This window comes from Stegodyphus dumicola, chromosome 8 (genome assembly GCF_044657685.1).
Source record: "Stegodyphus dumicola isolate Sdum_Otavi_A_Nest chromosome 8, ASM4465768v1".
Lineage (NCBI taxonomy): Eukaryota > Metazoa > Arthropoda > Arachnida > Araneae > Eresidae > Stegodyphus > Stegodyphus dumicola.
Window position 1 is genome coordinate 34,348,389 of NC_140775.1, and position 144,179 is coordinate 34,492,567.

General features: G+C 33.6%; 2 protein-coding genes across 3 annotated transcripts; one reads left to right on the plus strand and one right to left on the minus strand.

Moving 5' to 3' along the window:
- Nucleotides 1–18,669: 18,669 nt before the first annotated feature.
- On the plus strand, nt 18,670–73,554 carry Rrp1 (Recombination repair protein 1). 2 transcript variants are annotated; one of them, XR_015042538.1, is made up of 8 exons: nt 18,670–18,858; nt 28,080–29,108; nt 43,945–44,146; nt 52,603–52,674; nt 55,490–55,633; nt 64,081–64,261; nt 64,630–64,733; nt 73,186–73,554. XR_015042538.1 is itself a non-coding variant. In XM_035370071.2 (7 exons), exons 1-7 carry the CDS (start codon nt 18,844–18,846, stop codon nt 73,301–73,303), a joined length of 1,761 nt encoding a protein of 586 aa, XP_035225962.1. In that variant the 5' UTR covers nt 18,675–18,843; the 3' UTR covers nt 73,304–73,554. The 2 variants fall into 2 exon arrangements, 1 of the variants encoding a protein (XP_035225962.1); XM_035370071.2 differs by lacking the exon at nt 64,630–64,733 and having other exon boundaries at nt 18,675–18,858.
- Nucleotides 73,555–78,284: 4,730 nt separating this feature from the next.
- On the minus strand, nt 78,285–101,048 carry LOC118198409 (uncharacterized). Its single transcript, XM_035370072.2, has 3 exons — nt 100,647–101,048; nt 95,119–95,235; nt 78,285–79,045 (listed from the first exon to the last, which is right to left on the minus strand). Exons 1-3 carry the CDS (start codon nt 100,974–100,976, stop codon nt 78,308–78,310), a joined length of 1,185 nt encoding a protein of 394 aa, XP_035225963.1. The 5' UTR covers nt 100,977–101,048; the 3' UTR covers nt 78,285–78,307.
- Nucleotides 101,049–144,179: the final 43,131 nt, after the last annotated feature.

Here is a 144,179-nt window from a genome sequence, read left to right on the forward strand (position 1 = left end):
CTAACGTTTTGCAAGTCAGCTTCGGTATTCATTTCGTTTATGTGATGTCGAATAGCTACTTCTGAAAGCCAGGGTGGCCCAGAAAACCAATCACTATCATTAATTAGAGCTTCAGCATCCATCCCCCTCGTAAGTTTATCAGCAGGGTTTGTCTTCCCACTGCAAAAGTACCAGTTGTTTAAAATTGTTTTCTCCTTGATTTCTACCACACGATTTCTAACAAATTGTTTCCACTCGTTGGCAGATCCCTTGATCCAGTGAATGTAAATTTGGGAATCAGCCCAGTAAAATATATTTCCCTTATCCAACTGCGGAAATATCGATTGCAAATACGAACCTAATCTTGCAGAAATTAATGTTCCCAAAAGTTCAAGCCTAGGGAGTGTTACCCTTTTTAATGGAGCCAAACGGGATTTCGACACTATGAAACTTGTTTTACATTTATTTTTCTTCTTAAATCTAAAATATGCTACGGCACCATAACACTTGGGACTGGCATCAGAAAATATGTGAACTTCTATTAATTTCCAACACATATCACTGAAGTACTGTCTGGGAATTTCGAAAAACTTTATTTTTTCAACTTCTTTTAACCATTCCTGAAATATGAATTCTGTATCAAGGGGAACACTTTCGTCCCATTGAATACCCTTTTCCCACATAGTTTGCACTAAGAGTTTAATTCGAACAGTAAATGGATTCATAATTCCTAAGGGATCAAAGAGCATACCACATGCTGCTAAAATGATGCGTTTAGTTACTTTGAGATTTTGTAACTTCTCAAACTGAGATACATCTATTTTCAAATTATCATTGACATTGTCCCAGATAAGACCTAAAACTTTCAACGGTACCAAAGAGTCTTCAGATGTTTCACGAGAGTCAATTCCATTAAGTTTCCATAGTTCATTCAGCTCAGGTGAGTTTGAAACCCATCTACGTAAATTCATACTGGCCTCGCTAAGAATGAAAATCATGTCCTTGCTTAAATGTAAGGCCTTTGCTACATTAACTGTCCCAGAAATTAAATCATCTACGTAAAGCTCTTTTAACATACTGCATGCCTCTTCGTAGGCATCTTCATACTTTTTTAAATGCAGTCTTACTGTAGCTGTTAATAAATAAGGTGAGCACTTGACCCCGAAAGGAACTCGATTGTGTTGAAGAACTTTTAAGTTGGAATTACTGTGATCGAGATTTGACCCTTCTTCATTTATCCACAAAAACTTTAAAAAATCCCTATCTTCTTTAGCTAAGCCTACCTCTAAATATGCACGCTGAATGTCGGCACAAAACGCAATTGAATGTACCCTGAATTTAATGATAATCTTTAGCAAATCAGGATTTAAATTAGGTCCTCTTTCCAAACAATCATTAAGTGATAAATTTCCCTTACTTTTAGAAAAAGCGTCAAAAACTATTCGAACCTTAGTAGAATCCTTCTGCTCGCGCACTACCGCGTGATGAGGCATGTAATACCCCGTTTTCAAACTACTATTTAAATACGTATCTACCCGTTCCACTATACCATCTCTCAAGTGTTCATTAATTATCTCATTATATTTTAAATATAGCTCGCTATTTTTCTGAAACTTATTATTTAAAAATTGTAAACGCTGTTTCGCGATTTCATAATTGTTATTTAAACCTTCAACACCCTCTTTCCACAATAATCGAGTTTCATACCTTTTATTCTTGTAAGTTGTATTTCGTTCAAATGACTCTAAAATTTCTTTATCTGATAGAGATATTTCTTTATCCGAACTTATCCCAATTGCTTCTAATTCCCATAATTTTTTAACTCTTTCATAATCTAAGTCCTCATTTACAACGGTTATATGATTAACTCTTGCGTCCTTACACTTTGATCCTTCGTCCTTGCCTTGAATCACAAAACCGAAAGTGCTTTCTGTTGCGACTAATTTTTTACAAATCTTCACGTTTCGTTCTCCTAAAATTTCCCAAATATAATCCGAACCTATTAATACTTGAATTTCGTCATTCGTACCAGCATCTGCTAATTCTATTCCCTTCTCAAACGCCATCTTTCGTATCCACCGAGAAGGAACTTTTACTTGCCCTAGTGTTATAGAATCAATGACTATTGCGTTAATTTTTATCTTTTTACTGGGATGGCTTACATTTTGCAATACGATTTCTACGATATCATACAAGCGCTCTTTTGCATCTTTGCATCCAAATGTGAAAATAATAAGCGCTTCTTTATTAATAATTTTCAACCCCAGTGAATCAACCACTTCTCGTACGATGAATGACTTTGTTGACCCTGAATCTAGCATACAACGTAATACCTTTTCGTTCCCCCTTTTACACCTAACTGTTGCCGAAAACGTCTGTAAAAGAACGGAAGTCGGTGGTTTAATTTTGTTATTATTTTCATTACATAAGAGCGAAAGAGAAGCTTCAGGGATTGGCGTTTGTTTTGTCTGATTGGAAGTATGCGTCTCTAAATCTTTCGATGCGGCGTCACATATTAACAAATTATGTAAACCTTGGACATTGCACAGTCTGCATTTTTTATCTTTATGAGCACAGAAACGCCTTGGATGCCCTTTCGAAAAGCAAATAAAACATAAACCTCGATCCATTAATGCCTTTCGGCGAGCCTTTAAATCAAGTGCGCAATCATGATTCATATGACAAGCAGATAAACAAAATATACAGACATTTTGATTCTCTTTCTTAGGCGGGGTAGAGAACTTTCGATTTGGATTAAAATGTGATTTTTGAAAGTATTTAGAGGGAGTTTCGCTTTGACTAGTTAATACCGAAGCACCTTGCTTATTCGTACTGTAATCATTTCTTTTAGAATGCATGTAAGATTTATTTTGATAACCTTGATGGGAACTTTTGTTTCGTATTGATGTTTCATTTACATAAAAATTCTTAGAACGCGCTAACATCATTGATGTTTCCCTACATTCCACTTCAGTTTTCAAGAACGTTAGTAGTTCATTAACATCGAAATTTTGTTTATCACTTCTTTTCCTAGTGAATTCTAGAGTTGAATTCTCGGGTATTAACTTTAACAAAATAGGGGATAATAAATGTCCATAAGAACCACTAGTAACATTTAAAGAATTTAAATTCCTTATTTGTATTTCTATATCGTCATAAAGCTTCCTCAAAGAAGCCGTATTTCCGGAATATTTTACAGGTTCTAAACTCAACAATTTGTTCATCTGCGCATTAATTAGCAGGTCATCTCTGCCGAAACGGTTTTTTAGTATATCAACAGCCACCGTATAGTTTTCACTAGTAAATGTTAATCCACTAATAGCATTTAAAGCTAAATCTCCCAAAAGCGATTTTAAATAACAAAACTTGTCAACCGAACTGAGACTTTCGTTTTGGTGAATGGAATTACTAAACTGATTCCAGAATTCAAGCCAAGAACAAGGATCACCGTAATATTTTGTAATCGTTAATTTTGGCAATTTTAAAGTATTAACTTCACAAGTTTTCAACTTCGGAGATATAGTTTTCTCACTGGAATTTCTAGATTCAACTTTACACGCGTTTTTTCTTAATTTTTCCTGAATTTTACATTTAAAACTTATAATTCTTTCCTGATATTCCTGCGCGGAAATTACTTCTGTTTCCAACTCCTGTTCCGTAATTATAAGTTTTTCAATCTCAGAATCGTATTGTTTCAACAACTGCGATTTTTCAAGTAACATTTCGAGTAATTCTTTTAATTTCTCATCCGCGGTTTCACCCTCTTCTAACAATGCAGAATCTATTTTACTCATCAACTTGGTAGTTAAGTTACGCGTCACCGTACGCAACTTCTTTGTCTTATTCATAGCCTCCATTTTACCATTAGATTCTATCAACTATAATAATCACCAAGATTTTTATTCAACAATTCTATTCAAAACTGGAAAAATGAAAAAGGGCCTACCTCGAATTTCTTCGCGTTAAATCCTGGCTTTTCAGTCATGAACTCACTCATTTTCTTCGTCCATTCTTCATCTCCACAGATCACGTCCGGGTCACCAGAAAAAATGTACGTATCCAAATGATCAGAAGGTTGTTGATGCTTGTTCCTTGATCTATTGCACCAAGATATTTTACTGTACATTTATTTACAATTTATTTACAAGTCGTATGCCACCTGGCATGTTTACAAGCGTTATGCCTCCTGGCATGTACATGATAGACATATTCTGCCACCTGGCATGTGAATTGATACATCATATTAGTTTTCTGCCACCTGACAGATACGATGCAATTACCTCAATTAGCGGTACTACGCCCGACATTTTGGCGTGTCCGCTTCCCTTACGTTCTGTAACGCAACTAACTTTTTGTGCGGTGCGCCCTCTGGGCACAAATCACCGCAATCACCGAGGAGGCCAAAACAATAGGAATGTGTAAATACTTGAATATTGTAAAAGCATTGATAATCTTTGAGAAAGGTACCTTAAGAAAATTGTAAAATTTTTGTGTAAAATTTTATTTAAAAGATTCTGGCAAGAAAGAAGTTTTAGTCTGAAAGACTTTTGAAATGTAGTATTTCAATGTAGAAGAATTAGCACTTGCTTGGAAAAGAATAGAAGTTAACAAACAATGTACTACTAATGTATGTTTTAAAATGCGTAAAATTAATGGCATGTTAATATGTCCTTATGTACAATGTGAACTGTTATCTTAAAAGTTAAGAAATACTGTGATATGTTAAAAGTGAAAATATTAGAGTAATGCCAAAATTTTAACTTATTGGTGTTACTGTAAAAAGAGCAAATTATTGTGAATATGTGTTAAAGGTTGAATGAATGTAGTTAGGCTCTCTGACGCTACACTTCAAAGTTAGCCACTTTTCAGAATAATACCTCAGGGTTCAGAGATGAATATAAGGTGTGTTCTGAGGTCTTGTTATGTTCAATTTTAACACGTTAGTGTTTTGATTGCAGGCGGTAGTGTTGAACACTTGTACATAGACACGCACGTGTTTGGTGTTTTTCTTTACATCACATGTCAGAGAGCACGGGGAGATAATTAAATAATGGCATGAATAAATTAAGAATAGTTGTAAAAAAAAAAAAAAAAAAAGAAAGAAAGAAAGAAAATGTACGTATTCATGTTACTTGCCATTTGATTGTTTAGCATTTCATTAAACTAGTTTTCCTTCCAGATCTCTGGAAGGAACTAGATTCAACTAAGAAACTCTTATATACTGTTTATAGATCCAGTACAGATGAAAAGTAATTGTCCGTGGAGTTGATCATGTAGAAATGACTTTCAATTTCTAGATTAGATAGTTTATAGTGAGAAATGTTTGTAAAAGATTGGCCTCGCGTTAGATTTAGAGCTAAAAGTTTTCAACAAGGTCGTTTTAGACTAAAGTTTCAAACTAATTAACTCTGGCGGGAAGTATGTAAGGATCCTAAGTTTTACTAACGTTTATTTTATTTTAAAACTGTACTGTCACCTCTTATTTTCTACTTCCGGCCAGAATTAAACGCTTTAACTTATTTATGCAAATTGTCTTGCTAACGCCAAGTACTTAAGTTGTGGCTTTTTGCCAAGCAAGGGAGAAGAAGGAGTTATTGGAAGCAAGCCGCTTGCCATTATAGTTTTACGAGTTTTCATTCGGTTGCTGGTTGCCTTCAAGGCCAGAGGTTTAGTCCTCTTGATAATTGCAAACGTATCGTAGTTTTAGCAGATCGGCGTACTACATACGGACCTTTGTTAAAATAAAGGCCAATCTTAATGCTAGGCACTTGTATACTAATTCTAAAGTTAGTTTTAGTTAAAGTTTTAGTTAGTAGTTTTTATATTCTTACGTTCAGACCACAAGTGGTTGGTCTCTGTATTCCGAAGTTTCGGAAATTCCTATAAAGTCTAGAAAATAAAGGGTTTCGTATACCCTTCCTGCTTATGTTGTCTACTTCACAATTTCTTGAACATAGCTTGAGTAAGCTCCCTGTTCCGAGTCAGGACCATTCATGTTTCCAAAGCAAGTCAAAAGAAACACTAGTCCTGATAAACCTACCTTTGATTATGAATACAAGCCAATATCTCTTATAAAACTTTTTCACGAAAACCTTCCTGATTTTAAAAGATAGTCCTCACAGACTTTGCTATAAGTAATCGATAACAATATTATTTTATAATCTTCATGAAAACGGGAGATCGTTACATCCACTCAGAAAAAAAAAAAAAGAAAAGAAAAATTATGCCACATACGCAAAAAATTGGCCAGCCCTGGTCGACTCAATTCAAAAAGAAATCTTTCCCTTAAAGAAAAAAAAAATGTTCTACCAAAATTTCGTCGCTTTGATTAAGTAAGCAAATTAATGAAAGAAAATTAGTACGTCATTTGTTCAGCAAAATTACGAGATAAGACTCTGAAATATTTGTAAATGTTTGTTGCTTTTTGTTAAGGTAAAACTCATGAGAACTATCCGGCTTTTGTATGGAAGCTTTCGTGGAGTACTTCTTGCGGTTACGTGAAAATCACGAAATACGTACACATGTAGCCAACCAGTTTGCCGTATGCTCAATTAACTTAACGACCTGGCCACTGGTGATTCGTTAATTAAAAAAAAAACATAATAATGAATGAAAGGTTTCAGTTAAAAAGTATGATTGTTTAAGTTGTAGAGTCTTGTATTCTTAGGTAGCATAAATTCTTAGCTCTAGAAAGAGTGTAGACGTAGTTTCCTCAGGTCTTTAAGGGTAGGCAGACAAAGTCAGAAGAAGGATTATAAATAGCCCTTTTATTCGATCAAGAGGAATTAACAGGTAACCCCACTTGGATTTATATAAGTCAACACTTCTGGCTCAACTTAAAAAAATAATGTTGAACTTAAAATCAAATGTCATTAGATTAGACTAACGGATCCCAGAATAAAATAAACGCGAAGAAAGGCTCTGGATCGTAGAAGCCGACGGGACAAGCCTAATGTACTCAGCGCCACAGAATCAAATCGCTATTAAGTCACAGTAACAAAATTGCCTCAAACGGGCAGAACACGCTCTAAATTAACTTTCGAAACCTTCGCTTAAATGGTACTTTTTTCTCCTGACCTTCGCTTAAATAGCACTTCTTCCTGAGTCTGAATAAAAGCGCGCTGTCTAATTTACATTCTGGCATGAGAAGCGGAGGTAAAAAATTGAGTTTGCTTTAACTGAAAGTCCTCGAGTAAAGTTGCTTTAACTGAAAGTTAACTATTAGTCAAAATAAATAAATAAATCCTCACATAGTTATGCAAAAAGGAATGCATTCGCTTTCCAACATTAAGGTAAATAGGATTTTTAATGTTAAACAATATGTCTATTAATTATCGGAACGCCAATTCTGCTTGATAAAACTATCTATTGAAAATAAATTTCAATTAAGCATTAAAAATATTAAATAATATATTTCTGAAACATGTTGCAATTTTTTTTCATTACTTACTTAAATAATAAATTTTATAATCCAAAATTTCATGCTGCCGAACTTTAAAGATAAAGTGTTCTGTTATAGTCCCAATATGAATAGTCCTGTGGACAGTTTTTTCCTATTTCTTGTAAAACTCTTGGAGAATATTTAATACAGTGTAAAAAAAAATTATTTTAGTCCGATAAAAATAATCTCTGTAATCTTCAAGCAATGTAATTCTCAGTAAGTGTGCGTGGTTTTAAACTGTAACATGCAGCACTGTTATTAAACCAATTCGCTTGGTAATATGTTACCCTGACAACATTTCCAATAGAAGAGCCTGAGCTTGTTTTAATGTTCCTAAGAAACATAAAATGAGTTTCGGTGTAAAGTCATTTTAAAAATTCAATATATGCTTCTGAGCTATAAAAAAATTCTAGCTGAAATTTTTAACTTTTTTAAGGCAATATTATTGAACTATTAAACAACCAAAAATAAGAATGGCAGTTTGTCAGTATTATATCATACATTATTTTTAAATATGTTTAAAGAATTACTTAATTTAAAAAAATTAACAGAATAGTTTTTTTTAATTTAAACAACAGTTCTCTTAGCGAGTATTCCATATTTTTCTGTTAATATGCTAATTATTCATAAATAAATTTAGAATAAAAACTACAGATCGAGAACCGAATCATGTATAATTATTTTAATAAGTGATAAAGGTACAGAATTTTAATAAGTGATAAAGGTACAGAGATATCCTGTATTTAAATTCAACTGAAGATATTGAGATTGCAGTTGGGAAAAGTGATTACGTTTCTTGAACTTTCTTCGAGCCTTTCAAGTGTCATGATGCCGGAGTGGCGGTGGCTATCACAGGAACTCATAAACTGTTTACGTTAACAGTAAGACTATTCGCAGTGACACCTATATGTCTATTAGTGCAGCACCTAGTATATCTATATTAACCCGGTTGATGGTGATTATTTAAAGTAATAAATAAAAACTATGTATAACAAAGCAAAATTTGAAAATTAAAGATTTGTTGTATGTAGCAGAATAAGCAGAAAAATTCCCGTTCTTACCTATTCGCGATTAATTTTTCCTTCATAATAAGTGAAAAAGGTTTTTAATATTTATTTTAAGTAAAGAATTATAAAAAACAATGTTAATTTAACTAACCTACTTGTAGCAAAACATCCATCCCTGATTAAAATGTGGCCAATAGGTCGCCACTAATTAACATCCAGGTTAATATAGATATACCAGATGCTGCACTAATAGACATATAGGTGGCACTGCGAATAGTCTTACTGTTAACATAAACAGCTCATGAGTCCCTGTGGCAGCCACCGCCACTCTGGCATCATAACACTTGAATGGCTCGAAGAAGGTTCATGAAACGTAATCACTTTTCCAAATGCAAGCTGAATATCTTCAATTGGATTTATATACAGATATCTCTCTGGTGAATCCATCCAACAAATATCTTCATTTTGAAAACATTTGTCTATCATTTGAACCATATGTGGACTAAAGTTATCATCTACAAAAAGTGGATATGTACAAACTTCGCCTCTAAAAAGTCACACATAAGGTTCTAAGATCTCTTCTTGGAGAGCTGTGGAGTCTCTGTTAAACACGTCTACTTGTAACGCATGTATCATAAAAATGTCTCCATCCTCTTTTCCTGATTACGAAAGAAAGGTATCAGATCAGCTTTTTCCCTAGATAGAATTTTAAATTAAAAATTAGCTGAATACGGCTATTTTATATGATTTTAAGCAAATTTTAATGTAATATGTTATGAAAAACAATCAATCGATGATACGACTAATTTAAATTTATAGCTTGGTGAGAAACTTTTCAAACACTTAATGTTTTAAGGTAATATTATTTTTTCCCCTTCAGACTGTACTTAAGTTTAAAATATAATTTTTTTTGTTTTATAAACTTGCGTTGAACGATCTAGAACTGTAATTTGAGACAAATATCGCGCTTATGCTGACCGTATATTTGAAATTAATTATGAAAGTGTGAGCTATAGATGGTCATGCCGAAAGAATGCCTCGCTTTACGAAATAACTCAGTTTACAACACAACGAATATGTAATGAGTGTTAGCAAAACAAAGAATATAAAATGACTGCCTCGCTTAACAAAAGTCCCGCAGAATAAACTGCAGACGAATTTCATCATACATACAACACGGAGTTAAATTTATTTCGCGTCCTCTTTAATGGAGTATCAATACAAAAGTTATCTGCGCGTAAACAAAGATAATGAAGAGAGAAACGAACATATAAACATATCCTCTAATTAAACTGTTCCCCAAAATTAAAAGATAATCTGAAAAAAATATCTTCAATGATTAAAGTTTTCAACCAATGTCCAATTACATAATCATTTTGTTAATTGTCTGTACCTGAACGTAAAATTAGACTTCTATGCAATTACGACATGAAATACATAAAGTCTGAGAATACGTCGTGAAATGGATGAGTGTAGGAATTTAAGCATGAAATGTTAAGAGTGAAAGTTAAAGTGGTTTTTGAGTATTCATCACTTTTGATTCAATGGTATCATATAAAAGAACAGAAAAAAATGGCAGCCAATTCATAAACTCGACAGGAAAGCAAATATAGAGGCCACTCAGCATCTGAATATTCCTCAAAGTGTCATATTAAGAACTGGAAAACCTCAGTTTTGCTGCTAGAGGCAGCAAGAAGGGATATATGCTCCCGGACGCGGCCGATGCTATTCGCACCACCGGTGCGATTAGCCACTTAAGCTATTCGCACCAACAATAACCATGCATGCGCATTGAGTTGTCAGATCCGTCAATTGAACCCAATCGAAAAGAACGGATTCTGCGTTCGTGAACTGCTGTAGTGAATCTTTTTTTAAAAAAAAAAAAAAGGCGGGCGTAAACTTGGCGTAGTTTATCATTTTTTAAGCGTTGACGACGTTCAAAGGTTTAGAAAGGAAAATGGGTTCCTTTTCTTATAAAAAGAAGGAACACATTTCCTTTTATTAAAGTATATATAAAAAAGAGCAAATTTTTATGTTCGCAATGTTTATCCTTTTCCTGAACGGTTTGAATAGTTTAAATGTCTGATTTGGGGGGGGGACAAAATCCTGTTTACATTTTTTTGTACTTCTTAGAATACATTTAGCTTTAAAGATGTGTTTTTCGCAATCAAAACTTTAATTCATTCCTCTTTGAAAAATTTCGTCCGATAAAAGATACTAAAAATTAGACAGAGGATTTTTGTGTAGAAAATTTAGACATGAAATAAGTTAAAAGCGTTTATATCAACTATTAAATTAATTATTCCATATGCCTACTTATTTTTTTTATGGAAATACTTGGCATTTTTAGGACACAAAAAGTGCTTCAAAGAACTTTGGAATATTAGTACAAACACATTAATCAATTAAATTGAAATAAATAATGGGATGTAATTTAAAAGACAGAAATAATTTAATGTAAGAGATTTAGATTTAAACATTTGCACAGGCAAATGATTTATTAGATTTTGTAAGGTTTTATTTCATAAATAACTTTGATTTTGAAATATGGCATTTGAACCTATAAACCTGTGTGGATACTGAAAAAGTGATGAATAATTTCTGTAGCCTTTATTTCAATACACTAAAGATTTTTTAACTATTTACTCGTCCTCGCTTGCAATTAGACCCATCATTAAATCCCTATTTTATCTAATCATTTCCTGAACATTATCATGTATACAGATTGACCTCGTCTTTGTAACTGATAATTATTACTTACAAATTATTCTTTTGCTGGTGAACTATTAACAACATTCGCTCTCACTACCGCCTGCCTTACGGAAATCGGCGTAAAATGCTGGTACCTGGGCTGATTGAGCGCATGCGCGAACGTAGGTGGAGTGAATAGCCTGTTAGCTATTCGCACCGTCGGTGCGATTAGCCACTGCGCCTGGATGCTACCTCCATGGGGATCAAAGTGATGTTCTGCATTGTATTTTGGCAAACAGGAAGACGAACAAAACCTTCAGTTGTCCCCGGGCGCTCAAAATAGTAGTTACAACTCTGGAAATATCTTTGTAAACAGTAAATCTGTTCATGCATCAGAAGACCATTTTCTGTCATTCCGGCAAAATGAAACCCTGAATTTCCTACAATAGAAATGATTTTAGACCTTCAGACTGCCTCAAGAATTTGAATTAGCCATTCTATTGCTCCATGAAAGATCCTTCTCACAACTATCGATGTTATGGGGCCTTACACTGGCCGTGTATGATAGTGGTTATGTCAGTGTAGAAGATTCAGAAGAAGGTAGTAACTTGTACAGAAAATCAGCTCACTAAACCAGCAGCAGACTTGGGGCAGCTGCACCAATTGCATTAACTGTGTTTCAGAACTTAAGAGCGACTGAGGTTTAGCCCAAGGAGAGGAAAAATGTCTTTCGCTGTCCTGGTTAACTCATGGAATCACTAGGAAGAACAATGCAAGTTATTTAATATGATCTACACAATGAGTGTACAGACCGAGTATGGAATGGTGTGATTCTGGTCTCACACAACACGCTCGGTCTGGTATGGTCTGGCATACATACTGGCATGGGTCGCCGGTAGACAGCACTGCGACAATGTCATTAGCAGATTAGAGCAACAAATCCTTCTACTGAACTAGATCTGAAAGCTGTTAAGAAAACCTTTACTCAAGCGATCGAGTCAAAAACGTATTTTTTGTGATCCAGGTGTTTTTAAACGTTCGAACTTCTCAGTTCTTATCACATCCTAACTTAAGCGGTCAGACGTTTTATTAAAACGAATTCGGGTTCTTCTTCTTCCTCTTCTGAGGCACTACAGCCTACTGCTGGTCTAGGCCATCTCAATCAGTCTACGCCATCTAGACCTATTCATGGCAATACTCCTCCAGTCTTCTCTATGTATGGTATTAATGTCATCCTCAACAGCATCAAGCCACCTAATTGGTGGCCTTCGTGGCTTTCTAACTCCCATAGGTTTGGCAAATGTGAGTTGCTTTACTGGGTTTGTGTCTTCAGTTCTGTATAAATGACCCAACCATCGAATTCTGTGGCTTTTTATGACCTTGGCAATATTAGGCTGTCTAAATTTTTGGTAGATTTCATGATTATACATTGATCTCCTAACACCATTTTCACAAACAACGCCAAACACTTTTCTTAGTATTTTACGTTCAAATATCAGTACTTTACTTTCAGTTATTTTAGTCATTGCCCAGCACTCGTAGCCATATAGTATGATGGAACGTAATAAGGTTTTATATATATTAATTTTAGTATTATGGCAGATAAATTTAGATTTGAACTGATTTTTAAGACCAGGATAGCATTTATTTACAATGAGGAGCCTGTTATTAATTTCCATAGATAAATCATTATTATTAGTGACAACAATTCCAAGATATTTGAATTGTGCCTCATTTTCAAAAGTGCAGTCGTTCACAGTCAGTGGCGACGGATTAGTTTATTTATGGGCAATTTCTAAAAATTTTGTTTTATCTTCATTTATGGTTAGGCCTGATTTTCTTGCCTTAGCTTCTAATAGATGGAATGATTCTACAGCAAAATTTCTGGATCTACCAACTAAAGCAATGCCGTCTGCGAATACGAAGGTTTGTATTGTCTTATGGTAAATTATTCCTCTATTCATAAGACCAGAAGCTCTGATAGCCTACTCAAGAGCCAGGTTAAAACGTAAACAGGACAGAACAACTCCCTGCCGTAAACCTTTGTCAGTACAGAAAACTTGAGGTAAATCATTACCAAATTTAACTCTAAATTTTACCCTTTTAAGTGCACCTTTTGTTAGATTAATTAGTTAAAATTATTTCAAATTCCTCGAATTCAAGTTCATTCTTAAGTTTAATCAAACTATAAATGCTGGAAAGATTGAAATAATAACTGATTATGTATTTTGTAGTAAAATGGTAGAAAGAGTTGTAAAAAAACCGAAATGTGAAATCCATACTATCATGCACGAGTCAACTAACAGTAAATACTTGTCAATGATCCGTGTTATAAATATTGTTACGAATTTCATAGGTATGTAAATAATTTTAGTGAAATTATATGTAAAATTGTAATATTTTTTGTATAATGCAATATGAGACGAAGAACTTTAAAGAGACGAAACTCTGCCGGAAAAATAAGAATACAGGGGCAAGTCTATTTAACACTGAGGTAAGAGGCTACCTCGCTAAATCGGGGAGGAATTGAGAAAAGTCGCCAAACTTAACGACCATTTGGCGACATTTTGGTAGATCCCTGTATAACCCTCAGAACTTAAACTGCGCCGGAACCCGTCTCCGGTACTTCTTAGTTTTGGGGATAAACCATAATTTTAGTCGGAGCGCATTGGTGCCCTAAATAAGAAGGCTTCGACACTTCGCTTACGTAACTGAACAACAATTTCAGTGAAAATCTGATCTCAAAAATTCCATTTTTAGTAATAAAACTGTATTAAAAATCGCTTATCTAGTTTTAATTTATCTCTTTACTTTTATTAAATTTTAATTATTGAATTAATATAATAATTAATTATTTTATTCTCTTATTGATTAATTATTTATGTTTTTAATTACTAATGACTTTATTAGTCATTTTATTTACTAATTTATTCTTTTTCCTCTTTCCTGACGGTCTTCAGCAGGGCTCCGGCACTTCTTATTTTAGAAATTAAGCCCTGATTACTATAATGGGTATTGTAATTGAATAACTATAATTGATCCCTATATGTAACTGTAATCGTATCTGGCCTTCATATGTTGATTGGCCTCACAATGTTGATGATACGATGTTGGCATCATATGTTGATTCAGCAAGATTCGTTTGGAATCATCCATTAATTTCGATAAGTGGAAGGCACTAGAGCCTTCTCGACGGCCGGGGGAAAACTACGTAAGAGCGGGGACAGCATCAGTATTACTCAGTTGTTTAATTCAGCGTTGAGTATGGAGTATTAAGAGATCTCCTTGTGAGTTTCGCCTTCTAGGTACTCTTTGCATTACTTTGCGTTTAACGTTCTTAGCAGTTTGAAGTGTAATTATTGATTGTACTCTGCGCTTCGTGTGAGCTTCGCCTTTTAGATGTACTTTGCATTACAGTGTGTTTAATTTCTTAGTAGTTTGAGGTGTAAATACTGATTATACTATGAGAAGAGTTGTACGAGCATTCTTGTGGAAAGTTCCAGAATTTCCTTTCGGCAAAATAAATTTTATCAAGCTATCGTCAGTTCTGTGATTCACCCAATCTATTACGAACCCGTAAGCGCACAGTAATATATTTGGAAATGAAACTTATGCTATTAGTCCACATGTATTCCTAATTAAATCTCTGTAGTTTTGTTCTCCAGAATAATTTCAAATAACCTTTGTTTAAAAAGTTTAAAAGATTTTCTTATTGATGAAAGAATGCAATAAACTCTGACAAATTCTTGCTCACATCTAACGCTTCTTTTCAGAAAGAAAATGAAATATGTTTTTTATCTCTCACTTTTTATGGAACATTCTTTGGCAAAATTTTACTACTACTAAGAACATATAGTGAATCAGAGTTTCAGAAAGCAGTGCTTTCTTTTACACTGTATCTAGTGAAGACCATCGGTAAACCAAAATGAGTAGTATGGGAAAATGAGATTAAAGTAAGTCAAGTGGACGCCATCAGTCGACGAATAAAGTGAGTTTCTGGAGAAAGATCCAAATCAGTGAACTGAAGAGTCAAGTATGAGTAAAAAATGTTAAGGATGGAGAATGTCAGATGGATATTTGTGTTTTTCTCTGAGAAAAGTAGAATATCTAAGAGATTTGATGCATTGTTAGGATGAGTGAGAATTGAACTGAAGAAATTTCTGGCAAGTTTTTGACTATAATTTTGAATTGTGTCTACTTTGAGGTCACGGTGGATATACGAATTTGGAATGAACCATGGCGCGTTGATAATTTCTCTAAAGGCTTTGTTTTGAAGAACTTGGATGTGTTGGCAGCATGACCCCAGACAAGACTAGCATAGAGTAATGCTGGTCGAAGTATAGATTTATAAAAAAGGAGTTTATTAGAAGCGTCCATATGACTTTTTCTGCCAAGAAATGGGCGAATTATGAATTTTTTTCACAGTTTCCCTGAAATGTTTCTGAAAAGTCAATTTTTTATCTAGAATGACTCCTAGATATTTGCTTTTGCCAACCCAGTCAATTTCTTCATCAAACAGAAGATATCATGGTTGTGTAAAATTTCTTTGTCCTTTACGAAAAATTATTGCTTTTGATTTTTCAGTGTTAACTGCAATCCTCCAAAAAGTGGGCCAATTTCATAGATCAGGGATTCTAAACTGGTGGTACGCGTACCACTGCTGGTAAAAAAAGTATTTTTAATTATTAAATTCAGAAATCTCATGAAGAAAAAAAAATTGATAGTTCTGTGATCGAACTCTAACTGAAGATTTCAAAAATAATACACTTGTTAACTTTTGGCTGAACCAAAAAATAACTTTAAAGGCATTTCAAATAAAGCTATTAAGTTTCTATTGCCTCTTTGCACAACCTATTTGTGTGAACAAGGATTTTCTTCCATGTTATATTTAAAAATTAAATGCAGAAGAAAATGATCCTAATTTGCGGTTAAAACTAAGTTAAGTGAAATAAGACCAGACACAAAGAGAAATTTGTCTCTCTTAAACAGGCCAAATTTCGCGCCAAATTTTAGAATTAAAGTATTATAACATAAAGTTTGATAATAAAAATGGTAACCCATTTTTAGTCTGATATATTTTTTATGTATGCATATTTAATACAAATAGCCAATAGGTTGTGCAAATATATTTATTTTCAATATTTCTATTGGGAAATTGAAAAATAATCATTGTAAAATGTAGCGGTGGTACTTAAGTTTTTCATTTTTATTTATATGGTACGCATTAGTCGAAAAGTTGAGAACCGCTGTTTTAGATGTTTGAGGTAATCTTGAAGAAGGAGCTGGACAACTGTAACTGTAGAAACTTATGTCATAATTGCAGTATCACCTGCAAAAAGAACAATGGTAACTTGTGGGTTTCTAGGAATATCGTAAGTGTAAATGTTATATAAATATGGTGAAAGTACTGATCCTTGGGGCACTCCAGCGAAAATGTTTCTCATGGTAGAAACAGTATTACCATTTTTCACAGCAAAGATTCTTTGTTGGAGATAGGAAGCAATAAGTCTAATATAATGGTCGGAGATATTTCAACTTGATAAGTTTGTATACAAGTTCCCGGTGCACACAAATCCCTATCGAAAGCTTTCGCAATGTCAAGGAAAATGGCTCCGATAGGGACCTTATAATTGAAATCGTTAGTAATATAGTTGATGACACGAAGCAGCTGGTAATTAGTAGTATGAAGATGACGAAAGCCAAGCTGTTCTTGTGGAATAATTTGATTGAGATGATATAGGATAATTTTTTCAGCTATTTTAGAAAGATAACTTAGAAGGCTAATTGGTCGGCAGTTCTGTGGAAACTTTGAATTTTTATGCGGTTTTGAGAAGACAACGATGATGGCATGCTTCCGTGTATTAGGAAAGTAAGAGAACTTTATGATAGAGTTCGTAAAGACGTTCGTCGTTCTTCGTAAGACAAGTGATAGCATTGATAGGAAGATGTTTCAGCGCTTTGGTGGAAATACCATCAACACCTGGAGCTTTTTTGGGTTTTAAGGAGCTAATATAATCAGCAACCAGCTTAGGCGTGGCGAGGAATGTAAAGTTCAAAGGACGTGGAATTTTTATGAAGGTATTAACAGTATCATTAACTTTGGAAATATGATTGTTATCGTAAGGGGTAGTATTGGGAGTAAACGTTTCTTCTAGTATATCTGCAAAGGTGTCAGCTTTATCTTCGTCAGAATAAACCATTCCGTTGGTACCATGAAATGGCGGAATTTGCTTGAAGGGTTTCTTAAATTCCTTTGCAGTGTCAAAAAAGAGTTCTTTTCGATGCACCTTCTGTTGACAGAAAGTTTAGGAAGTTTCGCCAGCTTTGCGTCTTGAAGTTACTAATGTTCTTCTTAATGTCACGTTGAACAGCGTTCAGATGCTTTTTGAGCCTTGGGTCTCTTGTATTTTGCCAGTTTTTCTAATACGATTTTTGCACTTGATTTTTTTTTTTTTTTTTTTCTTTCCAGGAAGGGTATCTGAAATTATTTTTGTGATTTTTTCCAGTCTGTAACGCCAATACTCTTACCAAGTGAAGGTAAGTGCCCAGTATTTATGCTGATTTCAAGAAAGATGGGGTCAGATGAGAGAACTGGAGTAACAGAAATTTTTTAATTATAGTCGATGTTGTTTGATACAAAAACGTCAATAATATAAAAGCTATTATAGACGTAATGCATAGGTTTATCAGTGGCATGAATGGTATAATTTTTATTTGAATCGTGCTAAAAATTTCTCGTCTTTTTCTACTGCGAGTTCCTTGATTCCAGCATCGATGCTTAGCGTTGAAATCCTCTCCAATTAAAGCAGGTGAGTTAAAATCCAGTAGTTGTTCAGTTTCAGAAATAATGAGACTATTATTAGGAGGTATATAGATATTAGAGATGATGAATTTCTTGTGCTCAAATTAAATTTCGATAATGTTGCTTTCAAAAGAGGTAGAAAAATTTTGTTTGAGTTGATGCTGAATGCTCCTTTTAACAAAAGTGATGATTCTACCTCCGCATCCGGTTTCTCAATCCGCATAGTAAGTAGAATAGTTTGCGTCACAGCAGGTTTCAAATGCGTTTCCTGTATAAGAATTACGTCAGGTTCGAGTTCCAGAAGATCTCCAAATTCGTCTTTTTTGTTAAATAGACAATTAGCATTTCATGAAAAAATTTTTGTTTCTCAGATTAATACTGCTTGGCATGTTAAAGAAATGTCCACCAATTGCACCTATTTTGCCTATATGGCGAGGTTGGCTTCTTCATAGTTTTGAGGCCTGCTCTAATAATTGTCCATATTGTTTTTAATGAACCCAAGTTAAATAATTCTGAAAAAGTGGAACTTGTGGTTGAAGTTTCAGATAACTTGGAGTTCTTAGTATTTTCAGGTCCTGAGAATCCATTTCTTTGTCGAGAGGTGGAAAGTTGCTGTCTTGATTATTCAAGGTAGAATCATATGGAAAAAATCAAGAATTTGTTTACACAAAAGCTACCATTTCCAGATGGCTACAAAACTAAGCTATCTTCTATCCAATAAAAAGACTACATTTTCCCTCCAAAAGCAAAAAAATGGCTGAAACATGTAGCGCTCGTCCAATAGGATTGTGATATATTTCAAATCATTCAGCAAGATTCGTTTGGAATCGTCCAGTAACGTACAGCGTATTTGCACGGTTAAAACCGCAGAAACTTTGCTCGTTTTTAATTTCATAGTTATAAAACTTCAAGTTTTGAAAACAATGCCGCGTAAATCGGTTAGTTTGTTTCATTTTTGAGACTTTATCCCCCCTTGTATTTCATACAGTAGATTTTCTGTTATAGTTTATAATCTGATATAAAAGTGGTAATAAATAACTCGCTGTGCCGTTAAAAATTTTTAAAAATTAGTATTCTAGATCAATAAGTATTCATTTAGCATAATTTGTGGTTTTGTGCTACGAAGTTGATTCATTCCAGTATCTGTGCTATGCAAAAATGACACTGGTTGAGATGCAAGTGTGACTGTTGTTGAAGTGTGCAAGTTACCATTTCTTGTTATATAAATTAAGAGCTGGAATTATTTCGTTTTTTATTGTGTGATTCAATTATAGATCCAAATTATTTAATTCATATTTTTTAATCACTTGGTGATTTCATTTTCCTTACCTCTTGTGACAAAAAGAGTTTTATTTCCACATCATTTTACTTGCTTAAAATTTATTTAAAAATTTATCAAAATTAGATTTTGTTTTTGTTTCATTGATTATTCAACACTACATTTGAAATTTTAGCTGATAAAATGGTGCTTTACAGGAACAAAACTTCATAAGTAGAATAAGTGTGTCAAAAATCTGATTTAAATACTAGTTATTTTGGCATTAAATCTTTATGAAGTTTATTTGCTTGTGCTAATGAATAGGAGAAGTAAACGTAGAAATGCTACAAAAAGAGTTTAGGGATAATGGAAGTCTTTAAACTTGCATGCAGAAATAATGAGTTGTCAAGATCATTATTTGTATCAAATTGTGTATGTGATTATTGGGATAAAAAGAATTATTGCTGAATGAAAACTAAATATTATAGCAAAAAGGACATCTATGTATGATATGTTAATGAGAAAATTTAATACTTTAAGCATCCGAAATTTTTTTTATTTGAAATTCTCCTCCCATATGTAATTCGAATATGAATCATCTCTCAGAAGTACCTCCTCAGTCTTTTGAAGTTACATAATCTTCAGATAAATGGGCACTAACAAGGTCGTCGTAACACGTGGGCCTGCTGGGCATTTGCCTGGGGAGCCCTGAACCATAGGAGTCCTATGCTAATTCATTTATATACATTTAATTTCTGTGAGTCAGAGGTGTAGCTAGGGTTTTCAGTGCCCAGGGACAACTGAAGATTTTGCACCCCTTTCTGTGTGCCATGAATGGAAAACACTTCATTCTAAAATTTCATGCCATCAATTTGGCGTGCCCGGGAACAGATGTCCCCGGGCACGCCACCCCATTTCCCCACCCTAGCTATGCCACTGCTGTGAGTTATTGTCATAGGGACTCCAGCACACTGATTTGCCCAGGGCCCCTTGTTAACACAACACTGAGCATAAACCTAAAGTCTTGATTGTATGCAAATGCTATATAGCAGTTATATCATTAACAGTCACTGTCACATACTATATGTAATTTTATGAGTTAAAACTATCAGCTACCATTGGCTTTTACTTAGTTTGAAGTAATTCTTCACTACCTTTATGGTGTAATAATTTGAATCAGCTAGTTTTTCTTTTATACTTAGACAGCAAGATATATATGCAATATAATTTACATCTAAAATTTGGACTTACCATGAAAGTACTATCAGAGGCATCATAAATGAGTATTGTTCAATAAAATTATGCTGTAATTTTGTTAATTTAATTAGGCACAAGTCATGAATGGCTATGTCAGATTTTGTTTTACATAGTTGTTCATAATAATAACAAAAATCAGTGACTATAAAAATCTTGCAGAAATGAAACCGAAATTACTTCTTAAACAAAAGAAATTTGTTGTTAAGCTTATAAACAAACACTGCTTCATATAAAAGTGTTAAAATTATTTAATTAAATTTACTAAAAATTTAAATAGTGCATTGTTTTATATAAAACTATTGTTGAATACTTTTCTATGAAGCAATGCAAAAAAGCAGCTGAACTCTCAATTTCTGAAAAGTGTATGAAAATTTCTAATCTCTGGAATTGAAACTGAAAAGGTTTTCTTTGAATTATATGTTTTCTTAGTGTTCCTGCCCTCTGCTGTTAGTTTGAAATCCAAACTAACTATTTAAGCCAGGGGTCTCCAACCCTGTGCCCGCAGGCATCCGCTGATGGTTTAACGTGTGCCTGCCACTGTACGATCACAATAAAAATGTCTCAATAAAGTTCTATGTGAACGTTTTTTTATTTTTAATCGAATAGAAATTGCGTCCAATACAGATACCAGCACAAAGCGAAATGCAACCAATCCAGGGCTGTGGAGTCGGTAAATAAAATGACCAACTCGTGAAATTTTACGACTCCGACTCCCTCATATATATGTAAACTTATTCCCATGGGTATAGCTTATTTTGTTAATGAAGTTAAGAATAAAGGTTTAAACCGAACATTTAAAACATAAAAATTTCTGTAATTACAATGGAAAGCATCTAAAAAGTGTGTGAATAGCCTCTGTATTTCTAAGGCCAGCTTTAGATGCTTTATGTGTATATACTAGAGCTGTGGAGTTGGTAGGGAAAATGACAGACTCTGGAATTTTAAAGACTCTAACTCCCTCATATATATGTAAACATATGCTCATAGGTTGCAGCTTATTTTGTTATATAAAAGAAGTAATAGATGATACAAAAAAAAAATGAGGGCATAGCAAATTATTTATATTAATTAGCATTTATTATGGAATGGAAAAACTGGCATTAGTTATTTCTAAGAAACGGTATACTTAGGCAAGATCTTCTTTGTTAGAGTACCATAGATCCAATTATATAAAACTTCCAAGCTGAGAAGGGTCTTTCCACACACTGACTTGAGTAGGAGAAAAGAGCTGGTTCAGGACAGATTTTTATAAGTTCTAAAAAAGGTGTCTTGCGAGAGCAATCGTATTTCTTCAAAGGCCGTGTAGAAATATTGCTTGTAATTTTTTGTTTTTATATCTAAAGGCTCTTGGTTCTTTAATTTCATTCGCTTTCTTTACCTTAGACTTTTCAATATTATCCAAATCCTTCTCAAAATGTAATTCATCATTATAAGAGGATGACAGAGACTCAGTTGCAATGTCTGCAGTTTGACTTCCTGATTTCATTCCTTCAATCGTTCTGAGAATAAGTTCATTCTTAATGAAAGTTCATAGATAGCTTTTTTTGCCTTTTTAATTTCAGTTCGTCATCTAACAAAATTCGGTGTTTTGGATCTACATATATTGAACCCAGCAAGATCTCATTGTCTAGCAAACTAGTTTCTCTTTTCTTCATTGAAGAAATGATTCCTTCTGCAATAAACATACATTCTTCCATTCTCGCCTTCTGTTAATTCTTCAGATTATAGCTTTTTTTTTTTTTTTTTTTTTTGTTTTTGTTTTTGTGTGTGTGTGTGTGGCTATATATAGTGTAGAAAGAAGAGTTTCAAATTCTGAAAGATAATTCCACAGTCTTTCTCTTGGTGAAACATTAGGGTTATCTACATCTCCTAAAAATTTTCTTAACGTTCTAGCAACTATTTCATCAATTATGTACTTCTCCATCATGTTGCTTGATCAATAATTGCTCCTTTTCCTGCTAGCTTCCTAAGAATGGCATCAGTTTTGGGAGTTCTTGCTACTATTGCTGCATACCTAAATTTACCAACGAGATTTGTAACTAAATGAAGTAACTAATAAATCAGTTTAATTAATAATGGCAAATATCACATCCATCCTCCTCCCGTATCATTTTTCACTTTAAATAAAAACTGGATTTGGAGTCAACCTGTTTTTAGCGACTCCAGCTCCAACTCCTTTTACCCAAAAATCTGCCTAACTCCAATTCCGACTCCACTACCCTGTTTTTTATGTGCATGTACTATTAACCTGGCGGAAGTAGCACCAAGAAAAGTTACTAGAGTGGGCGCGTGGGGTATCACATACCCCAATATTTAAAATACGTTAAAAATAGTTTTATTTAGTTTTAAGCGGTTTTTCTTGTTCTCGTGTATTATATATACGTGAATAATAATTGGGTTTCAAAAAATTAATTTCCAAAATAATCTTAGACTTAAAATTAAGATAAATGAAAATAATTAAAAAATAAACATCATGCCTCTAAGTTTCATTGCATCTCTAATAAACAATGCTTATTTTATTTCTTCACACTTTGAATGAAATACATTCATGTGTTCTTGGCACAGAATGTTTTCATATTTTAAACATTGCATTCACGTTCTTCTGTCCTTGGCACGAGGGCAATTTGTCACATCTTTCATACTTAGTGGTTTCAAATTTCATGTATTCGTTTTAATTCTTCATCGAAACATCTGCTTTTGTTTTGTATGCAGTACGTCAGTTTCTTGGTAAAGTATTAATCTCTGATCTTTGTTCAATACTTGTTTTCATTAATTGTAATGCTAAGTTCTTCAAAAACAGACTTCTGTTTCTGGTTGGTGAATTAGTAGTTGAATGTAATATAATTCAAGCATTTATTACAGCAACATTCAGTGCAGGAAAAAAATTATCATTGGCCACCTAATTGGCTGACTCCATATCCACTGCTCCTTTAGTCATATTATAAAAATATATAATTCCTGACGTTTTATTTTCTCCAATAGTATCATCTATAGTATGGTCGTTACGTAATGTTGAAAGCATAAGAACAATTTTTCCTTTTTTAGGAACATTAGAAATTAATGTTTTATTTTTTTCTATACGAAAACAGTGTAGAAAATATTTTTAGTTTCATCTTCAGTTTCCGAAATGCAATCTTCATCGCTTTCAAATATTTCTAATAAATATCACAGGCGTTGCATCTGCAATTCATAGGGAGTCATTCTTTTTAATAATGTGGTTAGAAATTTTCAAGAATTTAAGGTTAAGTACTTTAAAATGACTTGCGAGTAGAAATATTTACTGTCACACTCCAGAAATAAATTTCTGAACTAAATATTCGGTCAGAAAAACACTTACGTGGACAAGCGTGGGGGGGTGTGTATTACTCCAGTTCCTACAAAATACCGATAAATCTGTTTCTGAAACACACAGGCAAAGAAAAAGCTGTTCTGAAAGTCAACCACAACTAGAAACTCAGCTACTGAATGCAACACAGAATTTCAGTTTCACAAGTTAGGAATATTCCACTTTTATGTAGGGGTGGGGTATGACACACCCCACACACCTTCCCGCGGGTTAACTCTATCCAACTATAAATTCACCTTGAAAAAGTAAATGGTGCCAGCCGATCAAAAGATATTCTAGAATGTGCTCTTAGGGACAAAAAGGTTGGGAACCCCTGATTTAGACTAATTTAGATATACATTTGAAATCTAATCTATATTAAGCTCATTTTGAGATTGCTAATCAGATTGAGTGCTCTTTTAAAGCATTTAAATTTTCACAAGTTTTAAAACTATATTTCGTGCTTGCTCATAATTAACTAATAAGTTCTGAATAGCTCTTCTAAAAAGAGTCACTGTTTTTTTAACCCATTAACTGCCAAGTATATTTCTCTCAATTTACACTTATTTCTGCATGTCTGGATTGACATAGAGACTGAAAATTGGAATATAGGTGGAATCTGCCATGAGCCTCAAATGGGGATCGACATTCAAGTAACCCTCACCGAAAAATAAAATTCACACTTACAGTAAATAGTTAATAAATATATTATAAATCCATTAGAGAATACAGCAGTACACAGGAGTTGGAAATGATGTACATAATAATATGACACACAGCATTTTGAAATCTTGAAACTCACAAAAATTTTACTTCTCACAAATAATACTCTCCAGCTAACTCATTTAACAACTACTATGCAACAACTCATGCAAAAGCTTAAGAAAGATTTAATCAACAATATAAAAAAGTAACCATTTTTGCGAACTAATTAAAGTTACCAAATTTCTGCTACTAAAACAAATCACCATATGGGGATTGGGTGGTTGTGTGCTATGAATGGGTACATTGAGTATCAGGAGCAGAAATCCATAACTGTCTAGCGGAAGTGTATGGGCCAGATGTGATGTCGAAGCAAATGGTGCCACGAATTCTGTGAGGAACGTCAGCAAGGGCTGGAGGGATGTGTGCAGCAGCTACAGATGATGGATGTCATGACTAAAGCAAACCGTTGTATCATCATCGATGAATTAGTGGAAAAAATTGGAATCTAACATGCGTGAGCTCACAAGATTATCCATGATGTTCTTTGATACCGGAAAGTGTCAGCACAATGGGTGCCCTGACAACTGACTCCGAACCACATGAAACATTGCATAGTATTCATGCATTATCATTGTCATGGCAATGAATTTCTGTTTCAGAATGCGACGGAGGATGTAACGTGGGTCCACCATTTCACCCCCGAACTGAAGGCCACATCTATGAAGTGGAAACATCCGTTATCACCTGTCCCAAAAAAGTTCAAAACAACTTCCTCTGCAGTTAAAAGTGCTCCTCACAGCTTTCTGGGATGCTCAAGGAGTTGTTGCTCAGTTGTTTGGAGGTTGGAACCATCAATGCTATGTGGCACTGACACACCTTGTCGAAATTGAAGGAGGCTATTCAAAAAAAGCAGCCTGGCCTTCTGTTGTTGAATGACAATACAAGACCACACTTGGTGACGACAACACAAAACCATATTGAAACTCTTGGTTTGGAGCAGCGTGACCATCCCGCCATACAGTCCTGATCTTTCATCCAGTGACTTTCATCTGTTTACAGCTTTGAAGAAGAATCTCGGCGAAAGGCACTTTGTAAGCAGTGCTGAAGTCACACAAGGCATTCTTCTGTATGCGGAGCCCTGATTTTTTCCAGAAGGGCTTTTTGAAGCTTATAAAGCAGTATGACAAAGGTCTCAACATACTTGGTAATTATGTGGAAAAATAAAATTATGACTTATCTTTAATGTCTCATTATATTTTTTATCTTTTGTATACATCTGCCCACATTTACAAGGAGAACTTATTTTCAGACTGTCCGTTGTATTTTTTTTTTTTTTTTTTTTCTGTACAGTATTGCCATTGTTGAATGAAAATTGTTGAGTTTGTTAATCACAAGTGTGTTTATTCTTTTTAAAAAGTGGGACTACCGAGAGTTTTCTTCCGCTTTGATCTGAAATCCACTGCAAGCAAGCAAACTCACCATGAAAACCTTCTTAGGCAACTGGCTGTGGAAATTATTAGTTGCATTTCTAAAGATGCAGTGTAAGTCTATATTGATGGTAGTCGTACAGAAGATCATACTGGCAGCAGTATCTTTATTAAGACCCCTCACTTTGAAACTGCAATAAAGCAATACAATCTTGACACTTGCTCTGTCTTCAGGAGCGAGTTAATTGTGATTAAAGTGGGGCTTGATGCTATCTTGGCTTATGATTGTGATTTTGGGGAACTATGGATTTTATCAGACAGCCTCAGTGCACTTCAACATCTTAGCGATTGGTTGTCTGCATGCGATGAAACCAGCATATCTATTCTGCTCAAACTGAGGAAAATCTCTGACCCACAACATCCACCTCCAGTGGATCCCTTCACATGCTAATATTAGTGGTAATGAGGTTGCTGATAAACTGGCAAAAGAGGGTAATGAAAATGAAACAGTCATTGGCTCCTCACTTACTTACCAAGAACTTTACTCAAATAAAAGATCTAAAACTAATATTATATGCTGTATTCCACCTATGCAGTAATGGTTCACAGGAACATCCCCTGGCTCCCTACTAGAAATGAAATGTGACCATGGCTCCCAGACTGCTCTGACTAGACTAACAAGTGGCTGCCTTAAAAGTCTTTCCTTTGATAATGGCAGAAAAATCCACCCCGCTTGTAAAAAATGTTGTGGCCATCCAGCTTCACCTGATCACATACTGGGCTGTATCGGATTTTCAAAGGAGGACTTAACATCTGATCCCCTCACCGTTATCGATTTTTTTTACGGTCAACAACCTTTTGGAAGTAATCTGACATATGTCAGATCTTTCGAGGATAAGCATCAACAACAACACGCTTAATTTTTTTCAAAATATGGAGTAAACAATAAAGCAAATTCGAAACTCGGGCTTCCAGGTGCACATGTTCGGGTGGAGGACCATGGTATTCAGAATTTAATGGATGTAGTTTGTTGTAGCATTGTTTATTCACAGTGCAGAAAACGTACATATTTTCATGCAGATTTAGTTTCTTTAAATATAATACAGAGCAATAATATTTGGTGGCAACAGTTTAAAAAGTGATGTGCCGTTTAGTGCGATTCAGTGCAAAATGTCATTTCGAGACTAATATCCCATTCAGGACTAATGTCCCTTTTGGGCTGATAATAATAATTTCGTATTAAATTTGAATGCAGTAAAAATAAAAAAATATATCTAGTTTAATGACTTATATAAATACAAAATGTCACAGTTTTATTTTAGTTTCAGCAAAAAGGCTACTAAAAAAATAATTTCATTTTTGATTTTGTCAAAGTGTGTTTTATGTTGGGTTTTACAGAAACAAAAATTTTCACATTGAAAATATATGTGTATTTTAAAAAGTGTCTCCAATTTTTGGAGCTGTTGCATAACATTATGTTATGTTTTGCATTTTGCTACTATGGCTCTTGTCATCCATATAGCCTGGAACTGCTTTAATAGAAATATTTTGGCTTGATAAATAGTTGTTGCCATTTAACCTTTTGATGGCCATCAACGAGCTCACCTCCCATTCCAGTTACACACCAGAATTACACAAATAAATATACTCTCATTACAAATTTACCATTGATACATATCACATGTGTTTGGGAAGATAGAATTGCTTAATTTTGCAGCAGCTGAAGGGTTTACATGGTATGGCTTAAGATTTTTATTTTTCAAATTGTAACTGTGATTGATAAATAAATTAGCCAAAGATATTTGACATAATTTATAATATACTTAACTGATAACTTTCAGGATCATTTGCATCCTTAAGTAACTAATAGCAGATGTTTCCGGTATGTACTTTAGATAAAAAAATCTAATTTTTTCACTGTGTAATCTGTATTGAAATAAAATACAATACGTAAAAATATAAGTTCCTTCACCAGCAATACAATAAATATATATATATTTGGCATATAGAAGGGGGGGGGAAGACAATATCCAATTATCTGGATGTTTAATTTTTGATAGCATAAATTGTGTAATCTTTATATCCTAAGCAGTTAGTACAGTGTTACATATACTCTTTTTTAATTTTTTTCCCCACATGATTCTATATCATAATATACATGTACTTATTTAAGCTAAATATTTTCAGCCTGCTAATGCTGTTAAAAGGTCAGCAACTGTTAAATCTGCCGTTGAAGTAAATGATTCTGAAAGGGAAACTGTAGAAGATAATTTGGAAAAGAAAATGGCATTGCTTAAAAAACCAAAGAAGGGTGGCAAAAGAATACCACAGAATAATGCCACTGAGGAAGATGAAGTTCCCGAGAAAAAACTGCATGTTAAGGAAACATCTACTAAAGGACGCAAGAAGACTGGGAAAGAAGTTCCTAATGGTAAACAAGAAAATATTACTGAGGAAAATGCTGTCGAATTAGATGAAGAAAATGCAGAACCTAAGAAGCAAACAGGAAGAGGGAGGAAAATGGCTATCAAAAATAACAACAAAAAAATCAAAAGTGAAGACAAAAATAATATGATTGAATGTGAAACTAAAAATCCTACAGAAGAAACAAATGCTATTGAAGATGAATTAAAGGAAGAAGAGTCCCAGGAAGAAAAAAGTGATGTTAAACGTGGAAAAGTAAAATTGCAAAATGTAGAGGAAGGGAATAATCCCAATCCCAAAGGGAGGAGAAAAATTCCACCTAAGAATGTTCAAGAAATCAAAGAGAGTAATGAAAAAATTAGTGATTCCAAAAAGCCTGCTTCAGGACCAAAGAGTTCTAGAAAAAGGAAGAATTCAGAATCTGAGAAATTGGTTGAAGATAATGCTGGTGAAACAGAAATATCAACAGTAAAAAAGAATAAGCAGCAGGAGAAACTTCCAGCTGAAGAACTGGAGTCTGATATGTCTGAAAAACCTAAAGGAAGAAAAGCCAAAGGAAAAACTACTAGCATTCCGAAGAAAGCTGGAAATAAATCTACCAGAGGAGCTAAAGGTAAAGAAGCTAGTGATGATGATTTTGAAGAGGCACCTAAGGCCAAAATTGCTAAAAAAGAGAAGATTGCAGATGTTTCAGTATTAGACTTCAGCAATTCTTCCAAATCTCCATCTGGAAAGCTTTGGAATCTCAAAATATCTTCTTGGAATATTAATGGGATTCGAGCTTGGCTTGAGGTATTGTATTTCTAATTTTATTAACAGTAGATTTTATGAAAACTTTAAGTTTTAACATGTTTAATGTATCTAATTTTCAACATCCTTTGGTAAATAGATTATTAATTTATTAAATACTGTAGGCAAAGCTGCTACTTCCTAAATTTTTCATCACATTTGGTTTTGAATTTTGAGTCTTTAATGACATTTTTGGTTCTGTTTATTGGATAAGAATTGTTCAAATCTTGACCACTTTGTTGCTAATGGTAATGTATATCTACTTGTGTATCCAAGCAATTTCATTTTGATTGATAAAAAGGTACTAATTGCAGGCTTGCATAAGCTAAATATTTTCAGCTAAATATTTTCACCTGATACTTGCATAAGTATCAGGTGATTGTGGTCCGAATATAGCCAGAATTCAGATTTTTTTTTACATTTTCAAATCTGGAATTTCCAATATTATGAAATATAGACTCATTATCCTTTTCAAATTTAATTTTAAAACAAAGATATTATTCAGATATTATAAAAATTTAAATTTTTAGGCTATAAACTGTATTAAGACTGTTCATAGGCCATGTAGCACAGTGAGACGTAAAAATTTTATGAGTATACTGAGTTTGTTCAGATAAGAATTTTGTCTTTTGCAGAAAAGTTAATTTAGCTGTCTGTATTGCACAGAAACAAAAAGATTGATATTATGAAATTTTAGCTGAAATATTGTAACTATAAGGAGGTGGAATACAGAAATACCCAATATTAACAAAACTAATGAAATCTAATTATGTAGACCTTTTGTTTAAAGCTCATTTATTTATACTGCTTGTGTTATATAACAAAAGATAGAATGTTCTTGATAGCCTAGGTATTACATAGACTGTGAAATATTATTTCTTCTCAGTATATTACAAAATGCTTAAACAGCAGAAAACTTTTCTAAAGATTTTTCTGATAAAGTTATGAGAAATAATTTGTTGAATAATCAGACAACTTAACCACTGTTCTCAACATTCCATGAACTAGATATGGGAGTATCTAGTTCGTATCCCATATCTGGTAGTATGCAAATTTTAAGTTCTAATCTAGTACTTAAAGTGTTGAGTGAAAAGCCAGTCCTTTATGAAAATCTTTCTGTTCATACTTAAATTCAGCAAAGAAAAATATAAATACAGCCAATTCCCAGAAATTAAAGCTTTCCTCTCCTCTCAAAAAATAAAGCTAAATTTTACAATTTTTTTTTAATGCCAAGATACCAAAAGGATAGGCAACTGTAGGAAATGATATAATGAAGCATAAATTGACGTTTAATCAATTTATAAAAAAATATAATTCTTGCTTAACTCTTAAAAAATGTTGTAAATATATGTATATGAATGTAGGTCTACATTTCATGTTAATGCTCTGAATTATTTTTAATTATATAGAATTTTTATTCCACTGTACTTTTCAAAATTTTTTAAATGTTTTAATGTATTAAAACATTTAAAAAATAATGATCGCAGTCACTCTTGAAGTATGTCATTGCAAATGGCATGAGCACAGTTTGCCTTTTCAATAAGTTTTGAGAAGATATTCATTGTTGAACACCAGTATTGTTCCAAAGTGTTGCTTTCAAACTGCATTTTAAGAACATGATTTGTGTGCAGTTCTGTAAGATCTTCAGTTCACCATCATCTTACATATTATCCAAATTTAATTGATGTGGGTTCATATCCGTTTCTGAAATTGATAATGTTTCCAAATTTTTTTCACATACGCTTGGAATTAGAGACTTATTTTTATCAACTACATCTATCTTTTTTTTTTTTTTTTTTTTTTTTTTTTTTTTACGTGGTAGATACGTTTAGAAAACTGTGTAAAAAAAAGTACATGCAACATATGATTAACTTCGGGAAATGTTCCACAACTTTAAAAAATTGCGCAAGATGAAAACACACTAAATATTTTCTCAAAAACCATGCAAAAAAAAAAAAATTATAATAAATGCCATATTACAAAACAAAAATAATTCACTTTTATTATAATTTTAAAAATTTAAATTGGTGTACATTGAAAATTCAGTCCATAAGTATATATAAACAGTTAAATTGAAATAAGGAATAAAAATCAATTTTGCAACTGTTCATCACTACTTGATAACAAGTGTGTACTTTTATTACAAACTGATTCAAAAATGCTATAGACAGTAGATATGTCTAGCACAACTGTCAGTCGCGTAGCTAGGATTCCAGCATCCGGGGACAACTGAAGAATTTGTGCCCCTTTCTGTGTGCCAAGAATGGAAAACATTTCATTAAATTTCGTAGCATCAATTTAGCGACGCCTGGATGCTGCGCCCAGGGACAGATGTCCCCCTTTGCCAATTCTGTTATTAGCAACTGTTTTGTTGGTTTCTCATGCTGCTTATATAAGTCATGGTATCCAGCTACACAAAACTTAAAATTACATTGAAATTTTAATGTATGCTCCATGTCAGAATCATGAGTAAGAAATTGTTATTCCTTACTTGTAGCAAATTTCAGGCAGCCGCAAATTAAATCAGTCATTAATAGCTGAACTTCTCTTTGACTTCATCATTATTGACTTCTTTATTATCATAAATTTGATCAAATCATCCAAAAGGGCTTTCTCGCATCAATTCTTCGATGTCAGTTGTTTACATGTTGTTAAAACCCTTGCCGCCAAATGCATTTGATAGAGTTATTTCAGAATGCACAGCTGATTTTTGTACTATAAAACTTCCACTTTTGATACCAGCTGGGAAATTTTTTTCCAACAAGCTTTGGAGGTTGACTGGTGCAACTATTTGATGGCAAAAGAAGCATGTGTAGTACAGTCCATAATCGTTAACTTCCTCCATGCTTCTACAACAGTCAAATTTCTTTCTTCCACTGAATCTAAAATATATTTAAATGTAAAATTATGTAGTACATTTTAAATGCTTCTATAACACCCTGATCGAGTGGCTGAATCGGCGAGTGCTATTAGATGACAAAAACAGCATTTGTATATTTGGATGGTCCAACACTGAGTGGCTGGCTGCATTACCAATGAACAAAAGTATTTTGAATTCCAAACCTTTTTGTTCCATATATTTCTGGACCTCAGCAACAAAACCGTTGTTGAACCATTTTGTAAACAGTTCAACTGTCATCTATGCCTTTTAATTCAGCATCATATGAACCAGAAGTTGTTTAATGTCTTACCTCTTAAAGCTTATAGCATCATTGCATCCTATAAACTGAAGACTAACACTGAATAATGAAATGCTGTGTTCAAGTTGAAGTGCAGCAAGATCAAGACAAAAGTGATAATAAAAATTTTGCTCTTGTCTGTAACCACGGGAATACAAAGTAAACAAGCCATGAAGTCAAAGAACCTGTATCTAGAGAAGGAAAGTGTCCATAGACACATTATAAGCCAGTTTCACTACGGTGCCACTATACCGAGGAGGGATAAATTCTTTTTGCCAAATATACAATAAATTGAGGAAAATATGATATGAAGCCAAAGAAGTAATAGGATTTGTTCATTGAAAAATTTTCGCGATATTTAACTCGGATTGAAGCTTGCTTAGGAAGTGATGAGCAATTCGGTGAAGTTTTTCATTTATTTGCTGTTGATTGAGCCATATTACAGTTTGATCAGTGATTTAATTTACGTGAAATCGATGGGGAGGGGAATGGTATCAGAAGTCTGAACTCGATGAACATGATCTTCAACCTTTGTCACCTGATCGACAGCTATTTCGCGCATGTATTGTAAGGCTAGTTGGATGACTTTGTTTGGTCTAGTGGAGCCACTCCTGCTTTCTTGAAGCTGTCATTCGTAACATTTCAAATTCTTTAAGGAAGTAGACCAAGTCATTAACACGTATGTGAGCATAAATCGACCGACTTATAAACACACTGTCAAAATTAGAATTTAAAAAAATTGGGGTTGGGTTCGTGCTTGAACAAAATATTCGTGTAAAAAAAGTGCATTTGTTCTTATTGGTGAAACATGTTATTTCAAAATCATGTAAAAAAAGGAGTTGGTATTCTTCAAGTGATGGAAGATTAGTAAGATACCAACTTTAAATTTGGTGATACCAAGTTATAACTTTTCTTTGAAACCATTTAACTTCTCACACCTTCTCAATATATTTACATTTTCCCCTTAGATTTCCCCAAAATTTGTATATGAGCAAAAATATCACTCAAATAGAGTAACATTTGGGCTAAATTCTTGTAATTTAATTCCTCCAACCAGGTCATAATCTCATTCTTTAGAAAAGCTTTTGCTTCTCGCAGTTCAAAAAAGCAAATTAAAACATTCCCACATGAGAGCCAGCAGACTTCCATATAGAAAACCAAAACCAAATGTTTACTTCCAAATTCTTAACAAGAATCCCCCCCCCGGAGAGCAGCGTGAAATTGATAAACAGATTTCAAAATGGGTAGAAAAACAAAGGATATGCCTTTATCCATTTTTTGCAGCAATTCCACTTTTTGTTTGATGGACATTGAAACATGCTTTCACTTTGTAGATAAATCCTTTGGCAGCTCCAGAATCGGAAATTCTGTTTGACATAACCGAAAGTTCAAGCTTACTTTTATAAAATTGCTCTAACAGTCTGCAAAAAATAATAAGCCGGATCCAATTCGATGATTAAGGAGCAACTCAATCTGCAACATTAACTGAAATAGATAATTAGATAATTTTAGCTTAGCTTATAACGTCCGTTATACATTAAACGGGCATGCGTAAGCATATTATGCGCACACGCATATGCGCTTGCGTAAAGGTATTATGCGCATGCATGATTATAAAGGTATTATGGGCATGCGTTGGCGCATGCGCAGAAAGTTTGTAGCTTTGAGGTCCGGATTATAGATTATTCCAGATTATGGGTGTCCGGATTAACGACTTTTGACTGTATAGGTCTTATAACAGAGGTATAGAGAAGGATTTTGTTTTTAACTTGACAGATGGCTCTTTCAAGCTAAAAGGGGGTAGAGTTAGGATATGGCAGCCTTCGCTTTATTCATAGTATGATCAGTATGAAGGTGCCAGTGTAATTTTGAATCAAGTAACACTCCTAGAATTTGACCAGGGAACATTGTCATTGAAAAACTTTAAATTAATGGTAGGATACAAGAGGGGGGCCTCTTTTAAAAATCATAACAGCACATTAGAAACATTAATTTTGATTTTCCAAGTAATGAGCTAGTACTCGAGGATCAAAATCGTAAAAAACAACCTTATATTTAGCGTAGGTATAATGAAACACTCAATCGATTTCGAGGGCAGCTAAAGGTCCCTCCTCATCAGGAGAAAGAAATAATAGGAGAAGGAGTCACAGAAACACGTGGTGCTTATCAGCACTGCACGTGGTTATAACTAGATTTTTAATCAGAATAGCACTGGCCGCCTACTTTTACTGAGCCAGGCTATCTGATAAAACATAAAGAAATATTAGCGAAGTTAAAATAGGGAGCGAGGGGCAAATGCACCTTACGCTCAAAATCTGAACTTCAAATAATGGAAAGCAACCACTGAACGGATTTTTATACCCTCTGGTAGTACCAAGCGCGAGGAGGTAACGCCATCTATCGGCAAAATAATTTCAGTGGTTGCTTTCCATTATTTGAAGTTCAGATTTTGAGCGTAAGGTGCATTTGCCCTTCCCTATTTTAACTTCACTAATATTTCTTTATGCTCGATCAGACAGCCTGGCTCAGTAAAAGTAGGCGGCCAGTGCTATTCTGATTAAAAATCTAGTTATAACCACGTGCAGTGCTGATAAGCACCACGTGTTTCTGTGACTCCTTCTCCTATTATTTCTTTCTCCTGATGAGGAGGGACCTTTAGCTGCCCTCGAAATCGATTGAGTGTTTCATTATACCTACGCTAAATATAAGGTTGTTTTTTACGATTTTGATTGTCACATTAGCGTGTTTCTCTTCTAGTCTAGTACTCGAGGCTTGAGAGATATCTCTGAATATTGTGAACCAAGTTTTCAAGGTGTTTTGTTTTGAGCTAGGATGGCTGTATCATCTCGATAAAGTGTGAGAGTGATACCAGGTGATTTTGGTATGTCGTTAATAAAGATGTTGAACAAAGTAGGTCCTAGAAGGCTACCCTGAGCTACACCGCTAAGGATTGGATGGGGAGTCGAAATGATAGAATTAACTCATACAGAAAAAGATCTATTAGTGAGATAAGAGTTAATTATGTGAATTAAATGGGCTGGAAGATCAAGTCGTATGAGCTTGATAATAATTCCTATATGCCAAGTCCTATCAAATGCTTTGGCTATTTCAAGAGAAAGTGCGGCAGTAAGCATTTTGCTGCGAAACCCTTCTTGAATGAACTCCACTGTCTTCAGCAGCTGGTCCGTAGTGCAGTGTTTTGCTCAAAATTCAAATTGTTTATCAATTAGAACGTTGTGATTTTGGAGAAAGTCATTCAGGCAGTAAGTTTCTTGTCAGTACAGAATCTCTTGTTTCAAAAGGCGCCATCAGCATACACAAAACCAATTATCTGGATATTCAAATCATACTTTGTTCCTTTACATATTGGAAGACATTTTATCCTTTCATATCCTCAGCAGGAAATCTTCCATTATAGCAGTATTATGGACATACCTCACCAGTGCAAGTTGATTGCAATTTACATCAGTTGATTTGTCCAACTACAAAGAGATTTTTAACGGACTGCCTCCAATATCAGCAACAGCTTGATCCAGCATGTCCAAACTTAAATCACTAATTTGACTTTAAATTACAATATTTGATGACATCGCTAATTTAAGCTTCTTTGGGGTGTTTTTTAATCAGAATATTTGTTGCCATTTCTAATGCACATGGTTTTATCAACTCTACTGAAATTCTGTGGGGCTCTTGCGTCTGGCTACTTTAAGCACTATATGGTATGAAGCTGGAGCATTTCGTTCATGCAAGCAGATGTGTCGCATTAGCCAGTCAGTAGGAGGCGCACATCATGTGTGTGTTTTTATTTCACAAACTTCTCTCCCCTCAGTCTTTTCTGACAGGTCTTCTGTGAGAGAAAAGATGCTTACAGTGCTTCCGGTATAAATTACTTTTCTTTATGTAGAATAAATTATATTTTAATACTTAATACCATTCCATGCTACTTCATTAAAATACGGCAGTCAGATCAACTAGCACTTTCTTCACTATGCACTTTTGGATTTGAACTGCTTTAATGCACATTTTTGTTTTTGATTCTTCCTGCTGGTATGGGTTCAACCTGGATAGTGGCTGATTCCGGAACTTCTGCTATGGTGATTCCACTTTTTATTCAAATTGCCTTTGGTTTCACATGTTGGAATTAACTTTCGAATTAGCAACTCCTAAGCCATTATCAGAACAAAAGACCAAATTCAGTTTTGTAATGACTTACTTGCCACTTAATGTTGCTACAGTTATTTATCACGTTATCATTCAGCCTGATCAAGTCAACCCATATCGGGACCGGAAATTAAAAATTATTGAAAGATAGACTTGAGAAATTGGTCGTTTGCTAGCAAGTGAAAGCCTTGGTGGTGATCCCCTTTTTCCTATTCGGATAAAGAGGCAGAAGTAGGTAATTGAATTTTGGCTGTAAACAACATGGATATTTCAGCTATCATTCCTAACAACTCTTCTGAAAAATTCCAGCTGTTCCTCTCGGGCTGTATTTCATGAGGAAGTCAAAGCATTTCAGAAAGAAATTTCAGAATTTCGTCCTTCCAGAAGTTCATCTCGTTCTGATTTTTCTGGCCAAAAACATTCCAAGTTGCCTGGCAACAGGTTCTGCTGGTATCATCGAAAATTCCAGGACAATGCAAAAAGAAAGTGTTTCACCGTGGCCTTTTCTTTACAGACCGATCTACAGGTAGATGTCTTCTGATAGATTCGGGAAGTGACTTTTTGTTATACTTTCATTAAAACTTCCAAAAACATTATTTGAGAACATCCATTGATGTTTATGGCATAAAGCAGTTACTGTCAATTTTGGCTTAAGACAAAATTTTGCTTTCTCTTTTTATATTTGTAATGTTCCATGCTCATCATTTGTAATGTTGATGCTCATTGCAATTTTTTATATTTTTCAAATTATCTCCTGATTTACACAAGTGTCTGATTGATTAACAACAAATTTTAAAGTACCTGCTAAATTAAATACCTGTAATATTTTTTCCTATAAAATCAGCTTGGATAAATAATGTACAGAGGTTGTTCACACATTTTTTAGACGATGCATATTGTATTCACAAAACTAAATTACATAAAATTCTTGTGCTTTAAATGTTCTATTTGACATCCCTTATTCTGAACTATCTTTTGACACCGCAATTTCCAGGATAATAATGCCTTTTGAAGTGGCAGAAGAGGTATTCTATTCCATTTCTCCCGAACAGCTTTCCAAAGTCCTGTTAGGGTTTGGGGACAACGTTTGGATAATGCAGTTTTTAAAAGTCCGAAAGCACAAAAATCCATAGGTGACACATCGGGAGATTTAGTGGGGATATCAGTGAAAGGTATGCTCTTGATACCAGTTTTTTGTTCATTTTCTTTTAGGAAATTTACAGTGGATTTTGATGTGTGACTGCTAGCTTTGTCCTGATGAAGTCTCGCAGATTGATGGCACTGTGGGTAAAGCGATGGTATTTTATTCAGAAAGATTGGCTATAAAATATGTTCCTGATAGTATTTGGAGTTAATCTTGACATTTTTTTGCACTCTCTTTATTTTTAACTTGCCATTATAAGAAAAACCAGCAAAAATCATGAATCCCTTAGAAAAACTTTCTTTCGATTCTTTCAACCATGTACTTAAATTTTTTTCTCCCCTTTTATGATAATAAATGGCTCTTTTTTTGTTACAATCATTTAAATACACCCATGCTTCATCTATTGTGACAGTTGTTTTCCATTTTTCTTTGGATAAGTGTTTCTCATATAGAATTCTGCAGCGTGTCCTGCGTTGAGCGATATGCTTTGGAAGAAGACGATGCACATTGCGTTTTTTCGCTTTCTTAAAATTTAAATCAACATTTATCATTTTGTTTACAGTGGACACCGAGCATTTTAATGATTTTGCAACTGTCCTTTGACTAGGAGGATTTTTTTTTTTAACATTAAACAACGTACCTTTGAAATAGTCAAAGATGTCCCTTTTTTCCTTGGATACTTGTTTGGAATTTTTGTCCCACTTGAGGCTCCAATTTGACTTTTTTTTTTTTTTTTTTTTTTCTTTTCTTGTTGATGACATTACCTATCGACGTTTTGGATATCACAAAACTATGACTCACGTCGTTTTTGGATAACAGAGTATGCATATTTCTCTTCGAAAAGGCGTAAGTGTAGCCTTCGAACAACTGCTTTGTTAAATTCACCGTTTTGAATAAAAACAAAACTTTCGAGCTACAGACGATAATTTTGACTTTTAAAAACATAGTACAATTGCAATTACTTCTTTTGCAGCAAACAATTTTTTATTACCGCCTACCAAAATCATCTAAAAAATGTGCGAACAGCTTCTGTATTTGGTAAATTATGCTTACAATTTCCTGATATTCTTAAATTATACGATCCTAACCAACCTGTGAAACTCAATGCTGTAACAGTATAAGTGCCCATACACATGCGACAGAAGTGACATCACAGAAAAAGGGCATGGTCGTCGCCATCTTGAATTTTCCCAGAAGTGATAGGTTGGTATGATGTCATCAAAGTTTCATTTTTATTTTGTGGCAACAACAAAATTTTTTATTTTTATGGCAGTGACGTCTTGAACCACGTGCATTGGAATGATATCAATTTTCCTTTATTATTTTCAATTATTTAATCTATGTAATTATTTAGTATGTTATTATTTTTTAATCATTTAGTACATTATTATTTTAATTATTTAATCTTTTTAATTACAGTACAAAGTCTTCAATCCGAATGTCCATAATCCGAAATGATCTATAATCCGGACCTCAAAGCTACAAACTTTCTGCTCATGCGTAAACGCAGGCCCATAATACATTTATGCATGCACATAATACGTTTATGCATGCGCATTTAATGTATAACGGATGGTATAAGCTAGGCTAAAATAATCTAATTATCTATTTCAGTTAATGTTGCAGATTGCGTTGTTCCTTAATCTTCTAATTGGATCCGGCTTATTATTTTTTGCAGACTGTTAGAGCAATTTTATAAAAGTAAGCTTGAACTTTCGATTATGTCAAAAAGAGTTTCCGATTCTGGAACTGCCAAAGGATCTACAAAGCGAAAGCATGTTTCGATGTCCATCAAATAAAAAGTGAAATTTCTGCAAAAAAATGGATAAAGGCGCGAAGAAAGTGACAGAGAGGTTAGTGAAAACGAAAAAATTTCGATTGACAAGTTAGTCGATATTCTCAACTCGGCAATTACAGGACTTGAACAGTGGAACTTCGTAACTGAACAAGAAATTATGTCTGTTTATAGAATTAAAGACAAAGTATTAGCGCAAAAAACGAAGCAACTTAAACAACTTACATTGAAAGAAATGTTTAATAAAGTAAACAAATATTAAGCTTTTTTTTAATACCATTTAGATCATAATTGCTCTTCATTTTATAAATTACGGTTTCATATTTTTAATTGTATAATTTCTGTATAAAATCTTACCAGACTTAAATTGATGATCTATAAACTGGAAAAACCCCTAATCTGGAATCGACGAAGTCCCAACGAGTCCATATTAAAGACTTTGCACTGTATTAATCATTATTTTTAATTGATTTTATTTAATACAGTAATTTTTACTCAATAAATTTTACATAATTGCACAAGTTTTAAAAAGCTGGAATCGAACCTGCCACATCTAGCATTAGAGACCTGAGTGTAATCTCGAGGCCATGCTTTATCTCTTGAATCCTGTAATCTGACCTTGTCCTTCCTCTTTGTCCATTTGACCTTGTGCAGCAGAAACGATATCACTAGGCTGGAGGGTTGAGCATGCGAGAGTCTGCCTTGACATGAAAATTGCTTTATAGCTCTGTACTTCCGTAAAAGTGAACAAATATAATCTTAAAAACCAGTCAGATTCTCGTTAACATTTTACTTCATATTTCAACTAATCAGCATGAAGTGAACATAAATTTGTTTTGGCTTACTAAATCATTTCTTTATATTTTTGTTGTTTTAAATGTAAGAGTTTCCCACATTTTTTTATTTCTCTTTTTTTATTTTGCAAGCATATTTTATTTATTTATTTATTTTTCTTCTCTTTTTTCTAAATGCAATGTATTAATATTTCATCCCACTTTTATATTTTTTTTGCACTCCACTTTTTTACTTCCTTGTACGAAGTAAAGTATTGTAATCGTGAAAAAATTGAGGTATCATATATGAATGAAAATATCCATTTTGACCACTATCGAATGCAATTTAGCGATGTTTTTATATGACATCTGTACGTAAGGACTCCTTTTCCCCAAACGAATTATGAAACTGATTTAAAATGGATTCAGGAGATATTTTTTCCTGGTGTCTATGCATGTATCTAGCATAACTCAAAAACAAGTAGCCTCAGAATGGTGAAATTTTGTATATAGTACTGCTATATGTATTGTGCACCTTCCTTTTTGGTTGCAATCAGCCGCACCAAAAACATATATACTCGGCTCCGTGAGCTCAGGTTCAATTATTTGTATATGTTGTTAAATTGTGTTTTTTTCCCTCCCCCTCTTTAAAAATGATTGAATTGTGTTGTTCTTCTGATTAAGGTTTTTATGCCTTTAGTTAATCCGCATGCAATAGCTGTAGAATTATCAATAATTTTAAAGTTCTTTAAGTAAGGCAAAGCATAATTTTTCTTACCATAGCAGCCATATTTGTTTACCTTTGAAACTTAGCAGAATAGTGAATTAAGTCTTCAGTGTCCTTTTTGCCAAGTGGAAGCAAAGGGAAGCTTTTAGTTTTGCGTACCAAGAAATCTGCCTTCTTGCTTGCTGGCCGAATTGCTTGTTTTTACGTAGAAACTATAAATTTAATTGTAAAAATAGTTTTTTGTTTTAAGTACATTTGTTGCTTTATGTTTTTCTATATCTCAAATTTTAATGAAGATATTTGAAGTTTTTTTGTTTTTTTTACCTTGCCGTGAAGTATGAACTGAATTAATTGAATGAAAAATATATATCTATTGAAATTCGAGAAAACAAGTTTAAATGAAAAGCAGGGGGAAATGAATATAATTTAAGATTCTGTACAAGGAAGTCATGGTGTGTGCATATCAGATTTTTTTTACCGTAGCAGCCGTATTTGTTTACATTTGAAACTCGACAGAAAAGTGAATCAGTTTATGCATCTTCAGTGTCTTTTTGGCAAGTGAGGCCAAAAGTAAATACAGTAGAAAGTCCAAAATCTGGACTCGTCGGGACTTCGCTAATTCTGGATTTGGGATTTTTCCGGATATTAGATCATCAGTTTAAATCTAGTTAAGATTGCATGTAGAAATTATAAAATTAAAAATATGAAATCGTGATTTATGAAGGGTATCAAAATTTACAAAAAAAGGTTAATATTTATTTTACCTTATTAAACATTTCTTCTATCTTTTCTTGGAATGCAGCAAAGGCAATCACGAGCTGTCTTAGTTGCTCCTCCATTGCTCTTGTCACTGGCATTCTGCTTCACTTCTGTCACCAAAAAGTGTTGCATGTGTATGGGTTTCCAATATATTGAATGCACATGGGTCCGATGATAGATAAAAATTATTTTATCAAAAGAAACACTTCAGAGCTCTCAAACTTTCTACAAAAATAATCGTACAGGTATTTATTCACAGAGTACAATCAGTAATTACTCTTCAAACAACTAAGAATGCTTAACACAGTGCAAGAAAAGCCATTCTAAAAGAAATGAAGCTTTCAATACTCCAAATTTGCTCTGGATTAACAGCTGACAACAACAACTACTACAGAAGGCAGATGCTATCTCCAGCCTGATGTAGTTTTCACCTGGGCAGCCGAGATATTTCTAGTATTTTCTGCTTGTCAAAATTGCTGGATGCCACATGAGGGCTAAATTTACATGCGAAATCAATTGTATTTATACAATTACAATACCCATTATGGTAATACAGAGGCTGGACCAAAATGTTGCCAAATTTGGCAATTTCTTGTCAAATTTAGTGACAAAAGTTAGTTCTGTTAACACCAAAACTGTCGCTAGCTTCGGGATATCTTGGCAAATTACCAGGATACCCATTTACTCAATTTTGAGTAGACTTGTCCCTGTCTTCTTACTCTTCCAGCAAGCATCTCTGCTTTATATTTCTCTGCCTTACAATTTTACATATAAATTCACTAAAATTATATTTATCTTCACAAAATTTATAACAATATGTATTTCTCTATGACAAACTGAAGTGTACTATTTATCTGTTAGTCTTTACTCATCGTGAGGAATATATTATTTCTAAATCTTATTGCTAGCCTGGAAAATGATCAAAATTTGAATTACATTTCTTATTGAATAATAAACATGTTCAGACCGTTGCGAAACGAGAACTACTGATATCATTTCAGATAGTGTATTTCTAAATCCGGGCAGTTTCTTATTCAATAATTGCCAGCAAGATTACAGTAATTTGATTATCTGCTACTGTGAAGATCTGTCTTCTGTATTCTATTAAACACTGATTTTCTTTCTGCTTTTTCCTATGTTAGGCATTTGAACTTCTGTGAGCTAAAATTGAAGATAGTAGAAAAAAAAAAAAAATTACGTAACTGAAAATTCAACGTAATGGGTTACATTTATTAACTTTGACATTCTTAGACAGGTCTGCTTAAGATATTTATAGAAGTAGATCATAAAAGAAAATGGATAGACTATGCAAATCTAAAACATTATTCTTTTGAACTTACTGCACCATATAAGGTGTATAAATGGCTACATCTTTGTAATGTAAAATTAAGAGCTAAACATGCCAAAGCTTAATTGAACCATTTAACTTGATGTAGCTGTAGTTTTATAGGTCTGCTTAAGATATTTATAGAAGTAGATCGTAAGAGAAAATTTATAGACCATGCAAATCTAAAACATTCTTCTGAACTTACTGCACCAATTAAAAAGTATAAATGGCTACATCTTTGCAGTGTATAATTAAGAGCCAAACATGCCAAAGCCTGATTGAACCATTTAACTTTGTGAAACTCGAGTTTTTGCTGCACCAAATCCATCAAACTATAAAAAATCTGGTGCACCATGGTAACCAAAGATTTTCATCAGGGACGTTTTTTCTTTATAAATTACAGGATGACACTAGATATAAAATATAGCTATGTGTATATGTATAATAACTATTGGCTATAATAACTTGTACAATAAAATCAGATAGATCAACTTACAGTTTATAAATACCCACAAGTTTTACTCATTTTTTACTGGTTAGTTTTAAAAGTAACCAGATAATTTATCTAATGTTCATGATATTGTTAAATTTGATATCATGGTTATATTTCTGATGACTTGTAATGAATGGACTTCTAAAATTATGTTAATATTAACCCATCAAATAACTGAGGATTTGCTTGTGAGAAAAATGTTTTTGCTACTTTATATATATAATCCTTTCATTGCTGTGTGTTGTTTTAATGATTAAAGCAAATTCCAAGATGCATGTTATCCTTAAAAGACATTTTAACAAATGCTGTTGAACATGTATATTTAAAGTTTATATGTATAGTTTTCATTAATGGAGGTTATAATAATTTGAGAAAAAAGAGTAGTTAACACAATTTATTGTAGTTAATTTTTATATATAAACGACGTGGCAGGTATAAAGTATGTAATTTACACTTACAGCTTTCTCTTTCTTATTTGCAGAAAAATGGTTTTTCATATTTGACTTACGAGAAACCTGATATCGTATGTGTACAAGAAACAAAATGTTCTGATGATAAACTTCCTGATGAAGTTAAAAATGTAGATGGATATCACACTTATTGGCTTTCAGGTGATAAAGATGGCTATTCTGGTATTGGTCTTCTGTCCAAAGAGAAGCCAATTGATGTAAAATATGGAATAGGTAATTCTTTTACATATCTGTGTGGTATAAAGATAAATATATTTTTTTAAATGCATGTTTATTTTTAGAAAATTTAAAACATTATAAAAAAATTTGAAACATTTTTGCATTTAAAATTCTATAAGAAAGAGATAAAATACATATTTATTTTTAGGAAATGTAAAATAAAACATTTTTGTCTTTAAAATTATATAAGAGCTAAAATACACTAAATTAATATTAACCCCCTAACTGCCGCGGGCATATATATGTGCCTTGTTCAGCAGATGCTTTAACCTTTCGCACACCAAAAAATTTCCTTCAGTACGCACAGAAAAATTGAATGAAAAAGGATTTATAGGTTAGTCTGAACCTTCTTTATTTATAGTAGATGGCAGCCTAACACAAACCAGTCCATATATTTTAGCCATGTTTAGTTTTTAATGACCCTCATTTTTCAAACAAATCTTCCAGATTTTTTTAGGATATAAAAGGAATTATTTGAAAAGAAATTTGTATGTTATTTTCTTGGCTGCATGTGAATCTCTTTATTCTATATTAGTTAAAAATTTTTATCTTGAAATCTTGCCTAAAATCGAACAGCGAACATCAGCTGTGCCCAGAATTGGCTCAGTGAGAGACTAGAATAATACCAAAAACTGTATTTTTGTTTCTCTGATGCTTACCGGGCAGTTCATTCACAATGGAAAAGTAGGTCTGCATCTTTGTTTCATTTCCTTTTTTTCCTCTCTTTTTTTTTTCGGGGGGGGGGGGGTTTGTTATCAACTAAGAAATTGTTGGGGTGATTTTCTGAAGTTCAGGAGTAATTTTATCAGTTAGCTGTTTGGTTTTTCATTAGAGCAGTTCTCTTTCACTTTCGTTCAAAGAAGTTTTGTTAGTGCTACGTTTTGATAGCTTTTGAGTTGTGATTTTATTTTATAGTTTATAATTTCTAATTGTAGCCATAATATTAGGTTTTTTTTATTATTAGTATTTCCAATTATTTTCCATATGGATCGGAAAGGGCTGACCATTTCTGAAGCACTGAAAGTTCTACACGAATTGCCTTCAGGTAGTGAATCTGATACAGATCCCGTTACATATGCAAAACATGCAATGTTGGGTTGTGCTTTTTCAAAGGTAGTGTAACTTTCTTTGAAAAGTACCACCATTTATATGAAATGTAAATAATGTAACTATCATATACTCAAGTTACTTTTTTTTCATTTATACGCATGTAATCATCATATAACCAAGAAGAGATTTTTTAGGGGAGTGTAGAGTAGCAGGCCTTTCCATGGCACACCCTGGGTAATTCTAAATCTGCTACTGTATTCAGAATCTAGTGTTTTTTAATCATAGGCAAAATCTCGTACTCAGTTTGCGTATCCCAGCAATGCTCGTTTCAGCACTCTTTTTGAAGCTGTGTTCATTCAGTGTGCCCGCTTCAGGCACACCCACAGAATTAAAACGATAGGTACTATCTTCACAAAATTTTACCTGTGTACGCTTCCAGCCCTGATTAGACTGCTTACCGTTGTTTTAGTCCAGAGGGGCTTTGTCTCTGAATTACTATTATTTTTATTTCGCGTTGGTTCACTATAAATGTCCGTTTCATTTTTCAAACTATTGCCGCCAAATGTTAGAGTCCTGCATTATATTTTAAGAAATTAAATAAGGAAAAATCTGCATAAATGTATGTATATTTCTCGCATTGTGATAAAACAACGGTACCCAGAGCCATCGAATTTTGAATGACGTAAACCTCCTCAAAGGAAGCTCAAAGGAATTTGTTTTATTATCGATTTCATATTTTCGAAAACGTTAACGAATTTTTGATTAACAAACTGAAGGATTTCAAAGCGAATAATGACAACGTTGTATAGAAAAAACATTTTTATCTCCAGCGTGCGAGTCTCTGTATCGTAAATTCTAAAAATATGCTCATTTAAAAACTATTTTGCGGTATTGCTGCTGAACTGAATTTTATGATTTAAGTGCAAAGAACATGATATTTAATAAATAAGTGTAACACACAAAATGGTACAAAAACGCACCTTTGGACGTAATTTAAAATCTGAAACCTTTCAGATTTTCTTTTTTATTTATTCTCTCCCCCTCCCTTTTTTAATGTGTGTCAAAATTCCAACTTTAAAAGGTAGCGTGCTGGAAAGGGTTAATTGCCCCAGGCATATATATATATGCCCTTCTGAAATACTATCATTTGCTTTTTGCTACTAAAAGTTAAATTATTCGCAATGCTTTGGAATGCAACACCACAATGACCTTAACATAGTATGCGAAGGGAGATACTATTTTGGAGAAAGAGACATTTCTGTAACGTTGAAAGCAATGACTGCACGGTTATTGCTTGTGTTTCTGTTTGAGTAAAACATATTTTTTTATTCTGTGTCTTCCATTTTCGTTTACTGTTTGTAGTAGGTGTTATTTTTACGAATATGTCTGACAGTGAAATAGATGATTATTTTCCGTCCTCTTCAGAATCGGACACGTCAGAATATGATATTACGTCAGATAAACAGGATTGCAATTATTTAACAAACTTGCCTAAGACACCCAACCAATTCAGAAGAAATATATGTTTTTTTTTTTAGGTATACTAATTTTACAAGGAATAACATTGAAACCTGATATTGCACTTTACAGGTCTGAAACTAAATTGATTGAAATTCCATTTTGGGATCTTTTTTTATTATACAAACACCATTTTTACTATACTTGTATCTTTTTTATTACACTTTTACTTTAAATGTTAAATTTTGTGTATTTTTTTTTTTTTAATTTTATTCTTTATTTTGTCAAAGTAAACAGTTTCTGCACTTATTTCTCCCCTAATACATCACATAATTATGTGCGCCTGTGTAAAAAAAGAGTTGCTTTCGGGAGTGAATCTTGTACGTTTTCCGCGGCAGTTAAGTAATGTAGTGGACTTTCTACAGAAAGCACAGATTAAAAACAATTAAATGAATAACTTGTAAAATAAAATTTGAATGCTTTGCAATGGGATTATTAATTTACTTAATACCTTTTAAGCAAACTGCTTAAATGATGGGTGTTCATACTATAATGGGAGAATAAATTTTATAATTTACTGTTAGCACGTTTTGTGCGGTCTGTCTAACATACACAACTATGTTGCTTAGCAGTAATATGAATAATAGTAATATACGATGTAATATGAAAACTTCATAAATGCAGTGTTAACAACTAATGTGTTGAGGGATATGTAGATGTCTCAGCACATGAGATATTTATACAAGTTGATTACAAATAAGTTGACTAAGTTAAAAATATGTTCTAATAAAAATATACCAATCCATACATTATATGAAAAATTTTTTCCCTAATGGTTAAAAGTGGTGATTTTAAAATTGTGATTAAAAGTGCCTTAAAAGTGATTTTAAATAGGTACTAATACCTGCCCTGCTTTTAAATGGCAATCCGTGAAACGGGTACAAGTACCCGTCCCGCTTATAAGTGGCAATCTGTGAAACGAGTACAAATACCTGCTCCCGCTCATAATGAGTTAAGAGTTTAATTACTATTTCTACATGTTAATTTGTTCAAAAATACAGTTATCAAAGGATAAATATTTTTAATATACAGGCTGTATAAAGTTTTATTCTAATTTCCAGTAATATAAAATTATTGTCAGTTCATCTGCCTATATTATAACTGTTCCCTAGACAAACAACGTCCCACGAGGGAAGAGGAAACGATGATGAAAACATCCATGCAGTTCTGCATTTTAAAGAAATCATCAGTGACTAAGCAAAATAATGCCAGTATACAAGATATGCATACAATAATCGAAATGACCAGAACATTTAAGTACTTAAAACCAGTTTTCCTGCAGCGTAATGGGCTGAGCAGTTAATACTGCCATATTATATATTAAATATAACTGGCAATCATCTGTAAAAAGCATGAATCTGTATGAGATATGGATAAGGTTACATAAAAAGTTGCTGAAAAGCTTTTATTCCCAAATTTGAAGAGCCTAATGTTTATGAAGAAGGTATCAACTGTAAACAAAGAGCATTCGGGAAAGAAGCTTCAAAGATCTTTTTTTTTTTTTTTTTTTTTTTTCCCCAGGGAAAAATGAAATATTGTACTTCAGAAAAAAATTCCCAAAAGATGCTAAAGCTCTATCACAAGATAAAGAACTCCACTAGTTCTGTTTGAAAAAGTCAAGGCTAGACTTATTGCTAAGGTGTTTCCTCAATGCACTGAAGTTGGTTATGATCAGTGTGTAATTTAATGACAAATTTATTAAATGTCTGCTCAAATTTTAATATTGCATCTAATAAGAAAACTCTTACTCAATTTCAAGGAAGGCAGATACTTTTGTGGAGGGGGGGGGGTAGTATAGAAGTTACCTAATAAGGAAAAGAAAAATTCTGAACATAACTGTTCCTGTTTGCTAGATCTGTGTAAATGTGTAGTATAATTATACTCACGACAATTATCCAGAATGATTTTTTAATCCATTAAAAATAGCTTTTATATTTCCATGCTTATGTATCACATTAAAAAATTTTGGCAGTGAATTGTTGCAGCAGTGTTATGCCACAACTGCTGCCCTGCTGGAAAGAATGCTGTGTGAAACCAATTATCTCTTTAATAAAGATTAACTTACTAGAGGTGCATGCATAGATTGTGAAAGTGTAAGCTTCTATTCTTTTGCTTATGGCAGAAATCCTCATTGCAGTGAGCAGCAACATTCACCTTTACTGTACAATATGCATATGTATTCTCTGCATAGCATGAGGATAAAAACTTATTTTTCACTTGGACTTGCTACTTCTTTCTCACGTTTTTTTTTTTTTTTTTTTTTTTTTTTTTTTCTTGTTTGGGACCGATGTGTGGTGTCGAATTGTGTGAATATATAGCCCCTTGCAAGATGTGATTTTTTTTTTTAATGTTAAATAAAGTTATTTTTAACTGTTAACTGAAGTTTTGTGATTTTTAAGCCTTTCTGATGATCTTCTGATGAGGTGTAATGGTGATAAAATTTTGTCATATGCTTATCGAATGATGTAGAATATTCTTCTGTATTGTAAAATAAAATATTTTTGCAAGCAGATCCTTCTGTTTGGAATACCATCTGTGTTTTGCCCTACCGCGAGCCACGAGCAGAGTTGTCACTAGACATTTCGCCACCTGGTGCAATATGCATGGGTTGCAAATCATGTTGTCCAATACCTGCCTAAATTCCTAAAATTTTCCCGCTACCAGGTGCAGCTGCACAAGTTGCACTAGCTTTGGTGCCAGCCTTGGCCATGAGAACTCATTTTTTGAATTTTCTCAGTGAAATAGGAAGGTGATTTCATTTCTGTAAAAGAGCATTGCTACTATTTGGACACACAGCAAACTATTGTACATATTAGCTGCGGTGGACTGCTGAGCAACATGCATTTATGGTAATTTTTTTTAATAAAGGAAAGAGATTATTCAATCATTTTATCCATCATTTTATCCATATTCTGCACAATGTTGCTTTTTTTTTTTTTTTTTTTTTTTTTTTTTTTTTTTTTTTTTTTTTTTTTTTTAGAATATGAAAAATTACAAACATAAAATTTCGGATCAACCAATCTCGCTTTGAAAAGAAAAATATCATGTCTTGTGCACACTGAAAGAGTGAAACAGGCAGTATCAAGATACTGTCATTGCTTAACCCCTTGGGTACGGATTTATTTGAGAAAATATTTGCATGTGGAACGGATATAATTTTGTGATATTTTTCAAAGCAAGTAGGTAAATGCATTGTTTTCATTTGCATTGTTTGCACTGCCACATAGTCTCTTTCCTAATATTATGCTTATAACAAACATGGTACCTTTTTCCAGGGTGTTCCTTTTACTTAGTCGACAGAATGATCTCAGGAAAGTGTGCCTGATTTTTCGCTGCCAAACGAAATGGTGTATCACTACTTGACGGACGTCCACGACATTTATAATTTGGCAATGACAATTGCTCCAGCAATTCTTTGGCAATAGCTAAACGAAAGGAAGTAATGTCTGCCTTGGATGTGCAGTTGATTTTAGAATATAAAACATGAGCATTATAAAAGGCCAAATCTATTAGATTAAAAAAAAAAAAAAAAAAAAATTCTTATAACCGTTTACACATTTTCTCATAAAAAAAAAATTTCTTATAACCCTTTACACATTTTCTCATAACTGGGAAGCATGCTAGCAATTGGTCTTGTTTATCAACACCTCCCATACCTTTATTATACTCAAGCACAGATGCTAGTTTTATAATATTTTCGCTATCGCCACCTTCATTTTTTCTCCTTTTGCCTGTGTTTATCAAATCAGCATTTAAATGTTTCGTGCTAAGTATGTGAATCATCTGCTCCTAGAGAAAACAAGTGAATGACGTCTTTCAGATGTCAAATGTACCTGAGAGTTTAATTTTTGGTTTGACGTCTTGGACACGTCATCCGCTCCTAGGGGGGAAAAGTGAATGACGTGTCTCAGATGTCAAATGTACCCAAGGGGTTAAGCAGAAAATTCATTTTAAAAAAGCTGAGTAAAGAAATGATGTTGTATATATGTTTTTTTTAAATAAATGAGTATAGTAAAGGCCCAACTATCAGGCATTCAAACAAACAAAAAAAAAAAAAAAAAAAAAAAAATTCCTTCCAAAAATTAAATGGGAAATTTGTTAGCCAGCTAAAAGCACGTACAGGACTCTTGAAATCCTGCTGATAACTTCTAAAATGTGAATAAAATTACATTGCTGTCTTTTAGAAGGTACACCTTCCCCCATCATTGTACCATCTTATAGTTCCAAGAATTCATACTTATTGGGAAATTATCATCAAATTTGATACCCCATGTAATGGAAAATCCCATTAAAAGCTGTTTGTTACTATGGCACAGGGGCATATGAAGAATTCCAATGTTCAGACTAGACTTTTAGTTTGTTGTGGTCTCTGCATTTGCCAGTGTGTTTAATGTTGGGGATCATTAGAGTAACAGGCTTTCTCAGTTTTGTTAAATGTATTCTGGATAGCAGTCTTACAGTTGTTTAAAAAATATGGTATGTTACATTTTTTTCCATAGACCATCGACAAACAAAAACTGTTGCCAAATAGTATGATTTAGTACCAATAATGTTGTCACAACACAATCATAATATCTTCACTTTAGTTTTATGTAAATGGATTAATTCTTGATAAGCCAGTTTAGTTTTCATAAAGAAAATATAAATTAACTGTTATTTATTTGTTTCCCTTCACAGTTTTTGAAAAATTTTTACAATTTGAGATCCTTCTTCCACGGAACAACATGAGTATTTTCAAAGTTATAGGATAATGCCATCAAGAAATATGTGTTTTAATGAGAATGATATGTGACGTTTTGAAAACAGATAAACAAATGGCAGTGCAATGGGAAAATTATGATACACAATTTATTTTTTTCATATACTATATCTGTGACTTAAATTTTAGATTTTAATTAAAGAAAATGTAAAATATCTTTTTCCTTTAAGTTTCTACCAGAATAATTGGCTCATGTTTCTCGGCACCTCTGCTTTGGAAGTAAAGCTACCTATAGTTTTATATAGTTTACTTTTAAAATAGTTTTACTTTAAAAAATGTTATCAGTGCAGCATGTGTGCTTGAACAAGCTCTTTGTTCAGTAGTTCTATTTTCTAGTCAGGCAGTTTGTTTTCTTAATCTGGTATGATTCTGATTACTTGAACTCGGATAAGTCAAACTCAGTGTCTGTACGTGTATATTAACTTTTCTTTGTGAGTTGATATTTAATCACTTGAAATCTTTTGCTTTCTTTTTCAAGTTTTCACTTAATTTGACTTCAAAAAAAAAAATCCTGCAACTTCAATTATATTCAGACATTTGCTATATTTAACACTATAATTATCAGTAATTAATATCATCTTTTGCCAGGGTCAGCACTAGTCATTTGCCACCAATACCACTTTTTGTTTCTCTCTCGCCATTCCTAAATTCTGCTGCCTGTTGTTGCACTAGTTGCACCAGCTGTGGCGCCAGCTTTGTCTAGTGCTGCTACTATGAAAGAAAATCATTCATGTTGTATGCAAGATAGAAATGATAAGCTAAATTTAATTTATTTCTTCCATTTTGTAAGTGGTATCAGTAATCATAGAAAAAAGAAACATGATTCTAATTAAAACTGAGTTTTGAACTTACAGGTATTCCTCTGCTTCAGTTAACTGTCTGATGGTGTATTTATTTATCTCTTGCCTTTTGTTCCTTATTACACAGCATCTGTTTACATGTGAAAAAACTCCTGTGAGTTCTTGGTTTCACACCAGTGGCATTGAATCTTTATCTCATGATTTATGTTCTTGCAACTAAATGTCAGTGCATGGTCTGGACTGGTTAAATAGAAGCAACATTATGTATAATTCCAAGTATATTTATTAGTAAACTGATATTCTAGAGTCTTGTATTTTTTCAGGTATTGAAGAACATGACAATGAAGGAAGAGTAATAACTGCTGAATATAAGGATTTTTACCTTGTCACAACATGTAAGTTTATTCTTTTATCTCTGTTATTAAATAATGAAGAATCTGTGCATATTTATGTTCCTTGCACTGTGGAAAAATATCTAGAGCCACCAAATTTTGATCAATTTGATTTTTGTCTGAGCATGTGCACTTTTTGAATTTTTTATCTATTTCATATTTTGTACTAATTTAGTGAATTTTTGGTTAACAGACTCAGCAGTTTAACAATGAGCAATAGCAACACTACTTGAAATATAACATTTTAATCTCTGGTATGCAAGACTTTAGCCATTCAACAAAATGTTAAACATTTATCTTTCAATTTTAATCAACAAAATTGGTTATTTGAAAGCAAAATTTAATCTGTCAATTGTGTATTAACAAGCTAAGGGATTTAAAAGCTATAAAAGCAGTCTTTAAGAATATTTTGTACTTTGTAATCTGGTTTAAATTATGTGTCTAATTAAAAATATGAAATTCTTTTTCTGAAATTATGCTAGCTGGACTAATTAAAAACATAAATCTGAAAATACATGTTACTCTTTCTTGTAATTTAATATATCCCCTCATCTTTAAGAAAATTCAACTTAATGTGACATTTTGTGCTTGCTTTTTTTATGCTGTTCTTGTTTTCTACTCTGGCAAAACCAATTAGCATCCAAAACCAATCCATTTAACAAATTTCAATTATATGTGACAAAATGTCAAAACTTCAATTTCTGTAGCCTCTATTATCTCCATTGGCTATCATTTTAAGTAGCTGTATTGCATAGGTTGCATGTTAAGAGGTTATCACATATGCCTATAGTCCCTGCTAGACGGGACTTTTCTGATAAACGAGATTTTAGTAACACTGGTTTAAATGGGAGGATTCCTAGAGAAAAGAGCCTGCTGGAAGCGAAGTCCCGCCTAGCTGCGGAAATAATGTTGCAGCTAAGCGGGATTTTTTCAAACCTCATCGAAAATGTTTTGGGGTCCCGGGTAGAGACGAAATAATCAGACGAAAGTTCTGCTTCTGAAGGATTACGTGATTCCAATTTGAGCGATAATCTATTACTGTTTGGCGCTCAAGGCTTTGTAGTAAGTGAGAATGGTAACCTAGCTACGTGTGTTTCCCTGAATTGTGCGGGTTCTGAGAATTGTCTCTTTCGACGTCAAGTCCCACGTAGCCGAAACACAATGTGATTGGGACCTTAAGAATGAAATCTTATTCTGATTGTTGAGATTTTGCTGGGTTTTGTAATTTTTTTGTGTGTGTTTTTGGATATTTAAATACTCCTATTGCTCTGATTTTATTTTGTAACTGAAATGTTGCTAATCCGAACAATTTTAAAAATGGCTGAATTTAATAAAAATAATATTCTTTGGCTTTTCTTTAGATTAAGAATGTGGTAATGGTTACTTTGTTTTAAACATTTAATTTCTGATCTAATTTTGTGTAGTTCTGTCTGTTTAAAATAGAGAACACAGTAGCTTGATCAGTATTATCTTAATCTTCTGCAGACATTTGAAGAACTTTTATGAATGAAATTTTTTTAAACTAATGATAAATTAGTGGATATTTGTATTTATTTTTATTTTGTATGAATGTGAGGTACATTGCTAAGTTTATCCACTCCTTAGTATTTACATTAATTTTACTTTCATCATATTTAAATATACTTTGTTAAAGAAAAGCTTTCCTTTTCCTACTCTAAATTTACTCAGTATAAAAATATTTTAAAAAAAGTGCAAAAGGAAATTGGCCAAAGAACATAAAATTTAAAATATCTAATTAGATATTAATATATTTTTCATTTGTTTCACATTATATTATTGAGTAACCTTTATCACATATCATAAAGTGAATTTAAATCAATTTTGAATTCTTTAGAAATGGCATCACTATGCAGTGAGAAAACCAACCATAAATTTTCAGGTTTTTGTATTTTAAGGATGGAAGATGTGGTAACTCAAGTCTCAAAAACAGAGTTCTTCAACTTTTAAACTGAGTAGTAATAAAGAAAAAGAAAATCACCATTAAGGTTTTTTTTTTTTTTAAATATTAAGGTATATTAAGAACTTGCATTTCATATGAAAATGAAGCAGGCATAACACATACCCGCTAAAAGAACTTTGGACTCTTAAACCAATAAGTATAGTCTGTCATCTTAAAATATCTCTTTTTAATCAGTTCTACAACTGACTGTGTAAAGGTTAAATTGCAGTATTTTTTATTTATTTTATGTTTTCTGTATTTTGTACATTTATTATGCTTTTGGTTTATATTTTAACACGCATACAAAATGGAGATATTCAACCTCCATCAGTTTTTCGGGGGCATCAAAATAAGTAGTAAATTTTAAATAATGATTGTCTAAAAGTACCTCCAACATTATTTGAATGATACTGGTTGATCACTTTTAGGTGCCAGTAGCATTGAAAAGATTGAATTAGCAAGTGCTCACCTGCTCCAAAAACATACATTTGAAGTTCATTTCAGTTCACTTGCTGGTTTAAAATGCTAACTAAAATCATGAAAACCACCCTGTTGGCACCTGAATGTCTGCTATACAAAAACTTTCTCCTCTACCTACATTGCCTAGCAACGAATCTTGTAACATATCGTTATAAACGTGAATATCATTTGTTTTTGTAATTATTTTTATTAGCTTGTTCGATGAAAAATTTGTTGCTTGTACTTTGAATGGCTGCTGATTGAGCAGTTAATTTTCGAATAGAATAACAGATGTATTTAAAAGAAAATTAGTTTTGTTATTTCGTAGCTACAGTCCAAAACACCCCCTTAATTTTAAGTAAATGTTTCTTTACTCATTATAATATCTTTTCTTTAAAGATGTTCCCAATGCAGGAAGAGGTCTTGTACGTCTAGATTACAGACAGAAATGGGATAAAGATTTCCGAGCATATCTAAAGAAATTAGATTCAAAGAAACCTGTCATTTTATGTGGAGATCTGAATGTTGCACATGAAGAAATTGGTGAGTACTTGCAATCCTATTATGTATTTAAAATGCTATTAGTCTATAATATAAAATAGCTGCCAACTCGTCTGGTTTTTTAGTTTTTAGCCTTTTTAAGGAAAACATTTTTCAGCAATAATGGAAATATTGAAGTGAAATTTAAATTAGGCCAAGCAGGAATATAGTCTGAAAAGTCATTTAAAAATGGCTGAATTTAATAAAAATAGTATTCTTTGGCTTTTCTTTAGATTAAGAATGTGGTAATGGTTACTTTGATCATTTAATTTCTGATGAATTAATTTCTAATGAACATTTAATTTCTGATCTAATTTTGTGTAGTTCTGTCTGTTTCAAATAGAGAACACAGTAGTTTGATCAGTATTATCTTAATCTTCTGCAGACATTTGAAGAACTTTTATGAATGAAATTTTTTTAAACTAATGATAATGCAAATGATTTAAATTTTGGCACCAATGAGACAAGGTTGAGCACTCAGCTGGGAGAGTTTAAAAGCATGATTGCTCACTCATTTGGGCTATTTAAGTGAATCTGTCCACTTGGATGGATGATATTGTGATTATAGATGTCTCTGATACATAACTGGAGGCAGCACAGGCAGACTTTGAAAAAGCACATGTATAGTAGTTCTCGGAGAAATACGTTGGTTGAACAGGCATATCGGCCACCACCTCGGTTGTAACAACATGATAGTTGCTTTGTGTGTGTGACAAGGGATAGTCTACTATCGTGGAGGGTTAGAACATCCCAGGAACTCTGAGCATGCGGATTGGTCAATTATAAGAGCAAGCACGTCTGCACCAGCAACGCCGTTAGCATCGATTCAATGCTATTTACTACCTTCCAGGCTCCACTAAGTGGAGTGTCTGTTCTTAAGGAAAGAGAATGCTGAACCTTTTAGGTTAAGGTTGCATCAAACATAGTTGGTAGAAGTCCATTTAAGTATAACTTGGTCAAATAAATTTCTTCATTAGATCCTAAACTCATTATGTCTAATAAATTTTTATATGAGAAGAGCATGGAGGGGTTACTGCTTATACTGTACAAAAGTGTATGGATAAATTTCACAGTTGCAGATAAAGCAAAAGTTCAGTGTAATTAATTGTTATTCAGAAGTAAGAGTGTTTGAAAAGATGCTTTCATTAACTATGCTGCAATGTGACTTGATCTTTTTATAAGGACATTATTAATAATTCAGATTTTGAAGAACTTTGAAGTGTTGTAAAACTAGTTGTAATTTTATCGCATGACAGTGCCACAGTAGAGTAATTTCTCTAATAATGATATTTTGCTCAAAAAACTTCAGCAGAATTCTTCAACAGCAGTACACACTGTTTATGATGCCATAAAAGTAAATGAAGGTGTGATGAGTATTAATAAAACTCCTGATGTGTTACAGTATGCCAGATCTGCTCGGGTTGCATATCAAGTACTAAGACAAGCTATGTTATAGTTAAGATAAAAAAGTAAAGAAAAATTATCAAACAAAAGGAAAGCATAAGCATAGATTAAAATTTTGGAGTAAAAAAAATTACCAGAGATGTTTATTCAATTGACTTACAAATTGCAGAGTTGAAACAACAAATCTAGTTTTGTCTTAATTTCATGACCATTACCATCAATGGTAATGGTCATGTAATTAAGATTGATGGTACACCATTGATGGTAATTCTTCACCATTACCATCAATGGTGTAATTAGCTTTTTTTTCTATTAATCTTTTGTTTAAATATTTTAAATGTATTTTTATCTAAAATTCTAATCAAAAGTTACATTTAATTTGTATTGTATATGCTTTTTTGACCAAGCAGAGTTTTTTCTAGCGTAAGCCTTGATTATGCAGGGCCATTCCTTGTGAAATCCCGCAAGGGGAAAGGAGTAAGGCCCATCTGTTCACGTGTTTTGCCACGAAAGCAGTACACTTGGAGGTTGTACAGAAGCCTTTTTAGTAGCATTAAAAACGTTCGTAGCTCGTAGAGCCAAACCACAAGAGATGTTTTCTGATCAAGGGACTAACTTTATTGATGCAAATTGTGAATTAAAAAGCATTATGGTATCCATTTTATCATCAGAAAAGTTTAAAAACCAGTTAGCACAAGAAAACATTGTTTAGAAATTCAATACTCCCTCTGCCCCACATTTCAGGGATCTTTGAGAGAATGGCATTAAGCAAATGAAAAATCACTTAAAACGTACAATAGGAGCTCAACTGCTCACATCTGAAAATTTCTCACCTTGATAACTTAAATTGAAGCTTGCAGACCTATAGTGACGATTTCCAATGATCCCAATGACTTAAAAGTACTTTAACACCTGGTCTCTTTTTTATTGGAACCGCGCTAACAACCATTCCTGAACCAAATGTGATTGATTGATTGTAAGGTAACGACTGTAGAACGATGGAAACTGATTCAGCAACTTTTTCAGCACTTTTGGAAATGAAGGTCATCCGACTATCTCTCCCAATTGCAAGCACGTGCAAAATGGCAAAAGAACAAACCAAACTGAAATACCAATGACTTGGTGCTGGTAAAAGATGATAACTTACCACCTTTAAGGTGGCGTCTAGGTAAAGTAATTAATGTTTACCCAGGATCTGATGGAAAAGTGTGAATAGTTTTTAAGTCTACTTAAAAACTATCAATGGTGTAATTAAACGTCCTATCAACAGACTTTCACCATTACCATTTTGCCATCGTGAAAATTAATGACTAAAAATTTTATTCCTATTTCGTATAAATCATTGTATTTCAGTTTCATTTTAGTTTTGTGTCCAAGTATAGTAAATGTCTTAAGAATTTTCTCTTTCAGCTTATAGTGATTTTGAAATTCATATTTTAACTTGTCATATAATATTGTTGAAAATCTTGTATTGAATATTGTATTAAAATAATTCTAAATTTGAAACTTGTGATGAACAGTTGTTCATCACGGGCCAGTATGTTATGAAGTGAGATACTATAGGTGGCGCTGACCCACAAAAAGAGTTAGTTAGACCTTGTAACTCATCGTGTGAAGACATGTCTTGAAACGTCAATAAGGAGTGCAATCTTGTAACACCATTCTTTTAATCTTCCATCCATTTATTGTGTTAGTGTAGTGTATTGTGTATTATCATCGTAATAAATGTTGTGTGTGAACTTCGCTTAATCCTTGAAATGTTAATGACCACAAACAGCGTCTTGCAACAACACCTCTGGATACTTGGAGCTTTCATGATCGCTCATCTACAATATGTTTTTATTCATGTAAAATTAAATTTTAAGTTATACTTTTAATTAATTATATATATATATATTTTAAATGTATTTCAGGGTCAGTGTATGCAAATATTTCAGATGCATTAACAGTTGCTTGTGATCTTATATACTGTTTTCGTGTAATTAAAAAGGGAATTTACTTGGATTTAATTTTGAGATACAATTTATTGTTGAAGAGAATGTTTGTTTAGTATGACCAAGTTTTCTTTGTTTGGCAAAAATTTAATTTGAATGCTACTGTGAACAAACACGTATTATAGTTACAATAATGCTTCAGAGATTCAAAAGTATTTTTTTAAAACAAAGTCATATGTAATTAGCAAATTTTTGTGTTTTCAAGTGGTACCATAATTAATTTACCTTCGCACAGCCAACATGCACTACGCAGCACCCGTGAAAATCGGTCTCCTGTTTGAGTAGCAACCCTATTACATTTAATGCTGTTTTAATTAAAAATAACTAATTTGTTATTCAGATAAGCTTAGGACTGGCACCAGAGCTGATATGGATGACAAATTTTTTAGAATTTAAAGAAGCACTGAACAGCAAAATTTAAGGAATGGCAAAAATTTTAGAATTTAAAACCCGCAGAGACTGCACCAGGCAGCAGAATGTCTAGTGCTGGCCCTAGATAAGCCTTAATCCTTTCCGGATGGCACCGCAGTCTGCCTTGTCGCTATGAGACAAAGTGCTGAACTTCCATGATGTCTCCATAGGATGATGAGTGCTCACTCTCTAAGCATAATTTTGCTAAAATATTCAGCAAAAATATATTTTTATTCCAATTTACTCAGTTTTTCCAAATACTAAACAGAATGCATTTACCTGTATTCTTGGTGAACTATAGAATTAAATATGTGTAGTGTTTGCAGTTGTAATCATATATAGAGGCCATGAAAAAGAAATTTTAAAGCAAACTTTCAGCATTTGTTAAATGACAATTAAAATATTTAATATACAGCAAGAAACCTACACAAGCACATGCATATATGTATTTACTGCGAAATTTAAAAATCAGCCTTCTCTGGGATATATTCTGAAGCATGGATCCATGCAGAGTTCTATGTTACATTCTTTGCACTCAAAGTAAGATGTTTTTCCCAAAGCTCGCTTCTTCTGCATAGTTTGGGAGCAAACAATTTATCTTCTCATTTTCTCTTTCTTCCCATAGGAATTAGAAATGGAAAGTACCTTTCTAAAAGATGAAATTGCATCAGTGCAGCTAATGCCCGAAATTCACATTTTCTTCTTGACATGATCCTCTCCATAATTTGTTAGATTATTTTTAATTGAAACTGAAGTAATGGTCTGTTTGTACCATTTTTTACATCATATAAAGTATGAGCGTTGTAGCTCATAATGTCGAGGAGTCCAAAAAATAATAGTTTCTTATACCATTTGAAAGATTTTCTGTAAGAGGGATAGTAAACAGAAAATGGATAGATAAGATGGATAGTGACTGTATCTCTAATATCCACTCCTCCCATATTTTTATTCTACTGCAATATACAGTTTATTTTCTCAATAATTTCTCCCATTTTGTAATTTTGTTTACTGCTAAAGCCACTGACATCATTGCTACTCAAATCTTGTAATAAAACTGTATAGTCAGGTTTTGATAAATATAGCTTTCATTTTAACATCTTTAAAGCATTGAAAAAAATAAGACTTCATTCATGCAAAAGAAAAAAAAAAACCCTACTTTTTTATATGAAAAGAAGAAACTAATTAAAAATGACATTAATGGGAGCTATTTCTTCCTCAGAAAGCAACTGAAAAGAAACATACTTGCATAAAGACCCAGCATGCTTTTTTACATTATTGAATCCCACTATCTACCCTTCGGAATCAAATGAAACAATTCAAGAGTTCAGGCAATGTATTCCCCTTTATCTTAGTACCTTGGACATAGGGTACCAAGTGTCAGAATTAAAAAAATACAGTACAAAGTCCATAATCTGGACATCCATTATCCAGAATGATCTATAATCCAAACCTCAAGGCCACCCCTTTTTTTTTAAAATTTTTTTTATGCTTTACGTATTCACGTAATGCGTTTATGCATGTGTATATAATGTATAATGGATGGTATAAGCTAGGCTAAAATTATCTTTACTGATTCTAAGGCATTTCATTTAATGTTAAAGATTACGCTGTTCCTTAATCTTCTAATTGGATCTAGCTTATTATTTTTTGCAGACTGTTAGAGAATTTCATAAAAATTGAGCTTGAACTTTCGATTATGTCAGAAAGAGTTTCCAATTCTGGAGTTGCCAAAGGATCTACAAAGCGAAAGCATGTTTTGATGTTCATCAAACAAAAAGTGGAATTGCTGCAAAAAAATGGATAAAGGCATATCTGTCTCAAAAAAACACCAGGAGTGTGACATTGGAAAGTCAACTGTATATGACATAAAGGAAAAGGAACTTTTTAAAATTTTTTGTAGATTCCGACACCTTGCAATGAATAACAGAAAAGTTTGTTATGCTAAAAGTGATGATTGAATGGGTCAGACACGTCGCAGCGAGGGCGTGCCATTAACGAGTCCAATGCTAAAGGCTCAAGCCAAAATATTTCATGAAGAAATGAACTTAAACACTGAGTACACATATTCGACAGGTTGGTTAACCAAATTTAAAAATCGCTGTGGTATAATTTCGGGTGAAAAAGATTCAGCTGATACTGAAGCTGCTGAACAATTTGCAGATGAATTCATTGAATTCATTACTAGTGAACAATTATCTCCAGAACAAATGTACAACGCTGATGAAACTGGTCTTTTCTGTCAACATGTACCGCAAAATACCTTGGCAAATTCTACAGAAGAATAGAAAACTGAACTGAATAAAAAACAAAAAAGACTCAAACTGGTGTCAAAGATTCCAAAGCAAGACTAATAGTTTTAGTGTGCACAAATGCTGCAAGAACGCACAAGTGCAAACTTTTCGTAATCGGAAAACATGCGCGAGATCGAGCATTTAAAGGAGTAACGATTTTCCCCGTTATATATCGCCCAAATAAAACAGCATGTATGATGCAAGCGTTGATGAATGATTGGTTTGAAAATCATTTTATACCCGAGGCTCAGCTACATTTGAATTCGGTTGGTTTACCTGATGACTCAAAAATAGTCCTGATTCCTGACAACTGTTCAGCGCACTTCACTTAAAGTTTTAGTGAAAGATAATGCATCCGTATTATTCTTCCCTCTAAATTGTACGTCTATCATTCAGCATATGGATATGGGAATAATGCATGCGCTGAAATGCAAATATAAAGTAGCATTTTTAAAATCTATGTTAAATTTCTTGAACAATGGCAAGACTTTTTGAAATTTTTTAGCATAAAATCTGCTGTGTGGAGCTTTGCAAGATCATGTGAGGATGTCTCTCCAGATATGTTTAAAAATGCTTAGCATAATTTATGGCCAGCTACGATATTTCATGGTGAGGATGATGAAAATGATAGCCATGAATTTGAAGATTTTCAGACATCGTAAACTGAAGGTGAAACTTTCCAGTTATTGGATTTTGTAAAGAAATGTGGAGAAGCGGTAATAAATGAAGACGATATAACAGAAGTTTTTCATTGCAGCGACAGTGCGCCTATCATGAATCAATTAATGGACGGTGAAATCTGTAGTTCTAGTCCAGAAAATACCGCTTCCAATAGTGAAGAAGGTGACAGAGAGGTTATTGACAAGTTAGGCGATATTCTCGACACAGCAATCACTGGACTTGAACAGTGAAACTTTGTAACTGAACAAGGAATTATGTCTCTTTATAGAATTAAAGAGAAAGTATTAGCACAAAAAACTAAGCAACTTGAACAACTTGCATTGAAAGAAATGTTTAATAAAGTAAACAAATAAATATTAAGCTCTTTTTTTTTTTTTTTTTTTTTGTAAATTTTGATACTCTTTAGATCATATTACTCTTCATTTTATAAATTACGGTTTCATATTTTTAATTGTATAATTTCTGTATGTCATCTTACCAGATTTAAATTGATGATCTATAAACCGGAATAAACCCCTATTCCGGAATCGCCCGATCAAAGTCCCGATGAGTTCGAATTATGGACTTTGTACTGTATTTATATTTTGCTCAATGTGATTGTTACATATATGTTACAGCTGCCTAGCTAGGTACTAATCCTCTGAGACGCAGCTGAGCAGTAAAGTCGCTGAACACTGGTAGTCCAGTATAAGGTCTGAATCCTGTGAACAACCTAACTGCATGGTCGTTTTCATGGTTTTTTCCATGTGTAATGTATGTACAAACCAGTTTCTCCATAGAAATTACTTTATAAAGGCAGATAGCCCTTGAAGCTTTGCCATAATCACATAAACCAAACCTATGAGAGGCAGGCGTCACACCTGCCATAGATGAACAAAATACTACCTCGGCATATACATCACACCCATCCAGAAAAAGTATAAGTAAGTCCAGTTAAGTATATGTGGGAATTTATTTATTTGGGACTTGGATAAGCATGTGCAAGTATAATAAATAACTAAAGTAATACAACTCAGGCTTAACTTCCTCGGTGCCCAATAAAGGCAAGACAAAATTTAGCAAAACAACAATGTACAGCAAAATCTGTGGTATGGTTTTGAATCCAGAAAATATCACTATTAATAGTGAAGAAAGTGACAAAGAGGTTGTTGAGTGGGGGGGGGATGTATTGACAATCTAGTTTGAATTCAAAACATTGCAGTTGCAGGCAGTTGACTTGAACAATAGAATTTTGTAACTGAACAAGAAATTATGGCTTTCTCTAAATTTAAAGAGAAAGTATTAGCATAAAAAATGAAGGAACTTAAACAACTTGCATTGAAAAACATGTTTAATAAAAGCAAATAAATATTGAACTCTTTCCCTCCCCTCCCCCTTTTTTGTAAATGCCCTTGAAATCATAAATACTTTTATTTCATAAACCACTAATTCATATTTTTAATTTTATAATTTCTACATGTTACCTTACTAGATTTAAATTGATGATCTAATATCCAAAAAAAATCCAAATGCAGAATCGTCAAAGTCCCAACGAGTTGGGATCTCAGACTTCGCATACATTTCTCAAAATTTTAATAAAATTTTTTATTCCAGTCTGTTTTAAAAGCTGTAAGTATTCTTTCTAGTATGAATTCTAAATAAATTATTTTTTTTTAAATTTCATATTCAGATATTGCTAGACCAAAATCAAATAAAAGGAATGCTGGCTTTACAGTTGAAGAAAGAGAAGGGTTCTCTGCTTTGTTAAAGGAAGGCTTTGTTGACACTTTTAGGCATCTGTATCCTGATACCAAGGATGCCTATACTTTCTGGACATATATGATGAATGCACGAGGGAAAAATATTGGATGGTGAGATTTTTTTCTGTACTTTGAATTTTATACATAGCTATGAATTTTTCACTAAATCTGAGATTTAAATGAAGCAGACTATATATTATATTATTAAAGGAGGCTTCTTGGATATGAGGATAATGTATTGTTACGAATTTTTTCTCTAGTTAGATGTTTTTTGTAGAATTATAATTAAAATTGTTGCCTTTCCCCAAGCAATGCAGCATGAGACAAATTTTGAGGGAAAACTATGTCAGAAAAGTAAAAATACAGAAGCGTGTGCATTTAATAAATGGGTGTCTCTTTAATTAGTATTGAAATTAAATAAATGTAATAGATCAGCATTTTAACTGTAACTGTAATTTCATCCTTTTATTGCTTTCCAGAAATCTCGAGAAGCAGAAAATGCTAGAACTATATCACGTGACCAATTGAAAACTATTTAAAGCTGGAAAAAGATATCTCAACTCAGTTGCTTTGCTTAGTTACTGTGAGTTATAGTTTTGCGTGAACCAAGATAAATCAGTTATCTATATCTTTATATAATGCTTTGGCATTGCTTAGTATCTTAATGTTTTTAGTATTTTAAAGTATAACTACTGATTAGATTGTGCGATATTTTGAACACTTTTACAAATATATCTAAGGAAAATTCCAGCATTTTTTTAAATAAGAATATATTTTATTAATTTTTTATCGGACTTGTGAATTCAATCTAAAGAACCTGTATGCATGTGATATATTAAATGATTTATTGATTGTGTACTGAAATCACTTATAGCATTAAATGCTCTATAAATTATGTGTTAGTTGTACATAAGTATATAAATACTTTAATTGCTAAATTATATATAGTAAAACCTTGCAAGTATTAAATACAGTGTGTTTTCTCTTATGCATGAAGGTAAAATAAGTCATATCATCAAAAACAGGCAAATAATTGAAAACTGAATTTTTTCCTCTACCCATGCAAACCAGCAGTATCTGCATATTTATTTTATTCTAATTATTTCCAGAATTTTTCATTTGTCAGCAATGGAGAGAACATAAAATCTTTTTTAAGCTTCGAAGCACTATTAGTGTCGCTGTTCTTATGCACAAGAACCATTACTGTGCTAAGTAAAAGCTTTCAAACATGAAGTATTACAATTTAGACGAGATCGCAAGAAAAATGTTGGAAGCAAAATGGCGCAGTAAATTGAAGGGGAAAAAAATTGTGGATGTTGAAATAAAAATTATTCATGTCGACCATGGGTAATAGTATACAGAGAGATGACTTTTAACTTCAGAATGTATATAAGGTTCTTCAGATCTAATTGGTTACATCATTTTGAAATGCATATGTCGGTAGGTGTTCATGATTGCAGTTTTTACAAAGACAGTTAGGAGCTTGGTGGTTAAATGTTGGAAGATCAAACAAGAACCATTACTGTGCTAAGTAAAAGCTTTCTAACATGAAGTGTTACAATTCAGAGAGATCGCAAGAAAAATGTTGGAAGCAAAATGGCGTTAATTTTCATTAAGTTTTAAATTCATTAAGTTTGTGCAAAATGTGAATAATTGAAAAAAATCTGAATTTCGGGCCTCAAGGTGTTTGGTGGAGAACTAAATGTGTTCAAAATTTGGTGGTTCTAGGTAACAGCATTTTCCATAGTGTGAGGAACACGCGTGCAAATTCATCATTGTTTAATAATAAAGTTTCCCCCACCCCAGTGACAAGGTACTTTACATATACAAGAACATATGAAATACATAAACAAAAAATACAGTAGTGAAAGTCAATCCATCCATAGTCTCGCAAACCAATAATGCTCAGTCTTAGATTTTCTACGAATTGCAGTGCAGGTGAAAGCTTGCTGATAGGGCGTTTAAGTACATCATTCACTTTTTTATGTCTTCAACTCAAACTTTCCCATTAGCTCCTGGGTATTTAATTACATATTAACTACATAAGTGCCACCTTAACACATTGAGCGCGGCGCTGGTCCCTGGGGACCGGCAGTGAACTTTCCGTGTGGCCAAAGTTAGTTCCTGGGGACCGGTACTGGAATTTTCGTTAGGCTAGCGTCGGTCCGCTGGACCGACAGTATTAAAGTTAAAAATTAAATATAGTCTCAATGAAATGTGATCGAATTTAGTTTTAATGAAATGTATTGAAACATTCTAAACAAAAATAGGGCTTAGTTCGCTGCCAGCTGAACGGAAAGGACAGCAAATTCGACGCCTCGCTCAACGTGATAAAGATGGTTATCTTTCTTAAGTACCAAGTCATCAATGTTTAAGTTTGGTTTGTTTTTTGTCATTTTGCATATCCTTGCAATTGAGAAAGATAGGCTGATGTCCCGGATTCCAAAAGTGCTGAAATGGAAGTTGTTAAATCAGTTTCTCGCATTCAGCATGCATTACCTTATCATCGATTACATTTAGTTCAGGAATGGTTGTCAGTGCAGTTCCAGTAAAAAAGTGACCAGGCTTCAAAGCTTAAGTCATTGGGATCATTGGAGATTGTCACTATATGTCAGGAATTCAAGCAAGCTTTAGCTTCAGTTATCAAGGTGAGAAATTTTTCAAACCTGCACTCCAATTGTTCGTTTGAAGTGATTTGTCATTTGCTTAATACCATTCTCTAATAGATCCCTGAAAGGAGGGCAGAGGGAGTCTAGAATTTCCAAACAATGCTTTCTTGTGCCAATGGCATGGTTTTGGAACTTCTCAGATAATAAAATTGATGCTATATCTCTTTTTAATTCACTATTTGTACCTACAAAGTTAATCCCTTGATCAGAAAACATCTCCTATGGTTTGTCCCAACAGGCCACAAACCTTCTTAATGGTGCTTAAAAAGGCTTCTCAAGTGAGATCACTCACAACCTCTAAGTGTATTGCTTTAGCGGCAAAGCATAGAAACAGGCATATATAGCACTTGACTGGTCTTACTCATCTCCCTTTGTGGGGTTTCACAAGGGAATAGCCCTGCACAATCAAAGCCTAATGCTGCTTAGAGAAAACTCTGCTTGGTGCAATTAGAGATGCCAAAGATCAGCCATTATTTGGGATGCAGTATTTGTACAATCTCTGAAGTATTTTATGCAGTTTTTAAGAACTTTACATACACCTCTGTAGTTAATTATCCAATATATAGCCAAAATTGTAAGAGACGTTCCATCATGAAATGAGCTTCATGAAAACACAGAACTATTAATTCAGTCACATGATGTTTCTGAAGCAGAATTACCTGATGCTTTTGTTTTCAGCTATTCTTGCATTTTCTAGCCTACCTCCAATTTGAAGAATATTTTTTTCATCCAAAAAGAGATTCAAGGAGATAATTCTGTTGTTAGAGCTGATGTTTTTCCTTGCTCTTCTTAATGCCGAGATTTCGACTTTAAATTCACTTTTCTGGACTAGTGCACAATAGTATCAAGCTCTATTAAGTTCAGGAATAATTAAAGCTTCTTCAACTTTTAATGTTGAAGAATTTGTATTTTTCACAAATCTAAGACACCATGCCACTACACTTTTGAGTTTATTCCAGGATGAATATTTATTAAGAAGGTCAAATTCATTTTGATTATTGGATGCAATGCACACTACAGTTTTCTCACTGCTCTTCCAGAGAATATTCTTTAACCCTTTGGCTACATTTGATGTATCAGTATGTCATGCATTTGTTTGGGCAAAGACGCACATGTCATTCTGATACATCATCGCATCATTTGTTGCATTTGTTTGGGCAAAGACACATGTTGCTCTGATATGTCAACATCCAATTAGGAAGGATACTACCTAGCAGTGCAGAGTACCACTGTATTTACCAACCTCTTTTGAAAAGTATCACATGCTTCAAAATTATTAATAATTTGCTATTTATTATAACCAGTCTATTTGTTTAAAAGTATTTTGTAATACTAACTGCCTAAAGTTATTTCAGTATTATGTAGAAGTATATATAATGAATAATATGAAATAAATTAATTCTTGCATAAAATCTGTTCTTACTTGCCCACAAAATTAAATACGCTCCGAGTGCAAAAATATTTTCGAATAAATGTGTACCCAAAGGGTCAAGTTCAAGGTCTAAAATAGGCTCAACCCTTTGATTACTGAAGTTACCTTTTGAGAGTCACTAAAGGAATAAATATTGCATTCCTTGATGTTAAAGAGTGTTTTCAGATAATTAGCTATCCTAGCAGCAACAGTAGCTGCCATCAGTTCCAAGCACGGAAGTGTAAGCTTCTTTAGGAAAGCTACTCTGCTTTTAGATAGTGCAAAGGATGTATTCAAAATAGTGGGATTTTGAAGATATGCTGTACTACCATATCCTTTGATACTGGCATCAGCAAAAACAATTAGAATCATATTTTTTGCATTAATTGCTGAACCACACAAAAAAGTACCTTCTAGGAATATTAATCTTAACAAGATCCTCAATTTCCTTCCTTCTTAGTTCATCAGGTACCTCAGAATTCCAATCACAACCAGATTCCCATAATTCTTGAATCGTAAACTTAGCTCTAATTACATATACAGAAATTAGTCCGATAGGATCATAAATTGTGGCCACAGTTTGCAAAATAAGTCTCTCTGTTATTTTCTGTCCATGAAGTGATTCCCTGGATTGTGTTAATCTAAATTGTCTTGATCTGCATCCCACTTCAAGTCTAGAATTTTTTAGGAGTTTTTATTTAAATTATTTTCCTCAATATCTGTTTCATTTTTAATCCACAATTCTCTCAAAACTCTAGAATTCTCTTCATTTTACAAAGATATATTTTGCATCATTAAGAATATCTACCACACTAGTCGACAGATAAAAAGGCTGTATCATCATTCTCAGCCAAATGCAGGAGGTCATCTACATACAACATACAGGAAATTATCTAGCACTTCTACAACATCACTATGTTCCTCTTTATACACTCATGTCCATAAATTAAGGATAATTCGGAGTCACACGGAAATCGAACTCTAAAATAAATATATCACATGTAAAATCACTACACACATCTTCAAGAATCATATGCAAATTTCAGAAAGTAACCAGATGACACTGATGGTACGTCACGATGACGAGAGTGTAAGAAAGTGATATATAAGGAATACAGGCAAAGAAGTAAAATTGTTCACAGGCGCTTTATAAGCATTTCAGTGCAATGACCGAAAAGTTATGACACAAAGGATGCATTTGGATGATTTTTTACGTGGTAGAATTATCGGCCGTCTGGAATGTGGGCGTACCCAACTGGAAGTATCAGAAGAACTTGGAATTGCTCAGAGTGTCATCTCCAAGCTTTGGCAACGATTACAAAAGGATCGTAATGTGAGTAGACGTTACAGCACAGGTCGCCCAGAGTTACAATGCCGAATGAGGACCGGTATTTGGCAGTTACTGCCAAAAAAAACAGGCAGAGCATAGCCTCAGACCTGTCTCTTCAGCCACTGGTACGACATTTTCAAGGCAGACCGTGTACAGACGCTTAGGGCAGATTGGTCTATATGCTCGTAGACCTGTCAGATGCATTCCACTTACTGCAACTCACTCTCGCCTGTGGTTAGCCAGGAGTAGAGAGCATGCATTGTGGACACCGCAACAGTGGGCTTGTGTGATGTTTTCTGACGAGTCCAGGTTTAGCTTGCAGTCTGATTCTCGCCGGACTTTCATATGGAGAGCTCCAGGTACCTGTTACCATCAAGAAAACATCACTGAGCGACACTGTTACGGTGGTGCAGGGGTGCTCGTTTGGGGTGGAATTATTCTGGGTTCCAGAACTGATCTGCATGTTCAAATTGGAACTATGAATCTATCGGGACGTCATTCTGGAACAACATGTACGTTTGTTTCGGGGCACCATGGGCGCACAATTTGTGTTTATGGATGACAACACCCGTCCTCACCGTGCAAACATCGTAAGCGAATGCCTTCAATTGGAGGATATCGCCCGTATGTACTGAACAGCATTCTCACTGGACTTGAATCCAGTAGAGCACGTGTGGGACATGTTTGGCCGACGAGTTGCAGCCCATCAACCTCCTCCTACATGTCTACCGGAACTTCGGAGAGCATTGCTTTTTGAGTGGTGTAATATTCCCCAAGATCAGATCGATAATCGATAATTTGATACTCAGCATGCCTAGGCATTGTACGGACTGTATTGCGTCGTCTGGGAGACATACAATGTATTAACAATCATACCAGCCATGTAATATTGGTTTTTTAAAAATAGGTTTTTTTTTTTTTTTTTTTGTAATTTGCTCCAGGGAGAAAAAATCGCTAATTTTTTTAATAATATCAAACATATAGCATCTTTTTTTGCTCTTTACCTTTTGTTTAATAAATAAGCTTTACAAATAAGTCAAATTTGTTTTGCTTCTAACTCTTCCTTTGCCTGATTTTGCATTATCCTTAATTTATGGACATAAGTGTATTTCTTTATATCATATTTAATAGTTACCGCAAGCGTTAAAAGTGATTGACAATTTTTAAATCATGACATTTTGTATATTGGAAATGGCGGTTTTTTATCATTACCGAACAAAATCAATTAGACGATATGCACAGCAGTAATTGTCTTGTCAAGGTGAATTACAGGACTATACAAAACAGCTTATCTGTTCTTTTTTTTTTTTTTCCCCATTTTTCTGTTGTCAAATAAACTTTTGACTTTTCTGTTCTTTTTATAGGCAAATTTAATTATTTTGAACAGTGGCTCAATTTGGAACCTAAATCAATTAAGACTCGAGAAGTCATTCGCTTTTGTTTATATTGAGGAATGATGAACAAGTTTGTAATAATATGGATTTTTTATTCAATTGCTTAGTAGGCAAGAAAATTTTGTTTCATTCGCACCCGTCTTAGCTTTATAATTCTCTACTTCAGGTTTGTTTTTAGATAAACAAAAAAGTTTAATATGGGATGATTTTTTGCAAATTTCACAATCTTCTATACACGTTCTACAGTAAACTGCTCTGTGTTTTTTAAAGCATTGGTAACACAATTTGAATTTTTTTAAGTGTGTTTGTTTCTGATTATCAGTGTATTTTATACATCCAAGAGAATCACGTTCTTTATAAGTATTACAAAAAACCACAAAGTTTCTTAACAGAAGTATTAAATGTAGAAGGTGATCATTTATTTTTATAATTTTTGAACCTCTGTTTTGGATTAGTTTCCATATATTTATTTCTTTTTGAACTATTAATCAACATGGTGACTTCTCTGCATTCAATTTCCATTTTAATGAATTCTATTAATTCACTTACTTTAATATTTTTCTTAGATGATCTGTTCTCATGAAATTCAAGAGTTAAATCTTCAAGTAACAACTTAAGAATTTTTGGGTTCAATAACAGGCCATATGAACCACTAGTAACATCCACATTGTTTAAATTTACATAGATTTGTAACTGTACATAACAGATTTGTAACTGAACGAGAGTTTCTTAAATCAAAAACTTTAGAACTTTTAACTGGTTCTAACTGTTAGAGCATTTGCATAAATTTTGATATAACAACATCTTTACGACCAAACCTTTCTTCTAAACTTTTAATAAGTGTATCATAATTTTCTAGCCAGCTACACAATTATATATGGAACCAGATAATAAGCCATTCGGTTATGCAAGTTTATATATTTTGGATAAGCCTGGATTGGAGTGACTTTCATTAAAATATGAATTTAAAAACATCAAGCCATTTAATGGGATCACCAGCGAATTTTCTAAATCCAATTTAGGTAAATTTATTGAAGCAGCACTTGCAACAGCATTGTTGTCATTCCAGATTGCTGCTAATATCAATGCTTTCAACAACTTTATCACTATTAATTTTCTTTATTTTTGTAACAATCTTAGCTTTACATTATGATTATAACTTTTTGGGGGGGTCGTACTCTTTTCATATGCAAGTAGCTCATTATCATATTGTTTTTTATAAGTTATTAGAACATCAATCTTTGAGTCAAGAGATTTAAGTTTCTTGTGATATTAAATTGAGACCACATGTGATGAGCTTAAATTTTCCAAATATTCTTCATTTAATTCCGCGAAAAGTAATTTCTCAAGTTTATTTAGAAATGTGGTAACTTTGCTACATGCAATACAATGTTTCTTTTTTGCTTTTCCTAGATCATCTGTCATGTTTTGTTTCAAAGATGATAGCTAAAAAATAAAATAATTCAAAATAAAATCATACCGACCAAATTATAGTTTAAAATCCTTAATCTCTTTCTTGTAACATAATTGTATAGTATTTACTCATTCACTTCTCATCCATAATAATGAGCTCTTTCAGAAAAGAAGCTTCTTTATTTCTTTTCAGCAAAAAAGCATATTCTCTCTGTAAAGTATGGGCTACCCATACATTATAGTAGCTTACATATCTAAGCTTCTTCAAATGATCAAAAACTACACTTTTTGAAATATTTAGTCTGTCTGATAGTTCCTGAACTGCATAATGTAGATTTTTAACAATCACTTCTTTTAATAGGTCCTTGTTTACTGAGGATTAATCAATCGCCTTTGAACTTTGTCATCAGAAGCAACATTTTGTATTTGTGTAGCACAAATTTTATAAGCTATTAGAAGATTAGATAGATTTTTGTTAAATGTGTATATATTTTTATAGTGCTAGGAGTTTACTTTTTTGGCTTACAATGTTTTCTTTCCTCCCATTTAACAGAACACAGATTATGAGCTGAATTATGCACAGAATATGTTATAATATTAAGCAATTATTCAAATTTCTGCTTTTTCTAATACAGCTGGATTTTTCATGAAAACATAAAGATATGAGGTGGAGATCAGTATATCTTCATCATATAAGACGTGTATAATAGTGTGCCAAAACAAATTGTGTCTGTATTTGTTGACTTTGTTAGATATGTGTTATGAAAACGTATTAATGTTGCAAATATTGGATAAAATTAATATATTTCTTTTAACAGGAGATTGGATTACTTTGTCATCTCCGAGAAGTTAACAGATTCTTTGTGTGATAGTGTGATCCGAAAAGATGTATTTGGCAGTGATCATTGTCCAGTAGCTCTATTCTTAGCCATTTAAATTTGAACCAATGTATTACAGCATTTTTCATCATCTCATTTTTAATATTTTCACTACATATTGTGGTACTGAACTGTGATAGTTTCAATTATGTGTCAAATAAAAATTTTAGATCAAGTGCATGTTTATGTTGTGCATCGATAACATGTAAGTCAATTACTCTCCAAAGTTCCTGTTATAATCAAAGCAGTTGAAGATATTTTAATGTATTAATTTTGAATTTTAAGAAATAAAAATTATTCATTAACTTATGGTGTTAAAAATGGAATTTCTTGAATTGGATTGTATTTTCCATGATGTAAAGTGTACTCTGTTCATTATTTTTACAGTTTACTGTAACAGTTATTTTGATTTTGATAAGTAATCAGTTTGAAGTGTATGTTTATGTATGCATGTAAGCAGATGAGAGGGTAAAATAATTAGAATTTGAAAAACATATTACATTTTTCAGTCAATATGTATAGATAACCCTGAAAATGTTTTATTTCTGGTAACACACATTGAAGTGTAGTGACATCATGCTATTATGTTGTAGGCACAAGCCTTGTGTTATATGGCAATAAATATAACAACATTTAATTGTGTTAATATGTCAACACAAAAATGAAATTAATGTTATAGTACTTCCTAGCTGTAAAATTTAGATATGTTTATTGCCACAGAAAAACTGCTGATGTCTGCAGCTTTCATTTCATAAGTTTTATGTTTTGCATCTGTTTTTTATTAGTTAAGTGAGATTCATAATGGACACAGCTGGGTGACAAACAGCAAAGCTGGTGACAACATGACAGTGTCATCTGGTTAAAACATAGGAAAAGATGAACAAATTATATGGTATGACTGAGGTGGATAAGTAAGTTATATATTTGGAAATTCCCACATCTCTTGCCATAGTATGAGTCAAGTTCAATCTTGTATCTTCACTTGACTGTTTTGTTGCATATGGATCTCCTATGAACTGAGTACAGGTCAAAAGTACCCACATATTCATTTCTTCATGAAAATGCTTGAAAAATTTCATCTAGAGCAGTCCCTTGTTTTATGGCATGGTAAAATGTATCAAATTTTGTATGTTATGAGACCAGAATAAATAGCAGTTGGCAAAATGTGTCTTTCCAGATGAATCTTTATTAACAAAATCAAGAGACTGCTATTCTGAGAAACAGATGGTTGCCAAGTTTTAATTGTATTGCTTGACGGATATCATACTATCAGTGTTGAATGGTGTATAGCTGTTCATTTAGCTGTGGTTCTGTGAAAAGTTCAGAAAGATCATTGCATTATTACAACTATATGCACAAAGAAATATTTTTCTATCTTTAACAACATCAATAGGTGAATCATCTGGTGTACAGCCCAGTCTTACCCATCCTGACTTTTTAATGTCTTAAAATCAAGACATACTTTTGCAGAATGTTCATTTGCTTACATCCATTGCAACATTAAGTGCTTTGGTTCGATACATGGGTGTTGCCTTCTAACATTTGGAACTACTGCTTTCAGAAATGGCACGATTGAATTTAAAAGAATCTCAACTGCAGTGGAGCATATTTTTAAAAGGTATGTGCATGCATAGAGTTTACTCTTCCCCCCCCCTTTTTTTTTCTAAGAATTTTGTGATACTCAAAGAATAAGTATAAACAGAAGTAAAAAATGTATGAACGAAAGCAAATATAAGCAGTGTTCTTGTAAGAAAAATGGAAGTAAATGTATAAAACAATGCTGCTTTGTTTTAATTGGGTAGCCTTGAACTGAGGAGTAAGTGATAATTTTTGGTTAACAGAGTGCCAGTTGATATATGTACAGTGCGCAAAAAAAAAAAAAAAATGAGACGGTTCTATATCTCCCGTTCTACTGGGCCGATTGACAAAATTCAACTTGCGTTTTTCATGTCTCGAAAGCGCGACTTAGGATATGTATTACTTTTATATATAGCATTGTTCTAACATAGGTATTTTGACACAAAATCGGACTTTTCTGAATTAACATACCAATTTTTTTCTATATTTTGACTCTACGACTAGGATTATGCCTAGATATTAAATTTTGTAAAAGTTGGTGCGAAATTTAGGGAGAAATTCAAAACTTTATCTTGGCACCATTTTTTTCAGTTTGCACCAAGAATAATTCACTTAGCAAACTTTTTAACATATGGCAACCAATTTTCCTTTTCCTTCCATTATGCCGCAACGAAAAAAATGGCACCTCGTTCCTATCTTTTTACATTGTGCAGGAGCAGAAAAAAAGTCACATCCTTCCTACTTACAAATAATTTTAGCAAAATGTCTAAACCACATTTGATGTTTTATCGCTTTCAACAAATATGCCAAATTTCAAAACGCGCCAATGTATAAATTCACGTATATCTTCGGAAATTTTGAATAAAAAAACTAATTTTTTGCAGGTATGCTTAGAAATACGTCTACTTTAAGATGATGGTAAAAATTTTATAGATTACAATTCAAAAATTTTTTTTGAAAAATTTCTAATAATTATTTTAAAATGCAAATTTTGAAAATAAATCATGAAAAAGGTGTGAATTTTGTTTGGAATGAACCTGAATTTCGAAATGTGAAAGGAAGAATCAAATAAAACTAATAAAAAGAGATTAATAAGTATATGCCAAACTCAATTAACATTGAGGAGCTAATTTTTTAAAAACCACTCGTATAATTTTTTTACAAAACTGGTAGTTTGGCGTAATTTGAGTCATAGAATCAAAATATGGAAAAAAAAAAATTGGTATGTTATTTCAGAAAAGTCCAATTTTGTGTTAAAATACCTATATTAGAACAATATAAATCTAATACATATCCTAAGTCGCACTTTCAAGACATGAAAAACGCAAGTTGAATTTAGTCAATCAGCCCAGTAGAACGGGAGATATAGAACTGTCCTTTCCCCCTGCACAGTGTACCTCAAAGTATCAAATGTATCCATTTCATCTCAGAAATAGTTATGCAGTGTCATTATAAATAAGTGGGAAAAATGAATGTTAAGCCAATAATTTTTTCCATTGACATTTTCAGTTGCTTTTTTGTAGAAGTGCGCTCCTAAATTAAAAAATTGCTATAAATTACTTGATCTGGCAATTGCTAAATTATCAATTTCTTCCAAGGTAGAGATATAAATCCTGAAAGACTTTGTTCAGAAAATCCTTTATGTTTTACTATTACTGGAGCTGCAACTGCAAAAAAGCTGAATAAAAATTATGTTGCAAAAAGAAATAATTACTCAGTGAATGTTAGTTTATAAAACTTTATGGATTCCTTTATTTTCCTTTTATTTACTTTTGGTGCTAGAGCTTTGCAGAAGCTCTAGCACCAAAATTTGCAGAAAATATATTGCAGAAGCGCCATCAGAAATGCATCACTATACAGCTGTTAATGGGAATAATTGCATATGTTTTTATTTATGAATTTGCTTTTGTATTTATTTTAGATTTAATACAATAAACCTTTTTTATAAAGGTATGTATACTATTAGGGTTGCCTTCCTATCTCTAGTTAAATTTTGCACCAGTATTTCCATCTGGTGCTGAGTGATGCCATATTAACCAGAAGCTCCATAAAAATTTGAAAGGCTTGCAGCAAGAAGGGCCCAGCTCCACATTTTAAATTTTTGGAAAAGTTTTTAAAAAAATTCATTTTTTAAATTATGTTTTAAATGAATGAATCACATAACCTATCAAAGTAATAGAAATCTTATTGCATGTATTCAAGAAAGCAGAATTTAACAAAATGCTACAGAATCATCAAGAGGTGTAATAAATGGATGAACTGCAATCAAAAGTAAAGTGCAAGTTTTTTTTTTAAAGTCCATGCATTTTAAGTCCATTCTGCATGTATTCAAGAAAGCAGAATTTAACAAAATGCTACAGAATCATTAAGAGGTGTAATAAATGGATGAACTGCAATCAAAAGTAGAGTGCAAGTTCAAAGGGGCTATTTCCCTGACATGTACAGTCTGAAAGCTTTCAGATTGTACATTACACCCAAAGAGGCTTTTTTAATATTTAGTGTAAAGGGGCTTTGTCAATGAAGGACCATTGTTTTCGATTTGCAGTTTTGCACTGAAAACTTTAAAAGGCTGTATCATTTTTCAAATCGTTGCCACCAAATACTGTCGCCTGTATTATATTTGAAGAAATTAAATAACGAAGAATCTGCATAACTGTAGTATGTATGTTTCTCACATTGTGATAAAACAACAGTACCTAGAGCCATCCAATTTTGAATGATGTAATCCTACTACGAATATAGCATCTGAAAGCTCAAATTTGCAATTTCTTTTATTATCGATTTCATATTTTGTAAAACTTTAACAAATTTTTATTAAGAAACTCAACGATTTAAAAGCCACAGTGGCAACACTCTACAGGGAGGGAACTTTTATCTCCAGCATGCGGAACTGTGCAGCGGAAATTCTAAAGATATGCTCATTTTCAAATTATTTTGCGACATTGCTGTTGAACTGAATTTTATGGTTTAAGTGCAAAGAACATGATATTTTATAAATAAAGATAACACACAAAACGTTAAAAAAATGTCCCTTTGGATGTAATTTAAAACCTGAAACCTTTCATATTTATTTATTTTGCTTTGTTTTGTTTTAAGGATAATAAAAAGTGTTCTTTTAGCCCTAGATTTGAAGCGGGTAATAAATTGTTTTAAACTACGTCAAGCTTCCCCAGCAACAGTTAAAACCACTGAAAGAAAGAATACTGATAGTTTGACAAGTTATGTGATTCATTGTTTTCCTGATATGTAATAAATGTAAATAAAAGCTGCTTTTGTAAAAAAGCTTAAGATGAAGGAGTGCCTATAAATAAAGCTAAAGATGAATGACTGTTGAAAGTCCTTCATATAGTATATACTTCTAGATGGGTATTGCTTAAATGCTTTATACCTAAATAATGAAACATATAAATTAAGGTTGAAATTTTGTTGAGTCAACAATAAAAACTGAAATTTATAGGATAACAAAATTTATTTAATGTGAAGATTAAAAACGTGGACAAATGCAAAAATTAAATCTGTATGTGTTCTTGAAAGGGTGATGTGATCTAAAATATGCATCTCTGAGTTCTTTGAATTCTGCTGATATATCTTGGTTATTAGAATCATAGAAATAACTGTGTGGTTTATATCTGTTTGAGGACTCAGGAGGAAGTATAAAATCATTAAGAAATTGTGCACTATCCAGTGGTGTAATTTTCAGTTCCTCCATCAATACTGTATCTGATGTCTCATTAGATTTTTCATTTGTTTCATTTTCTTTGATGTTGTTGAAATCTCCTTGCTGGAAAATATTATTTTCTGGAAGTTCTGTAGTTCTTTGAGTTGCTATATTGTTTGTTGGTTGAATCTCATTCAGTGCTAAGATTTGATGAAGAGAAACATTTTGTGGCAAAGTGATCTGTTTTTCCTTCTTAGTGCTTACATATTGTAGCCTGTCTCTTCCCTTAATTAGAGTGCTTTCTGTGTGTATTTTTTCTTGTATTTTTGAACCACAAGTTAATGATTGATTTACTACTTCTTTATGCTGTTGTAGTTTTGCTACTTTTGATTTGATTTCACATTTTCTGTTCTCATTATCTTCTACACATTGTCTTAAGGACATAGTGGCATTAGTCTTCTCTGTTGCACTTTTTTGTATGTATCTTCTTTGTTTCCTCTCATAGCTATGATCATTTTCATTGTCTTTGATTTTCTGGGTATGCTTATTGATGGGTGGTCTACCCTAAGAAAAGGAAAAATAATTAATATTTTGTATATAAAAAAAAGATTATATACATTTAGTGAATATTAATAACCTCTTACATATATAATTTTCTCAGAAATTATAATTGCATGTATATTTTAGTAGTTTTTACAATTACAGTAGCAAGTAATACATCATAATATTTGTAAAACTGCAAGTTGTGCTTAAATAACTTGCACTGTTTTAGATGTTAGTCAAGTCCAAATAGTACTTAAGTAAAAGTGTGCGATTTAAAAAATTGGCATTTAAAAAAAAGTATTGTCTTTGCATTTAAAAGACATAATTTCTAGGCAGATAGATTATAGGATTTTTATTTAAATATGCAAGTATTTAAGGACTAGTAATACGCAGAAGTTTGTGAGAAAAGCAGCTCTATTTGCAATAGTTTGGGTACTCTAACTAAAGAAATTTGTGTAACCTTGATTGCTTGCTAGTAAAATAGTCTTGCAATTGTTACTAAGTGTCAAACTACACCTTCTTATTTAGGTATGTATATTAGTGATGTATCATCAAACTTTAATGAAAGTATCTGGGGGACATTTCAAATAACTGGAAGTGCATGTTAATGATGCTTATGATTTGGTAAACTCTTAGGAATATTTGTAAACATGTATATACAAGGTTTGTCTAAAAATATCCAACTTTGGAATTTTCCTGTGCATAGTGGAAAAAGACACCTTAATGGGCATGCTTGAATTTGGTCTGTGCATGCATGTGTGCCAGTCACCGCTTGCTTCCCACCGAGTGAGTTGCTGATATACATATTCATCAGTTCATTTACTTCTCTCAAGGTAACTAATCTTGAGTTTCTGAATACCATAATAAATGGAGATTAGTCAGGGGTGTATGAGTCCACCCCAGAAATAAAACTGCAGTCGTCTCAGTGGAAGCACTTTAGCCAGTGCCAGTCCTTGGCAATTCTGGCATCTGGCGATGAAATTCTCAGTACAGGCTGGATCTAACTGTTGCTGCATGGTTGGTGTGTGGGCAAGTTCACTGCAGCTTTGCAGGTACCATCTGTCCATTCTTCCATCCTGACAGAGTGGACATGTGGCACTGTCTGCCGGACCAAAGCTGTGCAATTTGGCTCAGAGGTAGTCTGCCCAATGCACAACCTGAATTCTGCCATGGTGAGTGGTCTGGGTAGAATTTTTGGAATTGGACCTTTTGCAAGTAAGCTGTCCCATTTCTTTCTTTGGCCCACTGCTCATGAGCTCTTGATTTTGCTTTTAACTGAGGCTTCATTAATGTGCTTGGCCGATATTAGGAAGGTTGGCATGTCTATTTGCCAGAGGGTTGTTTCCTTCTTAGCTAATTCATTCCTGTGGATACCAGCATGATATTGAGTCTGTCGTTGGTGGATGATCCAACCAATTGGTGATAAGTTTTGTGAGGATTTCGTGTTCATTGTGGGTCCTATTGCAGTTAATGGGTGCATTGCTTACAAGAGCTGTGATGGCTATTGTGAATCAATTAGGAACACCACATGCAAATGTTTATTTGATCCTGCTGTTTTCTTACTTCTTCAGTCTTGGCCTGGATCTGTCAATACAGACATGTAGCCATTCTTCTTCCGAGTTCCTCATGTAGATTATTTCAAGAGCCAGTTTCTAAGTTCTTCAGAGATTGCCATTTTTTTTTGGGTGCTGTTTGCTATAGAAGGGATATGTGTTTCACAGGTAACACTATGAAAACAGCTTGATGATGCTTGAGAGACTCTGGTGTGCCCATGTTAAACTTCTACTTCATTTTTTTAATCGTTCAGCATTTAGTATAGGAGTCACTTGAGTCTTGAGTCTGGCACTAACTGGTCTGTAGCTGTTCCAGTGTATATGATCAATGCGTCTTGACCCCAAAAATTTAAGAGCGAGCTTATTCTTGTTTCGAGAGGTCTGGTGTTACTGGAGTTGAAAGAACACCACCGGTTGTAAGCTTCAAGGTGTTATTCTGAAACCTTGTCAAGCTTTTTAAGGATGGGATTGCTGGCCAGGGAGATCGCTGCATGCATAGTCCATAGTTGGTCTGACTATGTTTTATATGCAGTTGTGAGAACCTGTTGTGTCCAGCCCTACTTTATCTCAGTGAGTCGTTTGGGAACAGGGTTCATAGCGGTCCTTACAAGTGCTTATAAGTCCTTATATTTGAAAATAAAATATAAAGGCCCTTATAGGTGCTGCTTACTTTTTCTTTAAAGCCCTTATTTTTTGTTTTCAGTGCTTATTTTTTGCTTTTAGTCCTTTTTTTTAATCGTTTGTTTTTAATGAACTCGCATTTTTTCCCCGTACTAAAGCCGAAACTAAATAAACAACTTTTCTTCCTTATATGCAATGTCAGATGGTGAATCATACTCCCAAAAATTGCTTTCCCCCCCTTCCTCTGCATTAACGTAAACCTATGGTGCGCGCGAGAGTACAGACAGGTGCACGTTGTTCTATTGGCCAAAGAATTGCGAAAACGTAGAAAATTCCGGTACATTCGGTATTCTTTTCCTCCCACCCAAATACTACACATGTTTGAATTTCTATCAAGATTTTAATAATTTGCATTCTCATTCCGCGTGGTCAGTTCATATTCGTGTTTATTATGATCGTTATGCTTATATTATGAGCATATGTATGAATATTTATAATAATATAGTTGCAGTAACTGCTGAAGTATAGATAAACTTCCAAAAATGGGTGTGTTTTTACACAGATTAGCTTTCTAAGGAATAATATTCGGAATGGCTTAAATAAAAGGAAAGTAATCGAATAGTCAAAATAATTTCATTTTCTTTGCCAATACATTATACAGTACGGAGGTTGGGAGGTTCTCCGCAAAACCTCTAATATTGAAGCAGCGGACTTTTTTTGTCACTGTCCAATCTGGATTGAATAGGACGAAAAGTTTTTGCGGTCTACCCAACCCAAGCGAAGATTGATTCTATTCCGGAAATTTAATATAGTCTGTTGAAAATTAGAATCAGAAACATCCCAGATTAGTAAGTCTCTTTCTTTTCCTTTATTTAGTTCTTTTTTGTCCCAATACCGGCAGGTGTTGATTCCGATGCGTAATATCACATATGGAAGAACTACGCCGCACGTATTGCGCAATAACGTTTTTGGTATTTTGCATTAATTAATTAATTTTGATGTTCAGTCTGAGATTTGCTTATGAACACTTAAAAGAGTTTTACTGTGCTTCTAAGCAAAATATTTCTCAGTTCCGTTGTTTTTTATATGATGCACATATCAAAATGTCAAAATCATTTATTTAGCCTAAATTTAAATCTAAAGAACGGCTACAATCTCTCCCCACTCCTCTTTTTCCAGTTACTATCCGGAATATTCGGGAATTTCCGAGTATGCGGGTTAGTTAAGCTTTTACTGTTAAAGGATGACTGAATGAAGCAATTTCCCGTCTTCTGATTTCAGAAATATGCCTCTTTTTTACTTAAATTACTTTGCTTGGGATATATGTTAAGGGAAAACTGTTATGCAATGAAAATTTAGAAAATGTTCAGAATTTTGATTTAAGTTAAATTATTTAAATATTAATGAGTGGAAAAATAAATTGTATTTATTATTAGGTGCCAAACGAATACAATTAATATGGCTTATTATTATTTATTTTCTATATTTTCAACTGAAATATCATCATTAAATTTTGTAATATAGTTTAGTTCTGCATAGTTTTTTTTTCTCTCATTGTAAAGTAATTCTGTAAATTGAATTGTCATTTAAAATTTAAAAAAAAAAAAAAGTTAATTGTTTTCCATTGTTGAGGTAATGCTCGTTCTCTTAATAAATATTGCATTGCTCATATTTTAAATTGCAAGACTAATTTTTCTTTTAAGGTTATGCAGTTGTGTATAATGTAATTAGGCAGGTGCTTATTTTTTCCTTAAAAACACTTGAAAAGTGCTTATAAGTGCTTATTTTTTTACTAAAATGTGGCTATGAACCCTGGGGAAGGTTTAATCTGTTCTGGCACTCAGCAATATCTCCAATGTAGTTATTCCACGAAAGTTTTGTTTCCAGCCTAACTCCTAAGTATTTGGGAAGCAAGATGCCATCTAGATTTGCTGCTTTCTAAGCCAGCTAGAAAGCAGCAAATCTAGATGGCTTTTTAACTAAATTTTTTTAACTAAAATGTGGCTATGAACCCTGGGGAAGGTTTAATCTGTTCTGGCACTTGGCAATATCTCCAATATAGTTATTCCATGAAAGTTTTGTTTCCAGCCTAACTCCGAAGTATTTGGGAAGCAAGATGCCATCTAGATTTGCTGCTTTCTAAGCCAGCTAGATTTTCAGCAGTTTGGTTGATAGAATAAAAACTTAGTATACTATTGTTTCGGGTCTTACCGTCATTTTATTGTAATCTGCCTATTCTGCGATTTGTTTAAGAGTAATGTTGTCAAGCTGGGAGATATTTCTATCGGTAGCCCACAGAATAACATCATCAAAAAGGTACAAGACACCAGATGTCTTCTCACTTGCTATCCTTATATCTCTAGCATGACTCTGAGGATGGCCCGCTGTGGAAGGCATTGTCTTAGTTACTTATATTGTGATGTTGAATTTGAAATTTTATTTGGATGAGGCATTATACTAGGAAATTTTTTATCCATTTCAGCATGTTTTCTGTCGCTCTGTGTTCTCTCAGCTTACACAAAAGGAGTTCTCTCCAGATTTTATTATAGGTCGCTTTGAAATCAATCAGGACAGCCAAAGTGGACTGTTTACAATGGAATTCTTCCTCAACTGTCTGTGTGAGCTTGACGACTTGGTTAACTATTGAATGATGTTGGTGGAAACGCACCTGCTTGTTGCTAATCTCCTGCTTGTCCCTTGTCTCTAAGAAGTTTTGTAGCCTCTGCTCAACTATTTTTTCTGCTATTTTTTAGCATGTGCTGATGAGCTAAACAGGCCTGTAGCTGCTGACATTATTTTGTGATTTGTTTTTCTTATAGATTTGGATTATTTCAGCCTTCTTCCATTGGTGCGGAATCTATTTCTGCCAAGTTAGGTTAATTAGTTTCAAGCAACTGTCTCTGCCTGTATGGCCTTAGAAATTCCAGGTTCCTGTATTCTGTAGGTTCTTAATAAATTCCAGGAATACTATGTCAGAACCAGCCAACAGCCTTGTTCTTCATAGAGGTGATGGTAATGTCAATTTCCTCTATAATGAAAGGATCATCAGTTGACAAAGATTGCAAAGTTGCTGGATGAGTTTTTGTATTTCTCCTCAGGATTTTCCTTCAATCCTCCATGCTGAATTTCAGATAGCTAACAGAGGCATATTATAGTAGCTAACTTCAGTTGGGCTGATCAGTGTTTTGCTTTTAAAGACCATAGGCTCCAGTGTATGGCTTTTTCTGTCATTGCTTAAACTTGAGATAAATTTATGGGCTTCAGTGCCATCTTTTCTAAAGTCAGTACTTTCAATAAACTTTCAGTAGGTTTCTCTCTTTGACTCAGTGATGGCCCTAATAAGGCTAACTTGCCTTTTTCTAAGTTTGATGCAGACAATCAGCTCGAGATAGATTTATGTTCTTATATGCCATCTCTTCTAAAGTCAATATTTTCGATAAACTTTCAGTAGGTTTCTCTCTTTGACTTTGTAATGCCTCTATTAAGAGTAACTTGCCTTTTTCTAAGTTCGATGCAGGCCATCCGTTCGTTCAATTTTTCTGCTCACTTTCTTACTGTGTTTCTTGCATTTCTAAGGCCATTTAGTCTTGTGTTCCAGAACAGTTTGTACTTCTTTACAAAGCTCCTAGGCATGCACTTTTGGGCAGCTTTAATAATCCTTTTTGTAATTTGGGGACTTGAGATGCAGTGGAAGCATCTCAAGTCCCCAAAGCCAAAAAAAAAAAAAATTATTAGGTCTTATAAGCAGAAATTTCTATTGTTTTTTCTGCTCTTAACCACTTGCGCTAAAAAGACGTGCCACGCACGTCGAGATGCTTTTGTCTCAAACCGTGCGCCAAAATGAAAATAACATGGTGCACATGTCATCTAACAGCAAGATTGTTTATTTCTTGAGTTACAGCTCTGGATTGCACTCGCAGACGCGGAGCGGTGTAAATGAGACACATTACCGCTTGTTATATTGTAGCGCATGGCACCGCAACTGTGAAGTTTAGTTGTAGCGCAAGTGGTTAAATAAACGATGTGTAGCTTTTCAGCCCTTTTGAATCACATCATTTGACCGGCACTTTGTTCAGCCATTGCTATGAGACTTTTTATTATAATTCAGGTGTAACAACTTCATATCAAATATATTTCCACTTTTTAAAAACCTGTGTATTTTGTTTAATAATAAGCAAAAATTTCCATTGATTTTGCTGCTCTTCCCTAATGTATATGAAGTGCTTAACTACTACTCCCATTTGAAGATGTATACATTTGATAAAGTTGTAAAGATTACTGAGGTTTAACTAAAGAATTACTAACAAGTGAACTTATAATTACAATATAATAACATGCTGAACAAGTATTAATTTAGAAGTAAAACAACAAAAATCAGTGTTATATTTCAAATTTTGCAGGACTAGTTTCGATGATTTTACTGAACAATAATCCTCGGCTGCAAAAGTGCAAATGAACGAGATAAGATATAGTGATTAGATAAAATAAGATAAGAAAGACTGGATAGGAGATAAGCTACTGCCACCCTCTGTTGATGAAATGAGAACTAGAACATAATTTCCTTAAAGGCTGAAGGCAAAGATGGTTTGGAATTAGGGTTGTTAATTAGAAAAGAAAGATTTTTTTTAATGTAAAATGCCTCTATAAAATCTAATTCACCAGTTGAAGATGTTTTTTGAATAATTTTGGCTCCAAAAAAATTGAAAGTGTGATTTTTGGACCAACACTGCTAGGCCACATAAGACTTCTGTGTTTCCTTTTTTCTAACATATGCTTCATGTTCCTTAATGTGAAATTTAAGGCTCTTTTAGTTTGACCAATATAAATTAAACCACACTGACAAGGAATCCTGTAAATACCCCCAGGAATTCATATGCGGAATGGGGTCCTTGAGTACGGAACTCTGAATTTTATTGATGGGAGAATAAACGACCCGAAAGTTAAACTTCTGTAAAATACATGCAATTTTATAGCTAATTGATAGAAAGAAGGGAATGACAACAGAATTCTTATAATCTCCTAAAACAAGAGTGTCCCTTTTGATGTGCTGAGAGGAGAATTTTTTAACCACTTGATTTATGATGTTGGGTTCAAAGCCCCTGTCAATAGCTGCTGCTTTTAAATAATTTAGTTCTTCATCAAGAGACAGTTTGGAAGAGCAAATGTGAAGTGCACAGAAAACATAGGAATAAAATGAAGATAACTTTGGTTTAGTCGGATGACATGATTTGAAGTGTGGTGAAGAGAGAATTCTAAAATATAATTTTAACTTCTCACAAACCTCGATTCCAAAGATTTTGGCTCCTATCAAAAAAGCTTTCAAGTTCAGTAAAATTTCAGATACACAGAGAGAAATAATTAAGCATCTTATCGCTCATAATGTGAAATTCAACTACAGTCAAAAGTCGTTAATTCGGACACCCATAATCCGGAATGATCTATAATCCGGACCTCAAAGCTACAAACTTTCTACGTGACGCATGCACGTAAGACCTTTACTACTGCTAATTTGCGTGTGCGCGTGCACAAAATACGTTTACGAATGCGCGTTTAATGTATAACGGACGGGATAAGCTAAGCTAAAATTATCTAATTATCTATTTCAGTTAGTGTTGCAGATTGCGTTGTTCCTTAATTTTCGAATTGGATCCGGCTTATTATTTTTTGCAGACTGTTAGAGCAATTTTATAAAAGTAAGCTTGAACTTTCGATTATGTCAAATAGAATTTCTGATATATATTTACTAATATGTAAAAGATCTACAAAGCGAAAGTACATTTCGAAGTTCATTAAACAAAATGTGGAATTGCTGCAAAAAATGGATAAAGGCATATCCTTTGTTTATCTAAACTTTGTTTATCTTTAACGCCGCGAGGGGCACGCAATGAATTGGAAGTTGATCTGTCATCACTATCCTTATCTTCAGGGCAGATTTTTTTATTTTGTTTGGCTTATAATTCCTTACTAAATGTAGTATTTCATCTCGATGTACTCTGTCTTTGATATGATTTAAATCAAATTCCTCGTCATTATAATTCACTTCCGATAGCGAAGAAAGTGACAGAGGTTATTGAAAACGAAAAAATTTCGATTGACAAATTAGTCAGTAGACACAGCAATTATAGAACTTGAACAGCGGAACTTTGTAACTGAACAAGAAATTATGTCTGTTTATAGAATTAAAGAGAATGTATTATCACGTAAAAAACGAAGCAACTTAAACAACTTACATTGAAAGAAATGTTTAATAAAGTAAACAAATAAATATTAAGCTTTTTTTTGTAAATTTTGATACTCTTTAGATCATAATTGTTCTTTATTTCATAAATTATGGTTTCATATTTTTAATTTTATAATTTCTGCATGCCATCTTACCAGATTTAAACTGATGATCTATAATCCGGAATCGCCGAAGTCCCGACGAGTCCGGATTAACGACTTTTGACTGTATAAGCCTTTGAAAACAAATCTAAACGCGAAATTCATTCTAACCCTGATATTATCATTTCAAATGTTGATAAAGGTGGCCAGATAGTCGTCATGAATAAAACCAATTAAATCGATGGTGTCACTAAACTCTTAAACGAAGGACCATATAATCCAATCCCTAAAGATCTTTCACCTTCGGACCTCTCAAAAATAAAAACTGCGATCAAATCTTCGCAAATCATTTCAAGCAACTTAAAACATTCGCTTATCCCATCTGTTGCGAATTGTGCCAGATTATATGCTCTTCCCAAAATTCATAAAAGTGGTATTCCTTTCCGCCCTATTGTATCAAATTTAGGTACTGCCTCGTATCCATTAGCTAAATATTTAGTTTCTAGATTTTGAACTCTATTAGATAATAACATGTACACCATAAAAAATTCAATAGCGTCTGTAAAAAAAGTTAAAAGCATTTCTCCTAGAAATTTACTAATGGTTTCTTTTGATGTAAAGTCATTATTCACCAATTTTCAAGTGGAGGGTGCATTAAGATCTCTAGAAACCAGACTTCGTGAATTTCATTTCCCTTGCATCGAAATTTATGAGCTGATTTCTCTCGCTCAACTCTGTATGAAACAAACTCTTTTTTTTTTCCAAAATAAATATTGGAAGCAAACTGAGGGATTAGTCATGGGAAGCCCCCCCCCCACTCCCATCTTGGCTGATATGTACATGCATTATGAATCAAAATTATTTTAAACTTTAAACTTCCCGGTATGGTTCTGCTACGTAGACGATACTTTACCCTGTTTGGTGATAAAGATGATTTAAATAAAGTTCTTTCAACAATGAATTCCATTGATCCTGCTATATAGTTCTTTTTTGAACTTGAGACATGCTATTCCCTTCCGTTGACATTCTGGTCACACGTAACACATCCAACTTCAGTACTATGGTTTACCTTCTACCACACTTCAAAACATGTCATCCGACTAAACAAAAGTTAGCTTCATTTTATTCCTATGTTTCTGTGCACTTCTAGTTTGCTCTTCCAAACTGTCTCTTGATGAAGAACTGAATTATTTAAAAGCAGCAGCTATTGACAGAGGCTTTTCACCCGACATTATTAATCAAGCAGTTAAAAAATTCTCATCTCAGCACACCAAAAGGCACACTCTTGTTTTAGGAAATTATAAGAATTCTATTGTCATTCCCATTTTTCCATCAATTAGCTATAAAATTGCACGTATTTTACAGAAATTTAACTTTTGAGTCTTTTATTCTCCCATCAATAAAATTCCGAGTTGCGTACTCAAGGACCCCATTCCGGATATGAATTCCTGGGGTATTTACAGGATTCCTTGTCATTGTGGTTTAATTTACATTGGTGAAATTAAGAGAGCCTTAAAATTTCACATTAAGAAACATGATGTATATGTTAGAATTCCTATAGGATTTCTTATATTAAGAATGATTACCTTCATTTTAGTGGATGATTTCCACTACTTTTGTGTGTTCGCAAGATGCTTTGGAAAAGGCTAGGTCCCACACAAACGGAACTTCATTTACACACTTATTCAATATTAATTGCAGTTGTAAATACACTGCTGGCCATTAAAATTGCAGCACCAGGAAGGAATAATCTGATGAGTGTCAAAATCACATGAAAGGAAGAAGAGGTTGGGATATGCCCATGATTAGTATTTCTACATAAAAGAAAAGTTATGCAGTAAATTTCTCATTTGGAAAGCACTTTGTAAGGTTGTAGTTTGCTCAGAATATTGTGTTATGTTTCGAATAATAAGAAGAAATGCTTACCAGCAAGTGTAGGAATGCGATAGTTGCAGGATCATTGCCTATCGCAATTGTGGATTATTGTTCCGTGATATTGCCATCGCACTAGTCAACATCCAGTCACTGTTATGCGAATAGGGAATCAGTGGCTTTCTGAGGTTCATATTGAACTGCATTCAGGATCTCAATGCCCGAGAGCACAGATATAGTATGAGGTCAGCCCTACAAAACCGTACAACCACATCACAGACCATTAGTCAGGAAATGGGCATGTTTGCAACATGCCTAATATCTGCTTATATGTTGCGTCAACGTTTGCAGCCGCGTGGACTGTCAACATGACGACAATTACTTCGGCTTCCCTTGACAATGCAGCATAGAGGGAGGCGGTGACTCTGATGCGCCAAAATGGCAAAGCTGGATACAAGAGTGGCACAAGTTGGTCTTTTCAGACGAGTCCCGGTTCTTTGTGCAGTATTCTGATGACCGTATACGTGTCTGGAGGCTCCGAGGAGACCGCACATCGCCTACTTGCATTCAATATTGGCGTAGGGGCCCTGTACCTGGTATAATGTTTTGAGCAGTGATTGGATGCATGACTCGCACATCTCTAGTTTGGATCAATGATAATTTGAATGCAGATTGGTAATTTTTTTTATACCTTACAACCAGTGGTTGTGCCTTATCTTCTAGGCCTGCCAAATAATGCCATCTTCTAACAAGATAATGCAAGACCACGTGTTGCATATAGTTCTTTTTTGAACTTGAGACATGCTATTCTGACCTTCCTCGATCACAGGGTATTTGATTGCTGCACGGTCTCCAGATCTTCATTCATTGAAAACGTCTGGTCATGGGTTGTTGAGAGACTGGCCTGCTATCCTACCCGAGCTAGTACGGTTGATAAAGTGTGGTATAGACTTAAAGCAGCATGGAATAATTTGCGCTTTTAAGTATAGTTTTGTGTTTGCTTTTCTTCATGTTGTTGCAATTTTAATGGCCAGCAATGTGTATATCATAATTTCAAATAAAAGTTCTAAATGTATACCATATTTTTAAACAGAAGGAGTATTTCATTACTATTTGTATTTCTTTTATACTTCCTGCATTAAAAAAGTGCCTTTTTTGGGGGGGGAGCCAAATAGCATATGTTGCAGTCTTTGTGCTTTCAGCAAAAAATTATTTCTGTTAAACAAGAAGTTTGTTGGTTTTTAGAGCAGTCATTTTTCAAGTTTAAAATATCTAATAAGGAAAATAATTAGTAGCTGTTTTTGTTCTTTTATGTTTCAATTAAAAAAATAGTGTATAAAATGGTTTTTCATACTTTTTTTGTTGGGGTCTGTTTCTGCTGCTAAAAATAAATTATTTTAATTTGTCTTTTCATTTTTATAATATGTAGTCATCCTTTTTTATTTCTCCACAAAAAGAGTTATCTAAAGTTCTATGAGCTTGCGCTTTCCGGTACCTAATTTTTTTTTACATTATGTTCATTATCTTAGTCAGGCTGTATATTGATGTTGATGCATCAAGAGAAAATTAATTGCATATTGTGGATAATGAAGTTTAAATACATTAGTAAGTATTTTGGAAGATATCTGCAAATAAGAAACATCATTCTTTAGAAAGGAATGTCCAAGCCACATGCAGCTCATTATTAATTAACACATTAAGCAAACATCATTATGGACGAAGAAGCAAGCAACAAAGCACTTAACTTCTGCTCAAAGTGATTATCTTCTGTTAGTTATATTGTTTGTGTTTGTATATTGAAATATATTGCTTGGCAAGATGAGGATATTAAGATTACCGTTTCCAACATTTCTTGTCTTCAAGTTATAACAGATACCTACAGTATTTCCAAATGTTTAAAAAGTGGTGTTAGTTTAAATTACTTAAATGTCCCCCCCTCGCTAGCCATTGTTAATGTTAGGCAGTAATCTTCTTTTAATGTGAACCATGGAAGCAAAAGGTTAGACACCTTTGCTCTGAAACACTAAGAACTGATTTTTTTTTTAATAAGAATAACTGCCTAGCCATAAATCTCTGAAAACCTCTTTGAACATCAGTTTTTTTGCCCAGAAGGGCTATTAATTCCATTTTGGCATTTTGCTTTGAAAACTTTAAAAGGCTATATCCCTTTTCAAAGTGTTGCCAACAAATATTATTGCTCTGTGTATTATTTAATATCTCCATAAATGTAAGCATGTTTCTCGCATTGTGATAACACAATGGTAACTAGAGCCGTCAAATTTAGAATACCACAATCCTTCACCCTAATATGGGCATCTGGAAGCCCTAATTTGGAATTTGATTTATTAGCTGTTTCATATTTTATAAAACTTTCAATGAATTTTTTATTAAAAAAAACTCAGCGATTTCAAAGCGAGCAATGGCAACACTGTACGGAGGGGGGGGGGAACTATTTTTATCTCCATTGCGAGAATGTGTATTGAAAATTCTAAAAATATGCTCTTTTTAAATTATTTTGTGATATTGCTACTGAATTGAATTTTATGGTTTAAGTGTGAAGAACATGATATTTAATAAATGAAGGTAGCACATGAACTGTTTAAAAAAAAAAAAAAACTTCTTTGGGCATAATATAAAATCTGAAAACTTTTCGATTTTTTTTCCCCCTGTATGTTTATGTCTCAAATTGTGTGCCAGATCAATGACCTTCAACACCTAAAGTAATGTTCATTGTGATGTTGCATCAAATATGTTTCATGCTGACTTATTGACTCAGTCTTTATCATGCCAACAACTGTACCAACATTAAAAATAATGAAACAAAAAATTTTGACACTTTTTGTATTAACACAAACCAGAAAGGCTATAATGAAAATTATATGTAATACAATTTTGTTCTTTTTAATATCAATAATCTACATGACTTTAATTCAGAGATGAAGTATAAATTATATCTCGTTTATTTGGCTGAATGATTTAAGTAAGAAAAAAGATAGGACAACTCGGGGTCTCCAACCTTTGGCTGATGGGCATATGATAACCCACAATTCTATCTTTGGCACCTGCCAGCCACAGTCACAGTATGACTACGAGACAAAAATATTACTGTAATTCTAATGTAAAAATCAGCCCTAAAAAGGTATGATTAGAAATCGCATATAAGTTTGTGTACCTACTTGGTTGTTATCACCTTCACTCAGTCCTGTTTCATGGTTTCATCTACACAGAGTATTACGATTATAGTGCTTACTTTAACAAGCCCTATTCGTTGCTGGACGTCTGCACAAACATTGAATCATCCATCCTGCCCTGTGGTTGTCAGTCATCAGTTCAGTTGAAATAAGGTGATAAAAGTTCGCAATAGTGACTATCAAATTGCACTATTTCTAGCAAGTTTTAAAATTACGCTAATTATTTCATATATTTTGTGGTGTGTTTGTCAACATGAGTGGTGTCCCAAAGGTATCTAAGAGAGAGAAAAATCTCCAACAACGAATAGGAGGAAAAGCTGTTATTAACAAACATTAGCAAAAAGCAATTTGTTTATCATGCAGTGGTTTAGCAGCAGTACCAAACAATTTAATGTCATCATAAAAACATGTATAAGAATTCTAATAATAAATACCCACTAATATCTGCTTTACATAAATGTAAAGTTCAATCATTGAAATCTTCTCTAAATGCTTAAGCGTAAAGCAATCTTTTTACTTTCAGAAATTAAGCAAAGAATCACACAGAAACATTCTTCAAAGTAAATTACATTCTTTAATTGTATAAAAAAAGTATATTTAGATGAACCACTGTGAGCAAAGCTATGCTGACTGTGTCACTTTATTTCATGAATTTAAAAACAAAAATAAAATAATCTCAGCTATAAATGATGTGCTTCTATCACAAAATACAGTGTCGTGATGAGTGGATGATATGGTGAACAACATCTACAATGCAAATGAGATCTGGTTTGGAAAAATGTGCATAATTTTCCCTATAAATTAATAAATCCACTGGATGTTACTGATTCGCATAACCTTCTTAATGCTCATGAGAATGGTGTTTTATGCCTACTCCATGAAAGAAACTACTGATTATGATGATTTAGCCAATATAGACTCGAGGTCATGACATATATGATGACAGTTAAAAATTATATTTTTATAGAGAATGTACCAGTAAAAAAAAAAAATCATTGCAATCACTACTGACAGTGTGCTGGCTATGATCTGGAATAATACTGGGCTCTGTAAGTAGGATGACACATTTTCCAAAGTTCATTCATACCACTGCATTTTGTTTAGGAAAATCTAGCTGCAAAAAAGTTCAGTCTCAATCATTGTAATGACTGTTATTGTACACATTGTAAATCTTATCCCAGGATGGTCTTTGAATAATAAACTTTTCAAAGGTTTGCTTGATGAACTAGATAGTTAGTATGGTGATATAATTTACCATTTAGAAGTATGGGGATTAAGTGGAGGAAAAGTTTTAATAAGCTTTGTTGGAATGCTGTCGACAAAATTTTTCTCACCCAAAAGCATTTATGACCGAACATTGGATGACATGAAGTGGCTTACTGACTTGGCATTTTTAACCGATACCACGTTGCAAGGAAAAGGAAAATACATATCAGAAATGGTGAGCTCAAATATCTGCTTTTACTGGCTTACGTCAATTTGCAGAGAAACAACTTATTGGAGAAAGACTATCAACATTTTCCATCATTTACGCTCATTCTAGACCTGGGATTTATTCCAGAGTATGATCCATCTAAGCATGTTGAAAAACTTTCTGTTACTTAGCTCAGAATGTAAAAGATTCCAAGACATGTTTTATTGGAACCCATCCTGTTGATCAAACAAAATTCTTTCTGGGAATAAGACATAACAAAAGTGACTTCTTGAGTGGAAAATTTTTTATTTTATTAACAAATTGGATGCTGAAATTTCTTACTAATAAAACCCGTAAAAGGACAGATAATGAAAGTGATGAAGTTTTTAAACTAATGGACTGTATTAAATACAAAATCATGCTGAAGTACGTACTAACAATGAAAGAAATTTTGGGTCACCATTCGTCTATGAGCAGGCTTTTTCCTAACTTAAATAATAAAAAGCAAGTACAGAACTATGTTGACTCCAGAGCCATGTGTGCTGCCATGCTGTGTTTCAGAATATATGCCAAATTTTTAATAATTTGTCAGAGGATATTAATAGTCAAATCCCATTAATAACAAGTTAATGACTTAATAAGATATTTGCAATTTAACAATTACATTTTCTTGTATTAATAATTAGTTTATTAGTATATTTTCTAATTTTAATTCTTTATTAAATTAGTTTGATATATTTGCATTTTTTGATAGGTTTTTCTTCAGTTTTTTGTAGGTTTGTATTAATTTTCCTTATTATTTAAAATCATCCAGGGATGAAAATAACATTTGCATGAAATTATTATCTTCAAATTTAGGAAAATAGCGCATTTACTTAAAATTTGGTAAAATTGTATATTTTCACAAAATTGTTATTTTTCAAAAATAAAACTTCTGATGCCTGCGAGGCACAGCAGAAAATTAAAAGTAGCCCTTAAGGCAAAACCGGTTGGATACCACTGATTTAGATAGCCTGAATAATAGATATTAACATCAATAATATAAATATCCTGTATAATGGAAAATTATCTCAAGTTTCATTGTGCTTTGTATTTGATTTGAAATTCTGAGAAATTAAATACCTTTCTTCCTCTTTTTCTAGATTCACTTTTCTCATGCCTGCTGTTATCAGCTTCTTTAATGTACTTAATTGGCATACTCCACTTCTTGAGAGTTCGCAAACCAGGTCTTCTTTTTTTCTAAAAATTGAGGGAGAAAATATACAAATATAATTGAAATTTTATAATTATTATTAATTTTATCATCTGAAATATGATTGCATAAAATATATTCGAAGAGATAGGGGAAAATTTATAATTTTTTTACTGGAATTTTCAAACAATAAATACAAAAATAACAATTTTTTCTTATATGAATTAATCCCCCCCCCAAAAAAAAGAGAACTATGAACCATGCTTAATAAGCTGTTGTTCAATGCATATTAGATTATCTTTGAAAAATATTTGTTGTTTGTTTTTATTAAATGTAATTTTTCTTGACAATTTATGGCATAGCATACTCTTTTTAGAATGCATGCAGTCCCAGTGAATATTTCCATATACTGAAATATTTCATTTGCATATTGCAAAGGCAGCCTGTTTGTTATATAAATACTTGAATGAAATTTACATATCATACAGGTATCTTCCTGAACATAAGTTCTCATCATATATTTAACTATTGATGTACTGATAATCATTTTTACTTATTCTGTTGTGTTCTACCTAGATCTGTACTTGTGTGTCACTGTAAATCCAATTTCTTAAATGCACAAATTGTCTAAACAGTCATAGATGCCAATGCCCATTTTTAAAAATTTTCAAAATGTCTAAGAAGTTTTTATCATTACTTTTTTAATAACCACACAGTTGTTACATTTACAGGAGCTTTCACAGCGTATAACAAACTTTTTATTTAAATAACCTGTCAGTTGGTGGGCCTAGTGAAATTGTGCATGCATGCAAAGGGACCCAAAGGAAACTGATTTATGGTCTCTGTTTAGTTTTGAAAAATATTTTGGGTTTCACCAAAATGTATCAATTTTCAACCAGAGCATGTTTTTTAGTCAAAATCTTTTTTATCTCTGTGACCAGAGATCTGTCGAAACATTCAGGAAGTGGTCTTTTGCCTTTAAAAATAGGCTAAAACCATCTTCAAGTATGTTAAGAGCATTCATTGCGAAATTTGAATGAATAGGTTTAGTGGCTATTGATATAGTGGGCATGAAGACCAAACAAAAGACAAAAAGGATATTCAAAAACATCACTGCTGGCAAAACAGTTATAGAGAAACAGTTGTCAATATCAACTTGACTCGGGATTTTTCAGCCCAGATACTATTGAAAATGACTGGAGTATGCCAACATCATGTGTGAAATAAATAACTCTAGTTACAATTCTGCCAACGTTATTTTTTCCAATGAGAAAATAATATTGGCTAGTTGGATGGCTATATCAGTCATAAAAATTTTCAAATGTGGAGCAGCAAGAAGCCAGAACTTGTCATTTTCGAGCCTCTTCATCCACAGGAGTGGTTTGTGTGCTGATGGCATTTTGGGTCTATATTTTTGTCCAGATAGTAAGTTCTGAATGCTACCTCAAATTATTGAGTTTAATTCCTGATGTCTAACCCAACCACTGAATCCAAGACACATGGTTTTAGCAGAATTGAACTCCTCACCATTTATCAGGAGGTGTCCTGGACTATTACACTATGACAAACATGTGATTGCAAGAGGCTTCCTGAATTGCTCTGGCAATGGACATTGTCCCCCCCCCCATATCCCTGACTTATCACTCCTGGACTTCTTTTTATGGGGTTATGTTAAAAATCAAGTCTACAGAGATTGACCAAAAAACATAGAAGAGCAAAAAACAGCAATAACAAATGTGATAAGACTGATTCGAGCAGATCAACTTAACCAGATTATTATGAATTTCAAGCAGACACTTTGTTTTGTTGTCTCCTCGGATGACAAACATTTTGAGAATCTCATATTTTAATTTCCTTTATATTCAAGTGCAAATCCTAAAAATTTGAAATAAAAATCTTTTTCTGTTAAAAAAAAAATATTCAATGTTTTTTTTTTTTTTTTTTTTTTTTTTTTTTTGTGTGTGTGTGTGTGTGTTTGTTTGTTTGTTTGTTTTCTGTTAATTTGTGAAGCACACTGTACTTGTTTCAATATAATAAGTCTTAATTTAGCTTGGAATATAAAACTTTTAAATAAAATTTATTTCTTTTGAATCCAGCTATGAATATATTAAGTAAACCATTAAAATTGTTATGCTTTTTTTAACAGTTTTCATTAGTTATTACTACTGTGGTTGTCATGCTGTAAATAAATGTGCTTATTTTACAAGTATTCCTAAAATTTTATCAATCTGTTATTGGGATCAGATTCAGAAATGTATATGTGTGTCAGAACACGTGCATGCATCTCTGAATCAGATCCTGATAACAGAAAAGTATTATTTTATCTGTAATTTGTGATTTAAAATGGCAGTATTATCTGCCTGAAAAAGATTTCGCATCCTTTTTTATTCACTTTATGTTCCCAAGTCTGTAATGTTTTAGTTAAAACAGATGACAATTAGATATTTTCAAGATCAGTGAAGTTTCAGTTGAAATAACATTTTGAAATTAAAGGTAAAAAATTATATAATGGTGTTTTAATGCTAGTATCATTTTATATATTGCATGAGTATGAATGATGGTATTAGTATGATTTGAGATCTTTTATTCAAATCAAATTACTGAATTTTTAATATGCAGTTCTACCTCCAATATTTTTTGCAAACATTAACTGAAAGTTTTATTTACATGAGCTGGCATTTCTTCAAAGTCTTTCTCTAACATAGCTGTAATAATATTTTTCTGTTCATCAGTTGTGCCATGATAGATTATTCTCATATATGTTGTGTCACAGGAAGCTGAAACCAGAGAGTTAATCCATGAAGAATGATGACCAACTGTAATTATTCTATCGGATCATTCAGGGTAATAGTTGGAGAGTATTTTACAATTATTAGTGTATTTATATTCATTCAGGTAATCTTGAGTAACGTAAATTATAAATGGTTATTATCACTGCTTTTTAGGCTTTTTTCTTGACTGATACTCAATATTTGGTTTGTAAATAATTTAAGTGCATCGTTAGGATTTACATCCAAACATGGTGTTTTGTTTTTTTTATTATTATTATTATTATTATTTATTTATTTATTTATTTATCTATTTATCCAATGACGGGCACTTGCATCGACCATTCCTAAGGCTAAAAGTCATTTTATTGTGGATACACCTAGTAGGTGGCCACTGCTGCCTTCTATGAAGGGTCAGGTAGTTGCAACCATGCCTTCTCGAGGATTTGAACACAGCCTTTTCGGTACCACATTAGGCTCTCCTTACCACTATGCCATCCGAATGGCGATCCAAGAAATATAAACTATACAAAAACTCCTTGGTGAGAGGAGAATCTGAAGCATGATCTCCTGTAATAATAAAACGTTTAATGATATTGTTTGATATCATTGTCATTTATGTAAATAATATATCTACATTTAAAAATATTGGATCTTTTTTGAATAACTCTTTATGCATATTTTTAAGAAGTAATGCTTGTCTATGCTAACTAAAAGCAAAGGAATATTTTGTTGATTGAAATTCCCATGTTGTATCTAAATTTTAAAGCTATTTGCTCTCTTGTTAATGTATTAAAAAATATTGTTCTTCACTAGTGATTAGTAATTTTGTGTGCATATGTGTGCTGCTGCTGATGATGATAATGGTGATCTAAAAATCTGAAAGTTGTATGTTTTACTATAAAATGAATAGGCATTAGAGATCATGTTGCCTAATAAGCAATGAAAAATGTAGAATCCAAGTTATTTCTAATTTCATTAATTATCTGAAAATAGAAAAATTGTTTAAGAGGCATAGTGATAATGTTTTTTAGCATCAGGTTTTGAAATGAATGGGAAAACATAAGAACTTAGCTAACTCCTCCAAACTTAACATATCATAAACTAATCCCCTTTTTTTGTGTGTGTGTGTGTTTGTGTGTTGTGTGTGTTCTTACAGCAGTAAGTTTAAATGCATGTTAATTTTTTAATTAAGTAAATTAGTTTGTAGTTAATAAATAAATAAATAGTTATTGGTTCAGATACTGATTGAGGAGCAATAGGTTTTTATCTGATCAAATTAGAATTGCCTAGAGCATCTTCTTTTGTAAACACATGTAAAATTTTAAGCTGTTGATTTATAGTTTATTGATAGCAACAAAAGTTTTTAAAAAATACCATTACTAATTAAAAATTGATCAACTCATTAAAATATCTAAAAATTTCTCAGCAGAATTTTAGCAACTAGTATATTTTATATTAAAATCATTTTGAATTAGTCAAGGATTTCTACAGATTTATAACCATTTTAATAATTACTTTTTGTTATTATTTTCATATTATTTTGTTATTCTTATGTTCTGTTTATCTAGTGCTTAGTAATACCTGATATAAGATAAATTTATAATATGTAAAAATAAAATTGAGTTTTCCAGAATTTACGCAGCTATGTTATGAAAACAAGTTCCCAAGTCCTGCCAAAAATTCCTTGCTATTTAAATATTGTCCTCCGCATTAGAAAACCCTGCTATTCTTTAATTTAATTCGAGTTACTTGATTACTGTTTGCAAAAGAGCTCTGTTTCTTCTGTCTGTGGATAAAATTCGAAAAACAGTCAACATGCATCGTTGAGTTTTACTTTTTATAGATCAAAAACACATCATAAAAAAAAAGTATTTTTTAGTTCGTCCAGCTGTTTTTTAAATAACAATTTTTCGAAAAGAATCTGATTAGTTTAGATATGGTTAATCTCTACTCTTGTCCGCACGAGCTACTTGAATTCTAGGTATTACAATAAAAACAGCTTTTGGTTTGACTCCTGGTGGCAGCTGTAATCGAACGCTGCGCAGAGAAAAACTCCGCAGATGCATGCGAAAGATTTGGGTTGGTAAGGAATTAAAAATTTTAGCCATAAATAAGTATTTAAATAAAATAAATTTTAAATAGTTTAACAAGTGATAAAGAGCTTTTGCAATAAATATAATATGTCCATATTAATTTTAAAATAGTAATTACAGCTATAGCTATTCAATTTCTATACATCTCAATACCCGTTTTTAGATCATAAAATAACCTTCGAAATTTTATTCTTGTATGCCCAAATTCTGCAAGGGATGGCTGCCGACCTTATTGACTTAAAAAAGCCTTACAATAGGGGTGGAGAACCTTTTTATTCAATAAAGCTTGAAAATCACTAATATGACTGATAAAAATTACGTGATTCATCATTTTCTGTGTAATAGAAAGCATTTGTTTAATAATTTTTAAATATTGTCAAACCTATTTCAGAATCTATATAATGTATCATTTAATTATAGCCGAATGGCAGTAACGGAAATGTCTAATTTTATAAAATCTGACTTAGAAACGAGATTTTTTTTAAATATCGTTTTTTATATTAAAAAATAGAAATCCTGTACATATTAAAATTAAGGATTTGAATAATTTTTAATCTTTAAAAAAAACCTTAATTAACTTTGAAATAAACATACCGGTATACTTGGTGAAGACGAATTTCTCACAACATGACGCAGCAAGTCCTTTCTTCCTCGTATGAAGCAATCATTCTTAAATTCATGTTCATCTCTGCAATTACTTTTTACTTTCATTTCTTTCCTGAAACCATATAAATTTAATTGTCGCACAAAACTCGGAATTTTATTACTTTTGGAAAAGTCACCATCTTCAAGGTACTCTTTTTTAAATTTGGGAAAATTAATAATTATTGAATTCCCGGCACTATTCCAAGAAATGCTTCCAGTTTTGCATTCATTTACAGTACGCCACAGTTTATGTTGGAAACGTTCTCCTCGATTCGGCATTTTATTGTCGGATATTTGAGTTGAATAAATCAGGTCTTCAATTGACTAATGCGAAGCGAATGGAATTTCCCCACGACTGACGGCAAAAGAAAACGCAAGTTTTATTATAGGTTTAATAAAGAAATTATCGTTTGCAGGAACACCTTTACATCAGAAATGCAAACGACTTTAAATGCACGGCTGTCTGCTTAGCTTTTAAAATCGTCTGCTTTCTGTATTAAGTGTTGTTTAGTAAGAAATTATTTTTGTTAAAACTGGATTTCTTTTAAAGAAATTGTAGTATCTCATATAACAGATCAGATGTTTTTAGTTATTGAAAATAACAATGTAACTTTTATAAATGGATTAACTTGAAACATGGGTTTCTCTTGACGTGTACGTTTTCCAATCATTTTTATATATTAAAAATTTTTTCTAAAAATAAAATAATTAACAAAAAATTCATATTTTCTTTTTAAAGTGGAAAGTCGTGTCACAAAACATTTCGGAAAACAGAGCTATCTGCAATAAACAGACATGGAAATGTATGATATTTTTCTGCGTCGAAGAAACATCTAAAACATCGTCTCCGTGAATTCAGTTAAGTTTTTCTCGGAATTTATCATAGCGTGACATAGTTTTTTTTTTTTTTTTTTTAATAACAATCTTTCTTTCCTCATATTTTGTGGCTGCATGATGACTCTGTTTTGAGATAGTATTGATTAAATTCGCTAACTGCTAATGGAACTGTACAATGAATATCTTTTGTTTCTAACTCAGAATGCCATATTAATAACAGAAGGTGACATTTAGCGATAAAAAAAAACAATTATGTTTAAATGCGCAGATCTTGTACCTAATAGGAAATAAATGCAAAAGTATGATTCGAAGTAATTTTTGCCTGTTATTCTATCATCATTTAGTGTATAAAAACATATTTGCTGGAAATTTATTTCCTAATAAATGAATCTATAATCTAAATTGTTCCTTAACAATGCAAATTTGGATGCTTATCTTTTATTATTTTTTGAACTTGATTATATTACGAATACTCTTATGTTCCAAGAGTCAGTTACGATCCAAGAACTTTGCAGTTTAATTTTATTAGAGAAATAACATTCTGAATAAAGCGCATAATTTTTCTCAGGTACAGGTAGAAGTGGGCGGTTTACCAGAATTTCACCGATGGTCTTCCGGGTATTATCCTGCTGTACTAGTTTTGCAGTACACCCAAACTCTGCAAGGGATGGCTGCCGACCTTATTGACTTAAAAAAGCCTTACAACAGGGTGGAGAACCTTTTTGGGGCCGCGTGCCCAAAATTCACCCAATACCCATTTATTTATAGCAAAGTGTTAACACTCTAATTAAACCTGAAAATGGTAGTTTGGCTTAGCAAAACAACACACACTTGTCTTAGGGCTTAAAAAACAAAACAAGAGTTTTCAAAGATACAAAAAACTTTTTATTACAGGAAATAGATTGGTTTTGCGTAATTAATGAAATTTTTGCTGTTGTATACATATTGATAATTTGTCAAACCTTAGCGCATAATTCATTAATTTGAGCGCAACATATGCAGCATTCAGGTTACCTGTCAGTCTGTTTCTTGTGTCACATTTGATATAATTCAAAGCTGAAAACAGCTGTTCAAAAGCATAAGATGATCCAAACGAAGTAAGAATAGCACCTCCAATTGTTTTCATTGATTTAAACTTATTCCACGCTTTAAGGATTTCATTTTCAATAACTATCAATTGTGCTGTATTGCGTGATCTCTTTACACTCCATCTTCTCAAGTGTTGCATGCAGATCACAGAATTTTCTTTTTCACGTAGAGCTTTCTTGAAATTCCAATAGCTTCATTTCCAGATTTTCAAGGTCTAACTATTATAAGGACGAAAAATCAAGTTCTTCAAACTTAGATTTATCTGGAGAAGTAAAAAAACACATGCGGTTGCTTCCATCCTGACGGAACTGTAGAAAGTTGTCTCTTTAAAATTCTCCTTTGCAGCTGCTACGATGCTTGAGAATTCCTTGATTTCTTTATGACTTGAAGGACTGTGTGCAAATTGTGTAAAATAGAAAAACACAAAATTTAAAAATGAAGCATTAAATATAAATCGGTCATATATTAAAAAGAGGCAACATTATTAGCCAATGGTAAGAAATTGTATTTTCACGAATCAGCAATCTATGGCTGCAGATTCAAATATGAACGGGGAACAGCAGTAACCGTTAACCCGGATATCTCTTTGCTGAACTTCTAACTTTAGATTTCATATGCTCATTTTCGGCTTTATTTGGCTTATTTTGGATGAGCGCATGTGAATAAGCTTGGTTTCCCTACTAAGCTTTCGTGTTTTGCTATATTATCAAATTGCATGTTTTTACATTATATTTGTACATTCCGTTTAAGATATTAAATTAGAATTATTCATAAATTACCTCAAAATGCGTAGATTTGGAAACTGGAATCTATCTAACAATAAAAGTATTAAAACTCACCGGAACAGTGAAAGTATTAAAATAAATTTGAATTCGTTTAGCAAACATTAACTGCTTCAACATTGGCGTATTCTTTGCCTTGTAACAAGTAATATGATTGGCCCAAATAATTGAAACGTCATAAATTGGGTCAATAAATATGTATATCATTTCTCTGGCGATATATGAAAATTTGAAATCTAGGCTTAGGCCCTATGCCAGTGGTATTATTCGATAAGCAAGTAAGTGAAACATTCAAAAACACACTTATTACATAGTATCATTTTATTGTGATTATTGATTAAGGAAGTATATTTTAGTCGCTTGCCGGCTGATGAGGCTCTGTGTGCCGACTGTGGCATGCGTGCCATCACTGCCTTACAGCATTATTGTCATCCCTTCAGCAATCTTCTATTATCCGCTACTCCTTTCGAGGCGATCCGTGGGTCTGCTATCCCTCTTTCCTTACCACCAACCTCTCGAAAGACTCTCGGCTCATCTTATATTTTGTGTGTTCCCTTTCCGCACAGACACTGTACACTTACCATACCTTCTCTGGGATTCGAACCCAGTTCATCGATACAGCTGGCAGCGATACTAACTGCTTCCAGTACGTCCTGGATATTTCTGTAAAGTGGACAAAGAGCCACAAACTGTTGATGTCCCCTTTCAAAACAGAACTATTGCAAATAGGTAGAAAGGGTCAGCTGAAAAGAAATCCCATATTTAAGCTTTGCAGATCTAACTATTATAAGGACGAAAAATCAAGTTCTTCAAACTTAGATTTATCTGGAGAAGGAGATAAAAAATGTATCCACCCTTACCTTTTCGGATTACACAATCAACAATAGACTTTCTTGGATTTCTCACCTTAAGGTAGTGGAGCAGAAAATCACTATTCTTGCGAATACATTGCTTCAAATTACTACCCTGCGCTGAGGAGTTCTTCTATTAGAAGGTGTTGATCTTACGCCTTCAAATTCCGTGGGGGAAAATGAAGTGGAAATTGCGAAATGAAATAAAGTGAAGTTTATTGCATGGCAACTAGTCTGTCTCACCTCTACATTGCTGGAGGCTCAGAGAGAGCACAGAAAAAAGAAATGGGAGAAGTTAATGTATATTTTAAAGGGAGAAAGAAATGAATGGCCTTTCCAAAACTGCAGTTATTTGAAGAAACATAAGCATAATTTAATGTATGATCTTTTGCGAAAAAATTTCTGAAAGGTTTTATGTCTCTAAACTATATTTGTTAAGACGAATTTTATGATCAAATTTTTTTTTGTCTTAAAAGGTTATGCAACAATGTCATAAATCAAATCATTGATATATAGCATCGCGCACGCGTGTTTAATATTCCTATTGAATTTGAATTTAAAAAAAAAATTTTAGCAACTGAGGATTATATCAATAATTCTATTTATTCATGAATTATACCTATCACGTAACTACAGATATGATATGTATCGTAGATATCAATAAGCAGAAAACGTTGGAATGATGCATTAAAAACGATTTGCTAATGAGTAAAAATATAACAAATTTTAACAAAAGTAATAGAAAGGAAAATAAAAAAATATATATAACTATAGCTTAAATCATAAAAACATATCTTGCATATAAATGCACACACACACATATACATATACTATATTTGTAATGATTTTGAATTCTCAGTCGAAGCCTGGAACTATTAACACCTTTCCATAACAATCATGGCTACTGGTTAAGGTATACAAATGAAGGCAACAAAACTGAATTTCGACAAACACCAGTCTTTATTTTCACATATATCCAAATACGTTAGCAGACATTTATTCAATCATAATTTAATATGATAAATTTCTATATACATTGGCTTTTTAATCTTAAGACGTAGGCATCTGAGAAGCAAAGCGGCACGAGAATGACAGAGCAGTGGTTAGGGAAGGGAAGAATAATGTTACAGATTTTGTATTTAATTTGCTATTTTTAATAGAATTATAATTAAAATTGTTTTACTTCCCCATGCAATGCAGCACGAGACTTATTTTGAGAGAAAGCTACGCCGGAAAAGTAAAAATTCAGGAGCACGCGCATTTAATAAATAGATATCTCGTAATTCTACTCTTTCGCTTTCCAGAAGAGAGGTTTAATCGAACCGAGAAAATACAAGAAGCTTCTCGTGACTGATTAAAAAGCTTATAAAAGCCGAAGAAAAACAACTCAGTTCAGTTGTTTACTTAGCTGTTGTAATACTGAAATCGGATTAGCTTTCTCTGCGCTTTGAATTGTGTTCTATTTAACGTTTTAGTAGTTTAAAATATAACTGTGTGACATATTGATATTGTACGAACATCTGTGAGGAAAAATTCCAGCGTTTTGTTTTATTTCTTGTGATAAGAATAAATTTTATTAACTTTTCATAAGATTTGTGCATTCAATCAATTACCAACCCGTACGTACGAACAATTTTTGGTGTCAGAAGTGGGTTTTGAATGCCAATCACAAGAGCGATGGAAGAACAGTTAAGACAGCTTAGAATAGGCTTTGCTGTATTTAAAAAAGAAATTAATGTGGGCCAAGAGGAGATGAAAGCGGATCAAGAATCCGATAAGGAAGAGATGAACGTCTTTCAAGCTGGCCAAGAATCCGTTAAAGAAAGTTTGAAGAAGCCGTTAAAGCTGTTAAAGAGGAAATGAAAAGAGAAATTACTTAATAGAAAACAAGTTCGAGGCTATGGAAGGAAGAATGGATACAGTTGAAGACATGTTGGAGAAGTTCAAGAAAGAGTTTCTGCGGTGACGAAACAAATTGGAGAAAGAGTTTCTGCCGTCCAACAAAAAAATTATGAAAGGGTTTCTGCTGCTTTCGGCAAGGAAGTTGACACCTTAAACAAATGCAGAGCGATAGAAGGAAGCAATTCCGAGAGTTTTAAATTTGTATCCTTGTCTGCTCATCCGTCTCTGAAGCTATCCACATATGATAAGAAAACCTCCTGCCAAGTGTATAAAACACAGTTTTCTATAATGGCGGGAGCGAATGGATAGGATTCCCAAGCTAAGGTCATTTCGTCGCTTCTGTGAGAGCAGACACAGCGGATATCCTTCAGTTTCTTCCCGAAAACAAAAGACTAGATTCCGAAGCTCTGTCCATCGCGTTGAAGCTGCGCTTTGTGGAGAAGTGTTAAAAAGAATTACAGCAGGCTTCAATTAAAATCGTGTCAACAGAAGCCCACGGAAATACTCCAAAAGCTTGCCACGGATGTAGAAAGGCTATTTGATCTTGCTTTCTCAGACTGCTAGACAGAACGCCGTGAAATTCGAGGCAGCCCAGCAAGCAACTCGTACGGACCGCCACCCAATCAGAGCCGCTCAAGTCCAGGAGCCAGTGGATCAAGTCATTGTTCATCTAAACGATTTAACCAGACAACTTAATGCTTGAGAAGAAATATTAGTGACAAAAATCAACCCTAAAGTGCTGGAACTGCGATGCTGAAGGCCACATACGAAGAAACTGCAGAACACCCAGGGTACGGATGTTAAAAACACGCCTATCAAGAAGGAGGGAAACTAATTCGTGGCCATCTCACGGGGCGGAGGTTGCCAGATAATGAAAAGCCCCAGTTTAAAGCGTTTCAGATTTCCGCAGTGAGTGGCGGCAGTAATGAATTTTTCATCATGGCACACATCAGTGGAGTTCCTTGTAATGTAACTATCGATGCAGGAGCCAATGTTATCATTATTCGAAAAGATGCGGCTAAAGAACTGAAAACCATACTCATCTGGACGCCGCTTTGCGTTACCCTACAGACTGTGTCAGGCGGGAAGATCGACATCGACGGAGAAGTAAACATTAACATCACGTTTGAAAGTGCTCCTACCATCACACGGCATATGTGGCAGAGATTACAGACCCTTGCATATTCGGATTGGACTTTCTAAGGAAATACAATTTTTCCTTGGACTTTAAAAGTAACGAACTGTATTCCGCCTTTGATGACATAGCCCTATTCGGAATTAATGATGAAGGAGTGAAATCTATCCATGAAATTATAGCTCAAAACGATATCATGATACCCGTAAGAGCAGAGTTTTTACTTCCTGGATCCATCCTGGTACTTCAGAAACTGAAAGAAGCCAATCTGTTGAGTCCTGCTAAATGCAAATTATTCAGACAGGAAGTGACTTACCTCGTATATGTCATCTCTTCTGAAGGTGTGTGCTTGGATCCTGAGAAAATGTCAGCCGTTAAAGACTGGAAAGGTCCCGAAAATGTGTATCAGCTGAGAAGTTTCCTGGGACTTTGCACCTACTATAGGAGATTTGTGAAGGACTTTTCTTCCGTCGCAAAACCCCTTCACAAAATGACGGAAAGCAAACAAAAGTTCTTGTTGACAAAAAATTGTGAGGATGCACTTAACAGTTTGAAGCAAGCTTTAACATCGGCTCCAATCCTGACGTATTCTCTGCTTGACGAACCATTTATGTTCGACACGGATGCGAGCAATGAGGGGGCCCAAGAAACTAACGGCCAAGAACGTGTCATAGCCTACTGGAGCAAGTGCCTGTCAAAACCGGAGAGAAATTATTGTGTCACCAGGGCAGAATTGCTCTCCATAGTTAACCCTTTAACTGCTTAAGACGTGTTTAAACGTTTTTGGAATTTCTTTAAAAATGCTTAAGACGTCTTTACACGAATTTCAAATCGCACGAAAAATGCTTAAGACGTGTATACACGAAGCCCGAATTTCGCGAAGATTGCTTAAGACGTGTTTAGACGACGCGATCTGGTCTTCCTTCCCCTACCTTTCTGCAGGCGGCTGTCAGTTGACACAAAGCTCTTAATAGGGTGTGAAGTCTCTTTCAAAAGAGCACTTAAGGAAAAAGTCCTTAGAGTGAAGTATCTTTGTCAGACAGCGGGTATGTATTATCTGTGTGCCGACTAATAGTTTGCGAAAGAAGATAAATCGCTTTACAACTGTTTGCCTTGTGGTACTTTATTCAAATGAAAGTCAAACAGGATCCGACGTTGTTATAGTACATTGCCGAATTTTAGTAGAAACAAGAAAAAATAAGAATTGTAACGGAGGACGCCTTTATGCCTATATGTTATAGAATCAAATATTTTATTTTTGTATTAAAAAATGATTACAATTCAGGAAAAAATATAAAATGTTGCAACCAGCTTTCTTGTTTGCCTTCGTATTTCAAATGCGCGTTATTATAATGTTAAAACTGTGCTTTCAGCATGCCTGAGTTTTGTACTCGTATGTGTGGCTCTATCCTCCGTAGAAATGGCGAACTGACATATAAAAATTATATGAATGTTGAACGGAAGATATTCTACTCGAAACTTCAACTAAATGGAATAAATGAATACGCCGAAGGAATTTCTAGAAATATTTGTTTTAAAAATTTTATTATTAAGATTTTAAATACAAAATGTTTTGAAATCTAAAGAAAAAAATATGTAATCCTTGAAAAATTTTTGGAAAGAAATCTATCGATATAAAATCTCTTAAAATTAATGGAGTGTAAATTAATTAAAACAGTTAGTGTACGGAAGGGTTAGATATACTGCGCACAAAAAATTACAGTTAGAAGATCAATTATTTAAAGATATAAATTAATTACGTTAAAAGAATTTAAAATAAATTAACATCTGTCCAAATGTCAATACTAACAGCAATAGCACGAATGAAAGTTATTCTTTAAATTCCGAACTTAGTTCATCCGTCGGTACGCAATGATTGTGTCTTTGCGATTACTTTTCTTATAGATACTACAAAAGGCCGCCAACGAAGTAGCGGTAAAATCGTTGAATACTAATAGTTTGAAGCGGGTTCAAATCCTGATGAATGGATTGCCTGCATACCAGTTTTAGCGAATGTTTGTTGCGCATGTTTAATGTGAATATGAGACAATTTATTCAGCTTTTCATGATGACGTGCCTTGACTACGAGTCCTCGCTCGGGTTGTATTTGGTTTGGCTTGTTAGATTATTAAGCACGTGAAGGCGATCTGTCTAAGGGGAGGTATGCTTTCGTGACAGATTTTCTAAGGGAAACAATCTCGCACTACAAAAAGTTAAAACCATAAAAACGCCCATGCAATCAGCTTGTTCACGGGGGTTTGAATGCAGGTCAAATTACCAGTATGTTAAGAGAAGCGATTCCAAGAATGTTTAATTATTTTATTTAGTTTGTCATAAGCTAAATAAAATAATTAAACATTCTTGAAATCTCTTCACATTACTGAAATGGCAATAACTTCGAATTATACTATGCTACTACTTTTCCTCTAATATGAAATTTTGAACTTTTCCGTTATCGGACAGCCCACCAGGGACTGAGCGGAGTCTAACGGAACAACTGGTGGTTCTGTCCGGGGTTCGAATCCCGAGAAACGAGCTGGTTGCCAGGATGATATTCTTAGTTTTCCATATGTGTAACATGTATGCAAGCTAATTTCCGTTAGGCAGTCCTCGAACGAAGGCATCCTTCACCTTAGGCAAATAACCATCGAGTACTTTGCCATAATCAAATAAACCTTTATCCATAACATGCTTCAAATATTTTTATGTTGAAAAGTTCATGCGCCAAAGTTGGCCCCCGTTGAATGAAATATGTTGTTTATTTTTTCTTTGTTTTTTATAACAACAATGTTCTTGTTTTCAGAATCTGAATTATCAATAAAATTCCTTTAATAATATGCGATTCTATTTTGTTTTTTTGTTTAATGAAAAATTAATTTAAGCGACAAATCTCTTACATTTAGAAAAATTTTCGATTTTCGAAACGAGTTGCTGTCAAAAGAGCATCTTCTCGTTGCTGCATATATTTATTTAAAGCAAACTGCTTGGCGCGTGTGCTTTTATATTTGAAAAGATTCAGAGAATTTTCAACATGGAAATAAAGTTATTAATTTTACTGAATTTTGTGGATTCTTTGTGTTTTGAGGTAAAAGTCAAACCATCAGATATGTGATAACCTTAAAATAAGGGTATATATAATCAGGATTTTGCGGCCAGACATTCCCAGCGAAATAAATTACAAAAAATTATCTATGTAGAATTAATGTATATTCCGTTTAGTATTTTAATTTATCAGTGTTATTACACATCAGTTTTTCAGTGTAAGTTATATCGAGTTTTAGTTGTGTTCCATATAAGAATTTTATTTGGTTTATTAGGTTTTCAAATCTGTCAAACCCAATCAGTGGCCTCCTGGCTAAGATATCTGATTATTGCTATTTCGACTCGTATTCGAACCCAAACAAACGAACTGGTTAAATTTTGTGATTTCCTCTATGTGTAACATGAACATGAGTACGTTTTACTTAGAAAGTCGTCCATGGAGACATTCATTGCCTTCGGCTGATAGATCTCGTTTCCTTTGCCATATTCAAAAAATCTAAAAATTTTTCAAAAACACTAACAGATGCATATAACAAAATAATATTAAATAAATGCATATAAGAAAATAAATTAAGTAAATGCATATAAAAAAACTGAAGTAAATGTATATAACGAAAAAAAAAAAAAATGAGGTAAAAACAAATTGTCAATAATTTTTCAATACAGTAGTTTTCAAATTGCTTGTTTTCAAATTTTATTTCATTTTTATGTATGTACTAATATACAGTGTATGTGTGCGAAAGTGTGCTTGTTCGGCATATCCATATATATTAATTAAATAAATCTGATTTGAAAATGCATGCACTAACGCGCTATTCTCGTAATTTGAAAAACACTAAAGTATTGTCTGAGAAAAATATTTATAAAGAAAATTAAATTTCGTCTCCTTACTCGGTGCTGTGTAAAAAATTTAAATAAGCTTATTAATTTTTTCTTCTTTATTAAAAACAAATTAGTTTCTTTTCATCTATATATGAAAAATAACAAAATCTTGCTGTCAGAATGGAAATTCTTAAAAATATGAAATTCGTTTTTTTCGAACTAAAGTTTCTGAGAAATTTCTCTAGGTCAGCAGGTAGTAACAGGACCACTGACTGCTTTGTCCCGATGAAGTGGAAAACCCGATGAAATGGATGATTTTACCCCCAAAGGGTTTTCTTTAACAAAGCAGATGCGGTCCAAATGGCTTTTCTGAGAAGCGTTCGTATTTGAATAGCTTGAAGCTTGAAAGCTTGAGTTGGAAGATGTTCCCGAAGTCAGACAGCAATAAAACTTGTTATAGATATTTCTCTCTCTCTCTCTCTGTGAGTTCTTGAAATCTTGGAATGGGTGAAAGTTTATTTTGTTTTACATATATAAGGAAACTGCATGTAAAACAAAATAATTCAAGGCACCCATTGTATGTTAATCATTGTACGTCCCCTCAGCTCTTCGGTTGGGTATTAAGAAAAGAAATTCCTATACTGCTTTTGTATTACTTGTATAGTGAAAGATTTGAAAAAAATAGCTTCATATGAAAAGTTTTTCTCCGATGAACGAATACAGCTGAAACATGTTTCTGTCTTCAAGTATATCCACAAAACATGAAATAGTATTGTACTCTTTTGTATTCTATTGCATTTTTATATTACTTCCTGGTAAATTTTTTTATACTTAAATTTCTCTCTCTCTCTTTTCTTATAATACACAAGTACTCTTTCAAATATGGCTGACCTATGAACCTAAATTTTTATACTATAAAATTTTATATAAAAATTAGCCGTAATCATTAGACACAGCTTTGTGTATATTATATTCTTGAATACATGCCTGCAATTAATACTAAGAATACTATTGATAAAATTCGTGATATAATTAATAATGAAAATACTGTTTAAGCTAAAAACCGATTTGAATCTTTTTTTCATTATAGGGTAACATGAACCAAACAATTTTCGTTAGAAATATACAATTATGCTAACTTGACACATCAGATAGAAAATATTTTATCGTCATCATCGGCTATGATAAAAGATTTATACTCTTAAGATTTTGGATTATGATAAAGCACACAGGACCTATTTGTCTAAGGGAAAGGAAGTCTTCAGAGTAGATCGGTTTTTTTTTTTTTTTTTTTTTTTTTTTTTTTTTTTTTTTTTTTTTTGTGGGAAACAAACTGTTAATTCACAATCAATTGTACTTATGAAAAACCCCTAAGCCTCCCATGCAGCCGCTAGAATTTACCGGTGCTCAGCTATCTTACCGCTTGGAGACTAGTTGGCTTTCTGAACTTACGCAATATCTATCTGAATTTGAATATTTGCATAAAAAACGAGCAAAATAAAATGACACATTGTAAATAGTACATTTTACTGAAATCAAACTTTCTTTGAAAAAGGAAAATTAATTGTAAGGAATAAGATGGATGCATTTAATTAAACGGCGGGCAATAACAGCGCTGATCATATGTTCCGTATAGGAAATCATTTTCTTCGTGTTATCGTACAACGGAAAATATCCACAGATTATATTTTACAGTTTTTAAAAAGTCATGGGTTATCTGCTTTAAGAGAACACCTTCGTGGGCAATTTTCTAAATAAAATTGGCTTGAATTCACGTTACGCATCGAGAAAATCATAAATACCACAAGCAGCTAAACTGGTCGGTTGCCAACAACAAAATACCAAAATCCAGCAATCTTATTCACTCAACAATAGTGAACTTAAACTAATGTTTGTATATTATTAGTAGTCTTAAAATAACGAAAATATTTATTCTAATAAAAATTTTTGTTTGAATATCCTCCCTAGTAAGGTATTTCCTTTGGTTGGAGATTTGTCAACAATAAATGCTATGTTTAAACAAGACATTTATTTAGAGCATAATGCTTCAAAAATGTATGCTGGGATCCCTAGAAAAAAAATATCGCCGGAAAATATATCTCCGAAAAAATATTTAATTATTCATATTCTTATGATTAATTATTAAATAATTAATAACTTTTATAATTATGAAATGAAATGCTTATTTATACTTTACCAAATGTACAGCAACACTCTTTCTTTACAAAAATACCATATTGAATAAATTATATTGTAAGCTAATAAGTAACAACATTGCTTTGTTTAATTAAGATACAATAACAAGCCGAACAAACATTAAATTGGAAGTCAAACAACAAAAATCAGCGTTATATTTTCAAATTTTCACAATCTAATTTTCATTATATCTTATCTCGTTCATTTGCGCTTTTGCAGCTGAAGATGATGGTTCGGTAAAACCATCGAAACTAGTCCTGTGAAAATTTGAAAATATAACGCTGATTTTTGTTCTTTGACTTCCAAATTAATTGCTTTGTTTGTTATTAATATGTCTCATCCTTCCTATTTCAGATAAAATTTAATAGTGTTTCTCGGACAGGAAAGCAAGAATTTTTAATTTGAATCCATAAATTTATGATACACTGAAAACGGTTTCATGTTATAATTCCCTTTCTGAATATCCTGAATGTAATATGAAAAAGTAAAATGCAAATTTAATATTAATATTACCACCCTTAAAAACACCCAAATATTTCGTTTATTACTCTCTTAAAACTACGTAATAATTAAGGAAAAAAGAAATTATTTAAAATAATTATTAGTTGCCTGCAGTTGAAGAATATAGGAAAATGCAGAAGGTTTTAAAGATTTTTAATTAATGACAAAAATACAGAAAATCGGAAATAATACGAAATGTTTCAGCAATATCTCAGAAGGAATGAAAATTGCACCAGATATTTGTCAGAATATAATTTTAGTGATAGCAGTTTAATCAGTCTGCATTGAAATTCCGGTGATAATCAGTGACATACAGATTTAGGTTACTTAGGTTAAAAATGAGTAATAATTTAAAATTTAACCGGGTAAATTTTAAAACCAATTTATTTGAAAACTATCAGCTTCGCTGCGAGCCTTCGTCTGGCTTTTAAATGTACCGGAAAAATGGCTGAAGGGAACTCAACGTTAAATTTAAAAACTGCGTAGGATTTTACTCTGCAGAACAACTTCATAAAAAAAGTTATTACGTATAACAAAATTACAATGAAATAAGCAATGTCCCTTAATACAAATATTAATTATCCTAATAAATAAATTAACCAAATTCCCTTTGCAAAATCTTAAGAACTCAAATGGATAAAGGAGGTTAATAACTTTGTTTCCTAAAAAAATCAGTCAAAACTTTTCAATATCTTAAAAACAGGGAAATGAGCAATAAATAAAATAAAGGAATGCAAAAAACAAAAAGTTCTGAAAAGCAAAGTATAATTAATGATATTTTATCTTATGTTTTCAAGGGAAAAAATTACAATGAAATAAGCTATATCCCTTAATACAAATATTAATTATCCTAATTAAAAAATTAATCAACTTTCCGTAGAAGAACAAAAATCATGTAAAACTTTTCAATATCTTATAAAGAGTGAAATAAGCAAAAAAATGACATGAAAGCAACTCAAAAAACATAAAATTCCGCGCAGAATTTTACTCCACAGAACAACTTTATCAAAAAAAAAAAAATCAATAAAAATATATTATATTTATATAAAAATGACAATGAAATATGCCAATCTCTTAAAAACAGTGACATAAGAAATACGATGAAAAATTGTTGCCAAACCCATATTTCTAAAAGAATGAAACTATTCAAAATGATGCGATTTCATCAAAAATATATCAACAACAATAAGACAGGAAAATTGTTGCCCAAATCACATTTTTAAAGATGTGAGATGTGAGAAATGTACTCGGAAGCTTCATTTAAAAAATCTTTTAAAAATACAAAATATTATCATTTTTCCAAAATTCTTTTTGTAAAAGCATTCGCAAGGATAAAAGTTTAACGTGTCCAAAAATCAAAGAAAAATAATCTGTACATTTTTAAAAATAAACTTTTTTAGAAAAAATCCCATTGAAAAAGTGTTAAGCTCCCTTTGTTAAATAAATTCGTATTTAATCGATTTATTGAAACACGAAATTTATTTTAAGTTCGTAAAATAGCTAAGTGCCTACGTTTCATGACGATTTGAAAATGGAGTCTGTAGAGTAAAATCTCACTTTCCTATAGCCCATTATGTTTCAAAATGACACGATTTCGTTACAAAACATGAAATAAAAAAAAATTCGAATTCGAATTTCGAAAAATTCGCTTCGAAGTGCACTGGCTCTTGTGTAGATGTACCTATGTACCAAATTTCGTAGCCGTGGGTCTATTAGCTTACGCGCAGCGCGAACGAAAGGCGCGCACACACAGACAGACTCTTTCTTTTATTATATGTAGAGAAGATATGTAGAGATAAAATTGTTTAAGGGAAGGAAACTTTCAAGTTTCGCAGCTGTAGCCTGCGGCATTAAGACGATCATCACGGAGAGTCTAGCCTTTTGCAATTCTCTTGAGAGCTCACAGGTACTGAACAATATATAGCAATCAATCTCACTTAGCGGAATCATTGAAGTAAAATTCTGGGAGGGATGGGAAATAACAAAAGAACTGCTTGACAATTTTCAGAGGCTTAGGGTTATTTTCGCGACATTTTACGGGAAGTTCGGTCCAAAACTAGCGACAGTTTTAAAGAGATTCGCAGATAATCACTCGACAGGCTAAGGGTTAAATCCGTAGAACATTTTCATCATTATCTCTATGGCAGAAAATTCCCACTCCTCACAGATCACGCTTCGTTGAACGGGCTTTTAAATTTCAGGAATTCTGAAGGTCAAATTGCTAGGTGGATACAGAGGATCCAGGAATATGACATCGCTATCCGTCATCGGAAGGGATCATCACATGGAAACGCCGACGCCCTGTCTAGATTACCTTGTCCAGAAAACTGCCGATACTGTTCCAGAGTCGAAGCGAAATACGATCTGCTTAATCCCCAGTCGGACGCCATGGTAGAGAGGTTTAATCGAACCATCCTTAATAACCTCTCATTAGTGGTTCCAAAAACCAACAGCACTGGGACAAGAAGTTACCATTGTTTTTACTGGCTTACCGCAGTGCTGTCCACGAGACTACCGGCTATTCCCCATTTCAGATGCTCATCGGTCGTGACCTTCCTCTGCTCTGTGATCTCTTGTTTGGTCGCCCTACGGATGCACGTTCAGCGCCTGAGGAATACATCCAAGGTCTCCAGGCCCGGTTTGAAATGATGCACAATTTTGCACGAGAGTGAGTCAATTTGGCGACGGAGAAGATGAAGATCCGATACGACACAAGAGATACAGGACATCGATTCAAGGAAGGAGACAAGGTGTGGTTGTGGAATCCGACTCGACGGAAAGGACTCCTTGAGATGGTCCTTACACAGTACAGTCCTAAACAAGCTGAACGACGTCGTGCTTCAAATTCGTAAGTCATCGAACTGTAAGCCTAAAGTCGTTCATTACGACAGGTTAGCTGATATATTGATATTGTACGAATATCTGTAACGAAAAATACCATGATTTTGTTTTATTTCTTGTTGGGTGGCCCTGAAGTCACTTTACATTTTGAAAATTAAATAACTTTTTCTTAAATGACTGTATTTAATTAATTCTTTTTTATTACAAAGCTTAGAGTGTGTAAGTTAGTTCTGACTTAGTGACGAAAGATAATGTCTCTTAAATAGCCTCCATTCTCGTCTTGAGAAAGTCGAGCTCTTTCTAAGCTGTTCTCCATGACACTTCTTAACATCTGAGGTTGTAGGGAAAATGTTTGCCTTAAGTTCTTGAATAGTTCGGGGCTTATTTGCATACACTTTGTCTTTAAGATATCCCCAAAGCCAAAAGTCCGGAGCTGTCAAATCAGGAGAACGTGGAGGCCATTCAAAATAGGATTTAAGAGAGATTATCCGATCCTGAAACATTGCAGTTAACAACTGCATTGTGGCTCTAGCAGTATGTGCAGTTGCTCCATCTTGTTGCCACCAATACCCTGCCATGTTTACTACCTGAGGTTGAACAAAATTCGCTAGCATGTCTCGATATTTCTCAGCATTAATTTACTTATTAAAAGTAAAATTCAATTATCTTCACTCGTTCTGTTGTAAACTTATCCATGCCAAAAATTTCCAGGGATTATATTTTTTAATTCTGAAAAGAGAAAAAGAAATATATTAATAGAAAAAAAGTTATTTAATTTTCAAAATGTAAAGTGACTTCTGGGCCACCCTATATAAATGAACCTTGGCATTCTTCCGTGTCATTAGGGGCAACTGTAGATACGTGGGTGCCAACAGCATCGATGACATCAGGAAATAAAAACTTTTGATTTTTGATTGAATCCTAATTTGATTTTATTTTGTTCAAAACTATTTACTGTAAATTTTATCCATTTCGTGAAACTCCACAACAAATAGCATCTGTAACTTTTCAAATACACCAACTGATATATTTTAGGCTTAGCCCTGTCTGAAATTAAACCCTAGGTCGGGAACTCTCACAGTGGCGTTAAAGTCCCCTTGGGATGGTCCGTACACAGTTCTAAACAGGCTGATGGCCATAGTTCGTAGTGTAAATAATTGTAAGTAGTGTAAGACCATGTTCCTCTTTGTTTCGAAATGTGTATTTGATTTGGCTTGTATTTAGTATTTGATAGTATTTGAATTGTTTTAAGTTACTATTGCCGTTATTATTTATGTTGTTTGTTATTGTAATGTAATGTTTATTATTGGATTGATGCCTTAGTTATAAGTTTGGCTTCCTGTCCAGGGTGTTGGCGCCTGATCGTCTGTTATACGAAAACCTTCTCACCTACCGTAGTTGCCTAGCAACGAATGTTGTAACGCACCATGCGTCAATATACACTGAAGTGACAAACGTCGTGGGATACCTCCTAATATTTTGCCGGTCCTCCTTTTGCCCGGCGAAGTGCAGCAACTCGACGTGGCATGGACTCAACAAGTCGTTGGAAGTCCCCTGCAGGAATATTGAGCCATGCTGCCTGTATAGATGTCCATAATTGTGAAAGTGTTGACGGTGCAGGGTTTGGGGCACGAACTGACCTCTCGATGATGTCCCATAAATGTTCGATGGGATTCATGTCGGGCGATCTAGGTGGCCAGATCATTCGCTGGAATTGTCCAGAATGTTCTTCTAACCAATCGCGAACAATTGTGGCCCGGTGACATGACGCATTGTATCCAAAAAAATTTCATCGTTGTTTGAGTACGTGAAGTCCATGAATGGCTGTAAGTGATCTCCAAGTAGCTGAAGGTATCCATTTCCAGTCAATGATCGGTTCAGTTGCACCCGAGGACCGAGTCCATGCCATGTAAAAATAGCCCAGATCATTATGGAACCACCACCAGCTTGAACAGTGCCTTGTTGACAACTTGGGTCCATGGCTTCGTAGAGTCTGCGCCACACTCGAACCCTACCATCAGCTCTTACCAACTGAAATCGTGACTAATTTGACCAAGCCACGGTTTTCCATTCGTTTAGGGACCATACGATATGCTCACGAGCCCACGAGAGTCGCTGCAGGCGATGTCGTGCTGTCAGTAAAGGCACTCGAGTCGGTCTTCTGTTGGCATAGCCCAAGGAAGTGCTCCTACCATCACTTCAAAATTTTTGGATTACAATTAAACTTCGCCGCACTGTCCGAAAATTCACATTCAAAATTTCGCTGCACTGTCCTATCGGACACGTCCCTCGTACGTCCCACATTGATTTCTGCGGTTATTTGACGCAGTGTTGCTTGTCTGTGAACATTGACAACTCTACGCAGACATCGCTGGTCTCAGTCGTTAAGTGCGGGTGGTCGGCCACTGCGCTGTCCATGGTGGGATATTATGCCTGAAATTAGATACTCTTGGCACACTCTTGACACTGTAGATCTCGGAATGTTGAATTCCCTAACGATATCCGAAATGGAATGACCCATGCGTCTAGCTCCAACTACCATTACGCGTTCAAAGTCTGTTAATTCTCGTCGTGCAGCCATAATCACGTCAAAGCCTCTTCACATGAATAACTTGAACACAAATGAAAGCCTCTTCACATGAATAACTTGAACACAAATGAAAGCCTCTTCACATGAATAACTTGAACACAAATGAAAGCCTCTTCACATGAATAACTTGAACACAAATGAAAGCCTCTTCACATGAATAACTTGAACACAAATGAAAGCCTCTTCACATGAATAACTTGAACACAAATGAAAGCCCTGACAAAGCACTTCGCATTTATACATTTTCTACGCGATACTACTACCATCTGTATATTTGCATATTGCTATCCCATGACTTTTGTCACTTCAGTGTAGTTTAGTTACTGTAGTTCTTGTTATTAACTTGTTCGATGAATTTTGTTTTTGTTTGGATTTTTGAATGGCTGCTAATTGAGCAGTTATTTTTCGAATAAAATAAAAGATGAATTTAAAGGGAAATTAGTTTCCTTATTTCGAACTACAGTCCAAAACAGTGGTTCTATTAGCCGGAGAATTCTAGCAATATTCGAGCTAAATTTTTGATTGTGAAAAAACTGTTTATCGTTAGGAAAATGGCGTCATCAGATATTACGGTTCTTATTCGAAGAAGAGGTAATCTAAAGGCACAAATAACGCGATTAAAAGGCTTTGTGACTAATGATTACCCAAACTTCGATACTACAAAATTGGAATATAAGCTGGACAATGTTCAAATCATTTCAACTATACTGGAAGAACTTAAAAGTGAATTTTACGGCGTTTTAAAAGATGAAGAATGCGAAGAGCATGAAATCATCTTCTCGGAAATGGAGATTGATCTCCAAAAAATTGAGGTAAGTCTTAGATGTTTTTTAAAAGACCTGAACACTAAGCCCAGTAGCAAATATAATATTTCTAACAATAATGTTGTAGTATCAAATAAACAAAGTTCAATTAAACTGCCAGAGATTCCCTTGTCTAAATTCAACGGAAATTACCAAGAATGACTTCTCTTTAAAGCTCAATTTAAGTCAATAACAGATGATAACAAATATTTAACCGATTTACAAACGCTGTATTATTTACAATCAGCTCTTATTGGGAAGGCAATGGAAATTCAAACCACGGATGATACTTATGAACCTCTGTGGAAAACGGTTATAGCCAGATTTGAAAATAAACGGTTAATAGTTAATAGTCATGTTAATGAACTGTTATCGATTCCTAAAATACATCATGAATCGCCAAAAGAATTAAGAATTTCAATTGACAGAATGCACAAGCATCTACGAGCATTAAAATTAATGGGATTAGAAACTAATAAGTTAACCGAAATAATGTTAATCTATTCAATGCTAGAAAGTTTAGATAAAGAGACAAGACGTAAATTTGAGATGTCTTTAACCTCTACAGATCTGCCTGATTCGAGATCTTTTTTGGATTATTTAGAAAATCGGTGTCAGAACCTGGAGAATATGCAAGGAAGTCGGTTACTTGTTAACAAAATTAGATTTATTCCAAACCAAATTAAGAATCAGAATTTTGTTAGGAAATCAGGCTCATCATAATGTGTGCTTTGTAAAAATATTCATTCATTGTATAAATGTTCGTTATTTTTAGAAATGGAACCTATAGAAAGATTCAGTGTTGTAAAAATGCATAAACTATATCTAAACTGTTTAGATATGTCGCACAAATATATATACTGTTTTTGTAAAGGCAAACATATAATTTGCATTTGCATCGCAATCAAAACAGTTGTCGTACCAATGAACCAAATTCTCGAGTTTCGGAAGGCTTACTTAATCAACCTCAGGAGCCAGCAATACTTTCAGAGAAGGAATATCCGACAGATAAAGGAAGTTACGAAATCGCAGGATTTTTCGACTCGAAATGAGTACAGAAATAAAACTTTTCTCTTGGCAACTGCCATAGATTGGGTGTGGAACTCCCAGAATGCCTGCTATAGTAAAGGACGTTGTTTGTTAGACTCGTGCAGTCAAGGGAACTTTATAACTTCCGACTTTGCAAATAATTTGCAGTTGAGAAGGGAACTAATAAAGATACCTGTTAGTGGCTTGAGCGCAAATGTGACAAATGTTAAATTTAAAACTAAGGCACTTGTTACCAATGGAAATTCTTCCTTTTCAACGTACGCAGATTTTCCGGTAGTACCTAAAATAACAGACTTTCTACCTGCTACCAGAATAAATGTAGAAAATCTGAAAATACCCTGAGCGTATATACTTAGCGAATCCATATTTTGACAAGCCAGGAAGGATCGACCTCATATTGGGTGCTGAAAGTTTTTTCGAATTAGTGAAGGAGCAAAAGATTCGATTATCCAGTACTTTACTTTTCCACGATTCAATCTTCGGATTTATTGCTAGTGGATATGTTGAAACTGAAAATTCACATCAATATTGTGGCCTAATCTCCCAGTCGGAAATATGGAAGAATGTGTACATAAATTTTGCAAATCGAAGAAATAGCCAACAAACCCCTTAAAAGCGAAGAAGAGGAGTTTTACGAATTGCATTATCAGACGACACATAGGAGTAATTAGCGTGGGCGTTTCATAGCACAGATGCCTATTCGAGAAGAAGCACTTCTTCAATTAGGTGATTCAAGAAACATTACTAATAAACGTCTTAATCAGATGATTAAAAGGTTAAATAAAAACTCAGACCTAAAAAAGCTTTATACCGATTTTATCAGTGATTACGAAAGCTTAAATCACATGGAAAGGGTTGAAGAAGAAAATCCTCCACCCGTCACTTTCTACCTTCCTCACCATGAAATTTACAAACCTTAAAAATCATCTACGAAATTGCGCATTGTGTTTAATGCATTAGCTCCTACTACTACAGGATTGAGTCTGTACCACATTTTACTCTCAGTCGAGGTTAAAGAAGATGATTCATTTAATTGTTCGATTTCAAAAACATAAAACAGTACTGGTTGCAGACATTAAACAAATGTTTAGACAGATTTTAATCAATTCATCGCAAAGGAATCTTCTACTTATCTTATGGAAAATAGCATTAAGACGACTCACCTGGTATTTTCAGATTGAACACTGTTACGTATGGGACTAAACGTGCTCCATTTCTAGCTATAAAAAACTCTAAAACAGTTAGCTTTGGATGAACAGCAGAAATACCCTTTAGCTTCTGAAGTGATTCTTCCTGACGTCTATGTGGACGACATAGTCTCTGATATTAAGTCTGCTATTGAATTAAAGAATCAACTAATAAAGATATTCGAAAGCTGTGGAATGTCGTTACATAAATGGAACTCTAAGAGTGTATTAGACATTTTAGTATCTGATTCCACTGAATTTACGAAAACTCTGGCCGTAATTTGGCAACCAGAATCCGACATCTTTACTTTTAAAGTTGCTTTCCAAGGCAAGTCATCTTTTACGAAAAGAGATGTCGTTTCAGTCATTACTCAGTTGTATGATCCTATTGTTTTATCGGGCCATTCATTTGTAAAGCAAAAATATCCCTTCAGAAACTATGGTCTTTAAAATTGAACTGGGATGATGACTTACCTGAACCATTTGCCAGTGAATGGAATCGTTTCATTTCAAAGTTAAAGGAATTGGAAAATCTTAAGATAAGAAGATATGCACTGCATTCTACAGCCGATAAAAAAAGCTATCGTAGGTTTCTCCGATGCTTCAACATCTGCATATGGAGCAGTAGTCTACCTAAAAGTCATTCAAGATAATCCTTGTTTAGAGTTACTGGCAAGCAGATCTCGAATAGTCCCTTTAAGGACTCTATCTTTACCACGTTTAGAACTCTCAGTTTGTCTTCTACTTGCTAAGCTTGTTAAAAAGAGTTCTGATTTCACTAAATATAGACACTGAAAAGGTAACATTATATTCGTATTCGACAATCGCATTAGCATGGATAAACGCTACTTCACATCAACTCAAAACCTTTGTTGGGAATCATGTTGCGAAAATTCAGTGGTTATCAGAGAACTTCGAATGGAAACATATCCGTTCTGAGGAGAATCCTGCTGATTTGGTTTCTCGTGGAGTTGAGCCTAGCGAACTTTTATCTTCAGAATTATGGTTCAATGGACCTTCTAATCTTGGCATGAATGTTATAGAAAAGGCCAGTTTGGATGTTAAGGACTATGAACTTTACGAATGAAGAATTTTGGCTTTGTTTGGATTTTTGAATGGCTGCTAATTGAGCGGTTATTTTTCGAATAAAATAAAAGATGAATTTAAAGGGAAATTAGTTTCGTTATTTCAAACTACAGCCCAAAACACAGGGATTGTATTGCCCGGAACGTGTAGTCCTTGGAAAGGGAAATCTAATATATCTAAATCAGTGCAAAATATAACGACTTTTGTACTGATTTAGATATTTTTAAATAGAATTAATTAAAATTCTTTTATATTGCCGTGTACCACCACGAGACTTATTTGAAGAGAAAGCTATGCCGCAAAATTAAATGTACAGGAGCACGCGCGTTTAATAAATAGATATCTCGTAATTGTATTCTTTTAATATCGAGAAAATACGAGAAGTTTCTCGTGCATTTAAAAAGCTTGTAAAAAGCAGGAGGAAAACCTCTCATTTCTGTTGTTTAGCAGTTGTTTTATGAGTTCTTTAGAAAACTGTTGTTGTTTACTGTAGCGAATTCGTGGCGAAATCGGATTAGCTTTCTCTATTTTGAATTAGTTCTGTTGAACGTTTTGGTATATATATATATATATATATATATAACTGTATTATAAATATATTAACATATGCAATGTGAAAGAAATTGCCGTACATATTCCTATTTATACGCTTTTTAAATCTATCTCACCAGCTGCTGAGCGGTATAATCGCTGAACAGTGGTAATTAGATCCGAGGTTCGATTCCAGCGAACGGGCTGGCTGCATGGGCGTTTTCGTGGTTTTCCTGTGTGAAACGTGTATACGAGATAGTTTCTTTTAGAAAGTCTTCCACAAATGCAACCCTCACCTTACTCAGATAGCCCTTGTGACTTTGTCGCAATCACCAAGCACATTTTTGTCGTCAAAACCAAACACGTTTTTAATCTGAATAAAAAATACAGAAAACTGATGAAATATATATAAGCAGACTACATAAAATATCTGATAACTAATTATAAATCATGCATTAAAGTATTTACAAGAATTTAATTTTACTGAAAATTATACAGGAATTTAACTTGAATTACACTGGAGATTCTAAAAACTACTGGAAATAATTGACAGTCATTATCAGTACAATTAAAACTACTTTAAATACATATTTTGATGCAAAGTAATTTAATATGAATGTTGAATTTAGGATGTGCATAATTTGAATAGATGGTGCATATTGTTTAATGCATTTATTAATGTATTACATCTTATACACTAGAAATTAAAATAAAAGTAGAGAGGGAATACATTAAACGCTCTTAGACAAAAAAAAAAAAAAAAAAAAAACCGACGCACCGAGAAGATATAAAGCAAATTGGATACAAATTGATATGCATACAGCTTTCGACAGGAAATGCAAAATTTTACATTTTGGCTGCCAATGAATGATATCGCTATAGCGCATCTGATCTGCGCAACTGGTAGGATATTTAAGAGGTGAAATTAGGATTCCAGGTCATGTTTTCTTCACGAAATTCATTCCGCGTACTCTGGTAGACAGTAACTATGCCTCGCATACAAGTGCGCGAACGATATGCGCAGATGTCAGAATTTGAGACAGGTCGTGTAGTTGGATCAAAGAAGCCAGTTGGTCTTATCGGCAAATAGCTCGACATTTGAGCAGGAGCGATGCCACTATTAGACGATGTTGGCAGGAATGGGTGAACCATGGCCGTACACAGCGTCAAGAAGGAAGCGGTAGGCCTAGAGAAACGACAGAACGTGAAGACCGAGCAGTCGTCAGCCCCAGATGCATCATTATCATCGATTGTACGTACAACGAGCGCTTCAGTGACCGCAAGGACCATTCATAGACGGCTCACAGAAAGTGGGCTGAGGTCACGGCGCTCCTTGCACTGACTACCACTGACCTCTGTACAACGTCAAGCCTGTTTGCAGTGATGTTGGGCTCATTCGTACTGGAATGTCACTGACTGGAGTAGAATAGTCTTCAGTGATGAGTCCCGCTTTGAACTGAGCCCCGATGACCAGCGAAGGCGAGTCTGGCGACGCCCCGGACAGCGGTGTGATACCAACCTGACTGTCTACCGACAGACAGGCCGACAAACAGGAGTGATGGTCTGGGGTGCCATTTCATTTCATAATAGGACTCCTCTGGTTGTCATTCGTCGCAACCTTACAGCACAGCGGTACGTCGACGAAGTTCTAAGGCCCGTTGTGTTGCCCTTCATGTCATGCCACCCTGGGATTACATTTCAGAAAGTTAATGTTCCCCCACACTGCACATGTTTATACTGCTTCCCTTAGTGCTTGCCGTACATTACCTTGGCCAGCAAGGTCGCCAGATTTCTCTCCTATTGAGCACATTTGGAGCCCTCCAAGAAGCTCGGGACGTTGACGATCTAACGCGCGAGTTGGACAGAATTTAAAACGATATCCCTCAGGAGCTCATCCGCAACCTCTATCAATCGATGCCTAGCCGAATAACTGCTTGCATAAAGGCGGACAAACGCGTTACTGACATTTTCACTTTGTGAAGCTCTATCACTTCAATAAATCATCCAATTTTTCTCAAACAGTAATCATTTGTTTTTCTGTACATGTACATCACTTCTACCGATTTTCGTCCCATCCGGATAACGGCCCACCAGCGGCCAAGCGGTAAAGTCGCTGAACACTGGTAGTTCGGTCCGAGATTCGAATCCCGCGAACGGGCTGGCTGCATGGGCGTTTTCGTGGTTTTCCCCATGTTCCCTTAGAAAGTCCTCCACGAAGACATCCCTCCCCTTAGGCAGACAGCCCTAGTGTGCTTTGCCGTAATCTCAATAAACCAAACCAAAACCAACCCATCCGGATAACTCCTTCTTTGTGCGTCTTTTTTTTTTTTTTTTTTTTTTTTTTTTTTTTTTTTTTTTTCGTCTAAGAGTGTAATTTAAAACATAAAATTTATAAATTACTCATCAAAACATGAAATTAAGTACATTAATATAGATATTCGTTTAAAAATTACAATTTTAAATTAAAAGTATGCACTCTGGACTGTAGCTACGAAATAACGAAACTAATTTTTCTTTTAAATCCATCCTTTATTCTATTCGAAAATTAACCCCTCAATTAGCAGCCTTTCAAAAATCCAAGCAACAAATTTCTCATCGAACAAGCTAATAAAAATGCATTACAAAAACAAACGATATTGACGCGTGCGCGTTACAAGATTCGTTGCTAGGCGACTAAGTTAGAGGCGAAAGGTTTCGCATAGCAGACGACCAGCAGACGATCAGGCGCCAACATCCCGCCCGATGAAATACTAATTTCCTGGTAATCCTAATTTTCCGCCTGGTAAAATACTAATTTCAAAGCTAACGTAAATTATTTAAGAAATTTAAAGTTTAACACATATATCAGTTAGAAACAATTAAATGCAATAATATATCCATTAAACAAATAACAAACAAATTACTACATTTTACAATAAAATAGATATGCAGTATTAATACAAATAATTACAAGATAAATTCGCTACACCAATCGTTCATAGGTAGAATTGTTATGTCGCTAATTTCAATTACTAATATTGTTTTAAGTTATTATTATTCTAATATTTTTATTTGTATTCATGTGTATTTTAATCTGGAAAAAAAGTATTCTTAAGCTCTTAAGGTTTTATTTAATTCATTATTCTTGAGTGGGAATTGTAACAAAGGCGAGAGACGGTTGCGAGGACACACATCTGGTTTATGGCCTTTCCAACAATGAAGGTAGTAGGTTATGTATTGTCGCCTTTTAACTAATGCGTGTGAAACGGAAATCGTTTTTCCTGTCGCTTTGGCAGTTTTCTTACTTCAAGACAGTGGGAGGTGTACTAAGTTAAATAATTGGATTTTCGTAAAAGCTTAGTTTCACTTGTTAGTTGGGGGGTCTATTTTTTTCCTCACGTTATGAGTGCAGATGTTTTTCAGATTTCATTGTCAGATTTTCTGGTGTTTGATTCATCATGGGTGTGTCATTTTCTCAATTTAGATAACTTAAAATTCCGGGATTGGTAAGATTTAATTTTATGATTTTTTTGAAAGCCTATGAACTCACAGAGGCGGAGAAACCGAGTTTTCCTGGGTGCTTGCACCAGGCTAGACTTCTGGCTGATTGAGATTTCTGAGCGAAAAGGAAAGGAGAAGCAGAAAGTTTTGCGGGGCTTCCCCTTTGCGGGGCGAGCGATTTGTACAAGCGGGCTGCGGTGATGTTGTAGCGGAGTTTGATTTGAGTGAATTTTGAGCAGCCGCGATGTGAAAGAGAAAGAAAGATAGTGGGGCGCTTTGCTCTGCTGCGGGCTTCCTGTGCAAGAGGGACTGGGTACCGTTTTCTTTTCTGCGGGATATTTAAAAGTTTTGTGCGAGATGCAAGGAACATTTTCCTGCGTGATGTATGGAGAACTGTGTGAGAGCTGCAAAGAGCATTTTTACTGAGAGCTGATTGAGACGTATAGAGGAAAATCTACCAAGAAAATTTAGCATTTTCTCTCTTCACCTGAATCGCCGGTTAATCTCCAAGAGCCTTTTTCCGTAACATTCAGCATAAATGTTGCCTCGACGCTTCGATGATGCACGTGGTTGTGCTAAAAAAAAAACTGGTGTATATTCAGCTACCTGTTATTGAATTGAAAAAAGATCCTTCTAAATTGGACTATTGGTTCCCACCTAATGAACAGTAAAGAAAAATGGGCTTGGCTCATTTCCATGTGGATTGGACACTAAGGATCCGGCTAATCAGGAAAAACTGTTTTCCATCTGTGAGTGAAATTTTTTTTAAGTATATATTCTCTCTCTCTCTCTTTCTTAGTTTTCCCGAATGCAGAACAGTTAATAGTGATTTATCTACCAGTATATTGTTATTGCTTATATAAATTAAATATTAGTTAGAAAATTGAGAACTTATTTATAATTTCAAGTGAAAGCCAGTTTTGGGAGGATTAAAATTTGTTTCACCTACTGAATTTTGTGAGCTAGAAAAACGTTACTTTCTAATTAATAAGAACCTGTTATTTGGAGGATTAAATTTTGTTACACCTAATTAATTTGAAAAAAAAACAATGTTAATCTTAATTAATATAAGCTGTAATTTGATGTAGTATTATGTGTTATTTTGCTTAGAAAAAATGTGTATTGCTGATCAGTTATCCATTATTTAATTATATAATATATAGTCAAGAATTTAATAAATGTTTGTTTAAAATTTAATGGCATTTCTGTATTTATGCTGTGTATATTTTACTGTGGTCTGTCATGTTCCTCCATTTGTTTGAGCCGGGAGGCTTTTAAGAAACATGGAGTTTAATTGAATTTGGAGTTATTGATTTTCCCTTTACATAGGTTACTCACAACGCAAACCTACCTAAAGTTAAATTGTACTACCACTATACGAATGTTTATAAGAATAACGAAATGATATTTGATTATTATGAAATAGATTTTGAATGTATTTGTTATTTGATTTTTTTTTTTTTTTTTTTTTTTTGTTATTTTTGTCCGGCACCATCAGTCAAAGTCCAAAGTTAAAAGGTATTTAAACACCAAATAAGAATTTTCTATTTAACAGAATAGATAAGTTCGATATTCCACATTTTATCAGCCTTTTCAAATCGGCGTTGGCTTCGATAAAGTTGGTAGCGTTATCCGAATATATAGTTGAGCTAAGGCCGCGTCGAGCGAAAAATCTTTTTAATGTTGCAATTACAGCCTGCGATGTTAGATTTGTAACAAAATCGAGATGTATAGCTCGAGTAACTAAACATACAAAAATAACATATATCTAATTTAAGGTACCTCTTCGTTGATTTTTATATTTTATGTAAAAGGGTCCGCATAAATCAATTCCAGTTACGGTAAAAGGGGGACTCACAGAAACTCTTTCCTTCGGCAATGGTGCCACAAGTTGTTGGGCCATTTTAGATTTATTTTTAAAACAGATAATGCAGTTATGTATTATTTTACGAGCAGTGTTTTTGCCGTTTAGTGGCCAAAATTCCTGTCGAACACAATGCAGAAAAGTCTGAGCACCAACATGTAAAATTTTTAAATGGAAGTATCGCATAATTATACTAGTTAAGTTATGATCCCTAGGTAGCAGAATAGAATGCTTTTGGTCATAGGATAAAGATGATTTATTTAATCTGCCACCTACCCTAAGTATTCCATTTTCGTCGACGAAAGGATTTAAATTACTTAAGTGGCTATCCTTTATAATTTTACCTTATCTAAGAGCTTGAATTTCTTCCTTGAATACTATTCGCTGCACTAGCGTTACCTTTGCTAGCTTGGCATACGTAAATTCATCTCTAGTAATAGAAACTGATGACTTCTTACCTTGTCGACAGTTGGAAATAAACCTATAAATAAAACTAAGAAACGATTTAGTTTAACAAAACTATTACTTAAAGAGAATAGTTAATGAAATCAGCACTAGAAGTGATACTAAGAGAAATTTATGGAAATTTTTTCAATTCGCATTCGTAAAGTTCATAGTCCTTACCATCCAAACTAGCCTTTTCTATAACATTCATGTCAAGATTAGAAGGTCCATTGAACCATAATTCTGAAGATAAAAGTTCGCTAGGCTCAACTCCACGAGAAACCAAATCAGCAGGATTCACCCTAGAATGGATATGTTTCTATTCGAAGTTTTCTGATAACGACTGAATTTTCGCAGCGCGATTCCCAACAAAGGTTTTGAGTTGATGTGGAGTAGCGTTTATCCATGCTAATGCGATTGTCGAATACGAATATAATGTTACCTTTTCAGTGTCTATATTTAGTGAAATCAGAACTCTTTTTAACAAGCTTAGCAAGTAGAAGACAAACTGAGAGTTCTAAACGTGGTAAAGATAGAGTCCTTAAAGGGACTATTCGAGATATGCTTGCCAGTAACTCTAAACAAGGATTATCTTGAATGGCTTTTAGGTAGACTACTGCTCCATATGCAGATGTTGAAGCATCGGAGAAACCTACGATAGCTTTTTTATCGGCTGTAGAATGCAGTGCATATCTTCCTATCTTAAGATTTTCCAATTCCTTTAACTTTGAAATGAAAGGATTCCATTCACTGGCAAATGGTTCAGGTAAGTCATCATCCCAGTTCAATTTTAAAGACCATAGTTTCTGAAGGGATATTTTTGCTTTACAAATGAATGGCCGATAAAACAATAGGATCATACAACTGAGTAATGACTGAAACGACATCTCTTTTCGTAAAAGATGACTTGCCTTGGAAAGCAACTTTAAAAGTAAAGATGTCGGATTCTGGTTGCCTAATTACGGCCAGAGTTTTCGTAAATTCAGTGGAATCAGATACTAAAATGTCTAATACACTCTTAGAGTTCCATTTATGTAACGACATTCCACAGCTTTCGAATATCTTTATTAGTTGATTCTTTAATTCAATAGCAGACTTAATATCAGAGACTATGTCGTCCACATAGACGTCAGGAAGAATCACTTCAGAAGCTAAAGGGTATTTCTGCTGTTCATCCAAAGCTAACTGTTTTAGAGTTTTTTATAGCTAGAAATGGAGCACGTTTAGTCCCATACGTAACAGTGTTCAATCTGAAAATACTAGGTGAGTCGTCTTAATGCTATTTTCCATAAGATACGTAGAAGATTCCTTTGCGATGAATTGATTAAAATCTGTCTAAACATTTGTTTAATGTCTGCAACCAGTACTGTTTTATGTTTTCGAAATCGAACAATTAAATGAATCATCTTCTTTAACCTCGACTGAGAGTAAAATGTGGTACAGACTCAATCCTGTAGTAGTAGGAGCTAATGCATTAAACACAATGCGCAATTTCGTAGATGATTTTTAAGGTTTGTAAATTTCATGGTGAGGAAGGTAGAAAGTGACGGGTGGAGAATTTTCTTCTTCAACCCTTTCCATGTGATTTAAGCTTTCGTAATCACTGATAAAATCGGTATAAAGCTTTTTTAGGTCTGAGTTTTTATTTAGCTTTTTAATCATCTGATTAAGACGTTTATTAGTAATGTTTCTTGAATCACCTAATTGAAGAAGTGCTTCTTCTTGAATAGGCATCTGTGCTATGAAACGCCCACGCTAATTACTCCTATGTGTCGTCTGATAATGCAATTCGCAAAACTCCTCTTCTTTGCTTTTAAGGGGTTTATTGGCTATTTCTTCGATTTGCCAAAATTTATGTACACATTCTTCCAGATTTCCGACTGGGAGATTAGGCCACAATATTGATGTGAATTTTCAGTTTCAACATATCCACTAGCAATAAATCCGAAGATTGAATCGTGGAAAAGTAAAGTACTAGATAATCGAATCTTTCGCTCCTTCACTGATTCGAAAAAACTTTCAGCACCCAATATGAGGTCGATATTTCCTGGCTTGTCAAAATCTGGATCTGCTAAGTATATATGCTGAGGTATTTCCAGATTTTCTACATTTATTCTGGTAGCAGGTACAACGAGAAAGTCTTTTACTGAGTTGAAAGGAAAGTCATTATTACTAATAAGAACGTAATTTAATTTCCATTTAATATTCATCGTGTTTCCACTTAGAACATTAACAGGTATATTTACCGTAGTTAAGACCAAGCGAAGAAGTGAACTGCGAGGTCATAAAATGCGATTGAGATGCACTGTCCAGTATCGCTCTGCCGCTAATATAATCACTTCGAATCGGAGACCAAACTTTAACCATGGCTGTAGAAAGCAAAACTGTTTTGTTTGACATTTTATTTAAAGATGCAAAAGTCTTTACCACTTCAGTTAAGTTTGAGCTTTTTATTACATAAGGCGAACTAGGGTTCTCTTTGCTTTGCGTATTACGAGCATCTGCAGTCTCTGAAATGGGAAGATTTTCCGACTGCGAACTTCCCGAAATATCTTGATCTGGCGAAGTTTTTCACTGAAGGAATTTTTAGTTTCAGACCTACACAATAGATAATTGTGCTTTCCTTGGCATAAATGAAAAGAATATTTGGATTAGCATGATGCAAGCTTATGTCTATCACTTAAACAGTTTATACAAAGTGCATGTTTTTTAGCAATTATAAATCTTTGCAATGGAGTCATTTTTAAAAATAAAGAACAACTATATACCAAATGTGAAATTTTACACAATATGCAGAAATTGTTGTTTGACTTTAACAGGAAATTTCTGGTAATTTAGGAACTGGTAATTTCTGGTAATTAGAGTAAATTTAGGAACGGACTTTTTCGCCTGTGAACTTGAGGTTTATGTTAACAGTCAAGACTTTCTTCTCTTCAAAAACGATCTAACTTTTCGTGCAAAAACAGTTCGCGTTCTCTTCAGTGACAAGTGACAGTGTGTCAGAAGGGAACGCCGGAGGAAGCGTGATCTAGTGCCGCAAAATAGTGAAATTTCCCGGAAGAATATCCAAGTAGTGCCAGCAGAGTCAATCGAAGGCGTCTTCAAAATTGGTGAGTACTATTTTTGTAATTTTGGAGAGGTTATGCCAGTTATTCGAGAATAGGCTTATTTTGGATATAGTGCAGGAAATAGTTCCCTCTTAATTAGCATTTTTGGTACTATTCCGTTTTGAGGACCGTAAAAAAATTGCAGCGAAAATGTATGCGCAAAAGCGCCAAATCTAGCAAACGCGCCCATTTTTAAGAGCCGCCAAATTTAGCGTAAGCGCTGATTTCAGATTGCGTAAGTTTATATTGTTCGTCTTAAGAAAGACGCCATTGAAATAATAGTTTAATTTTTAAATCCTTTTTTGATTTTAAATTCCTTTTTGATATCCTATGGATTTAACAATTTGGGAATTGCCCACGACGAAAACTGTGCAATAGAATTTTGGGTAAAGGGCAGAATCACCCACTATTTGACGCGTTTTTAAGAACTGCACATACTCGGTATCCATGTACACATCGACCTATTTTCACTTAAAAAAACAATCCCAGAATTGCACAATAATGGCACTGCGCACACCCTTGACTTTATCTATGTACACATCGATCTATTTTCACTTAAAAAGTAAAAGAAAATTAACAAAAATCCAATTGTTTTTACCCTTTTAAAAAGCGGCAAACAAATAAGTGGACGATTCTGCCCTTTACCGAAAATTTTTTCAAAGAAAAGACATCATTCATTATAGAAAATTATGTTTGAAAAACCAACGAGATGAAACTATGCTTTAGCGATGCAGGCATCCATTCAGTTACGTTTAGCAATTTTTATATAAATTATAATAATGATCTGAAATAGTAATTTACTCTTATACTTCCATTCAGTGATGTTTACCCTTTTTTTATATAAATTATAATAATAAAAAACTATTATAGGAAATTAACCTTTTATTTAAATTAAAACAAAATTAATCTTAGATAGTTATTTACTATTATACTTCCTTTCTTGCGTTAGGGTTGCCGCAATTATTTTTGGCAGCGCTGGCATCAACAATAGTTTGGCGATTTTTTACGGGCCTCAAAACCGAATAGTACCGCATTTTTTTTATATACGCTTTGTTTGTAGGCATAGGTATTATCATTAAGTGTTGTAAGACAATTTGTGGCACAGCTTTAGTATAGCCCACCCGGAATTTTAAACAAAAAAAATATCACCAAGAGCGGCGATAAATGATATGATCTGGTAACCCAGTCAGTTACATTTATTCAATTTCAATACAAATTACCGACATATCCGTTTACTCAAAGTTTAATGCACGTGCCCTGTATTCTTACTTTTCCGGTATAGATTTCTGTTAAAATTTGTCTCACGCTGCGTTGCAGGAGGAAATACAACATTTTAAATTAGAATTCTACTAAAATTAATATCTAAATACACAATTCGTAACACTGTTATTGGCGATTGTTTAACGCTCAGATACCGTGAATACTATTTTGTATATATATTTTTGGCTACTTGAGGTGATATTTTTGCGTTTAGTTATTGCTTGCTCTAAAACTGCTGTTAGTGATGTTGTAATTAAATATCAGGAGATTATAAAGGAAAATTTAAGGTGGGAGTTTTCAAACAAGCGTAAAATTTTGGGAACAGATATTTTATGTATGAATTAACAATAGAGTATGAACTTTTTAGAGGATTTTTGATGGATTGTCGATTATTGAAGGATAACGTTTTCTGTGAAAAATGTAAGATACATGCTGGTTAGTTAGTCAGAAAAGTCATCGAATGGTAGTATTTGCAAGAAATGTAAGGCTGAGAAATCAATTAGGCTAGGATCTTGATTCGCCTGTAGTAAGCTCAATAAGCTCAATTTTTCTAGAAACATTTTTTTTTTTTTTTTTTTTACAACGCGAATTGATGGAGTTGCTTATGCGCGAATTTCTGCAATTCTACGATTTCTTTTAAGTGAAAGCAGATTTCTTAGTATATGAGCAATGCAGAGTTTATTCAATGTCTGATTTTTCAGTGAAAAGAGATCGCTATATACTTGGGCAAAGCCAATGCAGTGCGCAATGCCGAGGTTGTGCGCGGTGTTTAGTTTGTGCAATTCTAGGATGTTTTTTTTAAGTGAAAATAGATCAATGTGCACATGGGCAAAGCCAATGTAGTGCGCAATGCCGAGGTTGTGCGCGGTGCCTAGTTTGCTCAATTCTAGGATGTTGTTTTAAGTGAAAATAGATCGATGTGTACATGGGCAGAGCACTACAGACCAGGCTTCCGGCCTGAGGTATAACCAATCGGAATAGTACCTGACCTGTAGAAATTATCTACTATCTACTTCCGCCACTGCCAGGGCGAGCCCCGCAAACCAGCGGCATTTATTGAGTAAGTCAGAAGTTACCGATTCACAGTAATGGTTGTTACAATGGCATCTTTGCAGACGTTGTCTGCTACATGAAAAGATATAAGTACTGTACTGAGCTGAGTATTATTCATACGCGCGTGTAATTACAATTGGTCTGATTGTGTAATGTTCCATCGGCAGTAATTGGTTAAGAGCACCGCATGAAATTTAGTACATTGTGTTAGTGTCCGGACTTCACTACAAATCATTATTGGTGAACTTGGCTTAACCTATGCTGCGTATCTGTCCGTGTCACATACTAAGGACATACTGTACATGCATACATAGCATGAAGATATACATAGCATGAAGATTACATACATAGCATGAAGATTACATACATAGCATGAAGATTATACATAGCACTAAAAATTACACATAGCATTAAAAATATTGTAAAGAACGCTCCTGAACTCTCTACTAGAAAGATCTATGGTGCTCTCGACTAGAGATCACACTACGAGGACTATAATTCATTTTTAATTCATATTTTAAAGAACTGTGAATGGCAACGACTTAACTGAGAATCACGCATGCGTAAAGAGATGAGACTTCTGTTGAGACGCCTGTGAGAGAGTGCTGGGAAGCTCCGCCAGCGAGCTGAGGTGTGGAGACTTAATTTGTCCAGTGATGACGAGTGCTGTCTTCGTTAACGTCTCTGATCGTGTCATCAACTCGGATATATACTCAAGTTTTCTAAATGTATTAATTAAATGTTGTATCTGTGGTATGTGCTGTGAATAAAGTGATGCATTACCAGTACCAGTATTGATTCCGTTCCCACTGTAGCATCCACGACGTCACAGACGAAAAGAAATAAAAAATTGGAGGTTCCACCGAAATTTGTGTGACAAGAGACCAGGTATGTGTTCTCCACAATATTCAATTCCAGGCCTGAAGAGTATAATGTAGTTATTTATTACTTATTCGGGAAATCAATTCCCAAAGCAGAAGTAGCACATTAGTGCATAAGAGTTTTAAACACTCAATGTGTTTGTTTTATATATCTAACAAGATATTTTCCTTTTGTGGTATATTCGGGAAAACATTTTCCCATTAACACGTAGCACATCAGTGCATTTTATAGCACGTCAGTGCATAAGAGTTTTTGAAAACAATCAAAGTATTGCTTTTATATATTTAACGAGATATTTTTCTTTTGTATGATAATGGGGAAAATCCATTCCCGTAAATAAACAGCACATCAGTGTATTTATGTTTAACGTTTCGTTATAAATTGGTGTGATAGAATCTGAACTGTTTATTTTGTGTATATGTGAAAGCACATCAGTGCAATATTGCAATTTTCATTTCTAAGTCATTAGAAGAAAATTTATGTTAAATTCTTGTGAAAGAAATAAGTTGTTGAAGATATTAAAACCTTGTTACTTTGGTTTTCTCATGAAAGCACACCAGTGCTGTATTTTAATATGATATGTTTTTTCTGATAAGTAGAATGTTAAATTTTATCATTTCATTTTTAATTTTAAGGCTTTGAGCAGTAAAGAAAAGTTCTAATAGTGTTCTGATTTAAACCTGCGCCTATCGAATTTACGTAGTAATTGCGTTGGCCATGTGGTTGCCAGCGGAAGTAGCTGTCATGAAAACGATAGTTAATTAAAGGTGTTTATATTTATTGGCGCCACTCTGGGTTTGTTCTGTCTGGCTGTACTAAATGAAAAGAATTTGTTATTTTTTTTATGCGAAGTATTCAGTAAGGTTGTTTATTCGTTTTATGTTTGAATGGAAATAAATCCACAATGATTAATGCTTTTATTAACCTTTTATTTTTATTTGCCTAATTTTATAAGAAAGAAGAAAAGTTAATGTTTTTATATCTATGATATATTTTTATGTGTATTATTTGTGAATAACTATTTGAGTTATTTGTTTTGAACATATACTTTTGTGAAAATGGCATTTCTGGGGAAAGCTAAGAAAATGGATCTATTCCTTGTCGCTTCAGAACTTGGGAAAATAGCTTTAGAAGATATGAAAGTGATAGATTTAAAACAATTAATAACGAATAGTAAAAATTATGAGGAAGAATTTGTTAAAAATTTGTTAGAAAGTATTATGACTGATAGGATAGAAAAGGAAAACTTAGAGAAGCAAACAAGAGCGAAAGAATTACAGTTAGAACAGGAAGCTAGGGAGAGGGAATTTCAGATACTACAACAAAATAAAGAAATTGAAAAGCAACAGTTAGAACTAGAATGCCTTAAAGCAAAACAGAACACTGAATCTGCTAAACCTGAAGGTGAAACGGTATTTAATCAGAATTTTCAGAAACTTATGCCCAAGTTTAATTTAAACACTGATGATATCAGTTTATTCTTAGAACTTTTTGAGAGGCAAGCTAAAGTTATAAAATTGCCCACGGATCAATGGGTGTCATATCTCATTGGTGTCCTTCCGGTTGAGGTAAATAATATAATTGCTAGGGAGCCTGAAAAACAGGCTAGAGATTACCAACATATTAAAGAATTACTACTTAAAAGATTTAAGTTAAGTGCGGAGAAGTTTCGGCAACTTCTTGTTAAGACTAAAAAAAATCCGGACTCTACGTGGTACGATTTTTATCACGAAATTAAGACTTTTTAGATGGGTGGCTTAAGGGATTAAAAATCGAAACATTTGAGCAACTCAAGGATTTAATGTTGGTAGATCAGATTAAAAGGCGCACGCCTAATGAGTTTAAGGAACATTTTATAGATGAGTGGGCCACAATCACTGCACCAAAACAGTTGGTGGGTAAAATAGAGGAATTTGAAGATGCAAAAAAGACAATGGTTGGGAAAACGAAATTGGGTGAAATGAAAACGAAAATATCAGGTAGACAAATGGGTGTTTTTCAGTCCACTGGTAACGTTTTCAAAAATAGAAAAACCCTCAAGGCACACAATTTAAAAGGGATGACAATGCACGCAATGTTGGGAAAAAGTCGGACTCGAATTTTGATAGGAGAAAAAGACTCCAGTGTTATGAATGTGGATCTTTTGACCATTTACGTCATCAGTGCCCCAATTTAAAAACTCAAAAGGCAGATTTGTATCGGATAAGCGGGAGATCAGAGAAGAATCTGTTAGATCCCTATACATTAAATGGAAGAGTAAATGGTTTTGAAGTACCTATTTTAAGAGATACGGGAGCAACGGTAGATATTATTTGTCAGAAATATGTAGACAGAGAGAATGAAGGGAGAACACGTGTGGGTTCGACATTTGTTGGATGATCATATGACTTGTGTACTTGTTGCTGAAGTAGATATTGAATGCGATTTGGGTACAGTAACCACCAAAGCAGATAGGAGACCAGTTAGACCAAAGACGATATATATTAGGCAACCAGACAGCGGCTCTTCTCAGAGGAACTGAGAAAAAATTATTCGTCGTATGTCGGTAATGTAAATGCGGTCGTTACTCGATCTCAAGCACGACAATTTAAGGAAGCGGAAAATTTATGTGAGACGAATCAAAATTCTGAGCAGAATGAGTTAGAATTGGAAGAGGAGGACGATGCTCATGAGAGGTCTGAAAATAGAGAGATATTGCCTCCTGTCGACCTTTGTGTCCCCACAAGTCCTGCGATTCAAATAGACTCAAGTACTTTTATTGATGAACAACAAAAAAGTAAAGAACTTGCGCCTTTATTAGAACTACTAAAAAGCGGAAGTAAAACAAGTTATGGGATTAAAAATGGGGTTTTAGTAAAAAAGAAGGTAAATAAGTTAGGAGGAGAAGAACATTTAATTGTTGTCCCAGAAAACCTCAGAGAGCAAATAAATTAAAGCAATTTGTCATGAAGGAACCTCAGGTCACTTAGGAGTTCTGAAAACAAAAGACCGGTTATTAAGACATTTTTTCTGGCCAAATTGTCATAAAGACATTGAGGAATTCGTTAAAACATGCGACTCCTGTCAACGTGTAGAAAAAGCAAGTGACAAAAAGAAGGCACCGTTAGTAATAGTACCTGTGATATCGGAAGTCTTTAGTAAGGTTAATGTAGATGCTTGCGGGCCTATGCCTACATCTACTGAAGGTAATAAATATCTTATTACAGTTATGTGCTTAGCATCTAAATATCCTGACGCCGTCCCGGTACCGGATATAACGTCTAAATCTGTTGTAAGTGCACTCTTGCAGGTATTTAGTCGGATGGGCTTTCCAAGGGAGGTTCAAACTGATCAAGGGAAATCTTTTATGAGTCGCTTAACCGTTGAATTTTTGAAGAGTTTTGGTATTAAAATTTCCAGAAGTCCACCGAACTTCTGGAAAGGGTCTTAAAGGTACTGTGTATTGAAGCTGCCCCAAATTGAGAAATACAAGTACCTGCCGCTCTCTTTGCTCTGCGGACAGTAACGCATGATAGTACAGGATTTAGTCCAGCTGAATTAGTGTACGGGACCAACCTCAGAACACCTGTCGCATTATTGTATGAGAAATGGTTAGATCCTCAGGAAAAAGAAGATACCGTAATAGAATATGTTTTTGAATTAATCAATAGGTTAAAGAAATGTAGAGAATTAGCTACAGAGAAAATGGAAGAGGTGAGAGGCAAAAGGAAGAAATGGTATGACAAAAATGCCGTGAAAAGGGAATTCCAGCCAGGAGATTCTGTATTAGTATTAGCAGTCAATCAACCACATAAACTCGCTCCTCAATGGAAAGGGCCGGGAAAAATAGACAAAAGATTATCAGAAACAAATTATGTTGTTAGTTTTGAAGGGAATCAGGAAGGGAATAAAGTGTATCACATCAATATGTTAAAAGCTTATCATAAGAGACCTGAACTTTTGAATATGGTGCTCTTTGACAACGAGGAGATAATTGAACCCTCGGAATTAGAGGAGGATTTTCCTTATATGTTAGCTGACCCTAATGTGTTTGATTTTAATGAAATAATAGCAAAAGATAATCTTAAAGAAAGACTTAGTGATGAACAAATCCTGCAGTTGGGAATGTTGTTGGTAAAGTTTTCTGCTATATTTTCGAATATTCCAGGGAAAACAAATTTAGTCGAACATGATATCGAACTAGTCAGTGACAAACGCGTACAGCATAAGCCTTATAGAATGACAAATCGACAGAACGAAATTCTTAAAGTCGAGATTGAAAAAATGTTAAAATACAAGATTATTGAAACAGGACCCTCTGAGTATACTTCACCCATGACCCTTGTTGAAGCACCAGGTAGGGATCCTAGGCCGTGTATTGATTACAGAAAGTTAAACGAAATAACGCGTACTGAGTTCTATCCGATCCCCAATATAGAGCAACGTGTTGAAACTGTTTGTTCTTAAACTTAATATATTTCACAAACAATAATCAATCAACAAATGGACTGCATTCCTACACTTTTATTTCATTACACTAATTATAAATAATATGTCAGCGATGCGAAATAATTGATACAAAATAAGCGAGCCATTCTACATGGCTGTCACAAACACAATTCTATCAATCAATTATCTTGTTGCCACACATAAAGTTCAAAACTAAAGGAAGAAAAACAAAAAGGAATTTACGCTGTTTGCAACAATAAAATGAAGCAAACGATACTCACATAAACATCCTGGCCCTCGTTGAAATCCCTTGGGATTTCAACAGTTGGAGCATTTTGAAACTTCTTAGTCTATAATAAAAGATAAACATAAGAAAAATAATACAAAATATTATATGCGAAGCAGTTCATAGTTTTTAGTCTGAATAGGAAGAGGACACAATTTCACGACTGGTCATTTTATGACACCATGACCAGTTTTAATATTAGCAACTCTGACTCTTTGATCTGACCCCGGATGAACAGCAATTATTCTCCCTAACCTCCATTTAAGAGGCGAAAGGTTGTCTTCTTTGATGAGGACTTAAGTCATTGACTTCTAAATTGTTTTGACATTTTTGCCATTTAGGTCTTTGTTGAAGCTAAGACAGGTATTCTCGACTCCATCTTTTCCAGAAGTGCTGAAAAATAAACTGTCTCACATGCCATCTGTCAATGTGATTGAAGGAAATATAATTTAGGTCTGGTTCAGGTATGGCAGTTAAAGACGTTCCTATTAGGAAATGACCAGGTGTTAATGCAGTTAAATCATTTGGATCAGCCGATGTTGGACACAATGGCCTAGAGTTGAGACAAGCCTCAACCTGCGCTATCAAGGTCTGAAATTCCGGATAGGTCAGCACAGAATCACCAACAGTCCTTTTTAGATGTAATTTCATTAACTTTACGGCCGATTCCCATAGTCCACCAAAATGGGGAGATGATGGCGGGTTGAATATCCATTTTATTTCCTCTAAAGACAAAAATTTGTGAATTTCTTGATTTTGCTAACATTGCAAAAAACATTTTTTGATTTCTTTGTCTGCACCTTTAAAGTTAGTACCGCAGTCACTATAAATCTCAAATGGTTTCCCTCTTCTTGCAATAAATCGTTTCAATGCACTTAAAAAATGCCTTTGTTGACAAATCTTCTACCACTTCAAGATGTACTGCCTTAATTACAAAACACACAAATAAGCATATGTAATATTTAAATGATTTTTGTCCACGTCCTGCACGATGTTTAATCATGAACGGTCCAGAAAAATCTATTCCAGTTCGATGAAATGGTCGCGATTGTGTTACTCTAGATTCCGGTAGATCAGCCATTATTTGACTTGCAGTTTTAGCTCTAAGTTTGCAACACGTGATACAAGATTTTACTACTTTTCGGATAGCAGATCTAGCAGCTATGATCCAAAATTGCTGTCTAATTAAAGATAGAAGAAGTTCTGGTGCTGCATGCAGATATTTGACATGAAAGTGTCTAATTATGATTTCTGTCAGATTGTGTTTTGAAGGTAATAAGATTGGATGTTTTTCATTTTATGACAGTTGCGCATTTTTCAGTTTTCCCCCTACACGTAACACTTTCTTGTCATCAAAATTGGACACAAACTAATAAGGTTGCTGTTTGTAGGTAAGTCCTTACCCAACTCCAAACATTGAATTTCTTTAAAAAAGTGAAATCGCTGTATTATTCGGACAATACAGAAAGTTGCAGCTCGAATTTCATTACTAGATAAAAAAGACGTATTTCTTTCTAGATATGCTACTTTAGAATTCGATATTAATCTTAATATCCAAGCAAATATGCGTTGTAACTTTGGAAATTAAGATATATTTGATATAATAGCAAGTTCCTGTACAGGTTCGGAAACTACAAATGAGACTGTTTTACGTGCATCTGGTAATGCCTCTTCATCTATAAGAATATTTTTAGACAAGGCAATCTCACTGCACTTTAACCAAGAAGGACCATTCCACCACAATTGATGAGATAATAGTTCTGCAGGAAATAACCCACGTGAAGCACAATCAGCTGGATTTTCCTTTCCATCAACATGACTCCAGTTCTCAGGTGGTAAGATGGATTGTATTTCAAAAACTCTATTGGATACGAATACTTGCTAATTTTTAGGATCTGACCTTAGCCATGACAACACGATTTGTGAATCACTCCAAGCTTGCACTAAATCAAAATTTATAACTAATGCAGCTTTTACAGACTGAATCAAGCGTGCCAATAACACTGCTGCACACAATTCCAGTCTTGGAATCGTAATAGATTTTAATGGTGCTACACGAGTTTTAGCTGTTACGAGTTTAACATTAATGTCAGAGTTATTGCAAGTTTTGATATAAATAACTGCTGCATAACCTCTTTCAGACGCATCACAAAATCCGTGAAGTTCACATCGAAAATAATCAGGTAGCAGAATTTTCCTAGGTATATTGATAGAATTCAAAAGTTTAACTTTTCTACATAGATTTCTCCAATTTCGATCAATCTCTTCTGTTACAGGATCATCCCATGATAATTGTAATTTCCACAATTGCTGAAGGATCATTTTAGCGAGAATTACAAACGGAGCTATCCACCCAATCGATCGGATAGTTTTGCTACGAATGACAAAATAATTCTTTTAGTCGGAGCACTTTGATACTCTATTACACCGACATTACATTTGAATTCATCATTGTCCGGATGCCATTCCAATCCCAGAACTTTCAATGTTTTGTCTTCTATTACACGATGAATATTGTCACTATCTGTGTTTGTTAAGCCAGAGGTTTTTAACAATGACGGTTCACTTGTCGACCATTTGTGAAGCTCAAAGCCACCACTTTTTAGCAGATGTTGCAATTCGTCTATCAATGCAATACCTTCCGAACTATCTTTTACACCAGTTAACATATCATCAACATAAAAATCTCTTAAAACTATATTCTTTGCCTTTGGAAAGTTCAATCCTTCATCAATCGCTAACTGATTCAAAACTGGTTGCAAGATATGGAACAGCTGCAGTTCCATATGTAACTGTTTTCAAACGACAAACTTGTATTTGCTTATACGGGCTATCTCTCCATAATATTCTCTGAAAATCTCTATCTTTTTCATGAACCTTTATCTGCCTGTACATCATTTTAATATCAGCGGTTATTGCAATGTTATGAAGTCTAAATCTTAGTAAAATACAAATTAAGTCATCTTGTATTTTTGGGCCTATCATTAGCGTATCATTTAAAGAAACACCTGTGGTTGTTTTAGCGCTCGCATCGAAAGCAACTCTCAGTTTTGTTGTTAAGCTAGAGTCCTTCAAGACGAAGTGATGTGGGATATAATAGTGTTTATTCTCTAATTTATAATTTGTGTCTGGCACTAATTCTGCGTGTTCTAGTGAAAAGTACTCTTTCATAAACTGAATATACTTGTTGTAAATTTCTTTCATAGATAACTGGTTGTGACTTGTAAAATAATGGATCAGCTATTTGTAAATCACTGAAGTTATCGAAGATGATTGATGGCAAAGATACATAGGGAATGTTATCTGTCACCTTTTCCAGTACAAACGCTGATGTTGATACACGAATATCACTTTTAAAATGAGAAGTGAATACTAAATCGACTTCCTCATTACTTATAGTATTAAATTCTCCTAAACATGATACAGAAATGGA

Excerpts from the sequence above, each read along its gene's own strand:
- Rrp1 (XM_035370071.2), top strand. Across the intron at positions 55,634-64,080 it reads TGTTGCACATGAAGAAATTG|ATATTGCTAGACCAAAATCA; the intron begins GTGAGTACTTGC and ends TTTCATATTCAG. Across the intron at positions 64,262-73,185 it reads CGAGGGAAAAATATTGGATG|GAGATTGGATTACTTTGTCA; the intron begins GTGAGATTTTTT and ends TTCTTTTAACAG.
- LOC118198409 (XM_035370072.2), bottom strand. The coding sequence starts at position 100,976 with ATGCCGAATCGAGGAGAACGTTTCCAACATAAACTGTGGCGTACTGTA. Across the intron at positions 95,236-100,646 it reads CGTCTTCACCAAGTATACCG|AAAAAAAGAAGACCTGGTTT; the intron begins GTATGTTTATTT and ends CTCAATTTTTAG. Across the intron at positions 79,046-95,118 it reads CTAGAAAAAGAGGAAGAAAG|GGTAGACCACCCATCAATAA; the intron begins GTATTTAATTTC and ends TCCTTTTCTTAG.